The following is a 144179-nucleotide window of genomic DNA, read 5'->3' as shown; positions in this document are numbered from 1 at the left end:
TGCGTGTAATGGCTTGTTGCGAAACAATCAAATTGTTATTCCAGTATCAATATGTCAAGATATGTTTCATCGTATACATGAAGGGCATCTTGGTATTGAAAAATGCAAGCAACATTTTTTTTTTTAATTTGTGGATTAATGCTTATTGGAGATGCGAAACGTTTCAAACGATTCAGTTTGATTTGGTGAACTGGTTCAAGAAGATCAGGTTACATCGAATGATTCGTTCGCGAACCGGATATCACTAAACTGCAGTGAACGTACTCACAACAGACCCAGAAGAGAATGCTGAATAAAGTCGTAGTTTTGCTATTTTTGGACCAAAATGTATTTTCGATGCTTCAACAAATTCTAACTGACCCTCTAATGTCACATGGACTACTTTGATGATGTTTTTCTTACCTTTCTGGACATGGACAGTATACCGTACATACATTTTCAGTGGAGGGACAGAAAGCTCTCAGACTAAATCTAAAATATCTTAAACTGTGTTCCGAACATGAACGGAGGTCTTACGGGTTTGGATGACATGAGGGTGAGTCATTAATGACATAATTTTCATTTTTAGGTGAACTAACCCTTTAATGGAGAGAGGGAAGGGCTGATTTGAAGCAGAAGATACGCAGCACAGCATGTTTGAGAGTTTGAGAGTGTAAAATATAAATAAAAAACTAACAAAAACATGGTGAACAAAGGTTTTACAAGAGAGGAAGTGATTGATCTGATCTTTGATGACACCTGGGAAGAGGCTGAGCATGATTCTTCAGATCCGGAGTCTGTGTATTCAGACATTGAGGAGGCATATGCTGCTGGCATTGATCCAGACGTGGATTGGTAAGCAAAGCTTATAGGTTTCTTTCTGATGAACCGATGAGAAATTAGTAAAATAGACTCTGTGTTTCAGTTCGAAAAAAACACCATTTCACACCCTTATATGTGCATTTCACACGCATGTAAGTGCATATGTGCATTCTCCTTTCAGATACATATATTCTTGCTTTCACACACTTTCATTCTTCTTACACATGCATACATTTCTACTCTTACACACACATACATTCTCCTTTCATATGCATATATTTTGCTTTCACACACACATACATTCTCCTTACAAATACATATATTTTTGCTTTCACACTCATACATTCTCCTGACACATACATATATTTCTACTCTCACACACATACATTCCTCCTTTCACATACATATACACACATACATATATAGAATGTATGTATGTAAGAGAAGAATGTACTGTATGTAAGAGAGACAGAATGTATGTATGTGCGAGAGAGAGTATAGTGGAAACGAAAGGCATTTAGTTGAAATGGAAGGTGGGTTAGGCACCTATCCTTGAGGGGGAGAGTACTGATCACAAAGGCAGAGGGCATATCGAGACTTAAGCCGAGTTCAGACTGCACGATTTTAGCCAATTTTTTGGCTCGCCGACAGGTTTTGAGAAATCGCAGACAAATGCCCGAAATCACAGGCAAATCTGTGCTCGTTCACGCGAGTGACAATCACGCAGTGTGAATGAGCAAAGACGCGATCTGAGAGAATCGCCGACGAGTCGCCGATGCCTGCGAGATATTTTGCATGCTAAATATCTGGACCTGTCGGCAATTCAAAATCATGCTGTCTGAAAAGTGTTCTGACTGAAAACTACATCAGGGATGACCGACAGCCAATGAGAGAGCAAGATACAGATCAGCAGGAGTTCGGGGAGGAGTTATAGACGCACGTCCTGATTCTGCCGAGTTCGACGCGTTCCTGGGTCAACAAGGGAGGTGCTTAAGGTAAATTTGATCAACCAATCAGATTACTCACGTCATGTGACATGTGCCAGCCTCAGCTTGCGCGCCACTATTTGAATTGTGTGCTTTGACGTCGCCTTCATTTTACAAAGGTAAGTGCATATTATTTAAAATGTGCCATTTCAAATGTGTCCATCCCTGCTCAGCAAAATGTATTATTTTCAATTGCACAATGGATTGATAACTGACGCGAACATTCGCTGAACTGCGCATATAAGGTCCAAATCGCCAAACCCCGTCCTATCGGACAGGAAGGTGCCCATGATCGTTTCGCCCCGGCCCGGTGTGGCGTTTCCCCCGTGATCGCGTCGTCGGATCTTTTTGTACGATTATTTATATCACTTTTGTCATCTATTCGTTTAGCGGATGCTTATACTAAAAAGCTTTAGAAAAGCTAAACACTTTTGCGGATGGATTGGGGGTTTGCCGTCCATCAACAACAAGGAAATATATTGTGTTGACCCGGAGACATCATTAACCCATCCAATATACAGTATGACACACATTGATCAATCACTGTATTTAAATAATAATCATTATTATAATAATACAATATCCAATTTAAAACAATCATTAATCTATCACTATATTGTAGTAATAATAATACAAATAATAATATATTGTGTTGACCCAGGGACGTCATATTCTTGTGTTGACCCAGGGACGTCATTCTTTATAGCTCATCTTATGTAAGACAAACAGTAATTAATCACTTCATTTTAATAATAATAATAATAATAATAATACAATATCTAATATATGACCAAGAGTAATCTATCACTATACTGCAATAATAATAATAATGAAATATCTAGTGTTGACCCAGGGACTTCATTCTTTATAACTCATGTAATATAAGCCAAACAGTAATTAATCACTTCATTTTAATAATAAAATCTAATATAAGACCAAGAGTAATCTATCACTATACTGCAATAATAATAATTATAATTATAATGAAATATCTAGTGTTGACCCAGGGACTTCATTCTTTATAGCTAATCTAATATATGACAAACAGTAATTAATCACTTCATTTTAATAATAATAATAATAATAATAATAATACAATATCTAATATATGACCAAGAGTAATCTATCACTATACTGCAATAATAATAATAATAATAATAATAATAATAATAATAATGAAATATCTAGTGTTGACCCAGGGACTTCATTCTTTATAGCTCATCAAATATAAGACCAACAGTAATTAATCACTTCATTTCAATAATAATAATAATAATAATAATAATAATAATACAATATCTAATATATGACCAAGAGTACTCTATCACTATACTGCAATAATAATAATAATAATAATGAAATATCTAGTGTTGACCCAGGGACTTCATTCTTTATAGCTTATCAAATATAAGACAAACAGTAATTAATCACTTCATTTTAATAATAATAATAATAATAATAATACAATATCTAATATAAGACCAAGAGTAATCTATAATAATAATAATAATAAAATATCTTTTGTTGACCCAGGGACTTCATTATTTGTAGCTCTATCTATAGAATTTTTTTTTTTAAACTTGATTCTTGCTTACAAATCTGTCCATTTATGTTTGCAGGAATACACTCTGTACTCTCCAGTGCTTGCTGAAGGAAAAACTGGGAGAGGAATCACCTTTTAGTCTGCTGACCCATAGATTTGGACCACAAGTTGTAGATGTCATCTCATTTTTAATCAGTCAGTTTAAGTAGAGGTACACTGAGCCAGTGAACACAATAACAAATGAATTGTAATTGTTTCAAACATTGTCATCTCAATTTAGTAATGTTACAGTTCATTGATTTAAATATACAACATATCACTGTTGGAGAACACATTCAGACAGCAGAGTAATGTTAAATGTTCATGGTTTACTTATCTTAATTTACAATTAAAGATTACATAATTTTTCAGATTTGTTTTAAAACAATACATAGTAAAATAAACAAAACCAAAAAACAGCAGTGTCTTTCACTTCATTTCTCATATGCACACTTACATCTACCTCTTTTCTGTCAAAGCACAGAATGGAGTAAAGCTTATTTTGCTTAATTACACTAGCACGTGCGTTTATTTGATAATTCAAATCAGGAAACTTCTGAGAATCATGTTCACTCGATCAGTAAGTACAAGTACAAGGTGTTTACAGCAATGTCCTCTGACTCCTATTGGGCAGCTACAGAAACTGACTTCAAAGAATAATTTTTCATTCTTCCAACTGCCTGTAAATCATGAATGACCTGGAAGTATCCATCTGTCTTCTTGATGAGAATGCTGATAAGATCATCCAGTCTACGGGTCCTAATGCCACACAAAAACTGAAATTTTAGGCGATGGAAAAATCTGATTAGAGAAGCAAAGAAAAACAATACATGTTTTAATATGATTGTGTTTGATTTTTTATATAACTATATTCCAAATGCTTGTGATTCTATTACATTATTTGCATGAACTCATAATGAAGTTGCATACTGTAACACGGAGTCAGAGACATTCGAATCCATCCGCAAGGCTTTATTTAGAATCGTCAACAGGCAGGAATAATCACCAGAAAACAGGAACAACGTAGGTAATCCGGAACACAGTTCAATAGATAGGCAATGGTCGCAATGGCAGGCAGCAGTAATCGTCAACGGGGTACACAGTCCAGAGTCATACACAGAAAATCCAACACAGAGATAAACGCTCAGAATTACAACCATAGGGAACGATAAGACTTCGCAATGAACAAAGAAAGTCTGCGCCTATTAAAGGCAATAACTAATGAGATGATAAGCCACAGCTGAGACGGAAAAGTACTGGGTCCGTGTGAGAAAAGAGTCCGGGGCGGAACTAATATTCGGGTGATGGTTCCCGCTGTGTTCGGTCAGAAAGGGCCACAGAGGCGCTATTAGTGACAGAGCCCCTCCCCTGCGAACGGCTCCCGACGTGAGCTCCTCCTCGGCGCCGAGGTCTACCACGAGGACGAGGAGCGGGTTTCTCCGAGTGTTCCCGGTGGAATGTAGCAGTAAGTTGGGGGTCGAGCATGTTCTTAAAATTGACCCAAGACCGCTCCTCGGGGCCGTATCCCTCCCAGTCCACGAGATACTGGAGAACCCCAGCTCGGCGCTGAGAGTCCAAGATCTGGTTGATCTGATAAATGTTCTCCTCTGCATCCATTAGGGGAGGAGTCTCTGCCAGAGCGGCCTCGTCCTGGTCCCCCTCTCCTCTCGGTTCCACAGCGGGCTTGAGCAGGGAAACATGAAAAGTGGGTGAGATGCGGTAATGAGATGGAAGATCTAAACGGAAAGACACAGGAGTGATTTGTCTGAGGATTTTGAACGGACCCACGTACCTTGGGCTAGGCTTTCTGCAGGGGAGTCGGAGTCTCAGGTCCCGGGTGGAGAGCCAGACCCACTGTCCGACTAGGTATGGAGGAGCGGCTCTCCGGAGGCGATTGGCTTGGCGGGTAACTCGTTGGGTTGCCTGTCGTAGGTTGGTGTGTGCTATATCCCAGGTAGCTTCGCTCCTCCGTAGCCAGGTGTCCACTGCGGGGAGATTAGTAGGCTCCCCGGACCACGGGAATAGTGGAGGTTGGAAGCCTAACACACATTGGAATGGGGTAAGTTGGGTGCAGGGCTTCCTTAGGGAATTCTGGGCGTATTCGGCCCACATGAGGTATTCACTCCAGTCCTCCTGATGGAGGTGACAGTAAGCTCGTAGGAAGCGGGAGAGTTCCTGATTCAGCCTCTCCACTTGTCCATTGGATTGCGGGTGGTACCCTGACGTGAGGCTGACGTTGACATTTAACTGAGACCAGAGGGACCTCCACACACGGGACGTGAATTGGGGTCCCCGATCCGAGATTATGTCTTCGGGCAAACCATAAAATCTAAAGACCTGGATGAGCAAGGCTTGAGCCGTCTCCCATGCAGTGGGAAGTTTGGGAAGCGGAATGAGGCGGCATGACTTTGAGAACCAGTCAATGATGGTAAAGATCACGGTGATGTGGTGAGAAGGGGGCAAGTCGGTCATGAAGTCGACGGCCAGGTGGGACCATGGTCTTTCTGGGATAGGGAGAGGCTGGAGCAGACCGGCAGGGCGCTGGCGTAGGGATTTGGTTTGGTTGCATGTGGCACATTCCTTGACGAAGGTTAGAATCTGTTGAGTCATGGAAGGCCACCAGAACTTATTGAGAACGAGTTCCCTGGTCGCCTGGACGCCGGAGTGGCCGGCGCTGGGATTCTCGTGGATCAGTGTCAGTACGTGATGCCGTAGGGGAGCGGGGACGTAGGTCAGTCCAGGAGGGCATTCCGGAGGAGCAGGGTCTGTTTCTAGGGCCTCAGTGATCTCGGCCATGATGTCCCATTGCACGGGGGAGACGATCTGGGAGATGGGAATGATGGTAGCCGGAGAGGTGTCTGATTGGGACAAGTCGTATTGGCGGGAGAGTGCGTCCGCCTTACCGTTCTTGGACCCGGGCCAATAGGTTATAGTGAAGAGAAACCTGGAGAAGAATAACGACCATCTGGCCTGGCGGGCATTGAGACGTCTGGCGGTTCTCAAGTACTCCAAGTTTTTGTGGTCGGTTAGAATGAGAAAGGGCATGGTCGAGCCCTCCAACCAGTGTCTCCATTCCTCCAGGGCCGCTTTCATGGCCAACAGTTCTCTGTCCCCGACGTCATAATTACGTTCCGCGGGATTGAGTTTGCGAGAGTAGTAGGCACACGGGTACAATTTCTCTGGGGTTCCCTGGCGTTGTGACAGTATTGCTCCGATACCTGTGCTGGAGGCGTCCACCTCCACAGTGAACTGACGTCGGGGGTTTGGGTGTTTCAAGATGGGAGCCGAGGTGAAACGAGTCTTCAGATCTTGGAACGCTTTCTCGCAGAGCGTAGACCATGCCAGCTTATTGGATCCACCTCCACTGCGAGTGAGAGAAGTTAGAGGAGCTGCTACTTGACTGAAACCCCGGATTAATCTTTGATAGAAGTTGGCAAACCCCAGGAAACGTTGGAGGTCCTTGACGGTTTGGGGACGAGGCCAGTGTAGCACGGCGGAAACCTTGCTGTCATCCATCATGACTCCCTCAGCAGAGATGATGTATCCTAAGAAGGAGACGGTGGAGAGGTGGAAGGCACACTTAGAGAGTTTGGCGTACAGCTGATTCTGAATTAATCTTTGGAGCACAGCTCGTACGTGTTGAACGTGTTCAGACAGGGTGTCGGAGTAGATCAGTATGTCGTCAATGTAGACTATGACGCACTTGTTGAGCATATCTCGGAAAATATCGTTGATAAGGGCCTGAAAGACGGAGGGACTGTTGGACAGACCGAAGGGCATGACCAGATATTCATAGTGGCCAGTCGTCGTGGAGAAGGCCGTCTTCCACTCGTCACCTGCCCGGATGCGAATGAGATTGTAGGCGCATCTCAGGTCGAGCTTGGTAAAGATACGGGCAGTGCGGAGTTGTTCCAGGGCTGAGGTACCAAGGGTAGGGGATAACGGTACTTGGTGGTTACTTCGTTGAGGGCTCGGTAGTCGATGCAGGGACGCAAGGATCCGTCTTTTTTTTTTTACGAAGAAGAAGCCCGCCGAGGTAGGTGAGGTGGAGGGTTGGATGAACCCCTTGGCGAGTTCTTCGTCGATGTATTGCTGCATGCTCAGAGTCTCGGGTTGGGACAGGGGGTATACACGACCCTTGGGGAGCGTGGCTCCAGGTAAGAGCTCGATGGCACAATCCGTGTCCCGGTGAGGTGGAAGCTGGGTGGCCCGGGATTTGCTGAATGCCGAGTGGAAATCCCAGTAAACCTCGGGAAGGTCCTGCGGGGGTTGACCTTCAGGTTGGGGAACTGGGACCACGTGATGGTTCCTCTATGGGGATTTGAGACACCGCTGGAGACAAGATTGGGACCACTGGATGATGTCCTGATCCTTCCAGGAAATTTGTGGATTGTGGAGGGTGAGCCAGGGGTGGCCAAGAATAATGGCGTGGTGAGGTGATTGAGTGACATGGAGTTGGATGGTCTCGGTGTGCAGGGAGCTGGTGATCAGTGTGATGGCCTCAGTGATGTGGTAGATCTTTCCAGCACCTAGTGGTCTTCCATCCAGGGCTGCCACCGCCATAGGAGGGTCACATGGAACAAGAGATATGCGATGGCGATTAACAAAGTCTTGGTCAATAAAGTTAGCCCCTGAGTCAATAAAGGCTTTAGTCTTGATGTGGCGGCCGTGGATGATCAAGCACACATCCAACAAGAGAGAGGGTGACAAGGAATTGTGGCTTACCCGAGTGCTGGTGGTTCTAGGAGGACGAGCGGAACATTGAGCTCGGAAGTGACCAGACTGACCACAGTAGAGGCATAGACGATTTCTCATCCTTCTCTCACGCTCCTCATCAGAGAGGCGGGAAAATCCCACTTGCATGGGCTCCTCCAGGGCGTGAGCCGAAGACTGGGGTGAGGCGAGAGGTAATCGTGGTTGACGACTCCTGCGAGAGCGGAGCAGATGGTCCAGTTTGATCGCCATCTCCATATACTCCTCCAAAGTCTTGCTCTCATCCCGACAAGCGAGCTCAGCCTGCAGGTCCGTGCGAAGCCCTCGATGGAACATGGTCTTAAGGGGTTTTCCTTCCCAGCCCGCCTGGGCTACTAGCGTGCGAAACATGAGAGCGTAATCCGCAGCGGTGGATGATCCCTGGCGAAGGTTTAATAGTTCCTCCTCCGCCTCCTTGCCATCCTCAGCGTGGTCAAACACCTCCCGGAATTTGGTGAGAAAGTGCTGATACGACGGAAAACCATCTGCTGGCCCTCCCACAAAGCCGTTGCCCAGCTCAAGGCCTTACCGGTGAGAAGGGTGCAGACGAGGGAAACCTTGCCATCCTCTGTCACTGAGCCCGGCGGCAGCGAGTTCACATAGATGGCACACTGCATAAGAAAACCCCTGCACTTGCCTGGGGAGCCGTCATATTTCTCTGGAAGTGCCAAGCGGGGTGCGTGGATGCCCGTAGTGAAGACCGCGGAAGGCGGCGCGGTGGGGCCTGCAGTGAGATCTTGTGGCACAGCCTGTGGGAGCGACCGCATAGACCGCACCAATTCCTCGGTCATGGTGGTCAGCCGATCTAACTGTTGGTGATGCACAGTCAACAGGGAGGCTTGTCGTGTCAATTTAGTAACCACTCGATCTAAAGCCGCTGGATCCTGAGGTGGCGAAGTCTTCTGTAACACGGAGTCAGAGACATTCGAATCCATCCGCAAGGCTTTATTTAGAATCGTCAACAGACAGGAATAATCACCAGAAAACAGGAACAACGTAGGTAATCCGGAACACAGTTCAATAGATAGGCAATGGTCGCAATGGCAGGCAGCAGTAATCGTCAACGGGGTACACAGTCCAGAGTCATACACAGAAAATCCAACACAGAGATAAACGCTCAGAATTACGACCATAGGGAACGATAAGACTTCGCAATGAACAAAGAAAGTCTGCGCCTATTAAAGGCAATAACTAATGAGATGATAAGCCACAGCTGAGACGAAAAAGTACTGGGTCCGTGTGAGAAAAGAGTCTGGGCGGAACTAATATTCGGGTGATGGTTCCCGCTGTGTTCGGTCAGAAAGAGCCACAGAGGCGCTATTAGTGACACATACGTTTAATTTCAAATATTACCTTTCAACAAGATTGTTTGTATCGGAGTCGGCATGGTTGTAGCACTGTCCGACCATGCGTGTCATATTTCCAGCCAGTAATCCTTGAAGTATAAGCAAAGAACTGAGAAATCTTGAAACCTTTGATTTAAGATTTAAAATCTTAAAGCTATAATGAAAAAAAGAATAACCAATTTAATATTTACTTTAAAATAGTTATATAAATAGTAACAGTACAGGTAACACTTTAGTATAGGGAACACATATTCAATATTAATAATGAGTTTTTACTCAATAAACTTCCTAAGTAGTTTTCTGCTTATTAACAGTTAGTAAGTTCCTTGTTCAGTTTAGGTATTGGATAGGATTAGGAATGTAGAATAAGGTCAAGCAGAATAATGCATTAATATATGCTTTATTTCATTATTATAATTATTATCATTATTGTTATTATTATTAAAATAAAGTGATTAATTACTGTTTGTCTTATTTTAGATGAGCTATAAAGAATGAAGTCCCTGGGTCAACACTAGATATTTCATTATTATTTTTTATTATTATTATTATTATTATTGCAGTATAGTGATAGATTACTCTTGTTCATATATTAGATATTGTATTATTATTATTATTAATAAAATAAAGTGATTAATTACTGTTTGGCTTATATTAGATGAGCTATAAAGAATGAAGTCCCTGGGTCAACACTAGATATTTCATTATTATTTTTATTATTATTATTATTATTATTGCAGTATAGTGATAGATTACTCTTGTTCATATATTAGATATTGTATTATTATTATTATTAATAAAATAAAGTGATTAATTACTGTTTGGCTTATATTAGATGAGCTATAAAGAATGAAGTCCCTGGGTCAACACTAGATCTTTCATTATAATTATTTTTATTATTATTATTGCAGTACAGTGATAGATTACTCTTGGTCTTATATTAGATATTGTATTATTACTATTATTATTAATAAAATGAAGTGATTAATTACTGTTTGTCATATATTAGATTAGCTATAAAGAATGAAGTCCCTGGGTCAACACTAGATATTTCATTATAATTATAATTATTATTATTGCAGTATAGTGATAGATTACTCTTGGTCTTATATTAGATTTTATTATTAAAATGAAGTGATTAATTACTGTTTGGCTTATATTACATGAGTTATAAAGAATGAAGTCCCTGGGTCAACACTAGATATTTCATTATTATTATTATTGCAGTATAGTGATAGATTACTCTTGGTCATATATTAGATATTGTATTATTATTATTATTATTATTATTAAAATGAAGTGATTAATTACTGTTTGTCTTACATAAGATGAGCTATAAAGAATGACGTGCCTGGGTCAACACAAGAATATGACGTCCCTGGGTCAACACAATATATTATTATTTGTATTATTATTACTACAATATAGTGATAGATTAATGATTGTTTTAAATTGGATATTGTATTATTATAATAATGATTATTATTTAAATACAGTGATTGATCAATGTGTGTCATACTGTATATTGGATGGGTTAATGATGTCTCCGGGTCAACACAATATATTTCCTTGTTGTTGATGGACGGCAAACCCCCAATCCATCCGCAAAAGTGTTTAGCTTTTCTAAAGCTTTTTAGTATAAGCATCCGCTAAACGAATAGATGACAAAAGTGATATAAATAATCGTACAAAAAGATCCGACGACGCGATCACGGGGGAAACGCCACACCGGGCCGGGGCGAAACGATCATGGGCGCCTTCCTGTCCGATAGGACGGGGTTTGGCGATTTGGACCTTATATGCGCAGTTCAGTGAATGTTCGCGTCAGTTATGAATCCATTGTGCAATTGAAAATAATACATTTTGCAGACAGGGATGGACACATTTGAAATGGCACATTTTAAATAATATGCACTTACCTTTGTAAAAGTAAGGCGACGTCAAAGCACACAATTCAAATAGTGGCGCGCAAGCTGAGGCTGGCACATGTCACATGACGTGAGTAATCTGATTGGTTGATCAAATTTACCTTAAGCACCTCCCTTGTTGACCCAGGAACGCGTCGAACTCGGCAGAATCAGGACGTGCGTTATAGACCATGGCTTCATTTCAGAAAAAGGCTTTCTTCTCTGTCTATTTGGACCCATGAAATGGAAGATAAATTAGTATAAATTTAGCAGGAGCACCCATGTCTGTTTGACGTTTCATCTGAGCTATCGCAGTCTCATGTGAAAACTTGCATGTGTGATATCGTGTTGTTTCCTTGTCACATCTCGCGAGTGTTTGGTTGTGAAATGTAGTTTGCGTGCCAGACAGAGTTGTCGGCGATTCTTTCTATTGTAAAGTCATGCAGTGTGAAACATTCTGTCGCCGATCCATCGTGCAGTGTGAACACAGCAGTGACTGAATGCTGGCTAAGATAATCATGCAGTGTGAAAAGAACAGTGACCCAACTTCTTTGAAAATCGTGCAGTCTGAACTCGGCTTTATGTATGCAGCGCTATCCCTAGCAGTTAATGATAATACTTGTAAAATTATTGATAAAATGCTATTTAACTTCTTTTGGAAATAAGAAATTTCCTATATATATATATCTACTATATAAAGAAATCTGTGGTTATGAACTCAACTAAAAATGGAGGCCTGAACTTCTTAGATTTTACCACCATTAATCACACCTTCAAAGTTAACTGGATTAAGCAATTCCTTAAAAAACCAACATCTATCTGGAATATTATTCCTCAATTTATCTTTTCACAAGTTGGTGGTCTTCAATTCCTTTTACTTTGTGACTACAGTATTACCAAACTTCCTTTAAAACGATCTAATTTCCACAAACAGATTCTTCTTTCTTGGAATTTTATCTATAAACACAACTTCTATCCCAACAGGTGTTTTATCTGGAATAATAAGCACATTCTATATAAATCTAAATCTTTATTTCTTTTGAATTGGTTTTGTAATGATATAATTTTTTTTCAGGCAACTTTATAACCATGATGGTCTTATGTTGAACTACTCGGAATTTCTTTCTAAATATAATATTCCAGTTACTCCTAGGGATTTTGTTGTGGGTATGGATGCCATCCACTCTGGTCTAAAAATTATTCTTAAAAATACCTGTCCTCTGCTCTCCCCATACTCGTTAGATCCTGCTGATACTGAAATAAGACGGATCTGTTTCTCTATTCCCTGTATTAAAAATAATAACCATTGTATACGGGCTTTGTTCCAAAGGAATATTGTCTCCAGAACTGCTATTATATAATTCTGGAATGGATGTGCTGATAATTTTTTATGGTATAAAATCTGGAAACTCCCACATAAATACTTAATTACTAATAAAATCAAAGAAATCTCGCTTAAACTTATTTATAAATTTTACCCATGTAATTAGATTTAATTGTGAAATTGATACATTGTGTACATTTTGTAATGTACAGGATGAACAATTTTATCATTTATTTTGGAGTTGTCCTCATTCAGTTTGTTTTTGGTCAGATTTCTACTCCTTTATAAAGGCTCATATCATGTCCAGCTTTCAACTGTGCTTTAAAAATGTATTATTTGTTGTTTTCTCTTATGACAAATCTTACCATAAGGAATATTACTTAATTAATCTGCTTCTTTTGTTAGCTAAATTTAGTATTCATAAATGTAAATTTGGAGGAAATAAGCCTTTATTTTTAGCAGAAATTTTGCAATACCTAAATACAATATTGGGGCTGAAAAATAAGAAAGCTGCAAAATTCGTTTCAATCTGTAAACTTTTCACATCTTTGTTTAACTTTTAAATTGGTCTCTGATTTTGTATATGTATTTTATGTCTGTTTATTTGCTTTACATTTTGTACCCCCTGATTGCAGTTGTAATTTCTAAAAGTCCTTAAAAAAAAAAAAAGGCAGGTTAGGCGCGATTAGGCTCATCGGGACAGGTCATGATAAGGAAGCCGCAGAAGTATTTCAGCAAGCTAACTGGGTTTTAAAAAAGAAATAAATATTATCATCGTGAAAAGGTTACATGACCTCGTCCTTTGAGCGAATTGTGAATGAGGATGCGAGCTCAGCCTCAGTCATGTTGCCAGATAGACATATTATACGGTGCCCGTAAAGTGACTTGTTTTACTTAGTTTTGTCGTGTCCAAGACATAATAACTCGTGGGAACGTGATACTATGTCGTGGCCATGAGATATTAATTTGTGGGAACGTCATATTAACATATTAAGAGTGATGCCAGAAAGGTAAGAAAAACATCATCAAAGTAGTCCATGTGACATCAGAGGGTCAGTTGGAATATTTTGAAGCATCGAAAATACATTTTGGTCCAAAAATAGCAAAAACTTCGACTTTATTCATCATTGTCTTCTCTTTCAGGTCTGTTGTGAGTTCAAGAAGATCCGGTTACATCGAATGATTCGCTCATGAACCGGATATCACAAACTGCTTTGTTTTGAACTCTCTCTCACAACAGACACGGAAAAGAAGACAATGCTGAATAAAGTCGTAGTTTTTGCTATTTTTGGACCAAAATGTATTTTCGATGCTTCAAAATATTCTAAGTGACCCTCTGATGTCACATGGACTACTTTGAAGATGTTTTTCTTACCTTTCTGGACATGGACAGTAGACCGTACACACAGCTTCAATGGAGGGACTGAGAGCTCTCGGACTACATCTAAAATATCTTAAACTGTGTTCAGAAAATAAACGGAGGTCTTACGGGTTTGGAACGACATGAGGGTGAGTTATTAATGACAATTTTACTTTTTGTGTGAACCAACCCTTTAATGTGTTATTTAACGTGTTGAATTCTTATTCAGGGATCATCTGATTTTTTTGTATATAGTATACTCAGCGAAGACGTATCGGTATTGGATGAGAAACCGATCCATGTAATGGTCCAGTAACATTATGTAAACTGCAATTGCAAGAACTGCACCGATGCAGATGTCATACCATAGCAATCTGTCGATAAATGCACACACACACACACACACACACACACACACACACATACCTTGTACTCTCTGATGTTCGCTCTGCTCGGTGCCCCTGCAGATTGAAAAACATGCTGAATCCATGCAGACTCAGATCAGGGGAGGAGCCGAAACTTGACGCAGCTTGAGTTTATAAAAGGTGCTGAAGCCATCACAAATTAATTAATCAAATAATTTTTTAGGGAGGCTATGCAGAAGTTTAGGGGGGCTGAAGCCTGTTTCTACTGTTTCTACGGAAAAAAAGTGTTTATCACAAAAAAAATATATATATATATAAATTTTATATATATATATATATATATATATATATATATATATATATATTCCGTTATTTATTTTAATTATCTTTAAACCTGTATTTGTTTATTGCAATTTGAAAAACTCACAGTAAATGGGCTCGGTCCACAAATTTCACTGGTAGCTTCAGCGACACAAGTGTGTGCATACTTCCGGTCTTGGGACATTCTCATTCACGGTAAGAGGAAACTTACAAACAAAACTTGACTAGACATAAATGATTAATGTTTTTCATATTAAAAAGTGGATAGTGGTATATCACAGACAAGAGGAAACATCCTCATTACATTATTGCGTACATCTGTGTGGAAATTCATTAATATACCATGTGGATTCATTCTTTCTTCAGTTGATTATGAGGCTCAGCATCAGTGCTTAGTCAGTCAATGGGGATTTGTGGGACATTTTTGGAGAGTTGATTTTGTTCCGAATGCTATTTATAAGATTATGTTTTACAACTGTCAAACGATCGTTTCGAGATGCTCAGAGATTTCTGCATGTATGTTTTATTAACTTTATTTAATAACATAATTTATAACTAACTGTACAATTTAACAATGTAATTATGATAGGTTTGCATTAATTAAAGATAGGTGTTTGCATTATCTGTTTTGTGAAAGATCTGTTGCATAAATAATTGTCTTTAAGCAGCGCATGAATATTTTTTACAAATTATTTTGCATTAATTATCAGATAAAACAAATCTTTGAATTAGTCATTCTTTACAGCCTGTTTTTATTTATTTATTTCTTTATTTTTAATGCAAAGTTAACTGAGGAAGATGATAAAATATGTTGAGTATGTGCACAATTGAGAAATGGGTATTTATGAAGATCAATAGCAGCCCATGTCTCACAACACAAGGTAAATATTTCATTAAAAAATGTTTGATACAAACATTTTTGAAAAATAATAATTTGTACATTTGCATAATTGGTAAGGGAAAAATACATTGGGTAGCTGTTTGTACACACCATGTTCAACATTTTGTGAACGGTATGCATTTAATTTATTTAACGGACCCAAAAATGCATAAGTTTAAAATGCACGCAGTTAACATTTATAGTACAGTAATAATAGCGGTGTAACGCGGGAGCTGATGAGACGTGGGGATCCATATCCAAGCTTTTATTGTACAGAGACGTGGTCTTAACAGGCATGGGTCAGATACTGGCAAACAGGTATATAGAGGGCAAGACACAAGAATAATCCTAGGGCAAGATTGGGACTTCGATGAGCGAACAATATCCTGATGGCCAAGCAAAAGGGGTAATCCAGTATCCAGAGCAAAAGGGTCCAAACACGAGTAACAGGGCATGGAAAGAAGAAGACTAAATGATGAAAACTAGAAAATTAAACAAGACAATGAAAATTATAAATAGAGACAAGACTAAGAAAACAATTAACTGAAACAAGACTATGGACTAATGGATAAGTGCTGAACAATACTCATCCGTTTGAAAGTGATCTAAGTGAGTGTTATATGGTGAATGTGTGATGGGTTACAGCTGTGTGCAATCAGTGTCTTCAGCTGTCTGTGTGTAATTAGTGCAATGGATGATGGGAACTGTAGTCCAGGGTGACGTGCAACAGTTAATGTAGTGCTGGAGTCCATGTAGTGAGCGGGTGACCTCTGGTGGTGAGTGAATGGAAGTTCATAGACCATATCATGACAAGCTTTATATATATGTGTTATTTGCATTTTTATATTAATATATATATAATATATTTATATATTTAATCTTTGAATTTCTCCCATTCTCTACACTGGCATTTAAGCACAGCCAGAAGTATCTATGCGGGAAGTCGTGGCCTAATGGTTAGAGAGTCGGACTCGCAATCGAAAGGTTGTGAGTTCGAGTCTTGGGTCGGCAGGAATTGTGGGTGGGGGGAGTGCATGTACAGTTCTCTCTCCACGTTCAATACCACGACTTAGATGCCCTTGAGCAAGGCATCGAACCCCCAACTGCTCCCCGGGCGCCGCAGCATAAATGGCTGCCCACTGCTCCGGGTGTGTTTTCACTGTGTGTGTGTGTGTGTGTGTTCACTGCTGTGTGTGTGCACGTCGGATGGGTTAAATGCAGAGCACGAATTCTGAGTATGGGTCACCATACTTGGCTGAATGTCACTTCACTTCACTCGCTAGACCGGAAATCCAAGATGGCGGAGATATACAATTAGCTCATACAGTTCAGCTTTAATCAAAGTTATTAAAGAGTCTCACGCAGACGAAACATGTAGTTTCATTTGTGTGTAAAAATTACTTAAGGCAGACTGCTGAGGGAAATGAAATGAAAGAATATATGATTTCATTGTTTGTGTGAATGTATAATATGAAACCGAATGTCTTCAGAAAAGTTAAAGCTCCCCTCTCTGTAATGCATAATAAAGGCTTTGTTAATGGGAACTGCTCTGTTCTGTAGACTGTGGATTTACAAATTCATTCAGTCTGATTTATATCTGTGTTCAGACCAATGCAAAATCTTAACCAGATGATGGAAAATAGCCTACCTTGTTATCAGAAGTGTTAAGATTTTTAGAATGCACATAAGTTTATGTAGAACTGTTTATGGATCAGATACAATTGTATTTATCATTCTGAGTCATCCTTTTATTAAAAAAATAAATAAATAAACAAAAATTTTTTTTGAACATGTAATACATATCAGTAGATAACATGTTATGATTTTTTTATTTTTTTTTTATCTGGCCATGATTTTTAAAATGTTTTATTTCACTGTTTAGGCAAATAAAAATGCATAGTGCTGCTAATTTTATTTATTGGCTTTTGTCATAAAACTTGTGTATCTGTACTTTTTTTATATTTACAGCACATTTAAACAACGCGGTGTATAACAGTTTGGATTGAGATTGAAATACTGTAAAACATTGGTAGCTCTCAGACGCTTTCATTTTTAAAAAGTAGCTCCTGAATTAAATACAGTTGGAGAACTTTATTTAAATTGCTGATAAGTTGCTGTTATATAATATAAAAATTATTTCATGTTTCCTCTAAACCATATGTTTGTATTATAACAATACTTTTAATCAGTATAATAAGACACAATCAGGAAGCACAAGTTAACAATCAAATGAAATATATATATATATATATATATATATATATATATATATATATATATATATATATATATATATATATATATATATATATATATATACATGTACGTTTAATTTTAATTTTTAAAACAAGCCCTTCAGCAAGAGTGCCTAAAATGCATTAACATAAAATGCATATTTGATTTTTTTTATTACTTTATTTTCGTGAACATAGCTGCCATTTTTGTGCATTAAGAACATTCAAAACAATCCTATAAAAACAAATTGTCATTAAAATAAATACTTTTTAAAGATAAAATAGACCAAAAACACGGGGAAATGCAATTGATTAAAACATCTCTCAGTCTTTACAGCATTTTAGAATTTACTTTTAGAAACATTAGCTTGGACAAAGTCTCAGGCTTCAGGCTCATGCAGTGTGCACAGTACAGTAATCCAGCAGCGGAAAACACTCGCTCAGCTATTGCTTAGCCTATTTCAAAGATTCTCGAACTTGCAAATCATCATGGGGCACTCTGGGTTGAGCGAACGACACTGAACGTATTGAGCAACCGGAGTGGATATATATAATACAAACAATTAGAATATATTTATAATGCCTGAATGAGATTTTAGATGTTTTATAATGATGTTTTGTGCACTGTGACTTTCTCTGTAATAATGGATTCACAGCTAAACTGATCTGATCTGAGAGAGTGAAGAGTGTGTCATTGTTCTCTACAGGTTGAGTTATTGTGGCATCACAGATGAAGGTTGTGCTGCTCTGGCTTCAGCTCTGAGATCAAACCCCTCACACCTGAGACAGCTGGTTCTGACTGGGAATAAACTAGGAGATTCAGTAAATCTGCTGTCTGCTGTACTGGAAGGTCCTCACTGTAAACTGGAAAGACTGAGGTAAGATCATCTCTCTGGTTGCATGTCTTTGTCATCGGTAAGACGTGGATGTAAATTATAAGACTAAAATCAACTTTTAAAATAAATTTTCAATAAATACACTAAATCACAGCACAAATGACTCTGAGGACTGTACTGGTTCATTTAATTCATTTCCATCACATCACATGACCTGAAGCTCCAGTTGTTTTGCCCAACAAACATTTACTGGAGCTTCAGCTGCTTCTGCTTTTTTGTTTAGTACTGATCTTTCAGATGAACATTAATGTGAAACATAGTGAGTCAAAGCCTCTGTGGTTTACTGCAGAGTATAAAAATTGCTTTAGAGTTCAACAGACAAGAGTGTGAATACGTTTAGTTAACGCACTACTACAGTGATCAATGAATGAAGGTTACAATTACTTTAGCTTCAAACATTATCAGACCCTCACAATATTTAAAACAGATATGTTTAATAATGTACACTTCAATATAGTAAAATGAACTTGCTTAATGTATAATAACCAGGGCAAAGCTTTATTTAAAGGCTCAAAGTGGACTAAAAGCACCAAAGACCATAAAGCTGGAAGTAAATGAGTGATGATCCAGACAAAAAGAAGCTCATTATCATCTTGTGCATGTGTAGACAATTGTTCTTAAATTGTTCATTAATACTTTCTGTCACAGTAATGGATTTCTGTTCCTTTTGTGTTATCCCTATTTGGTCATGTTCCGTTCCTAGTCCCCCCCCCCCCCCCCCCCCCTCCTGTTCTTCATATTACTTTCCCTGTGTTTAAATACCCTGTCTGTTTAGTTCCAGTTTGTCCACTATTAGTGTTTGTAGATATGGAATTGAGTTTGGATGTGCCTCTGTTTCCCCCGTGATCATTAAAAGCCTTATTTGTTATCTCCTTCGTCCAACATTTTACTTAGCACACCTACACGTGTTAGAGAATAGTGGACCGAAAAAGTGAATACATTTTGCAGCGTTTTTCTTTCTTTTTTGTTTTGTTTTCCCCCTCTCCCGGAATGGCCTTACAGCTCCTATGCCTGGAGCAGTCGGACCGTTCGCTTGAGAACCACGCCAGAGACTTTCTCGATCTGGCGTGCCTTGCTGCTTGCTCTGTACTTATTATTACACCGACCTGAGCGAGCGGTGTAAGGCACACCTACCAGCGAATGGTCCCAGAGAGGATTTCACCGCTTTCGTGAAGTTAGTGCTGGAGATTAACAGATCCCTGTTCACTTTCTGCCCCACTGAGGAGGATATCTCCAGCCCCACTCCCGTCCAGCCCTGAATCTCCTGCGTCTCCACTGGTTCCATCCAGCCCTGAATCTTCTGCGTCTCTGCTGGCTCCGCCCAGCCCCGAATCTCTTGCGTCTCCACTGGTTCCGCCTAGCCCAAGTCTATGTGTGTTCCCTCCCAGCCTCCCTCTCCTGCTTCCTCTCAAACAAGCCAGTCCCTCAACCCCATCTCTGCTGGTACCGGTCAATCCCGCAGCTCACCCTCAGTCAGCGCCATCTGGGCACTATGATTCGCCACTGGACTTCCAGTCTCCAGCTCTGCCTTGGCTTGAGGATTCCCTGTCACCGCCTCCAGCCTCTGAGCCCAGGACTCCTCCTCGGTCCTTCGGCCCATCGGCTCCACCTTGGCACCTAGCTCCCTCGTTTCCACCATGGCCCATCATCCCACAAGCTCCACTGGGCTTCCTCATCCCTTCGGCTCTGCGTTGGTCAGTCGTCAACCGCCCACTCCTGTGGCTTCGCCTCATCACTCCATCCCTCCAGCTCTGTCAGGCTCTTCCTTCCCTTTGGCTCTACCTCCATCCTCAGTCGCTCTAACTGCGCAGTGGGCTTCCGGAGCCCACCATGGGCCGCTATCCTGGCTGGCCTCTGGATTACCATTTGGCTCCTCCTCCTCCGGGCTCCTCTCTGGCTCCACCCTACATCCACTCCACGGTGGTACTATGCTCCATGCTCCCTCTCTATTGCTTGCCCCTTGCCTGCCCCACGCCCACCTCCTGAACCCCCACCCTCCCTCCGCTGGACTATGTACAAGGACGCACCGTTCCGGGAGGGGGCGAACTGTCACAGTCATAGACTTCTGTTCCTTTTGTGTTATCCCTGTTTGGTCATGTTCCATTCCTAGTTTAGTTAATTGATTACTCCCCACCTGTTCCCATTCTTCTCATTACTTTCCTTGTGTTTAAATACCCTGTCTGTTTAGTTCCAGTTTGTCAGCTACTAATGTTTGTAGATTTGGAATTGTGTTTGGATGTGCCCCTGTTTCTCCAGTGATCATTAAAAGCCGTATTTGTTATCTCCTCCGTCAAACATTTTACTTAGCACACCTGCTCGTATTACACTTCAATATCTTTGATTTCACCACATTTCTGTTCAGTATATAAGCTGCCAGATGAGAACAAATATGATTGCAAGAGTTAATAAATTATCTGTAATGGGGAACACGTGGCTCCTGTGAAGTAAATGGCCTCCTATAGGTGTTTATTAGAGGAGCAAATGACTGTTTCTCCAGACACATCAGTCCTTATATCAATATGGAACAATATCTAACATTCCACTGTCTGTTCAATCATGAAGCACATGACAGTTTCAAACAGCACCACTGAGCATCAACATGCATAAATCTCCTTCTGTCAACAGGAGTTTGTGTCAATGCTTGTCATTATAACACCTCTCCTGCTCTGAAACTAGAGTCAATAACAAACTACAAAAATTTGAAATATGATTCAGATTGTGTCATTGTTCTCTACAGGTTGTTATATTGTGGCGTCACAGATGAAGGTTGTGCTGCTCTGGCTTCAGCTCTGAGATCAAACCCCTTACACCTGAGAGAACTGGATCTGTCTGAGAATAAACTAGGAAAATCAGGAGTGAAGTCACTCTCTGAACTGAAGGATGATCCACATTATAAACTGGAGACATTATACTATTGTGAGTTTATTCTAAATTGAGCTTCTAAATTGAACGAAGTTTAATAAAAGATCTCATGTGTGTAATTGGAGAATATAGAATAATAATTCAGCTCCACTAAAGTCACTGTACTTTAAACTGTTTAATTCTGTAATGTGATTGATCTATAAATATATGAATATTTTCATCTCTTCCAGTGTTTCTGTGTGTAAGTCATAAAGAGAGAATCATTGATCACTTACTGTTATTAATCTATGATCAGTTGTTCAGTCATATCTCTGGCTATAATATGAATATAATGTGTTTTTTCTTAGCTGGATGTGCTGATGTGATGTGACAGCAGTAATGTATCATACTCATATGTAACTGTCTGTGTGTTTTATTGTAGGACTCTCAGTATTCAGACGTCAGTACAGTTTCCTCAGGATCAGCTTCTGGTGAATAAACCGCTACAGAGAATTCACAGTCACACAATCACCAGAGACTGAAGACACAGAGACACACAGCATCACACTGTTATGTGTGCCATCTTTCACTTTCTTGTTTTATAGGTAATGGCTTATGAAACTGAGAGCAGAAAATGGGCAATTTGGAATCATGTTGGATTTATTAAATAATGACTATATTTTTAGATTCTGTAACACCCAATACACACTGCAAACAATGCTAATTCATTATGAAATATGGACAACTTTGATCAGGGGTGTCAACCCTAATTAAACACACTTGGACCAACTACGTTTACATTTACATTTAGTAAAAGGTTTTTTTTTTTTTTTTTTTTTTAAAGAAGATAAATAGGTAAAGTAGAATTAAAATAGAATAGAAAGTGCTAGAGTTAGAGGGTCAAACAAAGATGGAACAGATGTGTTGATAGTCATTTCTTGAAGATGGCTAAGGACTAAGCTGCTCGGATTAAGTTGGGCAGGTCATTCCACCAAGAAGGAACAGCTAATGAAAAAGTCAGTGAAAGTGATTTTGTGCTTTTTTTATTTCAATCAAGTTGGAGCTAAACTCTGCAGGACATCGGCCCTCTAGGACAGAGTTTGGGCACCCCAGCTTTGATTATATTGGGAGAATGAGATTAATTTATCATTATAATCTTTGTTTAACTTAAATATAAACTTTTAAAATGTTTTTACAAGATTTAGTTTTGAGAAAATCAAGAGTCTGATTACTGATGAGATTGATACTGTAAATGTATCTACCAGAAAATCACTGTAAAGATTTCACTGTATGTATATATATATTTTTATATGATGATCTAATAAAGTTTCCACCTAAATCTTTATATTCTTTTACATGTTTTTCCTTTCCCTCCTGCTTATGAACACAGTTATTTAGGGCTATGTTAACACAAGTTTATACAGTGGGTATGGAAAGTATTCAGACCCCCTTAAAATTTTCAGTCTTTGTTATATTGCAGCCATTTGCTAAAATCATTTAAGTTTTCCTCAATGTACACACAGCACCCCAATATTGACAGAAAAACACAAAATTGTTGACATTTTTGCAGCTTTATTAAAAAAGAAAAACTGAAATATCACATGGACCTAAGTATTCAGACCCTTCGCTGTGACACTCATTTATTTAACTCAGGTGCTGTCCATTTCTTCTGATCATCCTTGAGATGGTTCTACACCTTTATTTGAGTCCAGCTGTGTTTGATTATACTGATTGGACTTGATTAGGAAAGCCACACACCTGTCTATATAAGACCTTACAGCTCACAGTGCATGTCAGAGGAGACCTACGAGACCGGAAGTGGGTGCGGGAGATGCGTCCTCGGGAGCATTTTGAACACGAGCAGAGACATTGCTGAAGAGGAAAGTTTTTGTTTTGTTTTCTCTTAGTTGCTTCAAAGTTTATTTTGGTTGTTTGTTTGCGGGTTCATGGCATAATCTGATTTGTGACTGGATCAGAATGGCAAATTATAGTGGATTTTCAGAGGAAGAAGATATGCAGATGGGTTGGGAAAAGAGTACGAGTAGGAAATGAGGAGGGAAAAAAGAGTATAGAAATAGTCAGATGACAAATAAGAGAACATTAGAAGAGGATGAAGAAATTCAAGAAGTAAGGAAAAAGGTAATGATGGAAGAGTTTAAGATCATTATTAAATTTAAAGAGGGGAATGAAATTACATCAGTTGGCCTGATCACTCTTACAAATGGATTGAAGAAAGCGATTGGGGAAATAGAAATGGCGAAAGTGTTGCGTGATGGAAGTCTATTGGTGAAATGCAAAAATGCTGAGCAGAAAAATAAAACCATGAAACTGCAATCAGTATGTAAAAAAGAAATAGTGGAGAAAAAAATAATTGGTGAGAAGAGAGGAACTAAGGGAGTGATAACAGGAATTCCCATTGAAGAGAATCTGGAAGAACTAAGTAAAGTGATTAAAGGAGGAGTGATCACAGAAATCACTCGAATGCAGGCTTTCAGGAATGGAGGAAAAACTGATAGCGAGTCCGTACTGCTACAGTTTAAAGATGAGGTGCTTCCTATGAAAGTGATGGTAGGATACATGAGCTTTAACGTCAGAGAATATGTACCTCCTCCGTTAAGATGTTACAAATGTCAGCGGTATGGGCATACTGCAAATGTATGTAAAGGGAAACAGAGATGTGGTAGATGTGGAGGAGAACATGCATATGGAGAACGTGGGAGTAATGTTACAATAAAGTGTTGTAACTGTGGAGGGAACCACACAGCAGCATATGGGGGCTGTGAAGTCCGGAAAAAGGCAGTAGAGGTTCAAAAAGTGAAATCAAATCAGAAAGTAACATATGCAGAGGCTGTGAAAATATGTAATAATGGAAGAGGAAAAGAAGACAGTGGTACGAATAAGGAAGGAATGGGGTCAGAACAGGAAAATACAGGAATGTCAATGGATAGGATAGTGCTTTTTGTAGCATATGTCATAAATTGTTCAGAACAAGCAAAAACAAAAACAGAGAAGATTAAAATCATAGTTAAGGCAGCAGCTAAGTTCTTAAACATGAAAGATTTGTCATGGGAAAAGATACATGCTGACCTTAACCATGGAGAAGGGAATGCAGATACAGCTTCTCAAAACTTTACTTAATGTTGGTAATTCAATGGAATGCTAGAAGTTTGTTAGCAAATGGATATGAGTTTAAGGGATTTATTGATAAACTAGGAAAGAAACCAGATATCATTTGCATTCAGGAAACATGGCTCAAACCTAATCTGGATTTCATTATTAAAGGATATAATATCATACGTGAAGATAGAAGAAATGGAATTGGAGGGGGGTGTGCCATATTTATTAAAGAGGGTATAGTATATAGGAGGTTAAAAACAATACAAGAATTAGAGGTAATAGTTATTGAAATATGGAACAAGAAAGAAAAGATTAAAGTGATTAACTTCTATAACCCATGTAAAAAGCTAGAGAGAGTACAACTAGAGTCAATACTGGAGGAGTGGAGAGAGAAAATTATTTGGTGCGGGGATTTTAATGCACATAGTAAGGTGTGGGGTGAAAGAGAAGATTTAAATGGAGACATTTTAGAAGAAATAATGGATGAAAAGGAATTAGTATGTCTAAATGATGGGTCTGGTACAAGGATAAATTTAAGTAAGGGTACAGAAACCGCAATAGATCTTACGTTGGTGTCCCATTCTTTGGTAGGGATAAGTAGTTGGGAAGTAAATAAGGAAAGTACTATAGGGAGTGATCATTATCCTGTATATACAGAAATTGGAATAGAAAGGGATATGCAAAAGAAAGAGAGAGTAAGTAGGTGGAAATTTGAGGAAGCAGATTGGAACAAGTTTAGAATTTTGTCCAAAGGAAAATTAAAGGAGGTTTGTTTATATCAGGGAGTTGAAGATCTGAATGAGGAAATAAGTAGTATTATTTTAGATGCAGCAAAAGAGTCAATACCAAGAAGAGGAGGCAGTAGTAGAAAGAAAATAGTACCATGGTGGACGCAAGAGTGCACAAAGGTAATAAAAGAGAGAAATAAAGCATTTAAAGTTTTGAAAAGAACACATAACTTTCAGGATTTAATTGAATATAAAAGGAAGCAGGTTGTGGTAAGGAAGACAATAAAGAGAGTTAAGAAAAACTTTTGGGGGAAGTATTGTGAATCTCTAGGAAGAAGTACACCATTAGATAGAGTATGGGGTATGATAAAGAGAGTGTCAGGAAATAAGAGTATGGATATCCTATAATGAAATAAGGAGAGAAAGTAATAGTAGAGAACAAAGGTAAAGCAGAGTTGCTGGCAAGGACATTTGTTAAAGTACATAGTAATGGTAATTTGAGTAATGAGGAAAAGATACAGAGGGAGAAAACAGTGAGAGATAGTGTCGAAGTAATACAAGTTGATGGGGATAATGAAAGTACTATAAATGTGATGTTTACAATGGGTGAGTTGAATAATGTATTAAGAAAGTCAGGAAAAACAACGCCAGGGAATGATCAAATAAGTTATTGTATGTTAAAAAATTTAAATGATGAGAGTAAAGAAACGTTATTAAAGTTATATAATAAGGTATGGGAAGTGGGATGTTTGCCAAAACAGTGGAAAGAATCAATTATTGTCCCCATATGTAAGCCAGGTAAGGATCCGACTTTGGCAGAAAGTTATAGACCGATTGCTTTAACTTCACATGTAGGGAAAATTATGGAAAAAATGATAAATGAAAGATTAAAGTATTATTTGGAGACAAAGAAATTGATAAAGGATTACCAGAGCGGGTTTAGAAAGGGACGAAGCACAATAGATCCGGCTATATGTTTAGAGAATGAAATTAGGAAAGCTCAAATTAATAAAGAAAGTATAGTATCTGTATTTTTTGATGTTGAGAAGGCGTACGATATGTTGTGGAAACAAGGACTAATGATTAAGATTTATCAAATGGGAATAAGAGGGAGAATGTATAGTTGGATCAAGAACTTTTTAACTGATAGGTGGATCGCAGTAAGAGTAGGTAAAGAAGTAGGTACAAAGTATTTAGTGGAAAATGGAACTCCTCAAGGGAGTATAGTTAGTCCAGTTTTGTTTTCAATTATGATAAATGAAGTGTTTAGTAGAGTTGATAGATCTATAATTGTTGCTTTATTTGCAGATGACGGTGTTATGTGGAAAAAGGGAAGAAATATAGAATATTTAGTAAGGAAGATGCAAGAGGCAATTGGGGAAGTAGAGAGATGGGGAATGGAATGGGGTTTTAGGTTTTCAGTGGGAAAGACCAAAGTAGTCTGTTTTTCTCAAAGGAAAAATCAAGAACCGATTCAACTTAAACTTTATGACAAAAATCTAGAGAGAGTGGAATGTTTTAAATATCTCGGGATATGGTTTGACAAAAAACTTAACTGGAAAATACATATTGAGAGTGTTGTTGAAAAATGTAAAAGAATATTGAATGTGGTAAGGTGTCTGAGAGGTAGAGAGTGGGGAGCAAGTAGGACCTCGTTGAAAGCAGTATATATTGGCTTAATTAGGGCAGTTATTGATTATGGATGTGCAGTTTACCAGTCTGCTTCAAGAACATTATTAAAAAAGTTGGATGTTATTCAAAGTCAGGCGCTGAGACTATGTTGTGGTGCTTTTAAAACAACTCCAGTAGCAGCATTACAAGTAGAAATGAATGAAATGCCATTGGAGATTAGAAGAAATCAGATATCGTCAACGTATTGGGCAAATTTAAAAGGGCATAATGGAAGTCACCCGACTCAGAGGGTGTTACAACCTTGTCAAGAAAGGGAAAGACGACAGATTAAGAGCTTTGGTTGGATAATAAGCAATGCAGTCAATGGAATAGGGATAGGAGATATTACGGTAAGCCCAACTGTGCCATTATCTAATGTTCCACCTTGGTTATTAGGGGAGTTTGGGGTAGATTTGCATTTTTTAGAGTGGAAGAAAGAGAATAATATTGATAGGAGTCAGGTTAGTAGATACCTAGAGGAGAAGTATTCTATGTTTACTAAGATATATACAGATGCATCAAAAACAGAAGATGATAGAGTAGGAGCTGCGTTCATTATACCAGAAAAGAATGTTATGTTTAATAAGAGAGTAAATGATAAATTGTCAGTGTATACAGGAGAAATGCTGGCCATTCTCTTAGCCCTTGAGTGGGTTGAAAATAGTAGGTCAAGGGAAGTGTTAATAGGGTCAGATTCAAGCAGTGCGTTAACCAGTATTAAGAACATGCATTCAGAAGCAAGACAGGATATTTTGTTGGAAATAGCCCAAGCTGTTTATAGAATTAATAGAGTAGGAGTGGTAATAAAATTCATCTGGATTCCAGCCCATATAGGAGTAGAGGGAAATGAATTGGCTGATAAATATGCCAAAAATGCTACAAAAAAACAGAGATAGATATGGTAATAAGGTATAGTAAGGCGGAAGTTAAAAGCATAATTAAAGCAGAAATGAGAAAGAAGTGGCAAGAGGAGTGGAATATAGAAACAAAAGCGAGAATGTACTACAGTATCCAAAAGAGGGTAGGAGGTATTAGAGAAAATAATAGGAATAAAAAAGAAGAGGACATTATTTCGAGAATGAGATTTGGGCATACTGGATTAAATAGTACGCTTAAAATAATAGGGAAACATGAGACTGGGATGTGTGAGGTCTGTAATATTAACGAAACAGTAGAACATGTAATTATTAATTGTCATAGGTATAAGGAGGAAAGGATGAGGCTGAAAGACTGGTTTAGGAAAGAAAAAATTAGATTTGAAATGAAGGAAATATTACAAATGAATTCAGGGCATGTTGGGTATAGAGCGATATTTGTGTTTTTGAATAAAACAGGGCTGAGTAGAAGGATATGAGTTTAGTTGTCTTAGGAAGTTGTATTTAATAATAATAATAATAATAATGTATGAATATTAATAATGTTATTAGATATTTATGAAGTTATTTATTGGCTTATTTATGTATGTATTTATTTATTTATTTATTTATTTAAGGGTAGTAGTGACAGTGAGAAAAGGCTATTGTGATCCACACTCCATATCAGAAGGTGGCGGTAATGCACACTTAAAAGTTGTTTGCCAACCGCCATTAAAAGGAAGAAGAAGAAGAAGAAGAAGAAGTGCATGTCAGAGCAAATGAGAATCATGAGGTCAAAGGAACTGCCTGAAGAGCTCAGAGACAGAATTGTGGCAAGTAACAGATCTGGCCAAGGTTACAAAAAACATTTCTGCTGAACTTAAGGTTCCTAAGAGCACATTGGCCTCCATAATCCTTAAATGGAAGATGTTTGGGACGACCAGAACCCTTCCTAGAGCTGGCCATCCAGCCAAACTGAGGTATCGGGAGAGAAGAGCCTTGGACAATGACCCTAAGCACACAGCTAAAATAACTAAGGAGTGGTTTCACAACAACTCTGTGACTGTTCTTGAATGGCCCAGCCAGAGCCCTGACTTAAACCCAATTGAGCATCTCTGATGGCTTGATATGTTCATATTTAGGTTTAACCCAGCCGGCACATGACCGACCTTCATCGTTGAAATATGGTTGAAATAAGTTCAGTTGTGGTTTCAACGTTGAAACAACGTGAATCCCATGCATTAGGTGTGTTATGTTTTTATTACTATATTTTATTTAATAAAATGTATTTGCAATGGTAAAGTGGCTGACAACAATAAATATTCTTATTAAAATAAAACTGCCTAATTTTTTAACGGTAGAGCTGTAGCTTAATAGTTAGGACTACTACCCTGCTGAAATTTTATGTTGGTCATTATGGTGGAACTATTATTAAATAACTAATATTTAATAACAAATATTTTCTGAAGTGGTACTTGGTATAAATTTGTTTGAGAACCACTGGTTTAAAGAAATGGTAAAAAATGAAATCCTGCTTTTTAAGAACTTTTCAGTAAACCATTTCTTCTTTCCCCATATAGAATCATCAAGGATCCAGCTTATTCTTGAAACATTGGTAAGAAATTTCCATCTGCTACATTGCACTGTCACTTCTGGTAGAGATTCATTGACCTTTTGTTATAGGTTGTGGTTTTACTTAGTTTAATAAAAATGTACTGAATTAGATTTTACTAATTTTACTGCACTGTATTGGTAGTGTTCTGATTAAAACGGTTTAACTGGGGGCTCTGAAAACAGTGCTTGTGAATAATTTGTTAATATTGTAAACTTTCATCTGAATATATTGTGTTTAATGAATAGTGTTGTGCACTTTGTTTCCAACCCCACTGTTACTGAACTGTAAAGTGAAAATATTGTGTGATTTATTTTGTATTCAGTTTTCAGTTAAATATATTTCACAATATCAAAGTCGATACTTTATGAGGATTTATATTTGGTGTTTTTGTTTATACAGGACAGTACAGAAAGTGCACAAGTGGGAGAGAGTGGAGGGGACTGTGTCAGAAAGGACCTAGAGCTGGGACACTTTCAAGGATCACCCGAAGCACAACCACACTGCTCTGGAAGTAGGTTAAGACTTCCGTGTCACGGTTGTAACTGTAGCAACCAAAACAAACTCTAGTGGACTAGCACATGAATCGTTGTATTGCAAATACAGTTTAGCATGTTACATTAAATGTCGGCTCATTTCAACACTGATCAAATACATTAAAAAAAACATTATTCTCAAATGTTTAACCCAGCGAGTCGAATAGCATTTGATTCGGCAGTGGAACACGCACTGGCAATCAAACTATGAATAATGAAGCTTTGATAAATAGATTGAGGAACATGTTCAAAACTATTCTTTATTCGCCAACTTATTTCCCTTTGAATTACAGCAGTTTAGCTCCGTTCAGTGAACAGTGACTGAGGTAGTATAGCTTTTGAGAGGCACTGGAACACGCAGTGAAATCAATTCAGCTATAAACAAGGCATTTCAAAAATGAGAAACATGCTCAATTTCTACCTTATTGTACGATCTCAGATGTTAACTTTTAGTTCACTTACTGCCGTTTAACAATGAAGAGACGGACTTGAGTTACAGTCTCTGCGTTCTTTCATTTAAGCAGCTTACGTCACGGGTCACACACACACGTCTCGACTCAGCTTTTCATCTTTCATCTGCAGCAAAAGAAAAGATTAAATAACTTGGTTTATGCTCACAATTTAGATTAAACTGCCTGCATTATTCTCCACCAATAATATGTAAGGGAAACAGGTCAATTTAGTTTAAAGGGAATCATTTAATATTTTAAAGGGAATTTGAATGTCAATGTAAATGTCAATGTCACCTTTATTTATATAGCGCTTTAAACAAAATCCTTGCATCAAAGCAACTGAACAACATTCATTAGGAAAACAGTGTCAATAATGCAAAAATGATAGTTAAAGGCAGTTCATCATTGGATTCAGTTATGTCATCTCTGTTCAGTTAAATAGTGTCTGTGCATTTATTTGCAATCAAGTCAACGATATCGCTGTAGATGAAGTGTCCCCAACTAAGCAAGCAAGAGGTGACAGCGGCAAGGAACCGAAACTCCATCGGTGACAGAATGGAGAAAAAAACCTTGGGAGAAACCAGGCTCAGTTGGGGGGCCAGTTCTCCTCTGACCAGATGAAACCAGTAGTTCAATTCCAGGCTGCAGCAAAGTCAGATTGTGCAGAAGAATCATCTGTTTCCTGTGGTCTTGTCCTGGTGCTCCTCTGAGACAAGGTCTTTACAGGGGATCTGTATCTGGGGCTCTAGTTGTCCTGGTCTCCGCTGTCTTTCAGGGATGTAGAGGTCCTTTCTAGGTGCTGATCCAGCATCTGGTCTGGATACGTACTGGATCCGGGTGACTGCAGTGACCCTCTGATCTGGACACAGACTGGATCTGGTGGCCACGGTGACCTCGGAACAAGAGAGAAACAGACAAATATTAGCGTAGATGCCATTCTTCTAATGATGTAGCAAGTACATAGGTTGTTATGGGAAGTGTTTCCGGTTCCGGTTTACCTAATTAATGCAGCCTAAAAATCCTTTAACGGATTTGGATAATAAAAGCATATTAGTCTGTTATGTGTATGCCAGGTTAAAGAGATGGGTCTTTAATCTAGATTTAAACTGCAAGAGTGTGTCTGCCTCCCGAACAATGTTAGGTAGGTTATTCCAGAGTTTGGGCGCCAAATAGGAAAAGGATCTGCCGCCTGCAGTTGATTTTGATATTCTAGGTATTATCAAATTGCCTGAGTTTTGAGAACGTAGCGGACGTAGAGGATTATAATGTAAAAGGAGCTCATTCAAATACTGAGGTGCTAAACCATTCAGGGCTTTATAAGTAATAAGCAATATTTTAAAATCTATGCGATGCTTGATAGGGAGCCAGTGCAGTGTTGACAGGACCGGGCTAATATGGTCATACTTCCTGGTTCTAGTAAGAACTCTTGCTGCTGTAGTTTGTTTACTAAGCGTGCAGAACAACCACCCAATAAAGCATTACAATAATCTAACCTTGAGGTCATAAATGCATGGATTAACATTTCTGCATTTGACATTGAGAGCATAGGCCGTAATTTAGATATATTTTTGAGATGGAAAAATGCAGTTTTACAAATGCTAGAAACGTGGCTTTCTAAGGAAAGATTGTGATCAAGTAGCACACCTAGGTTCCTAACTGATGATGAAGAATTAACAGAGCAACCATCAAGTCTTAGACAGTGTTCTAGGTTATTACAAGCAGAGTTTTTAGGTCCTATAATTAACACCTCTGTTTTTTCAGAATTTAGCAGTAAGAAATTACTCGTCATCCAGTTTTTTATATCGACTATGCAATCCATTAGTTTTTCAAATTGGTGTGTTTCACCGGGCTGCGAAGAAATATAGAGCTGAGTATCATCAGCATAACAGTGAAAGCTAACACCATGTTTCCTGATGATATCTCCCAAGGGTAACATATAAAGCGTGAAGAGTAGCGGCCCTAGTACTGAGCCTTGAGGTACTCCATACTGCACTTGTGATTGATAGGATACATCTTCATTCACTGCTACGAACTGATGGCGGTCATATAAGTACGATTTAAACCATGCTAATGCACTTCCACTGATGCCAACAAAGTATTCAAGTCTATACAAAAGAATGTTGTGGTCAATTGTGTCAAACGCAGCACTAAGATCCAATAAAACTAATAGAGAGATACACCCACGATCAGATGATAAGAGCAGATCATTTGTAACTCTAAGAAGAGCAGTCTCAGTACTATGATACGGTCTAAATCCTGACTGGAAATCCTCACATATACCATTTTTCTCTAAGAAGGAACAGAATCACCATTAAACGGCTTGCTCAGTGAATCAAAGGGCATCTCAGTGGTCAGCCGTGAAACAGTGATTCTGTTCAAATTCCCTTTAAAATCTTAAATGATTCCCTTTGAGCTAAATTGACCTTTTTCCCTTACAACTTATAAGCCTACTGACTTTTGTGGTTGTTTTTGGTTATATTTTGTTGTAATAAACTTTTATCTTTTTAGTTATTCCCCCTTAGTTAGTCTCCCTTAATGTTACATCTTTGAGCCAGATGTGACACAATAGTTACGCTAACAACAATAAAAATAATTTATGACAGTAAAACAGGCACATCTTCTGATGGACACCATGCTGCGTTGTCACGGGAACATCCCAGCTGAAAATGAGGAGATTGTCACTACTTTGGCCAAGAGCATTCCTAACAGCTTCATAATAGCATGCAGGTGCCATGCTCACTCCAAAGACCCCACTCCAAGGGTATAGGGATAATCACTTCCATTTGGAATTTGCCCGTGAACCGTTCGGTAGCGATACTCAAACTGGCACACCCCTACTGAGGAACCCCATTGACAAGTTGATGTGCTTTGGATAACACCCCCCAGTCATAGCAGAACTATTTGGTGTTTTAAACCATGCAGGTGCGCGAGTGAGAGCCTATGGAATCAGCAATAATAAAAAACAATAATCTTTAAAACATACTGACTTATTTAACTAACGTTAAATATAAAAATATTTTATTTAAAACGGCTAAATCATATATAGTCGGATGCAACTGTCATGTTGCACGTCCAGTGCCAAATTTGCTGCATCTACGCACGGAAGTTATCAATCTAAATGTTCTGCAAAGTCAGTCAATGGTGAAAATCAATAGTAGATTTATTTTAAAGTCCAACAGTTTAACACTAATATTGGACATAATCGAACACATTAAATATAAAAGTATTCAAAACAGGTAAGTTGATATATTTGGAGTAAAGTTGAATTGAACTGATGCATCAGTCATATAGCACTCCGGACCACGCGCCTCATGATGAGACAGACGCACCGCCACAGAAACAAGAATGAGATGCATTCTAACATAACTGTGGCTTTAAACTCAGTTAGTGAGGGCTCTTTAAAATATTGCACATATATACAGTGGGGCATTCAGATTACTTGTTAAAGTGCAACGAAATACCTTATATCTGCAGATGATGTACGCATATCTGTGGATGGAGACTTTGTAACGGCCAAATCTATGTATTTTGCATGAATCAAATTATAGTGCAGTGTGTATGAAAATAATAACAAGGCAGCAGAGCGAACTTATCTAAAGTGGTTCTCACGTAGTCCTTATATGTCATCACCACATATTGAGTGGTATATGTTAATTGATCAGTCTTTAAAACAAGATGGAAATGAACCTGTCTGAAAGGAAATGTTGATAACGGAAAAAATATTTGGTGCTACTGCGACCAATACTTCCATTAGTATCGTAGTTGGTATAACACCAAGAGAGCAAGTGCGAGATAGGAAGTAAATACCAAAACTGCTGTAATGAGTTTGTAACTAATCTGAGATTTAATACAAGCAATTTTACTTATGAAGACGCTGCAAAACTTCTCACACAACTCTGGGCAATGACCAACACCAGTCCCAGAAGGAATTAATGCTAGAGAACAAAAGCTTTGGGAATTTGGACAAATCAGATTGGACAAATATTTAGACCTTTGCAAAGCAACTGCATCTTGAAATTTGACCAAATATTTTGCAATAACTGATAAGAAACTTGTAATTTGCCCTTTCTACATTTTCTTTCTGCCCTTCTACACTCCTTCCACAGAACACAAACTTCTCTATTAATCCAAGGCTGTTTTTTAGATTGTAGCTTCATGACTTTGAGGGAAACTCTAAACTCTCTGCTTGTCCAGTAACGGTCATGGAGGCTGTCTCTGAGCTCCCCTCCTGTCCTGTCACAGCCAAGGAGGCCATCTCTGAGCTCTTTGGCTGTGCTGAAATGGGGCTGATCGAATTTTTGAAAACAGTATACAGTCACTCAGCCTTTTTGAACTTCTTTTTGCCCCCAAATGAAGAACGAAAATAAATTAGTTTGAAGTATACCGGGGCCTTTGCAGTTTTTGTTCACAGTGGCAGCTCTATCATGTGCCAATAGATGCCACCAAAATCTTGCATTTACAGGCTGAGTTTGTAGGCCCCTTTTCATAAAACAATTTGTCTTACATTCAATAAGTCATACAATAAATTTGAACATTTTTGTAATATTTATTTAATTAGTTACAGTACTTGCAGCATTGTTTTATTACTTATGCAATTAAAAAAGGTTAGATTAGTATTTTTAAACCAAATCAGTGATTAATCAGATAGAAATTCAGATATGACAAATATTTCCCTAAGCTCTGCAAAGAATGTATAATCATACATTATGAAAGTCTGATAATAAATTTGTAAACATAATGATTAACAATAACATTTAATATCGATTGGTGTTAAATGAATATAGAAAATTTATAAACAATACACATAATTAATTAACAATTCACATTTAATGATCATATAGGAGGAAGCTGAAGATAGATGCAGTTCTTTGGCACTGAACTCATGTGTAGTCAGACATATGGTTAATAATAGTGATTCCTCATGATTAACTCATTAGCAAAAGAAAGGAAACCACCACGATGATCAGAGAGGAAGCCATGTTGCCAGCACATTCACTAAAGGAAAAGAAGCACACATGGTAAGATAAATAGTTCATGTAATATATATATATATATATATATATATAATAACTATGCATATATTTTGATAATGTGCATTTTGTAATATGCATGCAGTAAATGATTTTCACAAACAAATGACTTTCAAGAAACAGTTCTTTTAGTTAATCAAAAACATAGAGAGCAATCGGTGTAGTCTGATTCACAAACAAATGACTCTTTTAAAACAGACTCATGAAAAGTCTCATGAATAAATGTTTGAAAAACACAAAAGACAAAAATACTTCATAAATTCAACTTTCTGTATCTGTCAAGTCAGCTTTAATTGTATAGCACTTTATACAATACTGATTGTGTCAAAGCAGCTTTACAGACTCAGGGGAAATAGTTTGTCAGAGACACATTTGTAGTCATTTAGGGATGTACTCAGTTGTTGTAAAACCAATTCATAAGCCAAATAGGGATTGTACCTGAAATACATCCAAATAAATCATTAACAAATCAGACTTATGAATTTGAATGAAAATTAATTGGGAAATGTATAGATACCGAGCCTAATAATCACTTATATTTGGATGTATTTCAAATACAATCCCTATTTGATTCATTAATTGATTTAACAAACAACTGACTATATCATTACAAATGTGTCTCTGTCAAACTATTTTCCTATTCGATTATGTCAGGACTATGCGTTCCAGCAGAGGGATGCCACTTTATGAATTTGTAAAAAATTATGTATTAGTGAAATGTGTCCTTTATGTTTTAATATGAGATACCTATTCAAAAAGCAGTACGCTAACTAAAGTTGTAAGCTGTGTTGTGATCTAAATATAATCTAGTGTGTGTTGTGTCTAACAGCATACTTTACCTTTGACTATATTCACAGTATTGCACAGCATTTTATTTATGGTCACATATGTGACCCTGGACTACAGAACCTTAAAAAAAGAGTCTTAAATCGCTTTGGGATATTTTTAGCTGTAGCCAAAAAATAAATAAAAATAAACATTGTATGGGTCAAAATTATAGATTTTTTATGTATACCAAAAATCATTAGGATATTAAATAAATATCATGTTCCATGAAGATATGAAAAGGGCCCTTATGACTGATTTTGTGGTTTAGGGTCACATATAACAATGACACAATAAAGAAGTGGTTCTCAACCTTATGAAAAATTGTTACTATGAGACTATGTCTTACTCAGTGGGTCCTGGTGTAGCTGTAGGAAGAACTCTGGTAAACCAAAAAAAAAAAAAAGAAACTGTTAGGTTTTTATCATCACATGCTAAATTAATTTTGTAGTATAATTTAAAAATAAATTAGACATACAAATGGTAAAACATTGCCCTTTAGCTGTAAATATATACACACAACATACATTACACTCTCATACATTATTTCTTAAATACAATGGTGACTGTATTTTTATATTTTTTAATTAGGTATATTTTATTATAGTTGTGTGTGTTTTGAATGATGATACAACAGAGGTTCAAAGGACATTCACCTTGGAACACATGGTCCCTGCTGGGCAGTCGCATCCAGAGAAACGTTTAATTTCTCCACTCTTGCTTTAGGGCAGGGTAGAGAGTCCTTTTCAAGTAGCCCTGAGATATCTGAATTGGTGAACAACATTTATGTAAATTTGTTCTCAGAAAGTGAGACACAATGGAAACATATCAGCATCCAACTGGATATTTATTATCATTCTAATTGTGTCTAGTTTGTTCTTAAAATGATAGTTTACTGAAAAATGAAAATTTTGTAATTATTCACCCTTTCACTCATTTCATGAGCTTCGTTAATCTTCTGAAAACAAATTAAGATATTTTTCATGAAATTCAAGAGTGCGTGTACTACTCCAGCAGCATCACACACGTGTCATGGACTCGTGGTACTCTCCATAATGGCAGAGGATTTTGACTTGGAGAAGAAGAATTGAAGATTTAATAAAAAAATATCATAATATTTGCTCTGAAGATGAGCAAAGGTCTTACGGCTTTGGAACGACATGAGGGTGAGGAATACAGTACATGGCAGAATTTTCAATGACAGATAGTAAAAAAAAAATTGTGTGAACTATCCTTAAGAACTTTCAGTAAGTTGATCTTGTTTTCTGTGGCTACATAATAAAACCTACCTTGCATGCTGAATAGAAATATGATGTCATCACCCTTTATAAACTCTCTTCTAGTCAGATCATATTTGTTTATGGGATATGGATAAACAACCCAAGCACCCACAAATACAGACTCATTGCCGATTATGACTTGATTTCCACCATTTCGAGGATTGGCCCAATAATACCCTATTAGAAAAAAAAAAAAATCCTTTTTAAAAGACTTAAAGCTTTGTATAACAACTCTGATCTTCAACTAAGTAAAAATAATCAGATTTTTTTTTAATTGCATTAGAGCTCACTAGAAGAAGCCGAATCAGGTTCAGTCGTGAGGCTTTGCTCCAAGGACATTTGCTTCTGTATGTGTGGATTCTGGTCAAGCATCTGGAAGGTTATTTGTCTCCATGGACAAGGCCACTGTAACTGTTCGTCATATGTACCAGATACAGGACGAACAAATATATAAAAGTAATTTGGATACACCATTAAGTGAGCCTGAAAGCGATAACCATCACCGGAGTAATACAATGGACTGTACACTGAAGTGAATGGCTCAATATTGTCTCTTATCTGCCACACATGGGGACACTCAGTCTCTGAAATATTGATATCATCCAGTGAAAAACCTCCACTGGTGTTTCCAGCTCCTTTACGTGCTTCAAATACAACTTGGAAGGTATTATTAGCATTCAGTGGCACATGACGGAATTTCCAGTAATTACCAGGGGGTCCTGCGAGAAATTAAACTGTCAGTGATTTAGAAAATTTAAGGAACATGTTGATACACAGGCTTACATGTTTTGTAAATATAAAGAGGCAGACCTGTAATCTGATCCATTAGACTGAGAGTTCCTCTACTGTCTGTATCATTCTGGTACTCTCGGATCCAGATGTTGAGCTGGTCAGATTCATTGCCACTGTGATAGTAGTAGAACTGCAGGCACTGGACTTTGCAGTCTCTTGTAGGGGTCATTGTCTTGCTCTCTAGTCTGGCTGTGTCTGACTGGTTTTTGCCCTCAGTGCTGAAGTGCATGAAGAACGATGCACCTGCAGTAATGAGGGTAGATGAAAATGAAGCATTTGTTTTTTGGGCTAATTCTAATTCATCATTCATTCTATGCAAATGCACAGATCAGAAACTTTATCAAAACAGAAATGTCACATTCACTGATTGTAACACATCTCACCATTTTGTTCTTTGCCCAGGTAAGTGTGGTCAGTCACATTGATGCCACTCACTGAATTTAATCTTTGCCAGCCATAATCCCCAGTAGAACAGACACTCATCTGACACAGAGATTCATCATCAAAACTGCAGTGATCAAGGAAAGAGATTGATGAATCTGTAATGCACACAAACAATCAAAATCATTTTATGCTGTCTTTGTACACTACATTTATTATAACCTTTTCATATATGTGAGAGATTATGTCAGTGGTTTACTATTCCAAAATAAACTGACAGAGTGAAGGGCTCTGATATATGTAAATGTTTTTACATGGTAATTCATTACATTTGCCAGTCAGCATTCTTTCGTATACAGATTTAAAATTGCTTACACACTTTACATCCAGAATCTTTAGACCACATCTACTAAACTGCAAGCATATTATCTGCTTTAATTTCAGTTTGCAATTGTAAAACAAGCTTTTTTGCAAAATTCTTGTTTTACAAAATGCTTGAACTCTTCATTACACAAATCATTGAAAACGAACAGCTCGTGTTTGATTTTGGGGAACAGTGACATTTAAATGCCACACTTATTTAAAAACTTTAAAGTTTTAAAGAAGAAATAATTACTCCCTTGCCTTTCACGTTAGTGTAAATATACCCTTTTTTTGATTAATTAGAAATCAAAAACGTAATGTTTTAAGAAACAAATAAATCTTTACACTTTAATCTCTGTTTACAATACTTTGTACATATATAATGAAAATGCATACAATTCAAGTTATAATAATGTTTAATTTATATAACACTTTTCTCCGAGCTCAAGTACGTTGAACATGGTACACCAAAGCAACAAATATTGATAACAAGGAACAATTTCACAAAGATGTGACTGTTCTGAGTGCCAGGGGAAGTGAATTCCAAAGTTTGGGTGCAATAACGGAAAAGGACCTGCCGCCCATTGAAGATAGGCAGAACCTAGGTACAGAAAGAATTTCAGAATTCAAAGACCGGAATGTCTGAGAAGGTATATAAGAAGAGAGTAGGTCGGAAAGATAGGAGGGAGCAAGACCTTTAAGTGCCTTAAAGGTGAGCAGAAGAATTTTGTATTGCACACGAATAGATACAGGCAACCAGTGAAGGTTAAATAAAATAGGGTTGATGTAATCAGATTTTTTTGTGGAAGTTAATAATCTGTCAGCAGAAGTTTGAATGTACTGCAGACGAACGATGGACTGAGCTTGTAAGCCAGAGAAAAGAGCATTACAATAGTCTAGGCGAGTGGTAATAAATGCATGCACTAATGATTCTGCATCTTTTCTACTGAGAAAAGGACGATGTAGTTGAAAAAAAAAACAGCTTTGAAGAGTTTGCTAATGTGGTCATCCAAGGTTAGTGACGGGTCTAAAATGACACCTTAGTTTCTAACAGTAGACGATGGAAAAATAGAAATATTTCTATAAACCCATACAAAACAACAATATTCAAACACCAATTCTGCTGTAAAGCACCTCTAACAAGCCAATAGTGTCATTATAGATCTCAAGCCAGTTAAGTGTAGACTCAGTTGAGATCAAAAACTGTAAAGCTGATCAACTGTGCATACATACTGTATATGCAGTGTATTTTTGTACATATATGTGTGTGAGTGCTATGCCAAACTGTGATTGAAAGAAGTGATTGCTTTTGCAAGAGATGCATCATGCCTTGCATGCTGTGTGGATGTTTTGTGATTTTGTGTGATGAATTTATAGAAAAGGAGCCATAGTTTCAAAAATCGTGGCTGAGCAAAAAACAAAAAAAAACAACAACAAAAAAACACCTGTAATCCAAACAATGAGATATTTAACAACCACAATTCCACAGTGATGTTACAGAACACATTAAGACCGAAGAATATTGTGGAAATTACTCACTGCATTTATAGCGGGTGTTGAGCTCAATCACATCATATTCACTGAAGTCCAGGCGTTGACCAATCACATCTTGGAACTCAGGAAGCTTTGTAATGATTGTATTTCCATTACCGTTGCTGAAGGCATTTTTATCATAATGCATCACAGAGTAGTAATCATAGGGCGTGCCTTGGGTGGTGGTCTGGTTCTCACTGTATTTTTTGAAATTGCTCTCCTGCCCTGAAAATAAAGACTATTGCAGACATGAATGGCTTATTGACTGTAAATGCTGTTTATTTGAATGTCCATTTCGGCATCAGGATCAGTAAAGCAAATGGATCAAATTACTATTTTACAACATTTAAAATAATAACAAAGATAAAGCAACCTTTAATGATGTTTTCAAAGTTGATGGTCACATAATTATCTCTGTCATATCTTGAATGTTCATGCCAAAATCCCAGTGCATGGAGAAACTCATGTTCAACAACGGATTTTGTTCCACAACCATTTCCAATGGAAAGAGTCTGACCTCCTGGAGATATGCGACCGACATATGACCAACACCTGAAAAATAATATAACAGCTCATTTATATACAGGGTGGATCAACCAGGGTGGCTTTTGTTGGTAACTGCCACACTAAGTAAAAGCATGCCACCCAAGATCTATCCCAGCTTAAAAATAAATGTAAGCCTTGTTTTGTGTACTGAATTTTAGCAGCTGCGCTTTAAGTTAATGACATAAAGAGATTTTCGGTTTTATATCGACATGCGTTCCATACTGTCTGCTCCACTTTCATCATGGATATAACCATAATCTGACAGCAGAAAAAAAGGAAGATCAGGATCACAGAATCTATTAGCAGAGCTGGGTAAGAAATCTAAACTTAATTGGACATAAAAAAAAAAAACATGTTTGGCTTGAAAAGGTATTTTCTTAAAATTGCAAAGGAGTCATATGATGTCATTTCTATTTTTCTTTAGTGTGTTATGTGGCTATTTGTGAAAGTGACATTCAGCCAAGTATGGTGACCCATACTCCGAATTCGTGCTCTGCATTTAACGCATCCAAAGTGCACACACACAGCAGTGAACACACACACACCGTGAACACCATTTATGCTGCGGCGCCCGGGGAGCAGTTGGGGGTTCAGTGCCTTGCTCAAGGGCACCTCAGTCGTTGTATTGCCAGCCCGAGATTTGAACCCCCAACACTATGGTTAAGAGTCAAACTCTCTAACCACTAGGCCACTTTATTCTATCTAAAAGAAAAGGCTGATCCAGATCAAACACTCCCCACATCTCTACGTCATGATGTGGAAATACTTGCGTAATGCTGCCCAAATGTTCATGCAAAGAAATAAGGCGTGGTTTCTGGAACTGTAAGTAGTGTTGATGCAGCCATGTCAGGGAGACACCGTGTTTCTGTGTAAAAGCAAAAGCACTTTATTTAGCTTTACGAAAAGAGATGCATTGGCTAAGATTTATTTACAACCGAACAGCACAACCTAGATGTTCTAATTTGTGCAACACATTTTATGGACAACAGTTTTGTGAACCTAGGAGAGTAGCCTACAAGGCTGGCTGTGCAAAGGCTATTTCTAAATGGGTCAATTACAACTTTGCTATGGCAATCTGGCACTTATTCTGAAACAGCTACTGTAAGTATGGTTTCTTAATAGTTTAAGTATTTGTTATTGACTGTTCAAATGCAGAGTTTTGCGCTGTGTAGAGTATCACGTTGTGTGTGTGTGAGTGAGAGAGAGACATGGTCACATCACAGTGGAGTCAGCTTTCTTATTGACCGCTTGTGTTCTGCAAATACATACGAGCATCATCACTGTGTCTGTCCCATGATCTGTTCCCCTTTCTGGCTTGCACTAATGGTCAAACTAAGGACATTATTTACTGTCTTTACATTTATGTTCAAAGCTGAAGCTTGCGGTTTTGCAAATGGATGTTACATTTCCAATGCGTGCTTGTGGTGTTTGGCCAATCACAATGCACTTTCACAATGCACTTGGTCAGCTGGCTAATCAGAGCAAACTGTGCTTGTCAGAAGGAGGGACTTTGTACAAAAAGAGGCGTTTGAGAGAGGCGGGGCAAAGTGGAGCTACAATAATGAACAGTATCTGAAAAATTATCAGTTTTTTTAACATTAAAGCATGTCAACATATTCTGTTACACCAAATACACAAAATAAACATCTTTAAAAGAGCATCATATAACACTTTTAAATTATTTGCAGAATATGGATAACTGACAGTTGGGGGATCTGGGTTGTTGCTCAAATAGTGTTGCTTGGGTGCTTGCTATCTCTGTTAATAAGTCTCAAAAATATTAAATGTCTGTGCTTCAATACCTTGACCATTCTTTCAACGCAAATTCAAAAGCTTTTGATGCTTTTACACGTGATGCACAAAAAATTGTGATTTATATATTGTAGTGCTGAGGCTGTTAGGCCCCCGCTCTAAATTTGTTGACTATGTAAACAGCCAAGTCTATTACTTAAAGCGGCTGAGGGATGCTGTATGGTGCTTGTTAATAGATGCAAAGCCAGGGTTGTCATTAACGAAATGTCCACTCACGAGTTGATATACTCACAGTTGTAGATTTATTTTACTGTGACTGGTCCTCATTTCCAAGTAGGCAAGAATCCAAACAAACAAACAATACAAATTTATGCATGCATAGCGTGGCGTGACATAGCGACAGTAAGATCGCTCCATTTCATAAATGAAAAGGCAAGGCAAACCTGGGAAGTGCGCCGGTATGGGCGGGATAACAGTAATTTCAAGGGAGAGAGAGCACTAGAGGAGAAGTTTCTTTGATAAGCACACTATCGCCCACTAACCCTTTAATACTGCTTTTGTTGGATAAATCTGATAAAGAACATTCCCCTAAAACAAGACCACAGTCCGCAAACACTCCCATCAAGGAGGCTCGCGATCCTGAATGCAACCAGTGCATTGACCCAGAAACGGAAGTCGGTGGGAACCAAAACATCTGGTATGGTGAGTTAATGGCAGACATTGATAGAAACACTGTTAAACATAGCCGCTTTACAAGGAATAAAGTGGATAAAACTTGTTTATTCTGAAGATTCAAGCTGCCTTTATACTTGTCCCCAAACAGTTGAAATGTGCATTAAAGAGGGGTTTCTTACCGATCAGAAGAGCTCAGTTTGCAGACAAGCTACCCGGTGGGACTTACCAAGAAAAGCTAATAGTTCTTATTTAAACATCCCTACTTAGAATATTCAATTATCAAGCATGCTGCCCTCCAAACCTACCCACAAAGTGGCTGATTTTTACGTTACTGAATCTATTGATGGTGCTAAAAAGCACTCTGATCAGTCATTGTCTAAAAGTTTGGACCAGGCATCGGAAACTCAGCCCATGTTAAGCAGGTAGCCATCACTCCCTCTGACCCTCCCTGCTGGTTTCTAAAGACCCCAGTTAAACAAGCATTTTTTTCCAGCTTGCTGTACATTTCCTGGCCTTATAGCACCATCCAATCCCCTCCAGCATGAACAGGGGAGAAGTAAACCCATAGCTGTTTAAAACTAGGGCGCATTCTGGAAGAAGGTTTGGGGTGGTGGCTGAGGTTAAAGGTTGGGACAATGTTGAGAGAATGGGTCAGCTTTCAGCTAATTTAAATGGTGACACACAACAGGTATTTTTGCATGTTCAAGTCAGGTTAATAGTTACCAGACACCACACCCCCAATTTGTTGTGATAATAGTTACGTTTAAACATACATTCGGTATGTTCAATCCCAACAGAGATCGTACGCTCAGAGGTATGAATGAAGACAAACAGCAGACAGAGATGTGAGAGGAAGCAGTAGCGGGGTAAGAGAGCTGGGATCCAAGAGAAGATACGATTAGCTCCACACAAACCTGCTGTTCCTAGCATCTTCCTTGTTAACACACACTCCCTGGTTAATGAGAAGGATGATGTGAGATTAAAGATCACCAACAATTGCTTGGATAGGTGCATGATTGTGCTTACAGAGACCTGGTTGCATGAAAAATCCCTGATCTAGCCATTGAGCCATTGAGACCTCTCCCTATCCACCTTATTTTGCCATGCGGAAGGAAATACGATGACGTACTTCATTATGTGTCAAACTTCCGTTTCGCTAGCTGGTAGGTAAGGAGTGATGTGGCGGGAGCACATACAGAACACTATCAAATGCTGTGATGGTAAATAAATACCACACTCACGGTGTATAACACAGTGGGTGGTTAAAATGAAGAAGCGGCCTGCCATAATTTATAAGGACAATTTTAATTATTTAGTTTTGTCACTTGGAGTAGACGGGTCTTCGATGCAGAATTATACAATAACTGAGGCATATCAGTAACGTTACATGCACAGCGGAAAAGTCCATCGAGTGTTGGTACATGAAACAGAAAGCGAATTTTTGCTTTTGAAAGCAGAGGTGAATCCCAGAACTGTCATGTGATTGCATTGTGGATTTAGGTAAATGGTAAATGACTAATGTCTTCTATTTCTCTTTCATCTGTGAAAACATTTGTTGATGGTTTTAAAGTAGTAAAAGTAGTGGTTAAATTGTTTTGTCCTTATCCATAAACTGATTACTATACAGTAGTAGAGCTGTAATCGGGCCTTAAAAGTTAGGCCCGACAGGACCTGAGCCGGACAGGTTTCGGCCAGAGCCCGACAAGTACATATTAATTGACAGCTTTTTAAAAGCCCGAACCCATTTACAGCCTGACATTATTCAGATGTGCGCAAGCCAATTATAGTCATGTTCTGGAATGAGTCAATTATACATGTTTTAACATAATTTATTCATAACTAACGTAGACTAGGCCACTTGGAAGTTGGAACAAAGAAATAAAATAAGTCCTCTGTAACATCTTAACATCTCAGCACTCTAAATAGACATAGGCTCCTTTAGCCTATAAATAGGCCAACGCACCAACAAAAACGAGTCTTTTTTAACAAATTAATTAAGATAAATATTAAATTAAGATGGGTATTTGGAAATAACGAAATTAATCCCATCGGGTCCTGTCGGGTTCGGGCAAAGATCTTCAGCTCTATACAGTAGGGCTGTGTTCAAAATATCGATACGACAATGTATCATCACAGAGATTTGACAATAGGAATATTGATACAGCTTGCCCTTGTACTGTGGTACAGTTATGCAGGCCCTAAATATTGCAGCGGTCAACTGATTATAGTCAGGGCCAAATGCGTGCCCTAAGCAGGATTGTATTGTTATGCCCCCCTCCCTCAAATATGATGATGGAAATAAAACACCTACTACAGGGGTGAAAATAGAAGTTTAATAATCATTGAACCCTCTTGTAGCCATTGGCTTACCTCGACGATGTCATTATACACTCGGAGGGCTGGGTAACACACCTAGAGCATATACGGAGGGTGTTGACGGAGCTCCAGCTGGCTGGCCTGACTGTCAACCCCAAGAAGTGTTCTCGGCCTCACTGAAGCAAAGTACCTGGGTTACACAATTGGAAGAGGGCTCATCATGCCCCAGGAGAAGAAGGTTGAGGCAGTGAAGAAGTTCCCATGTCCCGCTAACAAGACACAGGTACGAGCATTCTTGGGGCTGATGGGCTACTATCGATGCTTTATTGCTAACTTCTCCTCTAATGCCTGCCCTGTCAGACCTGACCAGGTAAAGACAGGTGGAGAAGATCCGGCCCTGGCCATAAAGAGGGCAGTCCTGGAGTTAAAGTACTACCTCTGGGGCTGCCGGTTCACCCTCATTACAGACCACGCCCCACTCCAGTGGATGTCTAGGGTGAAGGACACGAACGCTAGGGTGAAGGACACGGGTGACTCTGTGGTTCCTTGCACTCCAGGACTTCTGCTTCCAGGTACAACATCGGGCCGGGGCCGACAATGGGAAAGTGGACAGACTCTCCCAGGGCTGGTCTGGCAGGTAACACCAAATTCTCCTGACATAAATAACCCACAACAAGTTGTGTGTTTCCCCACAGTTGGATAGGCGAGTATGCTGCTTCAGGCTCATCTATTGGGGATGCTTTCATTTAACTTAACCGACTATTTCCAACACACTGGGTTTAAATCAATGATCTTCTGTTGCTCAAGCTAGTGTATCGATAAAGTGCTTGATACTAAATGTACAGATTGTAAATTTTACTCGTATCAATGATAAACGTTATGTGGACAAGGGCTAATGCTGTTGCCTAAAATCAAGTACTGGCCATATGGCGTACTACTTTAAAAGTGCATGCTGATCTTTTTAGGTGTTTTAAAAGAGCACCCTTCCCTACTTATATTCTTCCATAAAGGAATCCTGCCCCACTCTATGCACTTAAGAAGGTCTTTGCGTAAAGATTTCAGGGTATTGGGACTGCTTGCTTGTTGAGGCTTATCTAGTGTCCAGTATCATGGCTAGTCCTGCCGTTGCATAAATGGGATTTATGCTTTCGCTGGCTCCACTTGCGAGCCTCCGCTGACTGCGCGTGCACCTGACCAAACGGTCAAGGATTTAAAAGTCGCGTTCGTCATCGTACAGGGTCATATGGGTACTTAAAATCCTTGAAAATGCTTGAAATTTATGCAGCGTTTCAAAGTTTAATTAAAAATTTTTGGATTTAGATAGATGCGCAATAATTAGCTTTCTTACTGAATGGTTAATCATGGTTTCATAAAATAAGCAGCTCTGCTCGAGTCTGCGCATGTATCTGTAGTGTGCTCTTTATTACGTGCACCCTCCGATAGAAAAATAACAAAAAACACCTTGCCGGAGGTTGCTGCTCAGTCAGCGATGGCTCGAAATGACAAATTATGGTAAATTGAGAACGAAATATGAGTAGACCTTTTAAGTCTGCTTGGTTTTGTTTTCCATGAGAGAGCGTGTGTTTTGAGTATATAAAGGTAAACAAAAATCTCCCTGCTCAGTTAAACTACATCTTAAAACGGTCGCGAGTAAAGAGAAAAATGAAAATGAAGGAAAGTGTTATTGTGGTATACATTTAAGATTGACTTGCAATGCATACAATCTTTATGCAGGGTTCCCCAGCATCAGGGTATGTAATTATAATTAATCCCACACGGCATTGAATGCTACAGTTGTGTTCAGGTCATGCTCTCACTGGACTGGACTCTCTCAAATATCATCATTATAAACAGCTGAAACGACGTAAACAAGTATAATTTGTGGCGTAGTCCGCAAGATGCAGTGGAATCATCCGTCATTAATTAAAGATGTTTGTTGCTCGGTTCTGTACGTTTAAATCCCGAATGGATTAACCATCTTCTATTATGCTACTGTGGCAGGATAAGTCTTTTATTGGCTGGTTGATGTACAGTTGGTGCACCAATCAAATGATAGTGACAGTACTAGCGATTTCCGTTTCCGTACTGATTCCTTCCTCGGGTATGTTTGGTTGTTTGTTGGCAGTGTAACGATGTGCATTTTGCGAGTCTAATATGCGCTATTTATAGTTTCATTTAGAGCGCATTTGGTGGCGTTGGCAGTGTGGCAACTCGTGGCGTATTTCGGCTGCAGGTATGTTTAGGTGCTCAGTTTGCTTACCGTCTCATCTGTAATATTTATTGTATGTTGCTCTCAGTAATCGCAGCGAGAGCAGTGAATGCTGGCTGGTAGACTGAGCTGTGACACCGGTCGTGAGTAACCATACAGCGTTGTATCTAATGTTTATTCAATAACAATCGTAAGTATGCCACTTATTTCTTCATATTGGTGGTTATCTTGTTTTAATCGTTATAATATATATATTTTTTTATTCTTTAGTTAAGGGGAAATTAAAACATTTTAATCCTCATCCTGGCCAATGATTTCAGGCAACGCAGCTGCTGTTTTGCTTAGGGACGCATTTTGGAGCCTGATCTGTACTTTACGGTCTTTTGTGCTTTAATACTTCGAGAGTTTACAGAGCTATAAAGACTGAGTATTTTCTCCGCATGGACTATCTACCAGTTGAGGTTCTGGATTGGTTTTTCTTCTAACTGTAATTGTCTTTTTTTGTTTGTTTGTTTATATTTGATTGTCTGTTTTCTATTATGTTTACCCTGCATTTTTCTTTGTAAGCATATCGCGTGCTGCAAGGGTTATTTCTTTTTGAGTATTTATTTATTGAATTCGATTTACGTTTGTTTTGTGCGTGGTGTTCTCTGGATGCTCGAGTGCCAGAGTCGCTACAAAGTGTTTATAAGTTTCTTTTTTTTTTGTATTTTTATTTGTTTTCATTTATATATATATTCTTGTTGAATTTCTTTTTTAATGTTATTTTCTCTGTTTCTCCAGGGCCAGCGAGGATCGGGTGGAACTGGGGAGGATAGCTGCTATCATTCTGCAGTGTGTCACAGTGTGCGGTGTGTGTGGATACAACTTCCCATTGGTGGGTGTGTGTGTGATGGTGGCTTTGGTGTGAATTTAGGTGGGTTTTTGGATAACCATTCTGAGTTGCAGCCGGCCTTCCTGGTTCCCACTAATCCTGGCCCTGGGAATTACCTTCCTTATTGTGGATGTGGTTTGTGTGAGAGAGTTTTAAATATATGCATGTGTTTTTTTTTATAATAAAATCCAATCTTTTGTATCATCACCCCCGTCTCCCCTACTTCTAGACTTCATTTGGTGGAACTTGTGTCCTTGGAACCTGTGTCCTTTATTGGGAATAAATTCTCTGGCTTCCCACCAGGGTGGTGTAGTCGTAAAAATTCACTGATTAACCTTTTCTTTCATGTGATATCGCCACACTACTTTAACTATTGAAGGATGTATGAATATGACTTGTCATTTCCCCACCAAAACTATAATCGACATTAATGGTCATTGTGACAAAAATCTAAGGACATTCAAATAAATGTAAGGCCAGGACAGAAAGATGGCACGCTCCTGTGTGCGACGTCGTGTTGCCCTTAGAATTAACTGGTTGTTGGTATTATTTTTGTTATTTTTACTGTTATTCACACATCACGTAAAGGCAACAGTAAGACCTAGTGTCTGGTACGATCGGGACACGTTGTTTTCTTTACAAGAGCAAAGCCATTGGGGAACACTCGATTTCACAGCGCTGGATTTACACCCAGAACTGTTACGCCAAAACAATGCACAGCAAATTTATCCAAGGAGACAGACTCAAGCGAGAGCCTATACTGGCTTAAACAGACTGAAGCGCAAGCGAGGGAGACGGGGGGAACCGGGCGAAAGCTCAAAGGGCTTGTTAGCAATGGGAGGCTAACACTCCCTGTAATTCTGTTTGCAAACGTGCAGTCATTGGAAAATATCAGCTGAGCGGTACCTGAGAAACTGTTCCCTATTATGTTTCTGTGAGACATAGCTGGGGGAGGAAATTCCTGATGAACCTCTAACACCGGAGGGTTATGCCATCTTCAGAGCGGACAGGCATGCTGCAGACTGCGGGAAGACCCACGGAGGAGGAACTGCTGTTCTAGTAAACCAGTCCTGGTGTACGGATAACAAGGTCATCTCTCAGCACTGTTCAGAAGACGTGGAATTTCTAACCTTGAAGTGTAGGCTGTTTTATCTACCCAGGGAATTACACTGAATCATTGTAAGTGTTGTGTACATCATCTGCTAAGGAGGAGATTGCACTAATAATTTTACACAACATGGTCAGTAAACATGAAAATGAGTATCCTGAAGCTGCTTTAATAATCGTAGGAGATTTTAATCACTGTAATCTTCATAAAGTCATTCCAAAACTGTATCAATATGTGACATTTCCTACTAGAGGTAATAAAACACTGGATCACTGCTACTGTAACTTAAAAAAGGCATACACAGCTGATCCTAAAAAAATTTGGGAAGTCTGTTCACATTGCTATTCTACTTAAGTCCATATACATAAACAGGTTAAAGGTAATCCCTGCCACCACTCGTACTGTTCACGCTTGGACTGACAGTGCTATGGCCAGCCTTCAGGGGTGTCTGGAGGCCACGGATATGAACATCTTCAAGGAGGCCACAGACAATATTCATGAGACTGTCAGTGACTATATTAGCTGGTGTACCTCCTTATGTGTTCCTGTACGTACCGTCCATATTTTTCCAAACAAAAAGTCTTGGTTTAATGCTGACGTACGGAAAAAGATCAAGGAATGATGGGTGGCTTTCAAGTGAGGTAACAAAGAGGACTAATAAAAGGGCCAAATACGAACTGTGAAAGTCCATCACAGCAGCAAAAAAGGGCATGCTCGCTAAAACTTGAAAGCCTCCATCTACAGAACAACCCACACATTATGTGGAAGGAAATCCAGTCTATTACAAACTACAATAGGAGCACTAACATCACCGAGGTTAGAGATGCCACCCTACCGGACTGCCTCAACAACTTTTACTGCAGATTCGACAGGATGAATTCAGACACACCCGCCAGATTTCCCCACAGTGCTGAGGACATCGCTCTACTGGTGACACACACACAGGTTCTGAAGGCTCTGAAGCAGGTTAACCCCCGCAAGGCTATGGGACCTGACGGAGTGTCGCCCAGAGTCCTGAAGCCCTGAAGATTGCCGGCCACTACCTGTTAATGGATTTTAGACTTTTTTCTGAACAGACCGCAGGTGCTAAAGATTGAAGGGATAATATGAGGAAATCTCACAGTCAGCACAGGCACTCCCCAAGGCTGTTGCCTTAGCCCTAAGCTCTTTACATTATACACAAATGACTGCGTCTCCACCCAGGACAGCTCACTTGTCATTAAATATGCAGTTGACATGACCATCTTGGGCTTTATTAAGGGGGAAGATGAGACAGGGTATAGGGAACTGGTCAATGACATCATGGTCTATGGAGAGGAAAATGACCCGTTCCTCAATGTAGACAAGACCAGAGAGCTTGTTATATACTTTAGGAAGAAAAGCCCTCTTCTGCAGCCCCTCACCATCAAGGGCATTGTGGTGGAGAGGGCCGACAGTATTTGACATTTAACTTAAACTGGACTACAAACACTGTCACCACAGTGAAGAAAAAAAAAAAAAAGGAAACCTGTATTTTATCAGGCTTTTGAAGAAGGCTGGGCTTGGGATGTGCCCTCTTACTCATGCCTACAGAGGACTTAAAGAGACCGTGTGGTTTGGAAATGCAACACGGGCAGAGAAGAAGTCTCTCCAGAGAGTTATAAAGACTGCAGGGAGAATCATTGGGACAAACCTCACACCCATGACCAAATTGTACACAGAGCGCTGTCAGAAGAAAGCTCAGTCCATACTTGGTGACATTCATCGCCCAGCTCACTCACTTTTGAAGCCCAGACACAAAATCTACAGCCTGGGACATATAAGAGCGGACAGAATCATCACACATAAAACACGCTTCTATAACAGCTTTTATCCAGCAATGGTGAGACTAATGGCTAATTCATAGAAATAGGGTATGTATGGTATATATGGCTAGCAAGCACTGGTGCACTGTGTTTATTTATTCATTAATTAATTTATTTATATATACATAGATTTGACTCTAAGCGTGATAAGGTACAATGCCTATTTATGTGTAAAATTATCTCTGCAAATGGCAAATAAAACTTTGACTTTGTTCATATAAACTGTTGTAACAGTCCAAATGCGCCGCCTGCTGGCAATTTGCTGATTTTTGTTTAGAACAATGCAAATTGCTAATGTGCCTTCAAAAATCCAAATTATTTACAAAGTAAGGTGTGTCTGTGTGGTATCTGTATGTGTGCTTTAACTAAGGTAAGAGTATGTATGTAAAAAGGCAACTTATGACAGTAGTAAAGTGTTGGAAAATTGAAATTTCCTTGGAAGTGCTTGGATTTTACTTTTGAAGGTGTAAGAACCCTGGTGTACTATTCTCTGAACAACAGGGGGCGACGAGGATTAATCATCCTCTGAAACCATCGGGAATCACTAGTAAGAAGTTAACTGGCTGCATCCTATACTTTAGGCAGCTGACTCGCTGAGACAGATAACATTGTCAAATAACATTGTCTTTTCTCTTTTGCAGGAATGGAACAATGTTGTTTTGGGGGGTTCTCCTTCAGGCAGTAATACCTCTCATTATGTTTGGGTTGGAGGGGGTGGGGGGGGTTAATGTTTAAGCTCTTGTATGTTCAATTAATTTGGGAGCAAGAACCCCCAACAGGAACCATACATCCAAAGATAAATTGTGTTCAATAAACTCAAGTAACTTGCCAAAGTGGTCCTGTCTGAAATCGAGTTCAGCTTTAGTTCAGTCAGGCCACGGAGGCATAGGCTCAACCAGCTGATGCAGTCAGCTGTCAAATGGCTCCAATCACTACCATTCTCCAATTAGACATGGGACATATATATGTGGCACTACTGCTTGGTAAGTATGCTCAAATGGCTCACAACCCTCCATCCCTCTCCATTATAAGCATGAGCATATTACCGTGCATCTTCTGGTTGTCGTCTCTTTGTTTCAGATTGGCATGGACCTCACTTTCTTAATAGACGATTGAGCCTCATTTATTAATATTTCTGTTTCAAAATTATATATAAATACACACTTTTTATACATAAATCATATGTATAAACATATCAACACCGTGCCACCAGCGGTAGTTGGTCCATTACCACTGCAGTGGTAAAAATCTGTCACCATCACAGCCCTAATTGCACACAGCTCTTGGACATTTGGAGAATCCTAACAGCTATGTTAGGATATTATTTGTGGATTATAGTTCTGCTTAATACTCTCAATCCAATGAAACTGGTCAAAATACAAATGAGAGTATTAAAAGCAGAACTATAATCCACAAATAATGTGAAAGAGAGTCCCTCTTTGCAGCTGGATTAAATTCTTTTTCTCACCAATAGACCTCAGCATGTCAGGTATGGCAACCACTGCTTTGTTAACAACTGGGTCCTCCAAAACTGTGTTCTTAGCCCAGCAATCTACTCTCTGTTTACATCTTTACCTCCCCCCAGAATTCCAATACTCTTATTAAATTTAATCATGACACATCTATAGTGGGAGTCATAAATGAAAATAATGCAACTGACTACAGAGAGGTCCTGATACTAACTAATTATGTAAGAACAATAACCTCATTCTCAATACAAAAAAAAAGACAAAATAAATCATAATAAACTTTAGAGACTGCTGATCAGCTTCTACCACTGCACATTAGAAAGTATTCTAACATACTGCTGTACAGTGTGGTATTCCAGCTGCACTGCTTCGGATAAAAAAGTTCTGCAGCGGGTTGTGAAGATGGCTGAAAGGACTGTCGGATCCCCCCTCTAAAAAATGTGGATGATATCTATTCAAACCACCTCCTTATATGGGCAACAAATATCCAGCAGGATCCCTCACAACCCTGAAACCCTATCAGGGGCGGACTGGGACCAAAAAGTGGCCCTGAACTTTCTGGCCCACAGCAGCCCACCACATCATAACGCATCCGCCCCTGTTTTGATGTCATTTATTAAGTTAATATTTAAGGATACAGTTTTTTTTAACCAGTAGGGCAACTGATCCTCCATTAAAACAAAAAAACCTGCGTGCAGCAGCTGTACATGCTCATCACGACACAATCATTCTCCTAGAACTCACACTTTGCATTCACTTAACAGATCCATACGAATCATGCATGAAGTAAAAGATTATAAAGTAAACGATAGCTTTATGTGCTTTACAGATGAACTTGAAGTCTTTATTAGTTAGAGATGTACAATAATAGATCATCTTTGGCTCGGTAGTAAAAGTTCATGATCTGATTTGTGAACAGATGATTCTTTTGAGTTAGTCTTTTATTTATTTATTTATATAATTATTTATATATTATTTATTTTGTTGAACGAAGGTGCTGAGGTGCAGGGCTCGTAAAATCGCTAGCCCGACGCCCTGTGGCTATATTGCGTTTTCCAGTCAGGCTCCAAAATATATCACCGCTCTGCCCGACCGGCTATCTTGAATAGTGATGTAAAATTCCTAACTTGATTCATGTTGTTCACTTGCTTGAAGGGGTGAAACGGATCCTAGTTGATCGTTTGCACTTGTTTCTAAATCTTGCCTATTCAAGCGTTTTAAACCATTAGCGCGAATTCGGAGCTTGCGCGCACTCGTTCAAAGCACGCGCTGAGAGCAGGTTTCAATGCGCGTACACATAATTAATTAATCTTTTGTAACTTCTGAACAGTGGCGCCCCCAGAAATTTTTAACGGGTGGACAGATGAGGCCACAGTAAATCTTGGGGTGGCACAATAAAATAAAGAAGAAAAATTAAGGGGATTGCAATATTGACAAAGTTTCTGTGATTTCTGGGATTTTATCGATAACGATAATTAGACTATTTTGCTGAGCATAATTGTGCTGATGTCTTTTTTCTAATTGTGCTGACAGCTGACTTTCCGATTTATTTATTTTTTTTACCTTTTTTCTAAAAGTGTGCACCATCTTTTAGGTCAAATACTTGCATTTTGGCTGTCACCAAGCAAATGCAATCAGTATCAACAAAATTGATCTTTGCAATGCAGAGAAAACTGAAGCTGCATCTGAAGTACCATTTAGATGCATTTACACACTGTTTAATGCAGCTCTGTGGAACATTGAATACTTTAACCTACAGTTACAAATGGATAAATAAATGTTTTGATATTTTAAAGATAAAACATTGAAAACTGATGTTTGAAATTATAAAAAAAAAATGAAAAGGTACCTTAAATGTGAAATTAAAACTGCCAATAGGTGGCAGTGAGTCATTGTTAATAAGAGAGTCATTGCGTTTGAACCAAATACTTTAAATGGTTAATTCATTCAATAACGAAACACTTTAATGTTGCTCAGAGAAGCAAAACAGTGGCTGCAGCGGGTGCTGCACATTTTTTTCACTTCTTAAACTATTGTGAATTTACATTCTGCATTTAAATTAATATTACCCACTGCAAATCATCCTAGGGGTGGCCACAGGGATGGCCACAGGGATGACCAGAGTTTATACAGTGGTGGCCGTGGCCACCCCTTGGGGGCGCCCCTGCTTCTGAATGAACACAAACAGACAAAATTATCTCAAAATAATTGTCTATGCAAGTATTCTCGTAAACACAGTCAGTTATGTTTTAAGTCAGCGGTAGGCAAGTTCGGTCCTACAGAGCCGCAGACCTGCAGAGTTCAGCTTCAACCTTAATCAAACACACCTGAACAAGTTTATCAATCCACTCAGGATTACTAAGGTACAGGCAGGTAAGGGTTTTTTTCAGGGTTGGAGCTAGACTGTGCAGGACTGCGGCTCTCTAGGACCGAACTTGCCTACCCCTGTTTTAAGTGAACGTATACAGTGGCCTGCTGCTCAGAGAAATTTTGCTGTAAATCTGTCTCTCTCTCTCTGTAAAGTAGATGACGTGAAAGGGGGCGTGTTTCAAGATACGCAATGGAGTAAACCAAACTAAACAGGGAGGGAGGACAAAACACTCACATGCAAACAAAACTCACTCATCCATTTGCGTAGAACAGAGATGTAATATTATGATTTCCGTCATTTAAAAAATCTATATATATTTGTGTACCGGGTGGGCCGGCACACATTGACCAGCGGTCCACCGGGAAAAGTCCCGGTGCTCCAGATGGCCAGTCCGCCCCTGAACCCTATCTTTGTTACTCTTCCTTCAGGCAGACTGCGAACACTAGGAACAACTAATAGTTTTTTTTCCCCCCAAAACTGTGAACAGGGTGCAGAATTCATTGTTACCTTTAATAACTTCCAAACTCTGTGCAATAACGACTCCTATGTGTGTGCATCAATTTTTATATCATTTCTTAGAATACTAGAGCATTTACTTATTTATTGGATAAATGTATTTTAATGTTAAATGTAAATATGATGTTTTTATTCTTAATTCTGTAAATGGGATTGCTCCAGCAGAATTTTAATGCATGGACGTGTAATGACAATTAAGGTATAACAAATGTAACATAGCATAAAACATAACATAAGGATATCCCTAGGGGATTAAGAAGCACATCCAGCAACTAAAGGAGCCTTTGGGTGTGTTTATGGCTTCCCTGTGACACCTAACTCAACACAGCTATACTATATTCAGCAATCACATGAGAGAAACATTGGTTCTGGGTGCCTATATCCAAGGATTGACTCCAGACCACCTATGACAGCAAGTAGGCTTTGCTGGACACTGGCTCTACAGTTAACATTATTCATTCTAGACTTTTGATGAGAAGAATTCTTCAGACCTCAAATTTCCCCTTGTGACAGTCATGGGAGAGCAGGCATCTATGATGGGCAGTTGTGAGGTGGAAATCAAGGTGGGTGGATACAGTACAGTTATGTGTGTCTGGTCTGACTAATATTGTTTATGTAATTTGGCCTATCTTGGCTTGAAAATATATCCTCTATTGTATTCCACAACAAAAACAATCAGAGCGCCTTATCACTTTTATTTACAGTCGTGGCCAAAAGTTTTGAGAATTACATAAATATTAGTTTTCAAAAAGTTTGCTGCTAAACTGCTTTTAGATCTTTGTTTCAGTTGTTTCTGTGATGTACTGAAATATAATTACAAGCACTTCATACGTTTCAAAGGCTTTTATCAACAATTACATGACATTTATGGAAAGCGTCAGTATTTGCAGTGTTGGCTCTTCTTTTTCAAGACCTCTGTAATTCGACTAGGCATGCTCTCAATCAACTTCTGGGCCAAATCCTGACTGATAGCAACCCATTCTTTCATAATCACTTCTTGGAGTTTGTCAGAATTAGTGGGTTTTTGTTTGTCCACCCGCCTCTTGAGGATTGACCACACGTTCTCAATGGGATTAAGATCTGGGGAGTTTCCAGGCCATGGACCCAAAATTTCAACATTCTGGTCTCCGAGCCAGTTAGTTATCACTTTTGCCTTATGGCACAGTGCTCCATCGTGCTGGAAAATGCATTGTTCTTTACCAAACTGTTGTTGGATTGTTGGAAGAAATTGCTGTTGGAGGGTGTTTTGGTACCATTCTTTATTCATGGCTGTGTTTTTGGGCAGAATTGTGAGTGAGCCCACTCCCTTGGATGAGAAGCAACCCCACACATGAATGGTGTCAGGATGCTTTACTGTTGGTATGACACAGGACTGATGGTAGCACTCACCTTTTCTTCTCCGGACAAGCCTTTTTCCAGATGCCCCAAACAATCGGAAAGGGGTTTCATCGGAGAATATGACTTTGCCCCAGTCCTCAGCAGTCCATTCACTATACTTTCTGCAGAAGATCAATCTGTACATGATGTTTTTTTGGAGTCTTCTTTGCTGCCCTTCTTGACACCAGGCCATCTTCCAAAAGTCTTCGCCTCACTGTGCGTGCAGATGCACTCACACCTGCCTGCTGCCATTCCTGAGCAAGCTCTGCACTGGTGGCACTCCGATCCCGCAGCTGAATCCTCTTTAGGAGACGATCCTGGCGCTTGCTGGACTTTCTTGGACGCCATGAAGCCTTTTTTACCAGAATTGAACCTCTTTCCTTGAAGTTCTTGATGATCCTATAAATTGTTGATTTAGGTGCATCCTTGCCTGTGAAGCCATTTTTATGCAACGCAATGATGGCTGCATGCGTTTCTTTGCAGGTCGCCATGGTTAACAATGGAAGAACAATGATTTCAAGCATCACCCTCCTTTTAACATGTCAAGTCTGCCATTCTAACCCAATCAGCCTGACATAATGATCTCCAGCCTTGTGCTCGTCAACATCTTCATTTGAGTTAACAAGACGATTACTGAAATGATCTCAGCAGGTCCTTTAATGACAGCAATGAAATGCAGTGGAAAGGTTTTTTTGGGATTAAGTTCATTTTCATGGCAAAGAAGGACTATGCAATGCATCTTATCACTCTTCATAACATTCTGTAGTATATGCAAATTGCTATTATAAAAACTTAAGCAGCAACTTTTCCAATTTCCAATATTTATGTAATTCTCAAAACTTTTGGCCACGACTGTAGATTTCCCTGGTCCGGGATTTAGCTTATAGCCCGTTAGCATGGCCAGCTTGACGCCCACAGCTATGATCATCTTGTCAGGACCACTCCTCACGTATCGACGAGGACACGAAAGATTCAGTAGACTTATTGCTTTAAAGGAATTGTTATTGTCATGGTATAAAGAACAGAAACTGCTATTTGTTAATAATTGGAATCTTTTCTGGGAGCGTTCTAGGTTTTCGCACTGATGGCCTGCACCCCAGCAGAGACGGAGCGGAACTTCTCTCGGACAACATCTCCAGGACACTTTGCTCCATATGACTAGTAAGCCAATTCTTAAATAACTATTATGATGACATTTGTTCCACATGCTTAAATGGTAGAGGTACTTGTGCTGTCCAATCTATTAAGACTTTGTCTGTTCCCCGAATAGTGGGGTCAAAATATAAATTTAATGTAGGATCTAGAAAAAATCTTACAGAAAACAGGATACAGGTTTAACTCATTCGAAATACTTCTGCTTAATGTTACACTGTCAGACATGCAAAAGAAATCTATTGTATCTCTTGCTCTGGCTACTGTGTATAGACCACCAGGGCCATATACAGAATTCCTAAAAGATTTTGCAGATTTCCTCTCAGACCTTCTGGTTACAGTTGATAAAGCGCTAATAGTATTAGCTAATAGTACTGAGCTAATAGTAGCGCTAATAGTACTGAGATTTTAATATTCACGTTCATAATACAAATGATGCATTAGGACTTACGTTTACAGACCTAATAAACTCTTTTGGAGTCAAGCAAAATGTCACCAGGCCCACTCATCATTTTAATCATACACTAGATTGAATTATATTGCATGGAATTGATCTTACTTATATAGATATTGTATCTCAAAGTGATGATGTTACAGACCATTTCCTTGTATCATGCATGCTGCGTATCACTGATATTAACTATATGACTCAGCGTTACCGTCTGGGCAAAACTATTGTTCCAGCCACCAAAGACAGATTCGAAAATAACCTGCCTAAGTTATCTACTGTTACTTTCTCCACAGTAAAAAATCTGGGTGTTATATTAGAGAGCAACTTGTCTTTTGAAAACCATATTTCCCATGTTACAAAAACAGTATTCTTCCATCTTAGAAACATTGCTATGAAATATGTTACCTGTTTCTGATGCAGAAAAGCTAGTTCATGCATTCATGACCTTTAGACTATTGTAATGCACTTCTAGGTGGTTGTCCTGCATCTTAAAAAAAGTAGTCCAAAATGCAGCAGCTAGAGTGCTTACAGGGCAAGAAATCATATTAACCAATTCTACAGTCTTTGCACTGGCTAACTATTGAGTACCATATCAGTTAAAATTTATTATTACTTGCCTATAAGGCTAGAGCTTTTTTTTTTTAGAGCTTTTTCACATTTGGCTCCCAAACTCTGGAATAGCCTTCCTGTTAATGTTTGGGGTTCAGACACACTGTCTGTCTTTAAATCTAGATTTGGGGGCAGCAGTGGCTCAGTGGTTCATGTAGGTTGTCTACAAACCGGAAGGTTGGTGGTTCAATCCCCAGCTCCACCTGACCAAGTGTCGAGGTGTCCTTGAGCAAGACACCACCCCAGCTGCTCCTGACGACCTGGATGGCGCCTTGAATGGCTGACACCACTGCAGTCGGTGTATGAATGAATGTGTAAAGTGCTTTGGATGCCAATGGGTCTGTTGAAAGCACTATATAAATGCAGTCCATTTACCATATATTAAAGACACATCTCTTTTGTGCATTATTATTCTTTAGCTTGGATTAAACTAATAAATTTTACTTTGTTAGAACAGTAGCTATGCCAAGCCCTCAGAAGACCTCAGAAGATGCTAACCCTGAAACAACATACCAAACTAACAAATATTTCTACTTACTATGCAGTCACATAATAATTGCTGTTAATAGTGGTCATCGTCAGGTTGACTACGTCTTGTATTAATTCTTCTGAAAATTCCTGTCATATGCACATAAACTGACAGTCACCACTTATAATGTACTACAAAATATTGTAGAAACTTAATTTTCTGTAAAGTTGCTTTGCAGTATCGTAAAAAGCGTTATACAAATAATCTTGAATTGAATTGGAAACTTGAATTGAATTGGCTCTACACAAAATTGTCCTATAATGGCTTTTCTCAGTACAAGAACTATACAGTCTTTCTGTGTTAAATTGCATAATGCAGCCTGTCTTAAAATGGCTAATACAGTTTAAACAAATACATTTATTATTTATGCCTTTTCATAAAATTGAATGCTATGTATAAGCAAATACTGTTGGTATTATCATACTTATTTATTATTTTAACTCTTTCACTGCCAATAGTGTCCTATCATAGCTTTTGTCTCTTCGGCCTATTATGGCTTTCTCTGTATGGCCTATCATGGTCTCTCTCCCTCTCTATATCTCTCTCTCTCTGGCCAATCATGCTTTTCTCTCTTCGGCTATAAAGACCTTTCTCTGTATGGCCTTTCGTGGTTTGTCTCTTTGGCCTATCGTGGCCTTTCTCTCTATGTCCTATTATGGTTTTCTCTCTCCTACCTGTCATGCTTTTCTCTATTGCTATAATGGCCTCTCTCTCTATGGCCTATCATGGCCTTTCTCTCTGCAGTCTATCATGGCCTCTCTCTCGCTACGGCTTATCTTGGACTTTCCCTCTACGGTCTATCATGGCCTTTCCCTCTACTGCCTATCATGGCTTCTCCCTCTACATCTCTCTTTCACTACTAAGCACTAAGGCTAGTGAAGCTTCATAATTGTCACAAATTTAATGCTTATGTAATAATCTTTATTATGACCGATTAAACATTTCTCTGTATGTTCTAGGATGTTCTAAGAAATACTCCGATTTGTGGGTATATCATTTCCTTCTTCAATTCTTTGGGGCAAGGCTCTCCCCATGTCTTTTTCTTCAGGAAGGAGTAGCTAGAATCTACAAACTTCCAGATTCGATCAATGGATGGCAAATGCTAAAGAATAGAGGTCTGCATTCCCGTGGCTGTCCCACATATTTTGCGCCGCGGATTTACATTTCTGACTAAAACACGGTAGCGGTCGGTAACTCTGGTGTAATTTGAACGGGAGCAGTCGGTCATTCAGTATCATGTTCCCGACGTCCTCTCAGAACAGCATATCTTCACTTTACTTAATCTTAATCTTATCAACCACCCGGTATAGGCTACAGCCTGCCCTGCACTCAGGACCAATATGCACATGCTGCACGCATGGACCAGTTTTTTCTGCGTCATGCATTGTATTTGAGGGGTCTGTGCACCCAGAATGTGCATAATGGTCCTCAGGGCAGACTGTACCGGTGGTGAATATACGGCCCTCAAAAAGGATGGCAGAGCAAAGTATGGATGCGCTGTCCTTTAAGGATGTTCAACTTGGACTGGAAAATGGTCAGTTTACTGCTAAGAAACCCACATCAGGCAAGAATGATGTATGGGATTCTTTTTCATGTATCATAGACGCAGATGGAAAAAAAATACCCTTTGCGCATTGTGACAAATGCCTAAAAGTGTTCCCGTTCAGCAGTCAAAAGACTGGAACCTCGGGATTAAGGCGGAACCCCTGCATTATCACAATGGGTCAAACTAAACTGGCATTTACAAAGTCTAGGCCGGTGCCAGAGCAGTTTAAAAAAAGAGACCACAGAAAAATGTATTGAATTTGTTTGCCAAGACATTCGACCGTATTATACTGTGTATGGAAAAGGTTTTAATCAGCTGGCCCAACATTTGGTCGACACAGCAGCAAAAATTGGAAAGTTTAATATCAGTTAGATACTTCCACATCCAACAACAGTATCAAGAAATATTGAAAAGAGGTCTGCGTAGACATGTTGTTGACAAAATCACTGCAATAATACACAAATTCGGATGTACAATTACAACAGACATATGGACAGAAACCGATCGCAAAACGTATTTTTTGTCGGCAACCATCCATTACGTTAATGAGCAATCTGAGCTACATTCAAGAGTGCTTTTTGCTGTCCTTTTTGACCCAAGCACCTCAAAGACGGGTGAAAATATTCGAATGCACCTGCTGCAGAATATCAGAATATTTGCCATTGATGCGACCGAAATGGGCAGAACATTGAATGTGGAGCCAACATGATCAGTGCCTTTAAGACTAAACTGCACAGCGTACATACTAAACGTGACTCTGTCCAGTGCGTTTGGTCCTGCCATTATGGAAATGTCTCCAGAGATCGCTGGGCTTCTAACTGATGTTAAAAAGTTGGTCACATATTTAAAACACTCAGGACAGGAGGCCAAGCTAAAAATTTCACTGAAACAATCCGTAGAGACACGGTGGAAGTCAAACATCGCATCTGTGCTGACTGAGAGCAAAAATCATGACAAGATCATGCGCATCAACACCAGCACGCTCAAGTTACTAGTATCATTCCTAAAACCCTTCAAAGAGGAAACGGATGACTTGGAAACCGACAACAGAACTCCAAGTGCCTCACTAGTTCTTCCGTGGTCTGTGCGATTAATTGAGCACTGTACATCAGCCACAAAAGACCATCTGCTCTCTGAAATCGCAACAGTCTGTGTGAAATGGCTGAAAGAACTACTGTCAACAGACAGTAATTTGCCAAATTCAGTTCACATGCTTTAAAGAATAGCAACCTTTCTTATGCCAAATCTGTGAAGTTTGAGGAAATGTTGGATGAAAGAGGGCATTAGGAGGTGATAAAGGGTGTCAAGGAGATAATAGAAGATTTAAAGTTTGATACCCATGGTGAGGATGTTGAGACAACACCTGCCAAAAGGCCTACTGTTCTCTCTAAATTTTCAGATTGGGAGGACAATGAAGAATCAGTTGGATCGAAATCACTAGATATTCAGATTCAGGAGTACATGACCATGAAACTTGAACTATCAAGTCAGCAAAAAGTTTTACAGTGGTGGAATTCACATCAGTCCCAGTTTCCTGCTCTGAACAACCTTGCAAGAACCTTCCACGAGTGCACCTTCCGAGAGAGCATTCAGCCTTTGCGGTCGGATTTTGGAGGAAAGACGTTCGTTATTGAAACCGTCATCAGTCAGTGACGTTCTTTTCTTGCATGGATATTTAAAATATTTTGGAAAAACCTGATTTTGCCAAGTAAGTAAACGGTTTTCGTTCATTTTATATATTGCCTACAATTTTGAGGTGTTTATTCATTATTATTTATTGTTGAATTTATATATTTTCTTTTGTAGGAGAGACGTTGAAATCGACGTCGGCACATTCTTCTCAGTGATGTTAAATTGTTCTGGTTAAAAAGTGATTTCATTATGGAAGGCCTACATATTTTGCTTGTAATGAATGACATGTCATTTTTTTTCTTTCTTTGACACTTTTCCTGTGTTAACAGCAAAATGTTACGAATTTTTATATTTTGACAATTCAAATAAAAATAACAAATAGGCTTCCATTTTTATTTATTTTTTCTCTGTGACATTTTTTGCCCTACTGTGGTGCCAGCAAAATGTCACTTGTATCTTGACAAGGTGAATACAATAAAAATTTTGTGCAGACTACATTTTTATTTTCTCCTTGGAAATGTAAAGGTGAAATTCTGGAAACGAGATCTAAATTTAGCGGGATGGTCGGGTCAGGAAGAAAAATTATTCTAAGCAAGATAGCGGGCGGGAGCTGGTGGGACGCAGACCTCTACCAAAGAACTCCAACATTACAGCTCTATTTGCTGTTTATCATTAACTAAATACTATTGGTCAATTTTAATCACCTCCCAAGTCTTTCTTGAAGAAGACTTAATGCTATGTCATACATTACATTTACCAGATTCATCGTAATAACGAGTCATAAACACATCCACAGCTGTAAATACCGGTTTAGTTAGAAAGGTAAGGGTCCACTGAACGACATCTCATGGAGCACGTTCAGTCCAACGAAGCAATAACGTTGTAATATGGATGATAATTCCTTTGTTTACGTTTCAGTTCTTCAGGGACAGAATTGTTTGTGTCCATTATGGAATAACTCACGCTCAGAAAACTGTGTATTGGTAATAAAAAAACAGTATGTTTTGTAGGGTACATTGTCACAAACAGAATGAGACGATCCACTAAAAAAAAGTGAAAGATAGGTGGAAGATTGTTTATTTGAATTCTGGCACTCTCTCGTGATGGCTCGTAACGCTTGTTGTGACACATCTGCCATCTAATGGAGGCGTAACTTAGCGATCTGCTTTTTCTTTATCTGTTTTATTTTTCAACATTTTGCATACATGTGTGTGTCTTATGTTGAATGTAGCTGTAACTACATGATTACCATCTGTTTGAGCGCAAATCAGCTCGCTATTACTCTGTAATCACAGCTATCAATGTGAACGCTGTCTTTATGAATAGAGTGATTATTGACTTTATAGCTCAATTCTATGATTACCATCTCTATAACTGGCCATCAGCATGTGATAATTGACTACCATAATTCATTGTAAATGCTGCATTTCTAGCAATCTCAGGATGTACTGTAACGGGCATTAATAGTTAAATATTTTTAATTTTAATTCTTTATTTTTATTACTCAAATTATTATTAGTATTATTATTATTCCTAGTACTCAAATAAATCACTTATATGATGTCTAAGATTCTGTCTATTGTTTTATATTTGAAAAACTATCCAGTGGTATGTTTAATGGCTAAAATAGTTTTTAGAACCCTTCAATACAGTTGATAAATATTTTGTATATTTGGGCGGGGGCTAGACATAGTCTCATAAAAATGGTTGCAGGAATCTAATTTTTCATCGTATCTTCTTCAGATTTGAAATAGAAACTCATGAGACATGTGACTTTCAACCCATTGCTAGATTTTCTAGATTGCTCCAGGATTGATTTCATGTATTTTTATATCAAATAAAAAAAAATCAGTGTGGTACAATTTTTTCAAGGCACTTCACGGTCTATAACTTTTCAAATTTTGAGCATTATCAACCCTAGTTGATGAAAAGTAAAGCCCAAAGGGTCTTCTTTCCAAAGACACCAAAATTATGTGTGTAACAAACATAAGTAAGGAACTGTTGCAATTTTAAATTAGGTAGGGCAGTAGTCCTATCATATCCTTAGTCTCAAATCAGCATGATTTATATCCCTGATTTATGGCCTGATTTATGTACGTACAGTCAGCATAGACTGACAGGTAGTCAGAAGTGTACATGGTCAGTTTGGATTGATTTATGACTATATGACCTGTCAGTCAAAGCGGTTGCCATGTCACTGGGTCCTGTCACCCTTGATTGACAAATGTTCAAACATGTCTCATATTTGACTTGTGTTGTGTTTATTACTGGATATATAATGGTTGTATCTGTAACCGGAGCTGTGGGGGTTTCTGTGAAGTTCCTTCCTGACCTGTTACCCACTTCCAGTCAGGGGGTGTTTGGGTTCTTCCTGGAAAAAAAATGGCTGAGTAAAAGTGATTGTATTGACGCCTTGACAGGATCAATGTTTGTTTGATCTATATAGTATATGTTGATACCTAGACACCTACAGGCCACATGCTCCCCGTCTACATCCACATTTGAAAAGGAGGAGGATGTCTGGAGTCTTTCCAGGTGAGAATTTTATTTTTATTTTAGGAAATGCAACAGGAAAAAAGGAAGTACCGATTTAACATCTTAGAAACATCAAAACCTAGGAACCTAGGTTTTATGACTTCTATGACAAGTCAAAGAGAGAGAGAGTGTGAGAGAGAGTGAGAGAGACAATTATTTAAATCAGCATCTAACCAAGCCAATGAAGAGATAAATAATTTAATGTTATCTGAAATTAATAAAATCAAACAGGCATTCATTAATGTTAAGAAAATACTATCCATAATATGTGATGTAAAAGGAGTTGAAATCTCACGTTAAATTTAAAACCAACTTTAAACACACACACACACACACATTGGGTTTCCATGTTCTATGGGACATCCCGTAGACCTAATGGTTTTTTATACTGTACAAATTGTATTTTGCATCACCGTACACCAACCTTACACTTAAACCTACCCCTTTACAGAAAATTTCATTCATTTTAAGATTTTCAAAAACACTTCATTCTGTATGATTTATAAACTTGTTTCCTCACGGGGACAAAAACAATCCCAAAGGATTTTGGATATTGCCATCATTGTTCCCCACACACAGTAAAACTGAGTAAACTAAATTTTAATTATGAGCAAAATCGTATTTGTTGTTTTTACTTTGTGTTATGTAAGAAATGTTTTCATTTAATAATCTAACCTGTAGTACGTGTACTGTAAATGAACAAATCTACATTTAGCTTAAACTCAGTAAAATAATTACACCTACCATTTTAAACATGTTTAAAAGATTACACATTGTGTGTCACTAAAGCAAGGCACACTGTCTATTGTCTTAATTATTTTTAAATAACCTGATGACCAGCATTGTTCTCTTACGAGAGTTCTCTCGTACTGCGTCTTAGCTAAGACGCTACGGGAAAAGTCTCTTTTCACGAAATACTGAAGCAAAAAATTATCCTTAATTTTGAATTTTTGTAAAGCGCATTTGCAGCAGCACACAGCCATAGGCGAGACGGCTCGCTCGCTCATTGGCTGCTCTGCGGCAACTGCACAGCCTATCGAGCGCAGGCTGATGCAACATCAGACCAATAACATTCGCGCCCTTCATGCCACTTCCCGCCGAAACGGGTGTGGCCCAACCCTATAAAAGGAGCTCGAAAAGGCTGACTCACCTGATTTTTCATCTCTTCAGCGAAGCTCATGCATCGTTGGATCACGAAGAAGCAAGCACCGTCAGATAGCATCTCAGCGGGACGAGCTATTCCTGAAGCCGCTGGCCAATGCCGCCTTCCACTGCCGTTCCTGCTGCGCGTTCCGGCGCCCATATCCTTTCAATTCTATTATATCCAACTCTTCTTTATGCGTGTGTGTGTGTTCGCCCTGCGACAAACACTCGTAAAAGAGCTTGCGTCTTTTTTAAGATGCCTTCCTGCGGCTCGTCAGAGCCCCACTCAGCGAGGGGGGCGGTTACGTCATCTGTGTCTCCTGCCTGGGTGAAGATCATGCAGTGCTCGCGCTCGCTGACGGCAGATGCCCTCACTGCGAACTGTTGCCAATGGTGACTCTGAGGACTCGCTTGGCCTTTTTCTCTGAGCCTGCATTCTCCGCTGCGCTGAGGCGCCGTAAAAAGCGCCGCAAAAAGCGCCGCTTCCAGCGGATTCCGGAACCGTCTTCAGCTCAACCGAGCTCGCCGGTTCGCCCTGCTTCACCGGCCTCCCCTGCATCGCTTCCCAATGGGCAGCGCCCGCTGTTTGCCGCCGCGTCGTCCGAGGAAGTCGATCTCAGGGCCGCGTCGGGGGAAGAGGGCTGAGCGAGCTCCGAGGATCTCGCGCCTTCTGCTCAGAAGCCCAGCAAACGAGCTGACATCGAGAAGGAGCCGAGGCGAGTGCTCACGCTGGCCGCGACGAGTCTCGGCCTCGAGTGGTCTGCACCAGCGCCCCCCCCCCCCCTCTCGTTCCCGGCTGGATGGTAGTTTCCTTTCGGATGAGCGTACTTCTCAAAGCCCGCCTCATTTCTTCCTGAGCTTCACGAAGAGGTGGCAAAGGCTTGGAACACTCCATATTCAGCGCGAACTCATTCGTCTGTCTCACTAGCATTCTCAACACTGGATGATGCTAAAAACAGGAACTACCAGTCACTTCTGCCGGTGGAACAGGCGATAGCGATGCACCTTTGTCCGCCCTCTGCTGGACGGCGGACGAAAGCGGTGTTGCCATCTAAAGCCTGCCGCATGACGTCCTCTCTGCTCGCGCGAATCTTTTCTGCTGCTGAGCAGGCTGCGTCTGCACTACACACGATGGCTGCAGATATTCCAGGGTGATCTCCTCTGTAAACTGGACGAGATGGGACCTGAGGCTATCTGTCTCGCGGATTTTAGGAATGCTTCGCTACTAAATCCGCTGCACAAGCCATGGGACGAGTTATGGCTTCCGCTACGGTGGCTGAGAGGCATCTAGGGCTGACACTCTCAGACATGGCAAGCGCTCCGTTTCTGCAGCGAGTCGTGCTAGACCGGCCTTGCAAAGCTCTCAGCCACACCCCCCGCCTCCTGCTGCTTCATCAGAGCGCCGGTGTACGAGTTCCGCTGTGGCCGAGCTCTCACCCAAGCGCACCGCTGTTTCAGTTCCAGGAATTGTGACTGTCTCAGCGTTTTCTGCAACCCGAAAAAGGTGTAATTTCTGGTGTCCCGGCCTCGGCCGATGGTGCTATAAATGTAGTGACGATGCCCACTGCTCAGTGCACATCTCCACATATAAGCACAGCCCTTCACACAGGGCTCGCGCCCATAAAAGCGACTCAAGTCGATCGTGCGCACTGCATAGTAAACGTGCCCACTCCTCAGTGCCCACAAACACTATGTCACACGTGTCATGTGGTTTCTGTAAAAACGAAACTCGTGCATGTTCGTTCTGCCCAGGCAGACAGTGAGTCTAAATCAGTAAATGTGCACGCTTACAGCCCACAATTACTCACAGACAGCACGAGTCCAAAATGCTTACAACCAGGAAACTCCTCGCGCATATTCGCAGAGGACACTGGTTCATGTCAATAGATCTGAAGGACGCGTATTTTCAAATACAGATAGCGCCACGTCACAGGCGATACTTGAGATTCGCCTTCGAGGGCCAGGCATACCAGTTTACAGTCCTGCCGTTCGGCTTGTCCGTGGCTCCTCGTACGTTTACGAGGTACGTGGACGCAGCGCTAGCTCCTCTCAGACTCAGAGGCATGCGAGTGCTGAACTATTTGGAACACGGGGCCATTTTACTCTATCACCTCGAGAAACTCGGTCTCAGTGTCAACTAGATGAAGAGTTCGCTGAACCCCAGTCAGACGAGACTGTTTTTGGGTATAGCTCTGGACTCACGTTCCATGACGGCGCGGCTGTCACCACAGCGCGCGTTGGGCATTCAGCGCGCAGCGAATTCTCTCGGCTGCGGCGCGACCATTTCGCTCAGAGAATTTCAGAAGATGCTGGGTCTCATGGCCTCAGCATCTCCTGCTCTGCATGCGCCCCCTGCAGTTCTGGCTGAGAGAGCGGGTACCACGCAGAGCGTGGGTATCTGGTCGGCTGCGTCTCAGGGTCAATCAGAGCTGCGTTACAGCCCTGAAACCCTGGACAGCGAACGACTGGTACCAATCAGTTGTAAGCCTGGGGACTTCCTTGAAAGTGAAGATGGTGTCGACGGACGCCTCCACTTCGGGATGGGGAGCGCTGCTGGAGGGCAGACCGTCCTTTGGCCTGTGGTCAGAACGGGAAAAGCTCCAACATATCAACTGTCTGGAAATGCTGGCAGTGGAGAACGCGCTGACGCGCTTTTGTCCCCGAATCAAGGGACCACGTCTTAGTCCGTTCAGACGACATGTCTGTGGTGTCCTACATAAATCGCCAGGCCGTGCTGCCCGCCTTATGCTTTTCCCCCCGTCTCCCTCCTTCCGCAGGTGATAGAACAGGTGAGAGAAACGGGATGTTCAATACTGCTTGTAGCACCATTTTGGAAGAACCAACCATGGTTCCCAGATTTGATGCAGTTAGCAGACACTGCCCCGTGGCAAGTGCCGTTGAGGAGGGATCTCCTCTCGCAGGCCGGGGGCTCGATTTGGCACCCTCAACCGGAGTTGTGGTCACTCCATGTGTGGGCGCTCAACGGTTACCCGCTGATCTCTCAGTGGGAGTGCTAAATACCATCACTCAGGCTAGAGCTGAGTCGACACGACGGCTGTATGCCTCGTAGTGGTTGGTGTTCTCCAGCTGGTGCACAGCTCGGGGATGTTCACCCCTTAGTTGTGAGGTGACGGAGGTTCTCTCCTTCCTACAGGAGCTGTTGGATAAGGGCAGAGCGACGGTTTTGGAGGCCATGAAGGGTTCCCCTTTCGAGCCTAGCCAAACGATTAGTCTCCAGCATCTGTCGTTCAAGACAGTGTTCTTGTTGGCTCTCGCTTCAGTGAAGCGTGTGGGTGACCTGCAGGCGCTCTCGGTGAGTCTGCCCTGTCGGTGTCGGGAGAGGATGGAGACTCGAGTCTTCTTTGCCCTGTTAGGGCTTTAAGAGCTTATGTGTCTCACTCTGCTGTCTTTAGACAGACTGAGCAGCTGTTTGTTTCATTCAGTGGACGTTCCAAGGGAATGGCTGTTTCGAGACAGACTCTATCCAGATGGATAGTTGACGCCATAGCGTTAGCTTACGCTTCCAGGGGCCTTCAGTGCCCACTGGGCGTCAGAGCACACTCCACATGGGGCGTCGCCTCATCATGGGCGTGGTCTACGGGGATCTTCCTTGAAGGATATATTTATGGCGGCAGGTTGGGCCTCGCCGTCTACATTTATCTGGTTCTATAACCTGGAGGTTTCCGCCTTGCAAGCAAGGCTGCTGTCGGTATAGTCGAATCAGGGCCCTGATTGGAACTCTGAGATCGCGAGCGTTATGCGCTGCCGACTGTTATATGGGCAGTATTGCGTAAGACCCGCATTGCCACATTGGTCAGGCCTTGCCTCGACTGTGTGATGTCATATTGCCGCATCTACGGGTGCTGCTAGATATGGGACGGAGGGTCCCCCCCCCCCCTCCTGTCCTGGACTCTCTGTGAGTCCCTCGGGTGACTGTGCACTGTAAATCCTGGGCGTTGCTTCCAGGTTTATTGGTGTGTGATCCCTGCGCGCACGGTGCTTTACATGGTGTTCCCGTAGCGTCTTAGCTAAGACGCAGTACGAGAGAACTCTCGTAAGAGAACGTCTCGGTTACGTCTGTAACCTCGGTTCCCCGAGAAGGGAACGAGACGATGCGTCGATAACGCTTTGGGAACGCATTCTGCGTGAGTGCGTCTGAAGCATCCATGTCAACTAGTCCAATGGCGAGAGTGAGCGTCAGGAGTGACGTCATGACCAGGAATTGATAAAAACCCCAACCGGAGCAACCGGTGTTAGCTTCGACAGTGCCGAAGCAAGTCGATCACAGGAACGAAGGAAGTATGGCAGGGAGACGCGTCGTCTCATTCCCTTCTCGGGGAACCAAGGTTACAGACATAACCGAGACGTTCCCCATCGAGGGAGAGACGATGCGTCGATAACGCTTTGGGAACGAGAATACCCAAACCACCATATTACATATTACATATAGGCCCCAGATAATAAGGCTCTAGAGGCCGCCATACTCCTAGTAGAATGAGCTCTGACCCCCAAAGGGCACGGTAGGTCAGAAGACTCATAGGCAAGAAGGATAGCCCCAACTATCCACTTACTAAGTGTCTGTTTAGTGGCAGGAAGACCTATCTTAGGTGACCCGAAACAAACAAACAGCTGATCGGATTTCCGAAAAGAAGAAGCTCGATGAACATAAGTGTCCAATGCTCGCACCGGGCACAAGAGGTTAGACTTTTCCTGGTCCGATGATGCAAACGGGGGAGGACAGAAAGCCTGCAGAACAATAGGTCTCGGAACAACGGTCGGTACCTTAGGGACGTATCCCTGCTTAGGGTAGAGAAATGCTTTGACCATCCCAGGTGCAAATTCAAGGCAGGTGGGAGAAACCGAGAGAGCCTGAAGGTCTCCGACTCTTTTTAGGGACGAAATACCAAGGAGAAAAGTAGTCTTAAACGAAAGAAACTTTTCAGAGACAGAATCTAGGGGTTCAAAAGGAGCAGAGATGCACCACAGGGCAGACCGTCCTTTGGCCTGTGGTCAGAACGGGAAAAGCTCCAACATATCAACTGTCTGGAAATGCTGGCAGTGGAGAACGCGCTGACGCGCTTTTGTCCCCGAATCAAGGGACCACGTCTTAGTCCGTTCAGACGACATGTCTGTGGTGTCCTACATAAATCGCCAGGGCGGTCTCGGGTCCCGAAACCTGTACAGGTTGGCGGAACGCCTCCTGGTTTGGGCTCAGCGCAACTTGCGCTCGCTGAGGGCAGTTCATGTGCCTGGGCTACAGAATCTGGGTCCAGACAGGCTGTCCAGAAACAACATTCCCACGGGCGAATGGTCTCTACACCCGCAAACAGTCCGGCTGTTGTGGGAGAGATTTGGCAGGGGCGTGGAAAGCCGAAATGGCCGCCACGTAAACTTTTAAGGTGGATGGACATAGACCAGAAGTGAAGCGGTCTTGTAAAAACTCAAGAACTGAGCCAACAGAGCAGTGGATGGGGTCGCACTGATGTTGGTAACACCAAGAAGAAAATACATTCCATTTGAGTCTACAAAGTTTCCTCGTAGCTGGAGCTCTGGAGCTAAGAATGGTCTCCACAACCTCAGTTGAGAGACCACTCTCTATGAGTTGCGCCCCCTCAGAGGCCACAACCAAAGCTTCCAAATCTCTGGCCGGGGGTGAAATATAGTGCCCCTGGCCTGAGATAGAAGGTCTTTCCTGATCGGGATCTCCAAGGGAGGACCGTCGAGGAGATGAATCAGGTCCGCAAACCAGATTCGACTCGACCAATGTGGAGCTACGAGAAGTAGACTTACTCCGCCCTGGCGGACTCTCTCCAGAACTCCTGGGAGCAGAGCAACAGGGGGAAAGGCGTACAGAAGTAGCCTCGGCCATGTCTGTACCATAGCGTCCAGACCCCCCTGACGGTTTATGTAAGAGACCACCGATGTATTGTCTGTGCGGACCAGCACATGATGGTCCCTCAGGTCTGGCAGGAAGTGCCTCAAAGCTTTGAAGACCGCCATCATCTCCAGGCAGTTGATGTGCCAAGAGTGATGATGGCTCTCCCACAGACCCTGAGCTGAGCGGCCTTCCATTACCGCTCCCCAGCCGGTAAGGGAAGCATCTGTCGAGATGGTAACCCGATGACAAAGAGCTCCCAATACCGGACCCTGGGACAGGAACCAGTGTTCTCTCCATATGACCAAGGCACGGAGACACCGCCGCGTGATCTTGATCGTACGAAGTGGGTTTCCCCTCGGGGAGAACCCTCTGGTCCTGAGCCACCACTGTAAAGGTCTCATGCCCAGCAGGCCAAAGGGGATCACATTGGACGCTGCTGCCATGAGACCCAACAATCTCTCGAACTGTTTTACAGTGCGTGACTGGCCTAGCTTTAGCTCTGATGTGGCTGTGAGGATGTTGGCTACACGAGCGGGCAAAAGAGCGGCTCGCATCGTGACCGAATCCCATACACCCCAAGAAAAGTGGTCCTCTGTAATGGAGATAGCACACTCTTCTTGGTATTGAGCCTCAAACCCAACTTCTGCATATGAGCGAGAACGACATCTCGATCACGAACCGCCAACTGTTCTGATTCCGCTAAAATCAACCAGTCGTCCAAGTAATTCAGAATACGTATGCCCTGCAGCCTGAGCGGGGCCAGAGCTGCATCTATACATTTCGTGAATGTGCGGGGTGAGAGAGCTAGACCGAAGGGAAGTACCCGATACTGGTATTCTTTGCCCCCGAAAGAAAACCTTAGGAACTTTCTGTGCTGAGGGAGGATGGAGATATGGAAGTACACATCTTTTAGGTCTATCGTGACGAACCAGTCCTCGGATCTGATTTGAGTCGCGATCTGTTTGAGTGTCAGCATCTTGAATTTTAATTTCTGAACTGTACAATTCAACAGACGAAGATCTAAAATGGGACGCAGCCCTCCATCCTTTTTTGGAACAATGAAATAACGGCTGTAAAAACCCGATGCCCTGTCGGGAGAATACACCTGCTCTATAGCATTTTTCGCTAAAGGAGATTTCACTTCTTGCTCCATGACCAGAGCCTGCTCGGGATGCACTACTGTGAGCAACACCCCGTTGTAGCGAGGGGGACGAGAACCGAACTGGATTCTGTAACCCTTCTCTACTATCTGCAGGACCCATTGAGATATATTCGGCAGACTTTTCCATTCTGTCAGACATTCTACTGAGGGAACCAGCCTCTCGAGGCTGGCCTCTGGTGTAATTTGAACAGCTAGTGCGGGGACCTGAAGCCGAAACACAGGAACCACCCGAGCTAACTGCTCTTGAACCCCCCTCAGAGGGAGCGAGCCCGACGCAGCGTCTGAGAGACACAGCGCCAGAGACCCACTGGAGACCGCTGCGCCCCGAGGCACCAAGGGTGGTGGGGTTGGCAGGACGGCCCCGTGAGAGCACCGAGACCGGACGGGCACCGTATACTGAGGTGTACACCGCACCATTTGGCGTCAGGACCTTTTCTTCTGAGCCGAAGCTTTCTTAGGGAGAAGAACGTTCCTCAGATCCGGCTTCTGCTTAGATTGCTTTGGCTGTGAGTGCTGGCTCGGTCCCCGTGATTTTTGAGGAGGAGCGCGAGACGCAACACTCTCTTTTTGAAAAACACGATATGAGGAGCAAGAAGGCTGGGGCTGCCTTGCACGCCCAGCAGCATCAGGATTAGATCGGCGAGGGAGAAAACTTTTAAAAGCTTCAGATTGCTTTTTTATTTTCTTGAAATCTCTCAACCACTTCATTCACAGCATCACCAAACAGACCTTCATGAGAAATGGGAGCGTCTAAAAGAAAAGATCTATCTTTATCTTTAATATCTGAAAGATTAAGCCAAAGGTGTCTTTCTGTAGAAACCAAAGCAGCCATAGATCTACCAATAGCACGTGCTGTTTCTTTAGTCGCCCTGAGAGATAAATCCGTAGCCCGACGAAGTTCGCAAATTTCGTCACGGCTGACTCCCTCACTATTATCTAACTCCCCCAGCAGCTCAGCCTGATAAGCCTGAAGCAAAGCCATCGAGTGAAGGCAAGCTCCAGCCTGACCTGCTGCGGTGTAAGCTTTACCCACTAAATTAGATGTGATCTTTAAAGGCTTCATGGGCAAGGTCGGGTTCTTAATAGATGACGCTGAACCAGGGGAAAGATAGCTCGCGAGCGTCTGTTCCGCCCGGGGTATCGCTTCATAACCATTTTCTTTCAGCCCTCTTATATCAGAATAAAAGCGCACTTGAGGGCTGAAAAGATGTGATGAATATGGCTTATTCCACGATCTAGACAGCTCACTGTGAAGATCAGGGAAAAAAGGGAGACACCGTGATGTAGGAGATGTTTTAGAAGACAGAAAACGCTCGTCTAATTTGCTTTTAGGATGAGCGCTCTGTTTAACAGATGGCCAAGATATATGTAACTTATCTACAGCTCGTGTTAATACATCAACCAACTCCTCATATGCTGGGGAAAGAGATGGCGAATCCTCTTCCCCCCTGATTGTGTCACCTTCACTGTCCGTTACATCTAACTCCTCGGAGCTAGAGCAACGAAGCAATGAGCTCTCCCCCCGGGCGGAAGAAGCCGCGGGGCGGGCTTCCGACACCGGAGTTTGAGCTATGGATCTCCCAGGTAAGGGAGGAGAAAGAGCCCTCGGACCCATCTCCAACCCCGCTGAGAGATCCATTTGCGAACCCCAGGAATGCATTCTCCGTTCTGCCTCGGCAGAAGCGGGTCCTGCACCCTGAGGAGCGCGAGGCTCACCGCTCTTCTCATCAAAGAGTGACAAGCGGGAGCGGAGCATGCAAAGCGAAAGCTTCTCACAATGCGGGCAATCAGTCTCCTCGAAGGCTGATAACGCATGCTCCACTCCCAAACAAACTACACAAAGCTCGTGTGTATCCCCACCCGTTAAATAACGCGGGCAGGGAGAAGCACACGGTTTGAATAGTTGCTTAGCCATGATATATAAACTTTGAACAAGACAACAGTAAATATGACAGACAGGTTTGACACAGATCGCTTGCTGAGGCACAGAAAGCTAACACCGGTTGCTCCGGTTGGGGTTTTTATCAATTCCTGGTCGTGACGTCACTCCTGACGCTCACTCTCGCCATTGGACTAGTTGACATGGATGCTTCAGACGCACTCACGCAGAATGCGTTCCCAAAGCGTTATCGATTCATCGTCTCTCCCTCGATGGGGAACGTACTCGGTTACTAACGTAACCTCGGTTCTCTCCAGAAGAGGGAACGGGTACTGCGTTCTGTGCCGTGCGTACGATTCACTCTGGTTCGCTTCGTCGATGAAATAAATCAGGTGAGTCAGCCTTTTCGAGCTCCTTTTATAGGGTTGGGCCACACCCGTTTCGGCGGGAAGTGGCATGAAGGGCGTGAAGCTGGTTGCATCAGCCTGCGCTCGATAGGCTGTGCAGTTGCCGCAGAGCAGCCAATGAGCAAGCGAGCCGTCTCGCCTATGGCTGTGTGCTGCTGCAAATGCGCTTTACAAAAATTCAAAATTAAGGATAATTTTTTGCTTCAGTATTTCGTGAAAAGAGACTTTTCCCGCAGCGTCTTAGCTAAGACGCGGTACTCGTTCCCTCTTCTAGAGAGAACCGAGGTTACGTTAGTAACCGAGTACGTTTCTTTAGATCATTTATGCACACAAGTGCTTTTTTCACACGACTAGAAAACTCTTTGGATGTGTTTGACAGAAACATAATTTCTACATCAGAAAACTTTTTTAAACGCATTACTGAACTTTTCTCATTCGACAGAAATACTATTTTCAAATTATTTACCCAGGCCTATAACACCTTGTGTAGATGATCTTACCTAGAACAGAAAACATATACTTTGACTATTTGACTATTTTGTAGGCATCATGTAATGTTAAATGGTTTACTAAAAAAATTTAAGCACCAGCAGCTGTGATTTTCAAAATGAAAGAAATGTACAAGCTAAGGACGTTTCAACTATCATAATTTCCTTTTGACCCTGATAAACCGGTAATGAATTTTCTATGCAAGTGACACGACAGTTCTCATACTATTTGTGTAAATAGCTGTGCTAAAACATTTATGACTATTTTTGCATGCCAATAGATTATGTCAAGGGTGTTTCACACCTAAGAATCACTATGTTTTGTGAAATTTAACCATATAAAGATTTTGGACGACCGTTCACAATTTGTTTGTTAGACTGTACGTTTTTAGGTGATCTTTGTGCGGTGTCATCATAATAGGAATAAATGAAAATTAAGAAATTAAGTTACAGTTTTTCTCTTTGAGGTATTTCTTTTAGTGCAACTTTGTGTCCGTCCAAAAAATTTGATCACATGAAGCATCAGCACAAAAATGAAGTCTAGCTGTTTTACACTTAAAACTATTACAAACTAAACAAATCAAACGGTTTCACTGAAAGCTGCACACTCGTTTATGTTTGGGCGTGTTAAAGTTTCCACACTCTTGTGTATATAAATTTTATCCATAACCTTTTGCGTATTCGAGCGACCAAATCACTAAGAAAGAGATTATAGCAGGAAAACAAATGTTTATAATGCATATAGAATTCATATTACAATTGTAAAAAAATTTAAATGTTGATTTGTAAATGATATTTTTGTTAATCCACTAGATTAAGTCATCTTGTTCAGATAGCAGATGACACAATTCACGTTTTGTTTGTTTGGCCGTTTTTGTTTTAAGACTCCTGTAAGTTCATGTTAATCCTTGCATGGGAAAGAGAGCAAGGTGAGCACATCCCATTCATTTAAGAAAAATTATTAAACATTTGACCGAACTTTTTTATTATTTTAACAAAACACAACACAACAACATTAAAGAATGTTATCAGTTCCTATCGCCATCTTCTTTGATTCAAATAAAGCAACATCTCTGGTGTACGTAAGCATCTACAATGTGTGTATGTGCTAAACATCTTTGTTTCTCCACTTCTGCCAGATTTGTTAGATGGGCTACTCTTGTAATACAAACACATTTGAGAACCACAATGTTCTCGCTTTTGTAATGGTTATAGAAAAATTCAAACATAACTTTTGCATATGGATTATCTGTGAGCAAAACTGACTAAAAAAAAAATCACTGAATTATGAAATGAAAAAGTGTGTACGGCATTTGGCAAAACAGGATTTTAGCTGTAATGAGCACATAAGACAAAAATTGTCAATGTGTGACTTGTAAATATATATAATTTTATTTTATTTATTTATTTATTTTTTCCAGAGATAGTTGACTGATCTGTTTACATGTTGTTTTGCAGTTTTCTGATGAAGAGTTTTCTCTGACTGCGGTGAAACATACAGTGCCTGTTCATAGGAATTTACGAACAACTACAGCATAAAAATATCGCCCCTACATCTAGAGCTCTTGTTCATAAAGCTGGTGACAATGTTCACGTTTTTATTTGTCGTACTCGTTTGTTTCGAAATTTCCGCTTGACATTAAAGAGTAGGCCTATGTGTACACGGTCAGAAGCATTAGCGTCTACCTTGTGCTGAGATTTTTCTGCTTTGTCCACTTTTGGTGGATTTGCTAGAGAGACTATGTCACCTTGTTGTAATGTGATTGTTTAAGATCCATAAGATTGCACTAAACGCCCTTGAATAGGTTATAGACATATTCTTTTATACAGGAAATATGTTTCCACAACAGAAATATGTATCAGAATAACAAATACCTAATAGTGAAATCCTCACTTCTAAACTATAGTGAAAACTTTTAATGTTGATCTGGCCCACCAGCCGTGTATCTTTTTCATTGTTTTTTAGATAAAGACTATTCTCAGAGTTTGGTCAAAAAGGCAAAAACATGAACAAAATGGAGTACAAGATGATTAAACGATTGTCAAGAGAGTGTTTAAACTGAGATTGTGATGCACTTTAGAGCTTTTTCAGGTCTGTGTCACAAAGACACAAAATAGCCACTACCTCTACTTGAAAATGAGTCCTGCCATTTTCTGTTCTGACAGTTAATACAAAACTTAAACTTAATACAAACCCATCTATTACACTTAAAGTTAGACATTAAAAGTAAAGGATGCTGCAGGAACTATTTCCTTTGTCTGTTTCTCTAAACATCACACTGGTAGATAAACCAGAGATGACATGTAGAAAGAATTCATTGAAAGGGGCATGTTTTAGTCCATTTTAGATGGTCTGCACCAACACATGTTTTAGATGTTTTAGGTATTCATCAGACCAAAAGGTTTGATTCGGGAAACACATACGACTGGAACTGCGTGTTGTCATGACTGTCTTTATTATTTGATCTACTTTTACTTTTAAAACAACACAGTGTGAAATTACGTTCTTCGACAGCATGGGCCCCTGAAATGTTGTAGTATATCTTTATCGTTTTCACAAAATATCTAAACATTTATCTATCTTAAAATATTAGTTATTACGTGTTTACAAAGTCGTCATGTCCGACGTTTACATTTTTAAAAACATCTGATGTAGTTTATAGTTTTTTAAATTTTATAACGTATATTTCACCAAACCTTGAGGCCTGAAAAGAGGGATTAGCATCAGTCTACATTTCAGCTGTTAGTCAGAAAATGCAAGTGAGCCGAGATTTCATTACTGAGATAATCTACATGATGTGAAACTAGCGCACAGTTACATTAGAGTTTTGGGTTCTAGTCATTGTTGAATAGTGTTTGTTACTGTTCCACATGTTTAACACCGCATTACTCCATTGTGAAGACATGTACTGTCTAAAGTGTTTTTCACTGTAGTAGTCCAACTCTGAAACCAGACCAAACAAAAATTAGCTTGAGCCTTAGTTGTAGCAGAATTAAAATGTTTTATTTTTATCTTTCCATGATTTGTGCGTATTGTTCTGAACCACGGTTTCATTTTTAACATCACAATTCATATTGTATTGTCCTGTATGATTGTAAAGAGTTTTGTGTGTGTGTGTGTGTGTGTGTGTGTGTCTGTTTGTTTTTTTTTTTTTGCAAACAGTACTGCTGTAAAGTTGGCGAGCTCTTTGTGTTCTCTGCTTTACTGTGTTTATATACGTCAGAATTCTTTAAATTTGCTCGATTAAATTAAGTATTTAACACAGTTCTCTTACGAGAGTTCTCTCGTACTGCGTCTTAGCTAAGACGCTACGGGAAAAGTCTCTTTTCACGAAATACTGAAGCAAAAATTATCCTTAATTTTGAATTATTGTAAAGCGCATTTGCAGCAGCACACAGCCATAGGCGAGACGGCTCGCTCGCTCATTGGCTGCTCCTATCGAGCGCAGGCTGATGCAACATCAGACCAGCGGGACGAGCTATTCCTGAAGCCGCTGGCCAACGCCGCCTTCCACTGCCGTTCCTGCTGCGCGTTCCGGCGCCCATATCCTTTCAATTCTGTTATATCCAACTGTTCTTTATGCGTGTGTGTGTGTTCGCCCTGCGACACACACTCGTAAAGAGCTTGCGTCTTTTTTCAGATGCCTTCCTGCGGCTCGTCAGAGCCCCACTCAGCGAGGGAGACCGGTAGGTCATCTGTGTCTCCTGCCTGGGTGAAGGTCATGCAGCGCTCGCGCTCGCTGACAGCGGATGCCCTCACTGCTAGCTGTTGCCAATGGTGACTCTGAGGACTCGCTTGGCCTTTTCTCTGAGCCTGCATTTTCCACTGCGCTGAGGCGCCGTAAAAAGCGCCGCTTCCAGCGGATTCCGGAACCGTCTTAAGCTCAACCGAGCTCGCCGGTTCGCCCTGCTTCACCGGCCTCCCCTGCATCGCTTCTCGGCCTCGAGTTGTCTGCACCAGCGCCCCCCCCCCTCTCGTTCCCGGCTGGATGGTAGTTTCCTTTCGGATGAGCGTACTTCTCAAAGCCCGCCTCATTTGGTCATCAGGTTATTTAAATCAGGTTATTTAAAAATAATTAAGACAATAGACAGTGTGCCTTGCTTTAGTGACACACAATGTGTAATCTTTTAAACATGTTTAAAATGGAAGGTGTAATTATTTTACTGAGTTTAAGCTAAATGTATATTTGTTCATTTACAGTACACTTACTACAGGTTAGATTATTAAATGAAAACATTTCTTACATAACACAAAGTAAAAACAACAAATACGATTTTGCTCATAATTAAAATTTAGTTTACTTAGTTTTACTGTGTGTGGGGAACAATGATGGCAATATCCAAAATCCTTTGGGATTGTTTTTGTCCCCGTGAGGAAACAAGTTTATAAATCATACGGAATGAAGTGTTTTTGAAAATCTTAAAATGAACGAAATTTTCTGTAAGGGGTAGGTTTAAGTGTAAGGTGGTGTATGGTGATGCAAAATACAATTTGTACAGTATAAAAAACCATTAGGTCTACGGGATGTCCCATAGAACATGGAAACCCAATGTGTGTGTGTGTGTGTGTTTAAAGTTGGTTTTAAATTTAACTTGAGATTTCAACTCCTTTTACATCACATATTATGGATAGTATTTTCTTAACATTAATGAATGCCTGTTTGATTTTATTAATTTCAGATAAAATTAAATTATTTATCTCTTCATTTGCTTGGTTAGATGCTGATTTAAATAATTGTCTCTCTCACTCTCTCCCACACTCTCTCTCTCTTTGACTTGTCATAGAAGTCATAAAACCTAGTTTCCTAGGTTTTGATGTTTCTAAGATGTTAAATCGGTACTTCCTTTTTTCCTGATGCATTTCCTAAAATAAAAATAAAATTCTCACCTGGAAAGACTCCAGACATCCTCCTCCTTTTCAAATGTGGATGTAGACGGGGAGCATGTGGCCTGTAGGTGTCTAGGTATCAACATATACTATGTAGATCAAACAAACATTGATCCTGTCAAGGCGTCAATACAATCACTTTTACTCAGCCATTTTTTTTCCAGGAAGAACCCAAACACCCCCTGACTGGAAGTGGGTAACAGGTCAGGAAGGAACTTCACTGAAACCCCCACAGCTCTGGTTACAGATACACAGTGTTGGGCAAGCTACTTGGAAAATGTAGTGATCTAAGCTACCAGCTACTCTACAGTAAATGAAGCTTCACTACACTGAAGCTACCCCCTGGGAAATGTAGCAAGCTTAGCTACATAAACAGTAGCTTGCTACATCTAAGCTACTTTTAAAATTAAATTTTTGTGTTGAACACATTTTATTACAAGTCAATGCTATCTCAGTGCTCAAAACTGTCAGTCAAACAGATAGGCAGGTGTAATTGTTTAGTTCAATTGTGTTCCTTATCAATTTGGAAATACAAAAACAATCAAAATACATGTAATTCACGTAATAATACACACAAGTATGTGTACGCACCTGTTTGCATCGGCATGCTTAATATAGGCCTTTGCAGAACAAAATGCAATGTGTATGTCTTTGGAAACCCAGCTAAATTGATTTATTTTCTGATTTACTGTTTTCTACATTAAATCATCCTAAAGAACATTATGTGAAAATATAATCTTGATTACATTTAAATTATAATTAAATAATATAATCATATCAGTGATTTAAATCAAACTTTAATGGGGGTTTTAAATTCACAAATTCTTAATTTAGCACGAGGGCATGTTCTATTTTCCCCTTTGTTTACAATATATCTGAAATGTGATTTTCTTAACAACGGAAAACGCTTTTTTTCTACCAACAGATAGAAAAAAAGATAGCTAGAAAGTGCTTAGTTTGTGATTGAAGACTGAATTGCGATGGTTGTATATTTGGGAATCAGTGTCATGTACTTATCGAGGTACGGCCACGGTCGACTCGCTCCTCGGGATCAACTGTTCTCCGACCTCACCCACTGCCATCATTTCACCAAGTCGGCCAAGGAGTGGTACCGTCCGGAGCAGAAGGTGGTGGTAATGCATCATAATTGGGGCCGTTCACATATCACGCCTTTTGCGCGCTCAAGTTCGTTATTTCCAATGTAGGCGTGCGGTATGCGCGCTCATAATGAAAGTGATGCGGTCGCGACGTGCACGCGGTGCGACGCGCCCTTTTTTTCCAGGCGCGTCCGCACCGCATCGAGTTAAAAACATCTCAACTTTTCAGAATGCCGCAAGCGCACCTAAAGCTGGTTGGTTGCTATCCACCGTAAACAAGAACAAGATGAAGTGGCGGCGTCGCGTCACTTACTGATCCAGGATCAGTGATCTTAGCAGTTGTATTTCCCGATTTGAACCTGAGCTTCTGAAATGCTTGCGAAAATGTAGCTTGTGTGGAAGCTACCGCGCTACTTGGTAAAAAAAAGAGCTTCGCTACAGAAAAGCTATTTGATTCAGAAAGCAGCGAAGCTACCAACACGCTACTGAGGAATGTAGTTAAACTAGTAGCTTCGCTGTTTGTAGCGACGCTACTGCCCAACACTGCAGATACAACCATTATATATCCAGTAATAAACACAACACAAGTCAAATCTGAGACATGTTTGAACTTTTGATTTACACACACCTCTGTCATGTCAATCAAGGGTGACAGGACCCAGTGACATGGCAACCGCTTTGACTGACAGGTCATATAGTCATAAATCAATCCAAACTGACCATGTACACTTCTGACTACCTGTCAGTCTACGCTGACTGTACGTACATAAATCAGGCCATAAATCAGGGTCATAAATCATCCAGATTTGAGACTAAGGATATGATAGGACTACTTAGGGCACTTTCAGCTGTGAGTCCCATAATGACGGGTCTAGTTAACAGGTTAATGGAGCAGTTGCCCCAGGGATTTCCAAGGGAGTCATGCCTGGTATATTTGAATGATATCTTAGTGTACGGAAAGGACTTTGAGTAAGCTTTGTGTGTCCTTTAACTTGCCATGACCATGATAGCCCAGGCTGGCCTGAAGCTACATCAAAAGAAGTGTCAGCAGATGCAGAAAGCAGTGTCCTTTCTGGGTCACAATGTGAGTGCAGTGGGAGTGGCCACTGATGATCAGACTGCAGCTTCTGTAAACTTAAATGGAGCCATGCACAACTGGCAAGTCCCATGAAGCCTTAGGCAGCTGAGGGCTTTCCTGGCACTAGTGTCATATTATCGGAAATTTGTCCCTGGGTCTGCCACTGTTGCTGCATCCTTGCATCAGCTAACAAAGAAATTGCAGCCATTTCAGTGTGGGCAAGAAAAGCAGCAGGCTTTTGATTGCCTTAAGGGAAGGCTTTGTGTCATGACTTAGTCTTGGCTAACAAAGAAATTGCAACACTTTCAGTGAGGGCAACAACAGCAGCAGGCTTTTAATCACCTGAAGGAGGTTTTGTGTCATGCTCCAGTCTTGGCTGTGCCAGACCCTAGATGACTGTTCATCCTGTACACAGACACCAGCAATGTAAGCCTGGGCACTGTTCTCTCCAAAGAGGGGTAAAAAAGGGGAGAGGGTCATAGCCTACTATTGTACTTTTGGGCCTTCAACCGGGCAGAGCATAATTGCTGTGTAACCTGACAAGAACTTTTAGCTGTGGTGGAGGCAGTCAGCCATTTCAGGTATCCCTTCTGTGGTCTCCCTTTTGTGATCCAAACAGATCGCACATTACTACGCTTGCTGTTGTCTTTCTGGGAGCCAAAGGAACAGGTGGCTCGGTGGATAGACACCTGCAGGAGTTTAATTTCACCATCCTGTATTGGAAGGGGAAAAGTCATCTGAATGCAGATGGGTTGTCAAGATGGATCTATAGGGCAACTTGCCCACAGTGTGAGCGACTAGCTAGATGTATGGGCCAGGAACCAGCTGACAAGAATCCGGAAAAGCAGACAGAGACATCTTGATAAGCAGCCTAATTCAAATGTAGCAAGAGCTGTTGAACAGCGTAAGGACTCTGAGCTTCTGGTAGTCATAATCTGGTTGGAAAGAAGGTGAAGGCCTGTGTGGAAAGAGTTTGTGACTTTCAAATCAGTGGTGAGGAGGCTGTGGTTCATGCAAAATGGCCTGGCATTGAATATGGGAGTGAATATTGGAGTGTTACAGAGGGGATTCGTGGAACGTGCAACTGGCATAACCAAATGGTAGATGGGTGTGCCCTAGCCCTGTCACCACTTGGCTTTGGAGGGAATACATGGACAGCCAGAAGCAGGTCATTTTGGGGTGAACAAAGCACTGAAAAAGGTGTGGCAAAAGTTCTACTGGAACACCTGTCGTAGGGATGCTGATCCCAATCAGGAGACAGGGACAGTGGCATAGGTCCTGTTGGAAGGCATGTTTGCTCACTTTGGGGTTTAACTACAAATTCTATACTATTAGCCATTCAAACATAAAGATGAATGCTCTGATATTAATGCAAATATATATATATATATTCTAAATGTGCCCCATAGACATAACACATATGTGCATGAAATAATGTTAATAACTAGTGTATGCTCTTCTCACAATTCGATACAAATCAAGATACTAAACTCACAATCGGATTTTTCACAATATTTTAAGCCAAAATAAAGAAGAGGGTTTATTATTAGTAGTAGTAGTAATAGTAGTAGTAGTAGTAGTAGTAGTAGTAGCAGTAGCAGTAGTAGTATTGTATCACTTATAAGAAATAATAAAAAGTTAACAAAATATACTGTTGATTAAAATGCTAAATTTGGTTTGGTTTTCAGGGTGGTGGACTCAAATAGATTTGAACTTCGTCCTGGTCACCAATTCATAGGTCAATGGTGACACCAGAATAAAAATATATATGATTTTGAAGCTGAAAATACAGAATCATATTAGACATATATGCTTGCACTCTGTCACAGACTGTGTATAAACATTGGGACTGTTAACGATATATCATTATTTTGTGAAATTGCAAAATAATAGTAGTATAATTATTTAAAATCAGGGTTCCTTAATAGGAATTCGGCCCATGAGATAAAAGTTTGAGTAACTGACTGAATGGTGCCTTGTTTCTTTATGGAATACATTTATTAGTTTACACTGAGTTCACAATTTTAACATGCTACAAGTTTGCTTTATTTATTTTGTTTCATTTTATAAAAAATCTGAGGTAAAATAACTATTGTTGCTTTCATTATGGCTTTAAAGGTCACTCAAAATAATATTTAAATCCAAATTAGACACGTAAAACATTGAATAAAGCACATAATCAGTACCCAAGATTATCACCGTCATTTTTCAATCCACAACATTGCAGAATAAAGAGTACTGTTTCGAAAAATAGAATTCCCTGTCACTTGTGGCGTATTGCTGTCATGAGTGATTAGGACAAAATCTCTAATTAACATGGAAAAGAAACGTTTTTTGACATAATTTCACATCATGACTTGTTAGCTCACAGTGTGATCCCCTCCCAAAACAAATATAAGTATAAAAATAGTAATGCTGACAGGTCTACTAATTTAATCTGCTATTAGAAAATGTGGAGAAAAGGAGATAAGCAGGAACACTTGACTTGCATGGCAGACATGAAGATCCAGATTTTTTTTGGGGGGGAGTTTGTTTTGTTTGGGGGCAATGGCTTGGTATTATTGGCAGAATTTGAAAGCTAATTGATGAACCCTGATTTAAAGTATTTTAGTTGATTTAGTCTTATCATCTAACTGTATTAATAGCTAGAGAGGCAGCACATGGCGAGCAAAGAGAGAGACTTTATGTGCACGTCCTCTCTATAAGAGCTCCAATGAATGGCTTCACTGAAAGCATGAGCGTACTGTGAGAAAAGATAACAAAAAGTTATTAAAGTTTTTTTTAAGAACACTACCAGTCAAATGTTATTGTGAACATGGTAGAAAAAAAAAGTAATAAAAGGTACATTTTCATATAAAATGTATATTATTGGCAATGATCCTGTACTTCTTGAAGCAGTACTGTTTATTTCTGTCGGATTATTTAATATAAAGGGGGATTGCCCTTTAATTGCGTCCCTTCCATATATAGGGGTGTCGCTATGGGTGTGCATTCTCTCTGCGTCATTTGAGTGAGACACCGTGTTTCCGGTGGGACGCGTGAATGTTTGCACGGTAAGAGCTGTTGGCAGTGACTGTAGCATGATTCGCTTGTTGGCTTGTCTCACTGGAATTACATGGGTTTTCTTGTTAAAGGTTGGACAGGGGAACTTTGTGGGATGCCATCGATTTGATACTTTTTTAGTACACCGCAGTTTTGGTGCCGTATGGATCACACTACAGGTATGTTTTAACCATTGACGAACATTTGATCGATAGTAGCCGGCCCGGCCAAATTCATATTTTGTTACATTTTTATTTAAGGTGTGGGCCAATTTGCAAAGGGAAGTTACAGTGGGCTCTGGGTTCATCTAAACCTCTGTGCGGATGTTCTTTTTGCTGTCTGCATTGTTTTTGCTGCCGATTTTGACATTGAATTTGTCACAGTGATTGAATCCTGTTTCAGGATTTAAAGTGAGATAGGACGGTACGAGTTTGTCTGCTCTATTGAACCGGCAGACGAGCATCATTTACTCTGTTTCAGTTTGCGTGTCGACGTGCTGTGCTTGATCCCTCGTCCATTGTTTATGTTCATGGTATTGAACGCGCTACATCAGCTGGACCGATGATTGTGGGCCGTTGCCGTTGTGCTCGTATCATCGATTATGTGCTGTGAGTAACCAATTTGAATCAAAAGCCTCCAGTGGCAGCCCAATATTAGACCAGCCACCTAACTGTCACCATTCCTTTCTGCCGTTTGCTTCCTTTAAACATTATTTGATTTTCCTGTGAGTTGATTGTTTTTTTCTTATTGGCTTGAGTTGTGCTGGGTATATTATCCATATATATTTTGTGTGATTTAAGTCTATTTTTTTTGTTTGCTTATTTCTTATGTGTGGGAAGCCTATAGAATGTGTTTCTTTTTGTAATATTGTTGGCTGTTTTTGCCCATTTCTGTCCACCCTAGCATTGTCGGGTGACAGGACGCGGCACCTCGACTCGATTCAAACTCGATGTGGTGAACTCTCTTAAAATTGTTTTAGATTGTCTGTGATTCTGTTTAATGTTTTTGATATAATTGGTTTACTGCGTGTGTGTTTTGTTATGTTTTTTTTCTTACTACTCTCTTCAGACTTGGGGCAGCTAGTTGCAGAAGATTAGTGTCTCTTCCTGATTGTGGTGGTGGGTTCTTTCGCCTGAGTGCTGTGTTCACAGTGAGGTGTGGCGTGAGTGTGCACGTATGATTGCTGTATCATTTCTGCCAAGGAGAGCCAGCGCCCCATTCTGAAGTGAGCGTTTGTGTCATTTTGTGTCTAGATTCTTTGGATTTATTGATGTTGTCGTGTTAAATAAAATTTGATATCTTTTTCTTTTAATGAGTGTTCTTATTTGTTTTACACAATGTTCTCAAATTTCACTCAGCATGTTGACTTCCCTACTCATAAATCCGGCCACACAGTGGATTTAGTTTGTACTACAGGATCTGACATTGATCAGCTTAGAATTGATGAACTATACAATAGGGTAGTACTCTTAAATTACTGACATGTGAATGTTCAATTTCTGCCTCTCTAATGTCTACTAAGGAGCATACTATAACTTTTAGGAATATTAAGAACATTGATTCCCAGTTGCTTTATAGCCTGTCTGCTGAGCTTCCCGTGACTGGTTCTGTGAACTGTTACAACTCTCTGCAACTCTTTGCTCATCTTCTATTCCTGGTATTGTGGCACCTTTTAAAGAACGAGTTGTTTCTTTTACTAGGTCATCCCCTTGGTACACTAAGGAATTGCGGGCTCTCAAAGTGGAGTGAAGGAAGACTAAGAGCTTATTCAAAAAATCTGGTCTTACTGTCCATAAGTTGATGTTTGATGAGCACCAGCTGAAGTATCATCATCTTGCCGTTGATTCAGCCTGAAAGGTGTACTACTCGCACATGATTAATGAAGGTGTTGATATCACCATGGGTGCTGCCCCTTCCAGTGCCCCATGAGGGCCGCCTGTGCCCCTATTTTGTGTAGGCCGGGGCTCGGAACAAGTAGCTCCACTCACTATTGTCAAAGCTCTACCACATTGAGTGAGATTGGACAACACTGGGAAAACATACCCGTTCCACTGGGAACAGGGACACTGCGGAAGCCCCATCCTTCCCGAACAAGTTTTTGGAGGAAAATACACATATAGCATCCATTTAGGTGTATATGGACAAATTCATAGATTTATCATGAAGGCCTGGTGCCAGACCTTCCGCCGCGTACAGCTGCAAAGGGTAATGGAGGATCTCAGCAGATTTTTTCAGCTCCACAAATATCTGTCAGTGAGGCGTCACAAGCCAACTCCCAGGAGGATGCAACTCCACCTTCTTGATGGAGGCCCGTGCAAGCAGGAGCAGAGTTTTCAACAAAAGAAACTTTAGTTCACAAATGCTTGAATGTGCCCTGTTGTAGTAATTTTAGCACTAGAGTCAGGTCCCAAGAGGGTGGCCGGGAAGGATTTAAGCTCCTGGCCCCTCTAAGGAACCTGATGACGAGGTCATGCTTACCTTCTCATTCACAGGGTCATGATATGCAGTAATAGCAGCAACCTGGACTTTGAGGGTGGAGGGAGACAGCCTACATTCCAGCCCTTGCTGCAGAAAGGAAAGCACAACCGCAATTTGGCATCTCCGGGTGTGAGCGTGTCTCATAAAAAGTGGTCTCACCGAATTGATGTGTCAAATACCTCTTGGGGTAGTTCACCTAGAACCTCTGTGTCCCATCCAGGGACCAAACATGGAGTTTCCAAAGGTTTGGACACAGGTGCCAAATGGTGTCCTGTGTCTGAGTCGGTAGATCCTTCCTCAGAGGAATCAGCCAAGGAGGGGCTGTCTCCAGGAGCACTAGTTCGGGGAAACAAGATCGAGTGGGCCAATATGACGCCACTAGCAAGATTTGCTCCTCATCCTCCCAGACTTTGCACAGTGTCTGTTTGAGAAGGCTCAGTGATTCTTGAGGTGCACAACCCACTCTACACAGGAATGACCAACCCTGAAGCACCGTATCGCAACACCAAAAGCTTGCAGCAGCTCATTGAACTCATAGCTCACTGAAGACACTTGGATGGAGCAAAGCGATGTTGTCGCTCGGCTCCGAAGCGAAAAGCTGGTATGCATTGCACCCGGTTCCTTATTATACTCACACTGTGATCAGTGGCAGCTGGGTGCAATAATTGCATGCCAATGTGAATTGGCTAGTTTAGTTAACACTCGAAGTAAATTGGTCTATCAAAGTGATATCCCAATTCGTCAGTCACTGACGTGACGTTTAGAGTGACCAATTGAAAGGGAACTATGGGTCGTAGAGCCTTCTCTGTCTCAGATCCATGATTGTGGAATGCTTTACCAGCCAGAATTAGAGATTTCTTTGAATTTTTTAAAGAAATCTTTAAAGATAATAATAATAATAATAATAATAATAATAATGTTTTATTTATATAGCGCCTTTCCAGAGCTCAAGGACACTTTACAATAAATAGCAGTGAATCAAACAATTGTGAGGATAACATAAAAACAAACAAATAATTAGGGGTGTCCCCGACTAAGGATTTTCATAGTCGAATCTTGCTGATATTCGACTGATAGTATGGGTGGGGCAAAATACATTGAGTCAAGTCAGACATCCGACAGCCATAATTACTGATGTTAACACACAGGAAAAAATGTGTAACAAATGCCTCGCAGATACAAACGGGTAAATAATGTTTTCATGTTTTGATTAAAAGATAGTTAAAACTAAACGTCAGCGAAAACCTAACAATTCACAATTTTTACAATAGTGCTCTCATTATAAAGTTAGCCTATATACACCGGCTGAAATGTTTTGAAATAACTTGTACCCTACCTGTTGGAATGAATCTAGTCTCTGCCTGTGTCAGTTTGAGTCTTGGTAAAGTTTTAAATCCCTGCCGCCAAGATGCTTCTCTGTCGGTCACGGATTATGGAAAGTGAAACATAAATCTATAGGGGTGGTTGGATTTATTCACACTCTTTAAAATATAAATTTGAAGCTTCTTATTTTCAGATTCTTATTCACGGCTTTATCATAACAGGCTGTATATTAACTTATTGGGATAAAATCAGTAGTTCTATGTGAAATCAGACATTTGAGCTCCACCATATAGTCAGAATGGCATAATAAATAACACCCACGAATATTCGACTGTGAGATTGGTAGTCGAATCAGGCTCCTCAAATCGAAGCATCGAATCATCGACTATTCGGGGTCACCACTACAAATAATAATACGTAAAGTAAAGAGAACATCAGACATCCAGAGAGTAATATATGGATAAGACAACATAAATCAGAATAAACAGAAGTCAACTTAAGAAAGGTAATATTGTGAAAACAAATATGTTTTGAGGAGAGATTTAAATTCAGACAGGTTATTGGCAATACAGAGCGATCTGGGAACAGAGTTTCATAATTTGGAGGCAATAATACTAAATGATCTGCCACCCATAGACGAGAGGTCGATACCGAGGGACGGCCAGAAGACGAGAATCAGAGGACCGCAATGAAAGAAGTAGAGAAGATATAGAGATGGAGATATCTTTTTAAAGTTGCTTACTGTAACTGAGTATGTTTGCTTGTATGTTTTTATTATGTGTTTACCGCTGCTATTTTATTATGCTTGTTCTTGCGCTATAGGTTAAGAAATCAATGCTTGTTGTTGTTACCCATGATTGCAGTTGTAGTGCTTTGGGTTAAGAAAAGCACATGATAAATAAAATAAATTATTATCAAATGTACCTTGAAAATTTACTTGGAAAAAGCCTTTACAGGGAGTAGTAAAGTGTGTCCAAACTTACAAATAACTGGGAGTGTATTATATAAAATAGTCTAAGATGCTGTATAATATTAATATTGTGGAACACTAACTAGAACCATACTGTACCCTGTATGACTCTCCACAGAGATGTAAAAGTCTTCTGCTGCTCTGGGCTTGAAGTCAATGCATGATTTCAGTCTGAACTGCTCAAAGGCTCTCAAAATAACTCCTTTATAGTCCAAACCTATAACCACAATCAGAAACACATGAAGGCTGGGAAATAATATAAAAGTTAAATTAAGTATTTAAAAGCTGATTGTATGTTTTCTCACTGAGATTTGCAGTCAGTTTATAGGGCACGGGAATATCCCACCGGTCGCCAAGAATGGCATTCCTTTCAGTGGGCTTTAAAGCAGAATAAGTTTATCTATAAAAAAACTGTAATATGCAGTATTGTATTTATACAGTACCTTGCACAACAAACAGAACTCACCATCATGATGTCTCCTTCTGTGAGATTTAAACCTATCCCACAAGAAATTAAGTTAACAGTAAACATGCTTGAATAAAACAAACATAAAGTTAAAAAGTAATAATATATCAATGCATGTGTGTGTGTGTGTGTGTGTGTATTTAAGGTCTTGAGATAATATACTGTAGTAGTTTTACCTTTGTTTATGTTTGGAATATCCTTCCATTCCTTTATAATATTAAATGACAAAAGAGTAATCAACTTATCAGGCAGTAATAAGCAGTTAAAACAGTGTACAAAACAGGATCTTTCATCAAACTGTAAACATTCCAATAACTATAGGGTCTATTTACATTAAGTGCATTTTTTTTCGTTAACAAAATCTATGATTATAAAAAAAATTTAATTGAAAAGCTTTTGTCCACTACTAAAATGAGATGATGATGAGACAACAAGGTCAATAAACAATAACTGTGGCTGGATCAACATGCAATATCCTTGACAATAAAAGACGAGACTTAATTTTATCTAAAAAATAAAAACTTTACCAGTTCTTTGTTTTATTATTTTAGTCAAAAAAAGTATTCCGAACTGCTGTACGTGCCTGTAAGAATTGACTTTGCATGTTTGTGGTTGCCAGATATCAACAGTTTTACTATTTACTATTAAAGGGGTCATATTATGCGATTTCAAGTTTTCCTTTATCTTTGGAGTGTTAGAAGCTGATTGTGCATAGAAAAAGATCCCTGAAGTTGCAAAGTCTCAAAACCAAAGATATATTCTTTATCAAAGTTAAGACTCTGCCACACTCCCCTAAAACGGCTTATTCAAACTTGCCCCTACATGTCTACGTCTTGATGTGGAAATATTTGCGTAATGCCACGCAGATGTTCATGCAAAGAAAGAAGTTAGGGAGATGCTGTGTGTTTCTAGGCGAAAGCAAAAGCACTTTATTTAACCTTCCGAAAGTAGATGCATTTAGTAATCTTTAAAGGGGGGGTACAATGGTTTTTCGTGTATTCAGAGTTGTTCACAGTATTAAAGAGATGGATTCTCATGCTAAACATGGCCCAAGTTGTAAAAATTAATTTAGAAGAATGACTGAGAATTTCTGTACTGAAAATCTTACTTCCGGGTTGGTACAAGTTTCAACTGTTTTTTTTTTCGATTGTGGATCTGATGACGTAGACAATAGCGGAACATAGAGCGGAACTCTTTATATGAGCATTTCTTTCGGAAAAGTGAGCCCGTGCACACGTTGGCCAGAGGAGAGCGAGACCGCGCACATCCACACGCTTCAAAATCGTCCGCAGCGCTGCGTAGGATTTGTTTGAGAATGGCTCCAAATAAGTGTGTTTTTGGATGTGAGTTTACCATGTTCATCTTTCCCAAGAACCCAGCGTTACATGAACAGTGGATGCAGTGGATGAACAAAATACATTGCGTCAAAGCAACTGAACAACATTCAATAGGAAAACAGTGTGTCAATAATGCAAAATGATATTAAAAGGCAGTTCATCATTGAAATCAGTGATGTCATCTCTGTTCAGTTTAAATAGTGTCTGTGCATTTATTTGCAATCAAGTCAACGATATTGCTGTAGATGAAGTGACACCAACTAAGCAAGCCAGAGGCGACGGCGGCGAGAAACCAAAACTCCATCGGTGACAGAATGGAGAAAAAAACCTTGGGAGAAACCAGGCTCAGTTGGGGGGGCCAGTTATCCTCTGACCAGAAAAACCTTGGTCTTGTCCTGGTGGTCATCTGAGACTAGGTCTTCACAGGCAATCTGTATCTGGGGCTCTAGTTGTCCTGCTTTCAGCGATGTAGAGGTCCTTTCTAGTTGCTGATCCACCATCTGGTCTGGATACGTACTGAATCCGGGTGACTGCAGTGACCCTCTGATCTGGATACAGACTGGATCTGGTGGCTACGGTAACCTCGGAATAAGAGAGAAACAGACTTATATTAGAGTAGATTCTTTTAATGATGTAGCAAGTACATCGGGTTTTATGGGAAGTGTTCCCGGTTCCGATTTACCTAATTAATGCAGCCTAAAAATCCTTTAACGGATTTGGATATTAAAAGCATATTAGTATGTTATGTGTAAGCCAGGTTAAAGAGATGGGATTTTAATCTAGATTTAAACTGCAAGAGTGTGTCTGCCTCCTGAACAATGTTAGGTAGGTTATTCCAGAGTTTAGGTGCCAAATAGGTAAAGGATCTGCCGCCCCCAGTTGATTTTGATATTCTAGGTATTATCAAATTGCCTGAGTTTTGAGAACGTAGCGGACATACAATAACAATAATCTAATAATAAATTACAATAATCTAACCTTGAGGCCATAAATGCATGGATTAACATTTCTGCATTTGACATTGAGAGCATAGGCCATAATTTAGATATATTTTTGATGGAAAAATGCAGTTTTACAAATGCTAGAAACGTGGCTTTCTAAGGAAAGATTGCGATCAAATAGCACACCTAGGTTCCTAACAGATGACGAAGAACTGACAGAGCAACCATCAAGTCTTAGACAGTGTTTGCAGTTTATAGGTCCTATAATTAATACCTCTGTTTTTTTCAAAATTTAGCAGTAAGACATTTTTCCAGTTTTTTATATCGACTATGCATTCCATTAGTTTTTTAAATTGGTGTGTTTCACTGGGCCGCGAAGAAATATAGAGCTGAGTATCATCAGCATAACAGTGAAAGCTAACACCATGTTTCCTGATGATATCTCCCAAAGGTAACATATAAAGCGTGAAGAATAGCGGCCCTATTACTGAGCCTTGAGGTATTCCATACTGCACTTGTGATCGATATGATACATCTTCATTCACTGCTACGAACTGATGGCGGTCATATAAGTACGATTTAAACCATGCTAATGCACTTCCATTAATGCCAACAAAGTGTTCAAGTCTATGCAAAAGAATGTTGTGGTCAACTGTGTCAAACGCAGCACTAAGATCCAACAAAACTAATAGAGAGATACAACCACGATCATATGATAAGAGCAGGTCATTTGTAACTCTAAGGAGAGCAGTCTACTATGATACGGTCTAAACCCTGACTGGAAATCCTCACAGATACCATTTTTCTCTAAGAAGGAATATAATTGTGAGGATACCACCTTTTCTAGTATCTTGGACAGAAAAGGGAGATTCGAGATTGGTCTATAATTAACTAGTTCTTTGGGGTCAAGTTGTGTTTTTTTGATGAGAGCCTTAATAACAGCCAGTTTGAAGGTTTTGGGGACATATCCTAATGACAATGAGGAATTAATAATAGTCAGAAGAGGATCTATGACTTTTGGAATCACCTCTTTTAGGGGCTTAGATGGTATAGGGTCTTACATACATGTTGTTGGTTTAGATGATTCAACAAGTTTATACTAATTCTTCCTCTCCTATAGTAGAGAATGAGTGGAACCGTTCCTGAGGGGGTCTATAGTGCACTGTCTGATGCGATACTGTAGCTGACGGCTGAATGGTTGCAATTTTATCTCTAATAGTATCGATTTTAGAAGTAAAGCAGTTACTTAAAGTCATTACTGCTGTGATGTCGGGAAATGTCAACACTTGTTGAGGCTTTATTTTTCGTTAATTTAGCAAATGTATTGAATAAATACCTGGGGTTATGTTTGTTTTCTTCTAAAACAGAAGAAAAGTAATCAGATCTAGCAGTTTTTAATGCTTTTCTGTAGGATAGGTTACATTCCCGCCAAGCAATACGAAATACCTCTAGTTTTGTATTCCTCCAGCTGCGCTCCATTTTTTCGGGCTGCTCTCTTTAGGGTGCGAGTATGCTCATTATACCATGGTGTCATACTGGTTTCCTTAACCTTCCTTAAGCGTAAAGGAGCAACTGTATTTAAAATGCTAGGAAAGAGAGAGTCCATAGTTTCTGTTACATCATCAAGTTGTTCTGAGGTTTTGGATATGCTAAGGAATTTGGATACATCAGAAAGATAACTTAAAAACCAGTCTTTTGTGGTAGAAGTGATGGTTCTTCCGTACTTGTAAGAAGAAGTAGAATTTACAATTTTGGCTATATGAAGTTTGCACAAAACTAAATAATGATCTGAGATATCATCACTTGGCTGCATAATTTCAACACTATCAACATCAATTCCATGTGACAGTATTAAATCTAGAGTATGATTTTGACAATGAGTAGGTCCTGAAACGTGTTGTCTAACCCCAATAGTTCAGAATGTCTATAAATGCCGATCCCAATGCATCTTTTTCATTATCAACATGGATATTAAAATCAACAACTATTAAAACTTTATCTGTATGGTGCCCTGGTGGCCTGTATACAGTAGCCAGTACAAACATAACAGGGGATTTATCATTAACATTTGTTTCTCTGGATAATGTTATATGAAGCACCATTACTTCAAACGAGTTATACTTGAAGCCTGCCCTCTGAGAAATCCTGAAAACATTGTTATAAATTGAAGCAACACCTCCCCCTTTGCCTTTTATATGCGGCTCATGTTTATAGCAGTAATCTTGGGGGGTGGACTCATTTAAAATAATGTAATCATCAGGTTTTAGCCAGGTTTCTGTCAAACAGAGCACATCTAGATTATGATCAGTGATCATATTATTTACAAAAAGTGTTTTCGTAGAAAGGGATCTGATATTCAATAAGCCAAGCTTTATCATTTGTTTATCCGTATTGCATCTGTTTTTTATTTGTTGAACCTCAATTAAATTGTTAATCTTAACTTGGTTTCTATAGTGTGATATCTAGGTGAAAGAGTCTCTATGTGCTGAGAATTAGCTGACCTCTGTGACGTGAGGCAGCTAATAGACGGTCGGTTTAGCCAGTCTGTCTGCTTCCTGACCTGGGCCCCAGTTAGTCAAGTATAAACACTAAGACAATTTGCAATATTTCTAGAGAGAAGAGTGGCACCACCCCAGGAGGGATGAAGACCATCTCTTTTCAACAGGTCAGGTCTGCCCCAAAAGCTTGTCCAATTGTCTATGAAACCTATGTTATTCTGTGGGCACCACTTAGACATCCAGCCATTGAGTGATGACAATCTGCTATGCATCTCGTCACCACGTCTGACATCGTACAGTGTCTGACATCATGCTTGCAAGTTCACACACCTCTTCAATATTATTTTTAGTGATATCCGACTGGCGAAGTCGAACATCATTAGCGCCGGCATGAATAACAATCTTACTGTATTTACGTTTAGCATTAGCCAGCACTTTTAAATATGCCAAGATGTCAGGCACTCTGGCTCCCGGTAAACATTTGACTATGGTGGCTGGTGTCTCTATATTCATGTTCCCTACAATAGAATCACCAATAACTAGAGCACTTTCATCAGGTTTCTCAGTGGGTGCATCACTGAGTGGGGAGAACCTGTTTAATGTTTTGATCGGAACAGAAGAGCGGTGTTTTGACCCACGACTATGCTGCCTCACTGTCATCCAGTTGCCCTGCTGCAGGGGCTCTGTTGCCAGAACCGAAAAATGTACAGGAATCCCTGAGCTAGACGCATCCAAAGCCATATCTAGAGCCCTTACATTCTTACTGTCCTCAATTAAAGTTTGGATGCGTGTCTCTAATTCTGAAATCTTCTCTGTCAGCCTAACTAACTCCAGACTTCTCTGTCAGCCTAACTAATTCCAGACCGGACTATTGTAATGCTCTCCTGGCGGGCCTTCCTGCATGTACTGTCAAGCCTCTGCAATTGATCCAGAATGCAGCAGCGAGGGTTGTCTTCAATGAGCCAAAAAAAGCTCACGTTACTCCTCTCCTCATCAGGTTACACTGGCTACCAGTAGCTGCTCGCATCAAATTCAAGGTACTGATGCTAGCCTACAAGACGACCACTGGCACGGCACCAACTTACCTAAACTCATTAGTTAAATCTTATGTGCCCTCCAGAAGTTTGCGCTCTGCAAGTGATCGACGCCTTGTGGTACCATCCCAAAGAAGTTCAAAATCACTCTCACGGACCTTTTCCTGGACTGTGCCCAGCTGGTGGAATGACCTCCCAATCTCAATTCGTACAGCTGAGTCTTTACTCATTTTCAAGAAACAGCTAAAGACTCATCTTTTTCGCCTGCACTTAACCAACTAACACTAGCACTTTTCCTTTTCTTGTCTTTTAATTTTATTAAGAAAAAAAAAAAAAAAAAAAAAACCTACCTATGCGTTCTAGACTAACTGAGACTTGTCATGGCACTTGTATACTGTTGTTGTTCTCTTGTTGACCTGACTGCTTCTATTGTTCTCATTTGTAAGTCGCTTTGGATAAAAGCGTCTGCTAAATGATTAAATGTAAAAATGTAAATGTAACTATTTCCCTGCATTTATCACATGTGAATCCCTCATCTGCAACAGAGATAGATAAACTGTACATGTGACAAGAGGTGCAAATAACAATAGCAGGAGAAGCCATTACTCACCATGCTTGATGAAATATTCTTACCACAGTTGTTTGATGAACTTGTGAAAAACTGGAGCGAGAGAGAGGAGAAGAGAAAAGTAGACAGCGATAGGTTCGAATGAAAACGCTAATGACAAGCTAACGAGTGCTAACGCTTTCATGTAAATACAATTGCATCAGATTTCTGTATTTTTTGGGGCGAAATCTGCACATAAGTGAATATATGTTAATGGAAACAACATGAAACATCAATATTATAGCTCCGCCTACGGCAAGCCTCCAGAAGCTCGGCTTTTTCCGGAAAGAATCGCAAAGCTGTATTTTTCTTTTACAAATATGATAAAACTAAATACTTTATGGATATATGAAGGATGCAGTACAACTCTATAGGTACTCAAGATTAACATGAGATTAGGTGAAACGCCTCAAGGTTACGTATGTAACCCTAGTTGCTTGAAGGAACGAGACGCTGCGTCTAGCGCTTTGGGGAACGTCCCTGACGAGACCGACTCTGAATATCGTGTGCAATCCATCCATCGAAAAGGCGTGACGTCACGGGCGGGGTGATGTAGTGACCAGGAAGCTATAAAAGCACATGCCATGCAGCTGGCTTCAGCTTCGAGTGGGGAAGCAAGCGCCGGCAGGGGTGCCGGGAGTATGGCTTTGCGACGCAGCGTCTCGTTCCTTCAAGGAACTAGGGTTACATACGTAACCTTGAGGCGTTCCTTTTCAGGAGCTCCAGCTGCGTCTAGCGCTTTGGGGAACGAAGTGCCCACGCTGCCAGACTTCCAAATCCCTGCCTAGTGTGTATCTGAAGAGCATAGCTAAGGCGAGAGAACAGAAGAGCCCGGAGTGGCTCGCATATCAAGATCGTGGAATCTGACAAATGTAGAGGGCGTGGACCACCCCGCAGCGTTGCAGATGTCCAAGAGGGACACACCTGCTGAGAAGGCCTTAGAGGCCGCCATACCCCGAGTAGAGTGAGCCTTGGCCCGCAAAGGAGGGGGAAGACCAGAGGACTCATAGGAGATGTTGATAGCCTCGACTATCCAACCACTAAGGGTCTGCTTGGTGGCAGGAGAACCCTTGTTAGAAGGACCGTAGCAAACAAGCAATTGGTCGGATTTTCTCCACAGGGCAGCTCTGTGGACGTATGCCTCCAGTGCTCGCACTGGACACAAACAGTTTAGCTTCTCTTGGTCTGGCTCCCGAAAGGGAGGAGGACAGAAGGCCTGCAGTACGATAGGTTGTGGTGTAACAGAGGTAACTTTAGGAACATAACCCGCTCGAGGGTATAAGAATGCTTTGGCCATACCAGGGGCAAAGTCTAGGTAGGTAGGGACCACCGAAAGGGCCTGGAGATCTCCAACTCTCTATTGAGAGATGTATTGCCTGTAACAGGGTGTAATGCATTAAAACTTCCTAATCACCGGGAAGGAGGCAGGAACCGGCGGACAATAAAAGTACATTTTAATAATACAAAATAAACACAAAACAACGTGTCAGCCCCTCACGGCGACTGACACGCACATAATAAAACCAAAACACAACTAAAAGCCCAGGCCTGGTCCTCTCTCGTCCTTCAGTGTCGTCGCTCCAGTTTTATATCCTTCCATCTCCTACGTGGGACTCGAGACCGGCGGTGGGTCGCAGGTGTCACTGATTTCCCAATCATTGCCAGCCTCACTACTTGTTCCCACGTCCCTCGGCCCCGCCCCACTCGCCACATACCCCCATCGCCCCTCCCAGGCCGGGGGGTACCCTTGAGACTGCGCTCTACCCCCCCTCCCTCCGGGGGGGTCCGCTCACTGGGACCTGCGGGAACCTGGGGGTAGGACAGACGAGGCGAGAGAAAAGGATATGGAAGGAGGAGCGACAGAGACGAGAGAGGGGAGAGAGAAAAAAAATAAAATAAATTCCGGTTCCCAGACGCACTGCTGCTCGGCCCTCCACCAGCTGGGCGATCTCCTCCGTGGTGCCTGGCGGTGGCACTGGACGGCCCTCGGCGGACAGCACGACACCCCTCCGCCGCCCGGTAGACGGCGACGGCTCCTCCGGTTTTGTGCAGCTGGCAGGAGTCCCCCGTTCCCTGCTCCTCTGGATACCTTCACGGAGGCAGCAGGCTCCGGCCCCCTGGCGAACGGCGCCGACTCCTCAACTCCCTCACGGACGGCAGCCGTCCCTCCACATCGCGGGCAGTCGGCAGCGAGCTCGCCCGTCCCCGGCAACTTGAGCCACCACTGTAGGGGTCTCATGTGCAGCAGGCCAAAAGGTATCACGTTGGACGCAGCTGCCATCAGCCCTAACAATCTCTGGAATTGTTTGACAGTGAGTGACTGGCCTTCTTTGACTCTCTCGACTGATGTGAGGATCGACTCCATCCGAGCAGGAGACAAACGTGCCTGCATCGTGGTCGAATCCCACACCACGCCTAGATAGGTGGTTCTCTGAACTGGAGAAAGTACACTCTTCTTGGCATTTAGTCTCAAACCCAGCTCCCCCATGTGTGCGAGAACGACATCTCGATGTCGAACCGCCATCTGCTCTGATTGAGCTAGGATCAACCAATAGTTGATATAATTTAGAATGTGGATGCCCTGCATACGGAGGGATACCAGAGCCGCATCTACACATTTCGTGAACGTGCGGGGTGAGAGTGCGAGGCCAAAGGGAAGTACTTGAAATTGATAAGCTTTGCCCCCGAAAGCGAACCTCAGAAACCTCCTGTGTTGTGGAAGGATGGATATGTGGAAGTATGTGTCTTTGAGATCTATTGTGACAAACCAGTCCTCGGATCTGATTTGAGCTACAACCTGCTTGACAGTGAGCATTTTGAACTTCAGTGGCATAACTGAGCGGTTCAGGTGACGTAAGTCTAAGATCGGACGCAACCCCCCATCCTTCTTTGGAACTATGAAATACCGGCTGTAAAACCCGGATTCCCTGTATAGAGAAGGGACCACCATGATGGCCTCCTTCCTTAATATGGTATTCAATTCTTGTTCCATAACCAGAGCCTGCTGGGGGCCGACCACAGTCGGTGTAACCCCGTTGAACTTCGGTGGTGGATGACCGAACTGAATGCAATAGCCTCTTTCTATTGTACGCAGGACCCACTGAGATACATTTGGCAGTAGCTTCCATGCTGCTAAATAATCTACTAAGGGAATCAGTCTCTCGAGACTGACCTCTGGTGTAAGAGGCCCCCGAAGGGGCGGCGAGCATCCCAGCTCCGCAGCGCTCACGGGCGGAAATAACTGGGAGTAGCGCTCGCTGGAGGCCGCTGCGCCCTGAAACTCTGGCAGGGCTGGCAGACCGACCTCCTGAGGGCACTGAGGTGAGGCGGGCACCACATAATGAGGTGGACCGCGCTCTACCCCAGTAGGGGCTACCCTCTGGATCCTGGCGTCAGGATCTTTTCATCGAGGACTTCCGGGCTTCGATGACAGATCTTAAATTGGACTTAGCCCTAGAAGCCCCCGACTCAGAGCGTCACTGAGGCCCTCATTCCCGTCGCGGGGGAGCACGAGCGGCGACACTCTGTTTCTGTGCTTCCCGGTATGAGGAGCCGGTATGTGGCGTGGTCATCTCCTGCCCAGATGCACCACGAGAGCGACGAGGGAGGAAACTCTGGAACGCCGCCGCCTGTTTGCATGCCTCCTGGAACCTGTAGACAACAGTGTTGACTGTGTCGCCCAACAGGCCCGAGGCTTGAAGCGGGGCGTCCAGGAGCGAGACCCTGTCTCTTTCTTTTATCTCTGACAGGGTCAGCCACAAATGCCTCTCCGCGGCCACTAAGGCTGCCATAAACCGCCCAATTGCGCGAGCGGTCTCTTTAGTGGCGCGGAGGGAGAGATCAGCATTCTTTCTAAGTTCTTCTTCATCTTCAGACTTAATCCCCTCTCCCTCATCGATATCTCTCAGCAGGTCAGCTTGATAAGCTTGAAGGACTGCCATAGTGTGAAGGCAAGCCCCAGCCTGACCTGCTGCTACATAACTTTTGACCACTAACGATGATGTAACTCGAAGAGGCTTAGTGGGCAATGTCGGAGCCTTTAGAGACGATGCTGAGCCGGGCGACAGATAGCCCGTGAGCATCTGTTCGACCCGTGGCATCGCTCTATAACCCCGCTCTCCCAGCCCCATGACGTTGCCATAATATAGTGAATCGGGGCCGAAGAGGCGGGTTGAATAAGGGTGGTTCCACGATCTCGATATTTCATCGTGGAGATCGGGAAAATATGGAAGGCTCCGACGTGGAGGTGGTTGCCTCGGAAGAAAGCATTCATCTAGTTTGCTTCTCTGCGGCTCAGTTTGTTTTTCGGCAGGCCATTCGATTTTTTATTTATCTACTGCTCGCGTAACCACCTCCAAAAGCTCCTCATACTGGGGCGACAGGGGTGGCGAATCCCCAGCAACAGTCTCCACATCGACCTCCTCGGAGGATGAGAGGTGAAGAGCTGATCCCTCACCCTGGGGTGAAGAAACCGACGAGTGTGCTTCTGAACCCAGGGTTTGGGCGGCGGATCTGGCAGATGAGGAAGGAGATAAGGACTGGCCCGTCTCCATTCCCTCTGACAGATCCACCTGCGAACCCCACGAGTGCAGCAGCCGCTCTGCCTCGGCAGAAGCGGGGCCAGCACCGCAAGGAACGCAGGTGAAGGCTCCCTCCTCGAAGAGAGCCCTCCGGGATCGAAGCATCCGCATTGGCAATCGCTCGCAATGCGGACAGTCGCCCCCCTCGAGAGCCGACTCAGCGTGCTTCGATCCCAGGCAAGCCATGCACAGACTGTGTGTATCCCAGCTCTTAATGTAGCGAGGGCAGGGAGGAACACACAATCTATAACGTGGCTTGGAATCGCCCTTTATATGTTTGGTCTTTTGCTTTACTTTAGGCATATTGAGCTGTTTTAGCGATCTTTAATGGCTAAGGGACGGACAACAATAAATAGGACCAACGGGACAGACTTTTGACATGCACACACAGAGCGCTTGCAGACAGACGCGAAGCTGAAGCCAGCTGCACGGCACGTGCTTTTATAGCTTCCTGGTCGCTACGTCACCCCGCCCATGACGTCACGCCTTTCTGATGGACGGATTGCACACGATATTCAGAGTCTGTCTCATCAGGGACGTTCCCCAAAGCGCTAGACGCAGCTTGAGTTCCTGAAAAGGAACTGTGTATGTTTTGTACCCTTTAAGATTACATACAGCAAAACAGCAACACATTTATGGACGAATCTGGCACTTCTGAATCAGCTACTCTAAATAAGTTTCATTATTAGTTTAAGTATGTGCTATTGACTGTTCAAATGCAGAGTTTTGCATGCGCGCCTGTGTGTGTGTGTGTGTGTGTGTGTGTGTGTGTGTGTGAGAGAGAGAGAGAGAGAGAGAGAGAGAGAGCACATCACAGTGGAGTCATCTGTCTTAACCGTCCGTGGCTTGTGTACTGCACACACATACAAGCTTCATCACTGTGTCTGTTACACCACTCTGTTCCTCTTTCAGGCTTGAACTGATGGTAAAACTAAGGTCATTATAAACTCTTTACATTTCTTCTGAAAGATGAAGATCGCGATTATGGAAAGGGGTGTTACATTTCCGACGTATGCTTGCAGTGTTCGGCCAATCAAAATGCATTGGGCCAGTTGGCCAATCAGAGCAGAGTGCGCTTGTTGGAAGGATGGACATTGTAGAAAACAAGGCTTTTGAGAGAGGCGGGGCATAGAGGACCTACAAAATGTACAGTATATGAAAAAAAAATTTTTTGAGCATTTAAACACCAAATACACAAAATAATGATCTTTAAAAAAGCATCATATGACCCCTTTAACTACTATTTACACTTCATTCATTAGTGTACACTCATTAAAATTATAAATTTTTTTTGCTGTTTTTGCATAGTGTAAATAGAATCTATCATCAAAAAAATATGCACAGTGCACTTACTGCAAACAAAATCGCTGGCATAACTTTACAACTGAATAATGTTAGTGACTGTGCAGTACTAAGAAAAAAAATATATCATCGGGATAAGAACATGAGATATGAAAATTATATTCAGAATCAACACTTGTAACACTTTAGAAATGCAGATTTGTTTTAACATAATATGTCAACTATCCAACTTACAATAGGTGATGCATGACAAAGGTCCAAAGCCAAACTTAGCAGAAGAAAACTGTATAAATGCATAGTCACTGGAAATCATAATGATCAAATTTGATAGTTAAATGAAGTTTACAAGTTTAACAAGACCATTAAAATATGTGATTAACTCTCAAAACTGAAATACAGATACATACCAGTTTCCAGTCAATAAGATAAGGCTAAAGGTTTTAAAATGTAAAATAACGTTTAAGTTAATGCCTAGTAAGAGTCCCTCAAGCTTTTATACTTTAACCCTACAGTGCAACACCAAACCCCGCCTTTAATCTAAGTAGAAAAACTGGTTAAACTCCAAGATCAACATTACAGACAACGTTGTCTGTTATGTAAATTTTACAGTCTAGCAAGTTTTTCTACTTGGCTTCAATGCTCTTTAATGTAGAGCTGCAGGGCTACAGTATAAAATACGATAGTAACAGGGCAACCGCAGCCAATCGCAATGCAAGACGAGGAATGAGACCCACGGAAATTCAGCTGTAATATGTTCGTGGGTGGAAAGGAAGAGAACAGGGTTAACTTGACTGCTGCAATCTTTTATTAACACAATTCACTCTTTCACTAAATGCGGTGTAAAGGACACCAACTATATACACAATTATCTAAATAACTTTCACAGTCTTGAGGCTTCTTCAGGAATGGGTTCTCGTCAGCAGTCCTTCTCTCTTTCTCATGCTCCTGTTTCTCCTGCCGTTATATACTCTCTCAGTGCCGCTGCTAGCCATTTTGGTGCCCTAGGCATAATTCCTTTATGATGCCCCCCAACCCCGACCCCGAGAAAAAAAAAACGTTCTCCCGCGTGAACAACTGGAACGGACCATGCGGCACCGGGGTGGACGGGACTAGACTAGAGCAATTATTAAATATCTTTCTTGTTCCCCCTTTTTTGTTACATAAACATGGCTAAAATGTGGCTAATATTTCTATAGGCTAATGAAATAATACTGCCATTTAAAAAAAAAAATCATTAGGCTATTTTTGGTGCCCCCTCAGCACTTGGTGCCCTACGCACAGTGCGTGATGCGCGTGGTGGGAGCGGCGGCGCTGTACTCTCTCCACGCCAATAACTGAAACGAGACACAGGTGTTGGTGACTCACCGTCCGTCTCCCTACTCTCTCTCCTGCTGTAGACTTCGCTAAACCACGCATACCCAACATGGCCAAAATCTTGGGTAGGTCTATACTTTATAATTTTTTATTCATTTGCAACCATGGTAATAGCCCATCATAAACAGGAAAATCTCTGTTTTGACCTGATCAGAAGGATAAACTAAAATCTAAAATCTCCTCTGGTTTCACAGCTGCACTGGCAGATTTATGAAATATTTAGAAATATTTCGTCTTTCTGCCATTCCAGGAAATGTCGTTTTATGTCTTTCATTTTTTTCCAACCTCGATTATTTTATATTTTTTGACTTTTTACATGTATAAGGGATTAATTTGCAATTGCAACCTGTACAAATGTTTAAGACAGTGTCTTAAACAAAAAAAATCTAAACACATTAAAAAAGTTTTTTTTTGGGCGGAGCTAAAACGGTGGCTCGATGACGCACTGGAGCCACTGAGCTCCTGGCCCCTCCCCAAACAACATAACTAGCTCATCAGGGGGTTGTTTCATAAAAGAAGCTTAGAAAAGCGGGGATTAAGCTCCAAAACCCGACTTGAATTAACCTAACAAATCAGTTGGGGCTTAAGGCGGTTTCATAAAAGGTAATTCAAGTTCACGCAATCTCACTAATTTGAGCCAGGTTTATCTAGTCTAGATAATTGCGCGTGCATGCTATTCTTAAAAAGCCCTGATGGTGGAGCATAGATTCATTAATTTAACATGGCAACTAAAGGGAAAGAGAGAGCAGCGATGTTCACGGCAACTGAGCAGCAATTACTTCTCGAATCTTACGAAGAATTTAAACACATGATTACAAAAAAAGGAAATACGGCAGCAATTAATAAAACGAGAGAAAAAGGCTGGCAGGAAATTGCTGATCGTCTCAATGCGTAAGTAGCAATTAATGTAGGCCTACATTACTATATTTTATTTTACTTTTATTATTATTTTACTATATTTTTATATATTTTATTAAAGTTAAATTAAATGTTTGTCACAGTGTGTGTGTGTGTGTGTGTGTGTGTGTGTGTTTGTGTAACTTTTACAGCAGCAAATTAAGTGAAGAAAAAAGAACATGGCAGCAGGTGAAAATAAAATATAAAAATATTGTTCAGAATGGTAAGTATTAATTATAAAGTATAAATCTATGTAAGTACTTAAGCATAGCCAGCTTGATGTACAACTGTCCAGTCTCATGATGTTTAATAATTGCAGCTGCCAAAAAGAAGAGTGAGGTTGCTGGCACTGGGGGAGGGCCACCGACAGCCAACTTTACTCCTGCAGAGGAGCTGGCATTAGACCTGAATAAAGGGAGGCCTGTCATTGAGGGAATAGATGGGGGAACAGCATCTGGATCCATTCCATCTAGTATAAGAGATCACTACTTAAAAGGTATTTTGTTTATTTTATTTATTTTTATTCTTCCATTCCTAACTAAATATTTTTGTTTTATAGTGATGCCAAATTCTGTGTGCTTTCTGGATCCACCAGACATCATGCTGAACCCTGTGAGTATGACAGTATGAGTTTAAAGCACTGATTTGTCAAGTGGTTATTTATTAAACCAAGTTTAATTAATGGTTTTAGGTTGAAGGCCCATCTACAGTTGAGGAGGATGAGGAAACTGTGTCAGTATGTTCAAGGAGGCCTGAGGTAGGCACAAATTTGCAAATTATATTTTTAATAGCCTACCTGTGAGGTGCTAAATTGTGTGTATTTCCATTATTGGCAACAGGATGCTGACACCCTTCTAGAGCCCTCTCAGTCTGGGACGACATGTGACCAAGTGAGTATTAAGAAATTACAAAAAAGTGCCAAGAGCACTAGATCAAATTGAAAAAAATAAAATGCATTTCTGTTTCTACAAGACCCAGAACATAAAGGGAGTCTACAAAAGGTATCTCCTGAAACAAATGGAGGCCATAGATACTGACATCCAATATAAAAAACTCAAGATGAGAAAGTTGGAGCTGGAAATCCAACAGCTTGAGAAAAATGCAAGTAGAACTGCCATATTTAAAACAATGACACATGACCTTTTTGTTTTTTGACCACATTTAATTGTATGTTTTCACCCCCAACAGGCAGCTTCAACCTAAATTAAAAAAAAATTAAAAAAAAATATGACTTGTGTGTCTGGTAAATTAAGGGGAAAGTGAAAACCTTTAACATGGTTTGGACAGTATTAACTAAAATAATTATTGGCATAACTGTCTCTTATAACCCTGCCTATTTCATTGTCATCAAAAATGCCTTCAATGTCCCAGTCTTGCTCTACAACCATCCTTGGTTGCCTCTCTCTCCTCAGGCAGGCAATGTTATGTAGCACAACACATGCAACTACAATGTCGCATGCCCTTTGTGGAATCACTCTGAGGTAATTCAGGCACTGGAACCTTGACTTGATGAGCCCAAATGCCATTTTGCATTGGCCATTTTGCCTCTACATTTGTGATGATGCAGTCTGCATCACAAATCATCTAAATAATTAAAAATGTAGGTCACTACACTGGACTTACACACACACACACACACACACACATATATATATATATAGAATTGTAAATGCATTTGCAATGAATAGAACACAGGTGCCCAGCTTATTGTAAAGAACAATCGCTTCTAGCCCCATCTCAGTGGGACTGTACCTGTACATTGATGCTGTGTAATGATTTCCTATTAACGAAGTCTGCTTCATGTGGACCAGACGGGCGCTTTATGCGCACGTGGGTGCAGTCCAGAGCTCCGATAACATTTGGGAAAGCTACAAAAGTTAAGTGTTTGTCTGTCAATTGCCATGTCTTACATTAACAGACAATAAATATTTCCATTTTCTATATAGTTCTTATTTTAACTTACCAGCGATTCCATAAAAGGCTTGTTTAATACTGTGAATCGCTCTGTGGCCAGGGAAGGTGATGAACACATTGAGTAATTTTTTTAAAGACAGGAACACAATTCGTACAGAGCGGCAAACGATGCTTTGCTGATGTTCTCTGCATCTCCAACTGTGTACAAAAATGTTCCGCTGGCAAAAAAGTGAAGTGCAATGACACAGTCTGCGGGACTGTGAGCGCTTTATTGCGCCGTGTGCTATTTGCGATGTGTGGGCTCAGTAATCTGCAAATATATGCTATCCCTTCCCTCGAGAATCTATACAGCTCATGCAGGTAGTAGTCAGAAAAAGCCAACGGGTCTGCCCTGTCCCTGAAAGTACGCTCTCTTTGAAATGCCCTGCGTATGATTATCGCACCCTCATCCACCACCTCATCAATGAAAGGACACGCCATGACTATGCGTCCTCCTACACGGGTGGAGCTCCCTGTTTATAGACATTTAGGCTAATTGATTCATTACAAAAACCACACCAACTAAACAAATAGGCCTACAATTACTTCTTTACATTTGTTTCACTTTTTGTATGTTCGAATTACATTTATTTTTAAAGTGCATTTGTTTTCATTGTTGGACTGATAGTGGTGAGGCCTACATGAAATAAAATGGCAGCATGCCAGAGAGTCCGATGTAATATCACATTCCTAGTGGGTCAGTGTTAAAACGGTATTCTGGTTAAGCATCAACTCAGGCTTAGCCTGACAGTTAGCCTGCCCTGGACCAGGCTAGTTTCCCAGCATAAGTTTCCAGGGTAACTGAGTTTGAACTATTTTAAGTTTGCTTTATGAAACAGAATTCACAGACAATAAGTCTGACTAACCAAAATAAGCCTGGCTTATTTTCTAATCTTGTTTTATGGAACAACCCTCAGTTCGCTGCTCAATCGCGAGTTTCTGTGGACTACCATCGTTTAAGTACATGTTTCCTTAACGCAATGTTATGTTTACATTGTTTTTAGTTTATCTTTGTAAAATCTGTAGTCACCTTTGTTCTTGCCTTACTAGTCAAGCTAAAGTAAGGCTAAAAAAAAGTTAGCCTTGTTTACAAAGTTGCCGCCATGTTACAATTAACTTTCTGTAATAGCTACTTTGTTTCTTCCAGGCGTTGAGTTTTTCTTTTCGTATGTTTATACGAGTGTGAGTACGTATGTGTTTTAAGTTAGTTTTGGTCAGTCTAATTAACTACGTAAACAGTTACTTGTATGGGCAATTATGCCGCCGCCCATGTGGTTATGTGGTTCCAGCAGTAAGTTAGGTAGCAAAATCTACGACAAGACTGATCAGTATAACTTGTGTTGTTTTCTAACTAAACAGAATGATGATACCAGTAACGTTAGGTTGTTTTCATTTGTTTGTTCCGACACGCACGCTGCTAGTCTAGTTCAGAGTGTTAGCTAACACATGCTGTTTCGCCTTTTTTACACTGTTCAAGCATGTTGAAATGTGTCTAGCTTCAGTACGTAGCCAAAGCTTTACATCTAGTGTTTTCTTACAAAACTAACGTTGTATATAGGTTGTTTAAATGATTTTGTTTGTCTGAACAAGTAGCTGCTAGTCCAGTAGCTAGAGTGGCTAGCAATTGTTAGCTAACACATGCTGTTTTGCCTTTGTTACAGTAACTTACACACTGAGGTTAAGCAATGTTGCTAGTTACGTTGCATGTAGAAATGTAACTAGCTACAGTAGGTATCCAAAGCTTTACATCTAGAAAGACTTAAGTATAACTTAAATTATTTGGTGTTTTCTAACAAAGCAGAATGATATAGGTTGTTTAAATTATTTTGTTTGTCAGATCAAAGTATGCTGCTAGTTCAGTTCACAATGTAGCTACAGTGACTAGCAAGTGTTAGCTAGCACGTGCTGTGTTGCTACTGTACTTCTAGGATTTAAGGGGATTATGATGAGTTATATTTATCTGAAGTGCTGTACTTTTTATGTTTGAGGACAGTGCTGTTCACTTGAATCACTACACTGAATGAGTACATTTTATTTTTTAACAATTTCACTGTTCCACGTTTGGCTGATCATTTTTTTTATTTTTTTACAGCATAGCTACTGTATATTCCTAACGTTAACAATGTGGTTCACATTTTCTTGCAGATACCTTGACCGGAGCATAACTGGTTAACTTCACACAAGAGACCTACTGTTGGACAATCGTTTTGGCTTTAAAGGTAAATGCATTGTTAGTTAGGGTTAGGCTAACCTTTACACCTCATGTTCTGTGCGAGTTCAACAGGAAGCAACGATCCATGGAAGATGTTGAGCGTTGGAAAGCTACAGAATTCAGGCAGTTCCTCTTGTACACTGGACCAGTCAGCTTAAAAGGCCTTGTACCAACTCAAGTGTACAACAACTTCATGCTGCTTTCAGTTGGCATCACCATCCTACTGAATGTGTCCCTGTGTGCTGACCTTGCAGACTATGCACACAGAATATTGGTTCTCTTTGTTGATCACTGCAGCAAGCTTTATGGAAAAGAACATGTGACATACAACATGTGTGTTGTACTTTACATTAGCATTGCACAGTTCAATTATAGTTTCATTACTGAATATGCAATACTCTGCACTGAAGTTAAAGCTGTTATGTTTGCTCTTCCAGCTCATCAAGTACTAAGCTTTACACCCCCAGCAGCAAATTTACCCTGGCAGCATATTGGTGAAAATGCTGGAGGTATGTAATATGTTGCGCTAAACTAAGTGTTCCATTTTAAGTCCAATTCATTAAATGTATGCAATAACTTCAAACATATTTTTACGTCAATGATTATCAATAGGAGAAAGTCATCGCTCTGTAATTGGCCCTTGGACTCCCCTGGCATCTCGTGTACAGCATGAAGTTTTCAGCAATGAAGGTATATTTTAGGCCTATGTCTTAGTGTCCAGTGTTTTAAAAGTATTGAAAATAGTGCCTTTAGGTGTGTTTTTTTTTGTTGTTTTGTTTTTTTAATGTAGATTTCCAGAGACTCCAGAATGAAAAACAAGCCGTGATGGATGAGAACCAAGCCCTTAGGGAGGAGAACCAAGCTCTGAGGGAAAGCACTGCACGAGCAGGTAAGAACATGCACAAAAAAGTCAAACTTAGGAAAGAGTATGTGATGTATGTACAAAATTACCATATGCCTTTCATTTTGTAGCTTCGGATGACAGCGGCTCACTTCAAGAGCAGGTGAAGCAAGTTGGGACAATGTTGAAGACGTTTGCTTGCACTGGGCAATCAGGTACAACTTGCAAACAACACCTGTGGTTGTTGGTTTAATTCCCACTGGGGCCATCTATACATGTAGTAGACCTAGATATAAATGTCATAGTTTAGTAGTTGAGGGACCAGGACTGACTATTATTTTATTTAACCCCTGTAGGTGCAGATCAGACCTTAATGCTGCAACGTCTTGGAGAGTTTGGCGATGTTGTGCGTAGCATGGACAACAAAATGGACACTATGCTGCAACATTTCAGTGCCAATGTGCCTGTGCCTGCCAGGGGATCTGTTACTCCCCCTAGACACCCAGGAAGATTTGGCGTTGCTTGACAACAGTTTGAGGCAGGATAAAGAGCTCCAGGAACGATTTGTAAGTGTGCTGATTTCGTTTATAACTCCATAGGGTAATCTAAAAAGTAGAATTAAGATTGTACACTGCATATTCTACAGTCTGAATCCACACCCTGTCACATTTTATATGTATGTATGATAAGCTTCAGAGAAATGTAATTTGTAACACTTTTTTTGGATTTTCAGCTTCGGTTTTTGGCAATCAAATGTGGGAGGGACCTAAAGACAACTGTCTGGCGGATGCTTCAAAGTATCTTCTCTAAACACCTTTCCATCAATACAACCTGGACTGGAGTTGGGGATAAAGCATGTTTTAGAGACATGTTCCTGAAGACCATTGTTCAAAGTAAGTTGGATGTAAAAAAAAAAATGTTTAGTAGATGTGTATGGCATTATGCCATTCAAATGGAATCACAGATCTGTATTTTCTACAGGAGCCATCCGGAAGAACCCGGCAACCCAGGATGCCACTGATGAAGCCGTCCAGGTTAACGTTACGCGTTACCTGAAAGGAGCATCTGACCGTGAAGGCGAAAAAAGGCGCCGCACAGCTGAGAGGGACCCACAGCCGACCCCTTAAAACTAGGCTGACTACTGACACCCCAGCATCACTGACAACTGGAACCCTTTCTTTATCCTGCAGTCAGTAACATCAAGACCCCTAAAGAAGCCAGAAGTGTCAGACTGCACTCACCCAATCCACAGTGTTCACTGTATATATTATCATAGTGCTTAACTCTTATTATATTGTTAAATATAGCTTGTAAATCCTTGTGCCACAGGTCAGCATTGCAGTTATATCTGTTCTACTACAGTTTTTACCTCAGTATTTGTTATTTATATATATATATATATATATATATATATATATATATATATGTGTGACAGACATGGGGACTTGTGACTTGGTGACTTGGACTCGAGTCGCTATTTTTAGGACTTGTGACTTGACTTGACAAAAAATAAAATACTTGAGACTTGACTCGGACTTGGAAGTTAAAGACTCGGGACTTGACTTGACTTGAGACAGGATGACTTGAATGACTTGAGTGTTAATCACATCATGTTTTCAGTTTGAATATAAAATATATAAATTATTTTTAAAAATAAAATTGATTACTCAGCTGGAGCGCAGGCTGAGAATCGCGTTGTCATGTCATGACATCATCAGTCATGCCCTCTCTTCCTTAAGCAGACCACGCCCACTTAGATCAGATATCACATCACATCAACATCTCAGCTTGAGGGGTACCGAGGGTCATCGCTTTTGTCGTCAATAATTCGCGCCTAAAAACGCGTGGAAATCGCTAGGCGCGCCGCTTTCTCCTTGTTTCCAAAGCGCTCGGCAGTTGCGCCCCTGAGGCGTCTGCCGTTGCTAAGCAACCATGACGCGCTCTCTCCATGACGAGCAAAGGATAAATGGATTTGCAGCACTAAAAATCGCTTGCAGTAGCTCTGCTACTAAATTTATTTAAAAATGGCAATCCATATACAGCTATGATCAACTGTTCCTTCATCTTGGCTGAGCTTTCAACGTTGTTACGGGAAAGGATGAAGCTGCTTGATTGGTTCTTGTCACATGACCAGCGGTGCCCTTGCGGCTCTCTGAAAAATTGAGATGTTTTTAACTCGATGCGATGCGGACGCGATTGGAAAAAACGAGCGTGTCGCACCGCGTGTGCATCGCGACCGCGTTGCTTCCATTATGAGCGCGCATACCGGTGGCGCATAAATGGTGGGATAGGCCACATCGTGCTCGGCTTGCACACAAGACTCTCTCGTATCTTATATTTTGCAAGTGCAATACCTTGTAATAGAGGTAATGACTTACGGATATACTCTGAGAGAGAGATTGTGTGTGTGTGTGTGTGTGTGTGTGAGAGAGAGAGAGAGAGAGAGAGAAAGAAACACACTCGTGCTTTACCTGATGAAGGAAACCCAAACTGAGTCTTGACTCCAATCACAACCCCAACATTCAGAAACTAATTGACAAAAATCTGAAGTATAATTAAGATGAAAAATGAAAAAATGAATTTGAGCTTCAAACCAAACTCCAGTGTTATTCGGCCCTAAACAGAACCACAAAACTGGCAAATTACTTATCACTAAAACCATTAAAAGAAAGACAAATCCTTTCAAAATATCGACTCAGTGATCATGATTTGGAAATAGATATTGGTAGACATAAAAGATCCTGGCTACCGAGAGAAGCGAGACTGTGCAAACACTGTGAGCTGAATCAAACAGAGGATGAGAAACACTTCATTCTTGTCTGTCCCAAATACAGCACTACAAGAGAAACATTCTTCCCACAGTTTGAAGCTTTGAATCGTTCATTCTTGTCTCTAAATGACTCGGAGAAACTACTCTATATACTCGGAGAGAATGAGACGGCAGTCACAATAGCTGCTAAATATTTATACACCATACACACCATACGAAAGGGATAATTTATTGTATTCAATTGTTTTATTTTATATTCTTAATTGTATATAATTACTATTATTAATATTAGAAATATTATCTGCTGCTGCTATTTTGATTGTATTGTATTTTATTGTAATCATATTTTATATTTTATTCTGTATCTAAATGCTTTGGCAATACTGTAACTCAAATATCATGCCAATAAAGCAACTTGAACTTGAACTTGAGAGAGAGAGAGAGAGAGAGAGAGAGAGAGAGAGAGAGAGGAGAAATGTAAGAAAGTTTAATGTTGTATGTAAACTGTGTTTGAGGGGAAGTTGTGGCCTAATGGTTAGAGAGTCAGACTTGCAATCGAAAGGTTGTGAGTTCGAGTCTCGGGCCGGCAGGAATTGTGGGTGGGGGGAGTGCATGTACAGTGCTCTCTCCCTCAATACCACGACTTAGGTGCCCTTGAGCAAGGCATCGAACCCCCAACTGCTCCCCGGGCGCCGCAGCATAAATGATGAACACTGCTCCGGGTGTGTGCTCACAGTGTGTGTGTGTGTGTTCACTGCTCTGTGTGTGTGCACTTCGGATGGGTTAAATGCAGAGCACAAATTCTGAGTATGGGTCACCATACTTGGCTGAATGTCATGTCAGTCGTGTTACAGAGAGAGAGAGAAAGAGAGAGAGGTGTTCAGAGAGGAGTCTGTTGGATGTTTAGCTGTTATTTGTTTTATGGACTCAATGTTGAAAATGTAAAACATTTCAAACACTGTTGGCAGAAGTGAAAAATAAATAATTTTATGAAGTTACAATTTTGTTTGATTCCATGTTTACTGAACATGAGTATTTACTATCCAAATCCAAATTATTTTAATTTACTGACAGTTACTTATATCTTGTCTTTTAACTTTATTAAGATCAGATTCTGCAGGTAAAATTACAATAATAAGGTGACTTGACTTGGACTTGACTTGACTTACTACAGGACTTGACTTGACATAACTTGTGACTTGACTTGACTTGACTTGCCCAAGAAAAAAATACTTGGGACTTACTTGAGACTTGAAGGTTAAGACTTGAGACTTACTTGAGACTTGCACATGTGTGACTTGGTCCCATCTCTGATGTGTGAAGATGTTTATCACAGGTGCAAGAGACATCTTGTACCCCAGGTCAGCAATGCCATTATAATGGTCTATTCTACTCCAGAGCTTTATTCTATATTATTACCACTTATCTTATTGTTAGAAATGGCTTGTAAATGTGATGTTATACCTGAATTTTTTTTTTGTTTTTTTGTGTCCTGCACATTCTTTGGTACCAGATATACTCATTACTTATGTTTACTGGTAATTCTTTTAATCCCAGTGCTGACCTCTTTATATTATTAACAATTATTGTAAGTGTTATAATTTGCTTGTAAGCTAAGGCTGTTTTTTTTAACAATTTAATTGGAAACCTGTATGTTCTTTTGTGTGTGTGTGTATATATATATTTTTTTTCTTTTTTTCTGTTATTTATATTTCAGTGATCTGACATCATATTTCAATGACAGTTACTGTACTTTGAAATGTGGAAATAAAACTTTAAATGGAAATTTTTCTGGTTTGATCAATCATTATTCTTGATAAACTGCATGATATATATATATAAGCGGCGACCGATCGCTCGAAAATAGCGTTTGCCTCCGATGGACCGCGGAAGGGTCGCCTTTGATATAACGGCGGCGGGACGGCGGTTGGCCCTCGGGCCGGCCGCGGAACGAAGGCGGTAGGAAGGCGGCTGCCGCTTCTAAAAAGCGGCTGCCGCCGGCGGTGCACCGTCAAACGCGTTTGCGATTACGCCATTCTGACGCTTCTACTGCCGCCGGAGTGCCGCCGACTCATTGCTATCTGGGACCCTCTGCTACTGTTACACTTTTCAAAGATGATGCGGTTCTCTTCCTTTGTGCAACACATTTATTTTCTGTATGAAAGTATGAAAAAGACAGTTTAGATCGGGAACACTCTCTGTAGCGTGTGCACTCAAACTCACTCGTTACATACTGATCGCTCTTTCACAAAAATAATAATAATAAAAGATATTAGAATTTTCATATTTTTAACAGATGTCAAGCTCCTAATTGTTACATGCTTCCTTAGTCTAGGGTCAGGTGGTGTTAACAAGGGAATTTACAAATGGAAGGCAAAAAAACAACCTCTACCTCCAGCAGCCATTTAGAGCAAGTAGCACACAACACTGCTAAAATAGGGGAAAAAAAGACATGGTCTCGTGACATATTTTCTACTTGAACTTTAACTTGAATTCCAAGTTTTTAAAAACACTATGCTATTGACTAACTTCAGTAGAATGCAAAAATCAGTAGAATGGAAAAGAAAAGAAATCAGTATGAATGGCCCTTTAGGCTGTTTGACGAAAATATGTACAGCTGTTTTACTAAAACTTCCTTCTGTACATAAATGTGCTTTCTTGCTGCTTGTAACAAGTGGAACAAGTCACTCAACTGAAAGTATATCTACACTGTCAAAAAACTGTTAAATGCATAGCAGCTCAGGGTGCTAAACATTTAACATTAATGGTTAAAGACTGTTAAAAAATAAAAATACAGATAGGTCAGTGAATGGCAAAAGTGGCTGTCAAACAAAAACTATAGAATTAAGCTAAAATATCCAAACTTTTCTTATGCCCTGTTCACACAGCATTAGTATTACCTGGTGACCTCCAGTCATTTTTAATAATTGCGGAGGTTGTCTGTGATCTTAAAGGGTTAGTTCACCCAAAAATGAAAATTATGTCATTAATGACTCACCCTCATGTCGTTCCAGAACTGTAAGACCTCCGTTCATCTTCGGAACACAGTTTAAAATATTTTAGATTTAGTCAGAGAGCTTTCTGTCCCTCCATTGAAAATGTTTGTACGGTATACTGTCCATGTCCAGAAAGGTAATAAAAACATCATCAAAGTAGTCCATGTGACATCAGAGGGTCAGTTAGAATTTGTTGAAGCATCGAAAATACATTTAGTTCCAAAAATAACAAAACTACGACTTTATTCAGCAACACTGTAGTGTAGTGATGTCCGGATCGCGAACGAATCATTCGCTTTAACCGGTTCTTCTTGAACCAGTTCACCAAATCGAACTGAATAATTTAAAATGGTTCTGGTCTCCAATAAGCATTAATCCACAAATGACTTAAGCTGTTAACTTTTTTAACGTGGCTGACACACCCTCTGAGTTAAAATAAAACAATATCCCAGAGTAATTCATTTACTCAAACAGTACACTGACTGAACTGCTGTGAAGAGAGAACTGAAGATGAACACCCAGCCGACCCAGTTAATGAACGAAAGAGTGTTTGTGACATCTTAATTTCTGCTGATAGTAATTCTGTGGTTTTTGTGAATTCTGGATGACAGTCTAACATTTGATCGGCATGTCTTTTCCAGCTTTGTGGAGTGGGCATCCACAACTACTAGAAACATTCGTCCCTCAAATGGTCCCACAAAAATCGATGTGAATCCGCTGCCAAGAAGCTTCTGGCCATGTCCAGCGGTGTAAAGGTTGAGAGACATTGAGTTTTTTGATTCTGTTGACAAGAGGTGCAGGTCTTTGATTTTTCTTCAATTTGTGAGTCGATATTTGCCACCAAATATAGCTACATGCCAGAGCCTTCATTTTTACTACACCTGGAGGTCCTGTGTGTAAATCCTTCAAAACTTGTCTCAGATTTGGTGGAACAATGACCCATTGCCCCCACATCAGACATTCCTGCATTAGTGAGAGTTCCTCCTTCCTCGTGAGATATGGTTTAAGTGCATTTTCGGAGTCTTTGATAGGTGGGAGTAATCCTGTGGATACCATCTCTTTTACATGACAGAGAATCGGATCTACTCGGGTTTCCTTCCTGATGTCACTGCTGCACACTGGAAGTGAGTCCATTTTTTTAATGAGGTAAGACTCCACTGCATCTTTCCTGTCACTATGCTGTGCAGGCAGTGGCAATCGAGATAACCCATCAGCATTTCCATGGTCGTTAGCACTTCTATAATGAATTGTGTAATCGTGTGCCGCCAGCAGAAAGGCCCACCTCTGAAGTCTTGCCGCAGCCATGGATGGAGTTGCTTTATTAGGATTGAGTATGGTGGTAAGTGGATGATGACCTGTTAGTAATGTAAAGTGACGTCCATATAGATAAGTGTGAAACTTCCTTACTCCGAAAATTATTCCTAGTGCTACTCACTCTAGTTGTGCGGAATTTTGTTCTGATTCACTCAGAGTTTGGGATGCAAAGGCTATGGGTCTTTCTTGCCCATCCGGCATAATGTGTGAAAGTACAGCTCCCACCCTGTAGGGCTAAGCATCACAAGCCAAACGAAGTGGAAGTCTTGGGTTATAGTGTGTGAGTACGTTGGATGTTAATAGCTGCGTTTTAACATCCTGAAACGCCTTCTCACACTCAGAAGACCAATTCCATTTTGCCTCTTTGTGTAGCATTGCATTCAGGGGGTGAATCAATGTGGACAAGTTTGGCACAAATCTGGCGTAATAATTAACCAGTCTCAGAAATGATCGGAGTTGGTTAATGTTTATGGGAGCTGGTGCTTCTGCGATAGCACGCAGTTTGTCTGTGGACTTGTGAAGCCCTGATGCATCGATCATATATCCCAGATACTCCAGTGAACTTTTGAAAAACTCACTCTTCTCTCTTTTAACACAAAGACTATATTTCTCCAGTCTACTCAACACAGCCTCCAGGTTAGACAGATGATAAGCATCATCCTTTCCTGTGATTAGGATGTCATAAAAAAACAATGGACAAACGGTAGCCCTTGTAGCACTTGTTCCATAACTCCCTGGAATATTGACGGGGCTGACATGATGCCAAAGGGCAAACTGTTATATACAAACATCCCTTTGTGTGTCGTGATCATAAGGTATTTTCGTGAATCTTCATGCACAGGAATCTGCAAGTAGGCATGTGAAAGATCTAATTTGCTAAATCTTTGTCCCCCAGTCAGTAAAGAAAATAAATCTTCTATTCAGGGTAAAGGGTAGTTTTCTTCAACACAGAGCTGGGTTCACTGTTATTTTAAAGTCACAGCAGATCCTGACATTTCCACCCTTTTTCATTACAGGCATAATCGGGGTTGCCCATTCACTGAATCGCACAGGTGTGATGATACTGCACCAGACAATCAATTTCTTCCTCCACCTTGGATCTAATGGCATGTGGTAACACACATGCTTGGAAAAATGTTTGAGGTCCTGGTTTCAGATTTAAAGTGGCTGTATACCCATTGAAAGTCCCTAGATCTTCTCTGAATACTTTGTAATACCTTTTTAGGAGACTGTTCAATGTCCATTCATTAGTATGGTGTACTGTTCTTACAGTTTTGATCTCCCTCCAGTCTTGACGAATTCTACAAAGCCATTCCCATCCCAACAGAGGAGCTGCCTTTCTTGTGACAACATACAAGGGTAAACGTACACTTTGTCTGTTTAACTTGACACGCACCTTGATGACACCTTCTGGCAGGATTGCCTCGCCTTTATAAGTCTTGAGAACAACGTTTGAATGGCGTAGACGAACATGACTCAGTTTATCTCTGTACAGTTCTCTTGAGATGATAGAAACTGCCGCGCCTTTATCGACTTCCATCTCAATTGGTAATCCCTAAAAACAGTCGTTTTGGATATGGTTGGTCTTTCCACATCTGAAACCTTTCTCTTTGGCCAATTCCGACGACACTGACATAGCATTTACTTTCAGTGAATTGGTCAGATGCTGTGATTCTCTAGATACAGCCTCCATTGACATTGCTATATCCACAGCTTTTTGATATGTGAGCGTCGATTCAGTCAATAGCTTTCTCTGCATTGACTCGCTACTCAGGCCACACACTAATCTGTCTCTTAATGCATAATTTAAATTGTCGCCAAATTCACAGTGCTCCGCCAATCTCTTTAACACTTCAACATATTTTGCAACACTCTCCCCCTCTGCTTGAAATTTGAATCTCTCAGCAATCACAATGGGCCTGAGGGTAAAATGTGCTTGCAGTGTGTTCACGATATCATCATATTCCATAGGTCCGGGCTTATCTGTTGCAATGAGGCTAAGTAAGAGTACATAAGTGGATGCCCCCATTACGCTGAGAAACACTGACACTTTTTTTTCTTTGTCATTGGCATCAACAAAGTGTTAAAGACATTCTACATACGTAGTCCATTGCTTTCTTGCCTCGTCGAACGCCTCAATGTGGCCAATGATCGTTGCCATCGTTTTTTCTCGACCTAGAGCTCGAAAGTGGCAATGGGACTTTATTCTCGTCGCTAATTTGTGTTATGTATGCATCAATACGCTATAATATTACACGTTATTTCTGTTTCGTTGCAGAGTAAACACCAGGAAGAACCGGAGACGTGACTGCACGGTTTTCACGGTTTGGGTCGCAAGTGATACAACATATTTTGCAAGTAACTTTGTTGCCCTTTCTGTCGAAATAAATGTGCCTACTTTTGGCTCACTTCATTTGGCTTGCTCAGCTAAATATGTCTGTAGGCGTGTGGAGTTCACACACACACACACACACACACGCGCGCATCATTTTCTCCTCCTTTCCAAAGAGCTCGGGGCAGTTGCGCTCCTGAGGCGTCTGTCATTGCTAAGCATCCATCAGCTGCGATATACGTTACAACAAGGACATTTCAGTAATGGATTTCCACCACTGAAAAACCCTTGCTGTAACTCTGCTACAAGATTTATTTACGAAGAAAAGTAAAAACTCTGCAGTGTTTGGGTGCACACCATTTTTCAAAAACAACGGAGAATTTCACCCCAAAGGAAGCTGATTGAGTTGGTTCTTTTCACATGACCTGGTGCGCTTGCGTCATTCTGAAAAGCTGAGATGTTTTTAACTAGATGTGGTGCAGACGCGCCAGGAAAAAACGAGCGCGTCACTTCCATTATGAGCGTGCATACCGCATTTGAAATAAACTTGAGCACAAAAAAAAGACATGATATGTGAACGGTCCCTTCATCGAGCTCCTTCATTGGTCAAAATGTTTACTGTCGGTTAACGGTTAATCGGTCAATATGAACATCCCTAACTGGCATATAAACATAATATAACATACAAAAAAATTTATTCATTTTAAGCCACACAAAGTCAACATGTTGGTATTTCTTGCTCTGAAACTGCCATAAAATAAAATAAAAGTTTATTGATCTTTGAAAAGGTGTACCTGCGTTATTATGCTATTCATCATTATATTAGTTGAAACTGGTCATAGAACGACAATATTATCGTTTATCGTCATAATTTCTTGGACAATTATCGTTCAGCAAAATTTGTTATAATGACAGGCCTACTCAAATACATTACAGTTTTACTGTTAAATCCATTGTGAATGGTGGAAATTGTGTGTTTATTGAACAATGTTTTTCCTGGTTTCCACATCAGTGGCGTTTGTTCTGATATCTGTAGCTGTACAAAAGGCTAAGATTCAATGACGCTGATGCCCTCTGCTGGACATTTAATTTGTTGCACTTTAGTATATACATATTATTTATGAATCACCTGACTATCATTCCTGTAATTGTATTGGTTTAGATCGAGAGAACTGAATGCCAGTCAAAATGTGTTTATGCCAGACATGTAACTATGTTGCTAAATCTCACGGCAGTTTTGTAATGATCTACATGCTGATCTGGTCCAATTTCTAGCGGATTTTTGTTCATACTGTGTGCGTACATCTTAAAAGTAAGTAGTTATATACTCTTTCATGTATATATTGGTAGATTTAGTTGCTGCAATGTTATATTGCAATTCTAAAAGTTTGTTTATTCCCTTGAGGTAGTCAATGCACACATAAGCTCGATCGCACATTCATTTCAGCATAAAACATGCTGAATTAGACTTTGAATGTTACTTTTTGAATATTATGTAATGTAATATTATGTGCAGGGCTTGAAAACAAAAAAAAAAATCAATCACTCCGAGCATAATCAATATTTTAACGTTTCTGTTCCTGTGTTCCTCTGATATTATTACCGTTCCGAAACCGGTTCGGGTGGAAGAAATACCAGTAAATAACATTATTTAAAAATATATATATTATTTGCCTATAATTTGCCTAATAATAATAAAGTACAGCATTTTCTTTACTCAAAAAGAAAATGAAAAAAGAGACATCTGGTAACGTTAGCCAATAACCTACTGAGTTAAGTCACAGCCAACTTCTTTTCTAGATTTTGGCCAAATGTATACAGGCTACTAAAGAAAGAAACAAACAAAAATTAAAGCTGAAAGCAGCGATGAAAGGGCCCTCGCACCCGGGCTCACCCCTACCCGGTGCCCATAGGAGTAACAGTGAACGTTGGGCCATATGCTTATAAAATAGTAAATATTTGTGCCACATTTCCTGCTGCCAACAGGCGGCACTATACTTATAATTGAATATTGGCCTTTAGTTGTATTCAGGCCAGTACTCTTATAAAACATGTGAAGTTTGGGTCAGATTAGGAATTTTATGCATGAGTTACAACTACTTCTTGTTTCATAGTATTAATAGCATCATTTAGCACATAGTAAGTGTTTGAAAATAATTCTAGCATGATTAGCACACAATGGAATATTTTACTGTGTTGCAAATAGTGCATAAAAGTGTTAAACATGACACTTCCTCCATAAAGTCCATTTTTTTTGGAGCGTCCATTCGGGTATAAGTTTGAGGGCTCGTGTACGTGGGTTAGGGGGACCTGTGCACTGACCCCAAAAAAATTTTGCCGGACGCGGCGTCGGCATCTGCCGGACCGCGCCGGTCCACGGGAGACCCCTGACCGGCGCAGGAGGATCTGGACCCCCGAGGGTTCCTGCGGAAGCCCACCCAAATTTGAGGCCCCTAAATGCCATTCAGCACTTTTCCACAGGGTGGCACATGGAGCAATACACCTCAGGTTTAAAACAGTGGCATTTACCCGAATGGGGGGTGGACGATTTTTTTGCCCACGAAACCAATATTTGTCCATTTGACCTTTAAAGTTACAGAATGACCACGGAACTGGTGCGGACACCCCGTCGGACCCCCAACCCGGGTCCTACAAACCCACTATTTGTCCATTTAACCATTATATTCACAGAATGACTGCGGATCATCTGCGGACCCCTTGCGAACCCCCACCCCAGGTCCCATGAACCCACTATTTGTCCATTTGACCATTATATGCACACAATGACTGCGGATCATCTGCAGACCCCTTGCGGACCCCCACCCTGGGTCCCACGAACCCACTATTTGTCCATTTAACCATTATATTCACACAATGACTGCGGAACCTCTGCGGACCCCTTGCGGACCCACACCCCGGGTACCACGAACCTACTATTTGTCCATTTGACCATTATATATTCACGGAATGACCACAGATCACATGATGAAAATTTGGGGACCCCACACCCGGGTCCCACGGACCCAATATTTGTCCATTTTACCATTAGTGTTATAAAAGTGCCTCGGTTGGACATTTTTTTCTGAGACATCCCTGGGGCCCAAAACTTAGAACGGTGGCTCCTGGGGCCTCCCCCAGTGAGCTTATGAAGGCCCGGGGCCCAAGAGCCCTTGCAATCAGTGTCCACGAATCCGCTATGCTGAACACATTCAAATAAATTGCAGGTGGGATTTTTTTGGAAAAGTCCCAGGGGCCCGAAATTCGGCTCTTTGGGGCCCCTGGATCGTGCAGTCAAAAGCGCGGAGCCCTAGTGCTATGCACTTTTTTTCCTCTTGTCCTACGACTACGTGCTTTGGGGCCCTGGGTGAGGGGCCGCTGAGATGCTAGAATCTCAAATCTGGGGGCCCTACGACCTATCGTCTCCGAACTGTGGACGTCCCACCTCCCATCAAAACGCATACCGCTTTTGTGGACGTGGGGTCCCTTCTGTGACCGTTTGACCCCTAAAGAAGGTCGTAGGGCCACCAGACTTCTGTGCCCGGTCGAGGGGATCCCCTTGAGACACATATCCAAAATTCGGCCTGATCGGACCCTTGGGAGTCGTGTCCACGAATCAGCTAGGCCGAATGCATGGGAATAAATGGCAGGTGGGATTTTTTTAGAAACGTCCCAGGGGCCCTAGAGCGTGCTGTCAAAAGGGCCAAGACCTAGCGCGATGCACTTTTTTTCCTTGGTTCCTAGGGCTACGTACTTTGGGGCCCTGGGTGAGGGGTCCCTGAGATGCCAGAATCTCAAGTCTGGGGGCCCTACGACATACCGCATCCGAACAGTGGACATCCCACCTTCAATCAAAATGCGAACCTGTTTGGTGGATGTGGGCTCCCTTCTATGACCCTCTGACCCCTTAAGGAGATCGTAGGGCCACCAGATTTCTATCCCAGTTCGAGGGGATCCCCCCGAGACACATATCCAAATTTCGGCCCGATCAGACCCTTGCGAACAGTGTCCGCGAGTAAATGGCAGGTGGGACTTTTTTAGAAAAGTCCAAAGAACCCAAAATTCAGTTTGGTGGGTCAAAGGGCCACCTCGAGTGAGCTGCCAATGGCACGCGGCCCTAGGGCCCTTGCAAGTCATGTCCACAAAACCACTATTCTAATAATGTAGAATATGTATAGAAAACAAGTTCAATTTTGGTTAATTTCCCCACATGTGGTGCATGTCCACCAGCAATTTATTTGAAGGGATATGTGTCCACTTGCAGTTTATTAAATAGCATTCCCATATGAATATATGGAGAGTGGGATGTGTGTCCACTTGCTGTTTATTAAATAGCAATTCTCTTATTGTTAACGAAAACACCTCTACTGTACACAGCACGCTCAGCCGAGTCCATTCATGTAAGTTTTATTACATAATACTGTAAAATATGCATTAAAAATAATGTCCATGGGAGCACTATGGAGGTCCCGCTGAATAAATTGTAAAAGGACATTTTTTTTTAAAAAAACCTCCCAGTTGCCATTTATTCATTGCGCCCTTCCTAGTGGTTCCGTGGACAGATACATTTTAGCGATATTGTGGATAAAGTCTCATCAGCTGTTAATTTCACCACATGTGGTGCATGTTAATCAAAATGTCACAATCTTTGCCAAGCTGTAACTCCCCCAAAACAGGGCCAAACCTCACCAAATTCGGGTCAGAGTAAGATCTCCAGAAGGCCTACCGAACACCGCTGGCCACCCATCCATAACACCCCGGGGGGCGGAGTTATGGCCCCCGACATTTTTGATTGTAAAATGGAAGGAAGAGACCTAGTGACTTGAAACTCGGTGACGTGATAGCCTTCGAAGTGCCCTCTCTGAAGCCACCTCCCCCAAGTCAATAGACCCCCGGGGGCAAGAGATACAGGCCCCCAAATGCAAAAAGTCCCAAAATTTGACTGGCCATAACTCACTGAAAAAGAAGAGAAAAAACACCAAACTCTGACCTTGGGGTCCTCTATCCAACGACACCTGCCCCATGTCCCTACGACCCCGGGACTCATAGTTACGGCCCCCAAAATGTGGAATTTGATCCGTTATAACTCAGGAACCGGACCACCCAGGAACTCGAGGGTGGTCGCATACGGTAGGCCCCTCGACCTTCTAGAGATAGAGAATTTTAGCCTTGGGGTCTACCGCATCGCGGAGATATTAGCAAAAAAATAGTACCATCCACCCCCCTTGCACCTACTTAACCATGCTGGCCAGGTTGCACCCTCCCCGGCTAGAGAAGGCAGCTCGAGGGGGTTGGAAGTCGGGAGAACATTTTTAGGATGAGACCTAGACCTAGAGGTGCATGTTCACCAGCTGTAACTCCGCCAAAACGGGGCCAAACTGCACCAAAATCGGGTCAAAGTCAGACCAGGGGGCCCTCTATCCGACGACACCAGCCCTATGTCCTTTTGACCCCGGGGGTCCAAGTTACGGCCCCTCAAAATTTGGATCTTGAACCGTTATAACTCAGGAACCGGACCACCCAGGAACTCGTGGGTGATCGCGTATGGTAGGCCCCTCGACCCTCTAGAGATCCCCTGAATTTCAGGGGATATTCAGCAGAGATATTAGAAAAAAAATTGTACCATCCACCCCCTCGCACCTACTCATCCATGCCGGCCAGGGTGCACCCTCCCTGGCTAGAGAAGGCAGCTCGAAGGGGGTGGAAGTCGGAAGAAAATTTTTAGAATGAGGCCTAGAGAAAACACTTGTACAGCTGATGAGACTTTAACCACGAAATCGCTAAAATTTATCTGTCCACGGAACCATTAGGAAGGGCGTGCTGAATAAATGGCAAATGGGAGGTTTTTAAAAAAAAAAAATGTGCATTTACAATTTTATTCAGCGGGACCTCCACAGTGGTCCGGTGGACATAAATTTTTATGCATATTTTACATTATTATTGGAGTGTCCTGAATTCAGGTGTTTTCATTAACAATATTGCCTATTTGTCCTCCTGACCACCATGAAAACAGATCCCGATGCAGTGTTATTTTCTGATAAAAGGTTGCAAGCCATAGCAGTTTTTCTTGAACAGTGAGACACGCACCACATGTGGTGCACGTGTGCTAAAATTCAACGTTCTTTTTATGCAAATTCTACAGTATTATGGGATAAAACTTACATGAATGGATTCCTATGAGTGTGCTGAGTACAGTACAGGTGTTTTCTCTAGGCCTCATCCTAAGATTCTTCTTCCGACTTCCACCCCCCTTCGAGCTGCCTTCTGTAGCCGGGGAGAGTGCACCCTGGCCGGCTTGGATGAGTAAGTGCGAGGGGGGTGAATGGTACAATTTTTTGCTAATATCTTCGCGAAGCGGTGGACCTCGGGACTGAAATTCGGGGGATCCTTAGAGGGTCGAGGGGCCTACCGTATGCGACCACCCACGCGTTCCTGGGTGGTCCGGTTCCTAAGTTATAATTGGTTCAAATTCCACAATTTGGGGGCCGTAACATGGACCCCCGGGGTCATAGGGACAGGGGGCTGGTGTCGTCGGATAGAGGTCCTTGCGGCCTGACTTTGATCCGATTTTGGTGCAGTTTTGCCCTGTTTTGGCAGAGTTACAGCTTGGCAAAATTTGTGAAATTTGTTGAACATTCACCAAAATCCAACATTTTTCTATGCATATTTCTACAGTATTATGTGACTAAACTTACAAAAATGGATTCCTCGGAGCTTGCAGAGTACAGCTGATGAGACTTCAACCAAGAAATCGGTAAAAAATATCTGTCCACGGAAACATTAGGAAGGGCGTGCTGAGTAAATGGCAAATGGGAGGTTAAAAAAAAAAATGTCCATTTACAATTTATTCAGCGGGACCTCCGTAGAGCTCTCGTGGACATACATTTTATGCATATTTTACATTATTATTGGATAAAACTTACATGAATGGATTCCTCTGAGTGTCCTGAGTACAGTACAGGTTTTTTCATTAACAATATTGCCTATTTGTCCTCCTGACCACCATGAAAACAGATCCCGATGAAGTATTATTTTCTGATAAAAGGTTGCAAGCCATAGCAGTTTCTAACACATGGCCAGTCTTCACTATTACGTGATAAAACTTACATGAATGGGTTCCCCTGGGTGTCCTGAGTACAGTACAGGTCTTTTCATTAACAATAACACACATTTGAAATAAATAAAGTTAAATACAGTTGCTATTTCATGAACAGTGAGATACGTGCCAAAATTCAACGCTCATTTTTATGCAAATTCTACAGTATTATTGGATAAAACTTACATGAATGGATTCCTATGAGTGTGCTGAGTACAGTGGGGGGAGTCCTGTCCACTAACCCGCTAGGCCGAAAACATTCAAGTATATGGCAGGAGGGACTTTTTTAGAAAAGACCCAGCTTTGTGCTTCGGCGACATGGGAGAGGGGCCCCTGAGATACAAGAATCTTGAATCTCGGGGCCCTACGACCCAACGTCTCTGAAGGGCGGATGTCCAACCTCCAATCAAAACACGTACTGGTTTGGTGGACAAGCGCTCCCTTTTTTGACCGTTTGACCCCTAAAGAAGGTCGTAGGGTCACCAGACTTCTTTGCCCGGTCGAGGGGGTCCCCATGAGACACATATCCAAAATTTGGTCCGATCGGATCCCTGCAAATCCTGTCCACGAACCTGCTAGGCCAAAAACATTCTAGTATATGACAGGTGGGACTTTTTTAGGAAAGACCAGGGGGCCCGAAATTCGGATCGGTGGGTCCAGGGGCCGCCCCGAGTGAGCTGCCGAAAGAGCGGGGCCCTAAGGCGAGGGAAAAATTCGGAGCCTCCTGCACAAAATCTCTCCCTCAGCCCTCTCTGACTCTTACATGATCAGAGCCTTTTGAGAGATTTCAAGGTGCCGGATGGGTATTTTTTTTCAAGGTCCTACAGCTTCTTGCGTCGGTGACATGGGAGAGGGGCCCCTGAGATACAAGAATCTCGAATCTCGGGGCCCTACAACCCATCGTCTCCGAAGGGCGGATGTCCAACCTCCAATGTAAATGTGTACCTGTTTGGTGGACAAGCGCTCCCTTTTTTGACACTTTGACCCCTAAATAAGGTCGTAGGGTCACCAGACTTCTATGCCCAGTCGAGGGGGCCCCCATGAGACACATATCCAAAATTCGGCCCGATCGGACCCCGGCGAGCCGTGTCCACGAAATCGCTAGGCCGAACAATTTCAATTAAATGGCAGGTGGGATTTTTTTAGAAACTTCCTAGGGGCCTGAAATTTGGAACGGTGGCTCCTGAGGGCCCCTAAAACGTGCTGTTAAAAGCGTGAGGACCTAGCGCGATGCCCTTTTTTCCCTTGGGTCCTACGACTACGTGTTTCGGGGCCCTGGTCGAGGGGCCCCTGAGATGCCAGAATCTCAAATCTGGGGGCCCTATGACCTATCGTCTCTGAACTGTGGACGTCCCACCACCAATCAAATCGAGTACCGATTTGGTGGACGTGGGGTCCCTTCTGTGACCGTTTGACCCCTAGAGAAGGTCGTAGGGCCACCAGACTTCTATGCCCGGTCGAGGGGGTCCCCATGAGACACATATCCAAAATTCGGCCCGATCGGACCACGGCGAGCCGTGTCCACGAAACTGCTAGGCCGAACACATTCAAGTAAATGGCAGGTGGGATTTTTTTTAAAACTTCCTAGGGGCCCGAAACGGTGGCTCCTGAGGGCCCCTAGAACATGCTGTCAAAAGCGCGATGATCTAGCGTGATGCACTTTTTTTCCTTGGGTCGTACGACTACGTCTTTCCGAGCCCTGGTTGAGGTAGAACAGTGGTAGAAATAGTTAGTAGAAAAGTGGACAAATAGCGGTTCTGTGGGACCAGAGGTCCTGGTCGGGGGTCCTCGGGGCTCGAGCGTACGTTCCGCGATGATAATGGTTAAATGGACAAATAATGGGTTTGTGGTCACGGGGGTCCCCACAGCGGACCCATATGGAGGGTGGACAAAACGCGGCTCGCTGGGATGCGAAGCCCACCCTAGAACAGCCCCGGCCATTCGTTTAATGGGAGAAAGGCCAAATAATAGGGTTCTGGGAGCGAATAACCCCAATGGCCAGCAGAACGATGGCAAAAGGACCTTTATAGGGTTCGTGGGCAGTGGGGGTGGGGGTGGGGGGGCTCTCCCGGTGGTTAACATCACCCCCTAGAGGTGTCCGAACTTGGTTTACTGCGGATACCCTACGGAAAGGGGGGGTAAGCAGACTCGTCCTGTTGGCCAGTTTTCTAAAAGAGAAAGTGGATCCAAATTGACAGTACAATCCCTTCGTACCATTATGCAGTATATGGCAATTTAAATGAATGGGTTTTTTTCCACGAACCCATTATGTGTACTACCTGTTGCCAGCAGGTGGCGCTATGACTATAACCGAATAGGGGCATGTTGATTTATTTAGGACAGGACCCTTGTCAAACGTGTTAAGTTTGGGGCAGATCGGACATTGCTTGCCTGATTTACAGCAACTTCCTTTTTATCTGCATTAGTAACATGCTTTGGCAATTAGCTAAGTGTTGCTAGCATGTTTTAGAATGCTTCTAGAATGTTGCCAGCCTATTTAACACTTGTTAAATAGTTGCCAGCCTATTTAACACTTTAACACTTGTTTGACTATAATCGAATACAGGCATGTTGATGTGTACAGGACAGGACTCTTATCAAACTTGTTCAATTTGGGGCAGACTCGACACTGTATGCCTGAATTACAGTAACTTCCGGATTCACTGCAGTAATATGATGCGTTAGCATTAAGCTAAGTGCTGCTATCATGTTTTAGTATGTTTCTAGCATGTTGCCAGTATATTTAGCACTTGTTGATGCTTTTTAATATGTTGCTAGGAGTCCATAACAGTGTTACACATGACACTTCCTGTTGCCAGTAGCTGGCGCTATGGCTATAACCGAATACGGGCATGTTGATGTGTCTAGGACAGGACAGGACTCTTGTCAAATGTGTGAAGATTGGGGCAAATCGGACATTGCTTGCCTTTTTTACAGCAACTTCCTTTTTCACTGCCTTAGTAGCATGTTTTAGCCCTTAGCTAAGTGTTGCTAGCATGTTTTATTATTCTTCTAGAATTTTGCCAGCCTATTTATCACTTTTTTACACTTTTTTATTTGTTCCTAGGACTCCATAACAGTGTTAACCTTGTCACTTCCTGTTACCAGCAGGTGGCGCTATGACTATAACCAGAGGTGGGTAGAGTACCCAAAAACTGTACTCAAGTAAAAGTAGAAGTACTTCTAGAAATATTTACTCAAGTAAAAGTAAAAGTACTAGTCTTGAATAGTTACTTGAGTAAGAGTAAAAGAGTATCGGATAAAAAATCTACTCAAGTAGTTAGTTACTAGTTACTTTGGGTCATATATACTGAGCCTATTTTTATTTAGATATATAGATAAAATGTATGTAATGTATGTGTGCGTGTATAAATGTATATATTTCATCAGCCTTTACTCCAATTTATGTAATTTATTATGAAACCCTGTCTGTTTACTTAAGTAACAGATATAGGTGTCATGCCATAACATATTTTTAATACGACTGACTTTATATTAAATGTGAATTTAACATTGAAAGTTAATGTGATATAAATATTGCTACTAATCTTTCATTGTTCAGAAAGAGAGCAAATAACATTTACATTATTAAAGATAATTTTCACTGACAGTCTAGATTTCAATCACTCTCAGAAACTCCCATTAAAATCACTGAAACTGTTAACACTGTGAAATCAATAGCTTAATTAAAGATTCGTACACACATCTGCACTTTGTTGTTCCTGCGAGAGAATTCGCCAGAAAGAGGTCTCCAGTCAGTGAGCGAGTGAAGGAAGCACCGGCATTTTAGCGATGACTCATCGGAACACCTCTGATTGGCCAATGCTTTAATAAGCTCAAAAGAATCATGTGTGATTGGTTATAATGCGCAGCGCTGTATAAACGCATCTATCTCTGGCTAAGCGCCAGCAAGCAATCACAGATCTGAATTTAGCAGCTGATAATATGACTCGCTGAACGTACTTGCACAGGTGTGATTGTATTAAAATTAATAAAATCTTAATCGGCTATTTTTTGTCTTTTGGAAGCTGCATTCAACTTGACTCCCCTCTGTTATAAGCCACACACGTACAACAAACTAATGTCACAGTGGTATCGTGTACTGTAATCGAATGTAGCCCAAGTTATTACCTGTTAAACAGTAGACAGCACACGCGGTGTTCATCTAATAAGGATCTCCATCGCTAGCAAATAATAGCCTTTGCAGATTTCAATTCAGTGCAGTTCCAGCCACGTTTTCAACGCTCTTTCTAATCTTAAACGTTACAACTCCGAGTGAACCACTTCAGATGCTCAGCGCGTGGGGCAGGGAACTGAACGACTCATTCAAACTGATTCATGAACCAATTCACTCGTTTGCCAATTGCTTTGATCAAGCCTTTGAACAGAATTGACTCAAAAGAATGAATCATTCGCGAATGGGCATCGCTCATTGCTCAGAGAAAAGTAGACGGCGCGTTTGGAATAAACTGAAGCATTATAACATTTATTGCATTAAGATAAAGTAACGAGAGGAGCGTAACACACAGTAACGAAGTAAAAGTACAGATTTTCCCCAAAAAATTTACTCAAGTAAGAGTATAAAGTACCCATCTTTAAATATACTCCGAAAAGTATTCGTTACCCCAAAAAATTACTCAAGTAAATGTAACGAAGTAAATGTAACTCGTTACTACCCACCTCTGACTATAACTGAAATTGGTCATGGGTGTTTGTTTGGAACAAAACACCTATCACACGTGTTAAGTTTGGGGAAGATCGGACATTGCTTGCCTGAGTTAAAGCATTTTCCTTTTTCACTGCATTAGTACCATGCTTTAGCACTTAGCAAAGTGTTGCTATCATGTTTTATTATGCTTCTAGAATTTTGCCAGCCTATTAACACTTTTTGACACTTTTAAATTTGTTTCTAGAACTCCGTGACAGTGTTAACCATATCACTTCCTGTTGCCAGTAGGTGGCGCTATGACTATAACCAAATACGGGCATGTTGATGTGTTCAGGACAGCTTTATGGTCAAACATTTGAAGTTTGGGGCAGATAGGACATTGCTTGCCTGAGTTACAGCAACTTCTTTTTTCACTGCATTAGTAGCATGCTTTAGCACTTAGCTAAGTATTGCTAGCATGTATTAGTATGTATCTAGCATGATGCCAGCTTATTTAACAATTGTTGACACTATTTTATATGTTGCTAGGAGTCCATAAGAGTGTTAACCATGTCATTTCCTGTTACCAGCAGGTGGCGCCATGACTATAACTGAATTTGGTCATTAGTGTTTGTTCAGGACAGAACACCTATCCCAAGTGTGAAGTTTGGGGAAGATCGGACATTGCTTGCCTGAGTTACATCAACTTCCTGTTTCATGGCGAAACATCAAACTTTGTCAGGCCGCCAGGGACACACCCCTTGACAAAAACTCAAAACCTTCGCAATTTAACATCACAAATGTCTTATGATGACCCTCACTAAATTTGAAGGCAATCTGAACAAAACTGTAGGAGGAGTTTGTCAAAGTACGAGGCATGGAAATGGCAAAAACTGCACAAAAATCATACAGGAAATTCCAAATAACTTACTTCCTGTTGGGTTTTGGATTTTGTACCAAGATACTTTTTTGTAGATAATGGTGTGCTACATGTGTGTACCAATTTGCATGCATGTACGTGAAACGTAGCTCGAGGCGCATTCCGTTGAAATATAACAGGTGGCGCTATAAAGCCATTTTGCCACACCCACTTCTGAAACCTATATCAGATGTAAATTTTCACCAGTCTTGATGCGTGTGCAAAGTTTTGTGAGTTTTGGAGCATGTTTAGGCCCTCAAAAATGCGATTCATTTCGGAGAAGAAGAAGAAGAAGCTGATGAAAAAATATGTACTTGTATAAGATTGCGTTTTGAGAGAAAACATGAAAAAAACATGAGTCGCGCCTTACATCGCATTTTATTATCCCTATTACTTTCCGAAATAAGGAAGGCTAAAATGCCTGTAGGCTAAAGTAAAATGTTAACAAACATTATAAAAACAGTTATTAGTTTCTCTCCAAAACAAATCATCTAAAGTTTAGGCTATAAAAACGTCAATCCAAAATTATTTAAGGTGAAGCTGATGCCTACCTTTCTTATCCGACGTATTTGGATGCTAAAATATTATTTATTATGTAGTGTTTGTATTTTCATTGACATAAAGCATCATCCTTCACATCGGCTTTATCAGCACAGTGAGGCGCGGTCACACTTGAACGCAACAAATTTTGTACAATGGAGCAGTGTAACTTTTTATTTGTTTCTCTAACTCTATTTTATTTTGATAATGAACAGGCTTCAATATACCAAAATGATGTTGTTTTAGCGCGATGGTCATACCAAAGCTGGTTGGTTATACAGAAACAAGACATTATTCAGAGCTGTCAAGCTTTTACAAAATAATAAAAGTTTAAAGCTTTTGTAAAATAAAGAAAACTAGGAGTCTACTCTCTGCTGTTTCATTTTCCTTTCTGAAAACTTTGGAATGCGTCACAATGAACCGTAATTTAGCAAATTTTTTCTTTCATTTTGTTAATCTGTCAATATGATTTAGTTGAAATATATTTAGTGAATATGCCTATATTCCTTTTTATGTAAGCCTATAGTTTTTCAGTTTTCTCCATTCACAGTAGCACTGCAGGTGCGTGTGATCTGTTGAATTCATCTCACACTATCCTCAGATAAACCGTTAAGCCTATGTTATACTTTCTGCTTGTATAATCCGGACACAGACTTCTTCCATTTATACTTCCAAAAGCGTATGCTGATGGTCCGCTCTGAAAAAAATTGAGAACAAAGAATTGCCCAATTGAAATATTGCAGATATGGCTGTCTTTATATCCTTTTATTGATGGATTGCACCGGTTCGAGTAACAATGGGCTTCTCCACACTGCCTACAGATGTGCAATTGTGCTTTTGAAGCCTATCTACACGGTCATAAAAAATGTGAGGCATACGGTCCTCCACTAAAAGCCTCCGCACACTCTCTTGATGACGATTTTTACTTCACTCCTACCTAGCAGTCCATAGCGGACTCACGCACACGGAAAGTATAAACAGAGGCTTCCCACCCAGCACCAGACGTCATTTGGCGTCGGTGTCTGGGCTAAATCAAGTCGGCACGTCATGGCTTTCTTTTAGACCAAAAATCGATGTTAAAAAATGGTCTTTGCTTGGTCCGTCGGATTTTGTCCAAATTAAGCCCAAAAAGTGATGTTTAATGTCTTTTTTTTATCCAAATTTACCAAAAATAGATGTGGATGTGGGCTTTGGTACAAATTTTGCAGAAGAAAAAAAGTTTATTTTGGACCACATAGTCATTAACATAAAGATAGCCAGTGAAGAAATAGATTAGAAATCATATCTGAATCACTATTAAATATATTGAAATATATTTTGAAAACACTTGATGGGCACGCATGCTGAAGTGGAGCGGAGTAAGTCACCATGGAAACGGGGCTGCAGCTTAACTGTCAAGCAGCTGAACGCTATCTCCCATGGTTGTTTTCATTCATTTGTAAGTTTCATCCCTAAAATTACACACAATAGTGTTCCTGAAACTTTCTTTCATGTAAATGACACTCTTCCGTTGAAAATGTATTTTATAGAAATGGTTTAGTGTCTTCAGAAAAAGTCTGTTAGCATGCATTTTTCACAATATATTTAGCCTATATCAGCATGAATCTGTAATGTGTGTGTGTTTATATAATATTTTCATAATGTGTGTTTGTTTGCTTGTTAGTTATTTTGATGTCCACACTGTAAGATCATTACTAAGTTAGTAAACCTAAAACTTTAAATTCTGTTGTTATTATTATTCTATTTTTTGTATAATCTAAATGATTTTTTCTTTTCTGCATTTCACCTCTGTCGCTGTTGGACAGTGTTTTCTCTACTTCCTGTTGGCCTTCTGTAGCTAATTGTAGCTCCGTGTAGCTGTTTTCTATTTATTTATTTCTCTAGAATCTTTATCTTACTATAATTCTGTTTTTTAAAGTGATAAAATATAACTTAATTCACACCATATTTCTGATATTATCGATCAATCTTATCAGATTAATTTTGATCGTTCACTTTTATTTTATATCCTGGAGTGCAGTACACTTGCAAAGCGTTAGCACTCTTTAGCTTGTCATTAGTGTTTTCATTCGAACCTATCGCTGTCTTCTTTTCTCCTCTCCTCTCTCTCGCTCCAGTTTTTCACAAGTTTTTCACAAGTTCATCAAACAACCGCAGTAAGAATATTTCATCAAGCACAGTGAGTAAGGTCTTCTCCTGCTATTGTTATTTGCACCTCTTGCCACATGTACAGTTTATCTATCTCTGTCGCAGATGAGGGATTCACACAGTGTTGCCAACTTCTTTCAATGGAAAGTAGCTAAACCCTGCCTGAAAAGTCGCTAAATTCCGCTAGATGACATAATCCGCTTATTAGCATATACATGCCGTAAGTGCGTCATATTATCTTGCCCTTTCTGTGCTCATGTACTGCATTTTAATGCAGCCAAAATTCGCAATAAAACGTTTTTATTTTTATATTTTAATGTTTCTGTTGTCCGACGATGGAATTAATATTATAATGACTGAAGCGCGGTCCATTAAGACTACATAACCAGCTCTCAGAGATGTTAATCTCTGCACTAAAATCCTATTCACAACATTGTCTAATGAAATCACATACAAGACAATGGTTGTACTGTGATTTTGGCTATACTTGTATGTAAAATAGAGTTAGAAGCAACAGACTCTCTTTTTTTAAATCTGAAAGTGCTGCTCCTCTCTGCTTGCTGAATAGAGCAGATTCAGAGAGAGAGAGGTGTGTGCACGCGCTGGGAGAGAGAGCTCGTGCTCGTGCGGCAGTACCGGAGAGTCTCAGAGACTAAATAAGGTCGGTCAAAAAAAGTCGCTAGATTTGTCGCTAGTCGCTTTTTTGGAAAAAAGTCACTAAAAGGGTCTGAAAAGCCGCTAAATCTAGCGACGAAGTCACTAAGTTGGCAACACTGGATTCACATGTAATAAATGCAGGGAAATAGTTAGGCTGACAAAGAAGATTTCAGAATTAGAGACACACATCCAAACTTTAATTGAGGACAGTAAGAATGTTAGGGCTCTAGATACGGCTTTGGATGCGTCTAGCTCAGGGATTCCTGTACATTGTTCGGTTCCGGCAACAGAGCCCCTGCAGCAGGGCAACTGGGTGACGGTGAGGCAGCGTAGTCATGGGTCAAAACATCGCTCTCCTGTTCCGATCAAAACATTAAACAGGTCCTCCCCACTCAGTGATTTCCACCAAGTATATTTATGACAATTATAATTGCATACAGTTAGTGTTGGCGGTATGGTTATGTTCTGGGCAACACTCCATAATTAAGGGAGTTAATTGCAAGCAGCAATGCGATGGAAGAGACACTGAAGAATGGGAATTTAAATGTTAAATGTTGCTTGATACTATATTTATGGGGGAAGTGTCACCCAAACTCGGAAAGAAGCATACAACAAGCATGTTGCTTTAGCTGCTTATGCAAAATATCTGAATGAACTGTATGGGGGAAGCATACACCCCTAACAGCAGCAGCCTAATACGATGACAGTTTGTATATCATTCAATTTAAGTGAATAACATGCTGAAAAATTACATTAAGGTGGGGTGTGGGTGCGTCACCCAAGTTAAGCAATAGAGGATGTGCAACAAGCATGTTCTTAAAAGCAACTGTGATTGTAAAGGGGGAAGCATACACCCCTGGCAGCAGCAGTCTGATATGATGGCAGTTGTATATTATCCAATTTTATGAAGACAGAAATCTGATGCAGTTGTACTTACCTGAATGGGGTCTTTACCATGTTTTAATAGCAAACGATGTGCAAGTCCAGCATCAACCTTGTCTTGTTTATAAAACATTCATCACTGAAATGACGAGAACACAAACACACTTGCTGCACTCCATTGCTGCCCCGGAAAGGCAAACTGCATCCACGGTTCATGTAATGCTAGGTTCTTTGAGAAGCTGGACATGGTAACTTTCCCTTACATCTAAAACACACTTATTTGGAGATATTCTCGAACAAATCCTATGCAGCGCTGCCAATGAATGCCAACTTTATAGCGAGGTCTCGCACTCCTCTGGTCGACAGGCGTGCATTCCCGAGAGAAATGCTCATAAGGAGTTCCACCATCATCTACGTCATTAGATCCATGATCGAAAAACTACTGAAATTTGTACAACCCATAAGTACGATTTTCGGCACAGAAAACTCCATTAATCCAAATTGCCCATGTTTAGCACGAAAATCCATCTCTTTAACACTGAACAGCTCTGAATCCATGAAACACAATTGTAGCCCCCCTTTAAGCAAATGTGATACATACGACGCCTTGCTGCAGCAAGAGGAACATGTAATATGCATTAATGCTGTAAGTTGCATAATGGAGGGTGGTAGTCCATCAGGGGAAGCATACACCCTTCGGAAACTTTGGATGACATCCAGTCTGAATGAAAGTGCTCCATATAAACACCTCAGTCAGAATAAAATTGCCCAACCGAAATGGTAATCTGCTGAAAGTGGTGGGAGAACCTTCTATAACCGAACTAAATAAAAATTCTGCCATGTAAACGTTTTAAACCGATTAGGCCTACTTTTATCTATGTAACCTCATGTAAGCTCTTCAATTCTTTTCCCCCTCTCTCTCTCTGGTAATTTGCATATCATTGTAGGCCACTTAGTATGTCCCAAATAGAAAGCACGACCACATGAAAACAGAACACCATATCGGATTAGATACCGTCTCATGTAAACAGTTCACCGAATCTTTAAATCTGAATGAAAAAATATAATACATGTAAACGTGGCTATTGAGATCACGTTCTTATAAGCCCATGTATAGAAGCGATAGAGTGATAAATGCATGCTTTTGAAGCTGCGTGCATCTGAAACACTCACACAGCTAATGTGACATCAACCTTAGAAATAAACACCAGTGACATTGAGATTTCGCCGCTATACAGCGAACCCCCGTTGAAACGCTTACACGAGAATGCTGGTCTCATTTTACCCTGTTCTCATTGCCTTATCGGCGTGTCCTTAGAGCGATTGCATTCTCTAGCTGCGTATTGCTCCAGGTGTATGAACACAGATGTATAAATGCTGCTGCAAATATGCTTAATATTCGTTCCTGCAACCGATGCAAAACGATGTTAACCACCAGGCAACATACACAGCGATATGGATTAAAAGAGCATTCACTTATCTTAGACGCGGATTTCAGATGTTCTGAAACAAACTGCAACAGTTTGATTTGCAAGCAGCGATGCGATCAGTTAATTGCAAGCAGCGATGCGATGGAAGAGACACTGAAGAATTGGAATTTAAATAGACCGCAGGTGATAGGTGTCAAGACTGGATTGGTACACGTCAGGAACAGCTGACTGTCAGCTGATGCAAGCGTGACTAACGTGGCCTGACTGAACTAACACGATTCTCGATAATCATTAACAAACAGAGATCAGGGCAGGCAGCAGAGACTCCGTTTAAACAATCCAAGATCATACACGGGAAGAACAAACACTAGGAAAAATGCTTGGAAATGTCAGACAGGCTAAACAAGACTTCACAATGTTGTGGAATGAGTGTGCTGCTTATATAGATGTGTGTATATTAGCTATAGGTGTGTAATCAGATGCAGGTGTGAAATCAGATGCAGGTGTGTGCGTGAAATCAGTACCAGGAATGAGGCAGGATGGGAAATGGAGTTCAGAATGAGTCCTGAGTCCTGAGTGGAGTGCCTTCGAATGACGCTCATGGGCACTCCAGATAATGATCGTGACAGTGCTCTAGATGTGCTTGGAGCGTATCTCCTGTTGAAGAACATTTTTAGACATTATGAAATAAAATGACTAGTAAGAAATACCTCAAACATTACATTTACATTTATTCATTTATCAGACACTTTTATCCAAAGCGACTTACAGATGAGGACAGTGGAAGCAATCAAAAACAACAAAAAGAACAATGATATATAATAATGATATATGTGGTTTGTTATCTGTTTAATCCTGCTATCTGACCCTGTCTTGACTAGGTCTCACTTGTAAAAGAGGTTTTAACCTCAATGTGACTTTCATAGTTAAATAAAGGTTAATAATAATAATAATAATATAATAACATAAGTGCTATAACAAGTCTCAGTTAGGTTAACACAGTACACCTAGCATGGGATTTTAAGTAATATAATATAAAGAAAACAGATAGAATAAAAAAAGAATAGAGCAAGCTAGTGTTAGAGGTCTTTACACATACACACACACACACACATACAATTGCATAATTAATGAAAAGAAAATAGAATATTAAAAATTAGAAAGGTAGTTCGATTTTTTTAAAGAATAGAATTAGAATAGTGAGTGTTAAAGTTAGAGGGTCAAATAAAGATGGAAGAGATGTGTTTTAAGCCGATTCTTGAAGATGGCTAAGGACTGGCTGTCCGGATAGAGTTGGGCAGGTCATTCCACCAGGAGGGAACATTTAATTTAAAAGTCCATAAAAGTGACTTTGTGCTTCTTTGGGATGGCACAATCAAGCGACGTTCACTTGCAAAACGCAAGCTTCTAGAGGGCACATAAGTCTGAAGTAACAACTTTAGGTAAATGGGTGCAGAGCCAGTGACAGTTTTGTAGGCAAATATCAATGCCTTGAATTTTATACAAGCAGCTATTGGAAGCCAGTGTAAATTGATAAACAGAGGTGTGACATGTATTCGTTTTGGCTCATTAAAAATTAATATTGCTGCCGCGTTCTGAATTAATTGTAAAGGTTTGATAGAATTGGCTGGAAGACCTGCCAAGAGGGCATTGCAATAGTCCAGCCTGGACAGAACAAGAGCTTGAACAAGGAGTTGTGCAGCATGTTCCGAAAGAAAGGGCTTGATCTTCTTGATGTTGAATAAAGCAAATCTGCAGGATCGGACAGTTTTAGCAATGTGGTCTGAGAAAGTCAGCTGGTCATCAATCATAACTCCAAGGCTTCTAGCTGTTTTTGAAGGAGTTATGGTTGATGTCCCTAACTTGATGGTGAAATTGTGATGAAACGATGGGTTTGCTGGAATCACAAGCAGTTCTGTCTTGGCAAGGTTGAGTTGAAGGTGATGGTCCATCATCCAGGAAGAAATGTCTGTTAGACAAGCTGAGATGTGAATAGCTACCGTCGGATCATCAGGATGGAACGAGAGGTAGATTTGAGTGTCATCAGCATAGCAGTGGTATGAAAAGCCATGTTTCTGAATGATGGAACCTAATGATGCCATGTAGACAGAGAAGAGAAGTGGTCCTAGAACTGAGCCCTCAGGCACCCCAGTAGTTAGATGTTGTGACTTGGACACCTCACCTCTCCAAGATACTTTGAAGGACCTATCTGATAGGTAAGACTCAAACCATTGAAGTGTGGTTCCTGAGATGCCTTTTGCCAGTAGGGTTGATAGGAGGATCTGGTGGTTAACTGTGTCAAAAGCACCGGACAGATCAAGCAGGGTAAGTACTGAAGATTTGGATTTCGCTCTTGCCAGTCTTAGAGCTTCAACAACTGAGAGCAAGACAGTCTCAGTTGAATGTCCACTTCTGAAGCAAGATTGGTTGCTGTCAGTGAGGTTGTTGTGTGTGAGAAATGTAGAGATGTGGTTGAACACAGCTCGTTCAAGTGTTTTTGCAATGAAAGGAAGAAGGGAAACTGGTCTGTAGTTCTCTAAAAGAGATGGATTGAGGTTGGGTTTTTTAAGTAGTGGAGTTATACGTGCTTGTCTAAATGATGAGGGAAAAACACCAGTGTGGAGGGATGTGTTGATGATGTGATTGAGTGCAGGTACAACTGCAGGAGAAACGGCTTGAAGGAGATGATATGGAATAGGATCAAGCAGTCAAGTTGTAGGGTGATTAGAAAGGATGAGTTTTGAGACTTCTGCCTGAGAGTGAAAAGAAGGATGTAAATGAGAGTAAGTTTGTTGGTGATATGAGCTTGACTGATTGTGGTGTGGAAAATTGTGCACTAATGTGTTTAATTTTACTAATGAAAAACTTTGCAAAGTCGTCAGCTATTAGAGATGAAGCAGGAGGTGGAGGAGGAGGACAAAGAAGTGAGGAAAATGTTTTAAAAAGCATGCAAGAGTTATACGAATTGTTAATTTTGCTATGGTAGTATGTCATTTTAGCAGTGGAGACATTAGCAGAGAAAGAAGATAGGAGTGACTGATACATATTAAGGTCAGTAGTATTTCTGGATTTGCGCCACACCCTTTCAGCAGCTCTAAGCTTAGAACGGTGTTCGCGTAGAACATCAGATAACCAAGGGGCAGAAGGGGTGTTATGGGCTGGCCTGGAAGAAAGGGGGCAAACAGTGTCTAAACAAGATGTAAGAGTAGAGCAGAAAGTATCAGTAGCACTGTTAGCATCCAAAGATGCAAACAGTTTATTGGAAGGAAGTGAAGGTGAAACCATTGCAGAAAGCCAGGAGGGTGAAAGTGTGTGTAGGTAGTGATAGTAGGGATCTGGAAACACATAGTAAGATTTGGTTATGAACAAAAAAACAACTGAAACAGAAATGAAACAAGAAGGAAAAAGATTAATCGAAACAATACTTGTATTCCCTGCCGGTGTCCCTGCCCGGTGGAGTCGCACGGTAGAGTCGATGTTCTTTACACTCTTCGGTCTTCACACGAGGAGGGCTTAACTGTAGGGCTGCTGCGACCGCTGCCGCGGTATACTAATCTTTTTTAAACCCGACGAAACGGAAATTGAATTCAGCTGAACACACTTTACTGTTTATCACAACAAAGGTCTAAGCAAGCGCACAACACTGACAACGTATGCAATAGAGTACGAGACCAAAGGCAGCACGTCTCAAACATACTCTACCATTCAAACGTTTAAGGGTCAGATTGATCATGTATTTAAAATAATTTTTTTACGCTCACCACTGCTGCATTTATTTGATTAAAATACAGTAAAATAATAACATTGTGATTACTAGGAGTGTCCCCAACTGAGGCTTTTTATAGTCGAATCTGAATTTTCTAATCTTGCCGATATTCAACTGATAGTCGAATCATATGTTTGGGGACAGGGTAAAATACATTGAGTCAAGTCAGACATTCAACAGTCATAATTATGGATCTTAACACACAGGGAAAATGTGTAATGAACGCCTCGCAGATAAAAACGGGGTACATAATAGTTCATCACTGATAGATCGTCTCTATTTCAGAGACTGAAAATCATTGATAAATCACAAGGTAATTGTAACTTATTGCAAGAAGAATAATAAGAATAAAAGAAAATTCATCTTTGTGTAATATTGCGCTTATTTTTCAGTGTGTTGAAAACTCTCATTAAACACATAGCTTTCTTCTCATCTTTGTGCATTTTCAGATGTTGTGCATATTTATGAATCAAATTTAACATCATGAAATTGGTTGTCTTCTCTTTTTTTCAGAGTTTAGCTCCAAGCC

General features: G+C 40.8%; 1 protein-coding gene and 3 long non-coding RNA genes across 7 annotated transcripts; 2 read left to right on the top strand and 2 right to left on the bottom strand.

Annotated features, from left to right (window-relative positions):
• Positions 1–3505: 3505 nt before the first annotated feature.
• LOC132114365 (uncharacterized) lies at positions 3506–11549 on the bottom strand. Its single transcript, XR_009425300.1, has 3 exons — positions 11387–11549; positions 9475–9593; positions 3506–4128 (listed from the first exon to the last, which is right to left on the bottom strand). It is a non-coding gene; the product is annotated as an uncharacterized LOC132114365 (long non-coding RNA).
• Positions 11550–18521: 6972 nt separating this feature from the next.
• LOC132114364 (uncharacterized) lies at positions 18522–22358 on the top strand. The gene is made up of 3 exons (XR_009425299.1): positions 18522–18736; positions 21492–21670; positions 22038–22358. It is a non-coding gene; the product is annotated as an uncharacterized LOC132114364 (long non-coding RNA).
• A 12918-nt stretch (positions 22359–35276) lies between these two features.
• On the bottom strand, positions 35277–105403 carry LOC132114072 (meprin A subunit beta-like). Of its 2 annotated transcripts, XM_059522209.1 has the most exons (15): positions 105286–105403; positions 105113–105180; positions 92756–92786; positions 92580–92611; positions 92419–92491; positions 92213–92330; positions 41143–41321; positions 40776–40994; positions 38876–39031; positions 38511–38735; positions 37991–38419; positions 37710–37877; positions 37077–37185; positions 36770–36802; positions 35277–35560 (listed from the first exon to the last, which is right to left on the bottom strand). In XM_059522209.1, exons 2-15 carry the CDS (start codon positions 105173–105175, stop codon positions 35491–35493), a joined length of 1905 nt encoding a protein of 634 aa, XP_059378192.1. In that variant the 5' UTR covers positions 105176–105180; positions 105286–105403; the 3' UTR covers positions 35277–35490. The 2 variants fall into 2 exon arrangements, with proteins under 2 accessions (XP_059378192.1, XP_059378193.1); XM_059522210.1 differs by having other exon boundaries at positions 105113–105363.
• Positions 105404–110012: 4609 nt separating this feature from the next.
• LOC132114070 (uncharacterized) lies at positions 110013–113535 on the top strand. Of its 3 annotated transcripts, XR_009425248.1 has the most exons (7): positions 110013–110062; positions 111248–111321; positions 111927–112004; positions 112105–112203; positions 112287–112370; positions 112889–113048; positions 113137–113535. It is a non-coding gene; the product is annotated as an uncharacterized LOC132114070 (long non-coding RNA). The 3 variants fall into 3 exon arrangements; XR_009425249.1 differs by lacking the exons at positions 110013–110062; positions 111248–111321 and adding an exon at positions 111766–111823 and having other exon boundaries at positions 113137–113533; XR_009425250.1 differs by lacking the exons at positions 110013–110062; positions 111248–111321; positions 111927–112004; positions 112105–112203; positions 112287–112370 and adding an exon at positions 112613–112721 and having other exon boundaries at positions 113137–113525.
• Positions 113536–144179: the final 30644 nt, after the last annotated feature.

The sequence above is a fragment of the Carassius carassius genome, chromosome 33 (genome assembly GCF_963082965.1).
Source record: "Carassius carassius chromosome 33, fCarCar2.1, whole genome shotgun sequence".
NCBI lineage: Eukaryota > Metazoa > Chordata > Actinopteri > Cypriniformes > Cyprinidae > Carassius > Carassius carassius.
The sequence above is the reverse complement of the archived record's forward strand: the minus strand, read 5'-3'. Positions and strand labels throughout refer to the sequence as shown.

Bases quoted from the DNA above. Each gene is read 5' to 3' on its own strand.
- LOC132114072 (XM_059522209.1), bottom strand. From the start codon at position 105,175: ATGCATTTATACAGTTTTCTTCTGCTAAGTTTGGCTTTGGACCTTTGT. The intron at 92,492-92,579 runs GTGAGTTCTGTT...TCTGCTTTAAAG, and splicing joins CAGAAGGAGACATCATGATG to CCCACTGAAAGGAATGCCAT. The intron at 37,186-37,709 runs GTAGGTTTTATT...TCACCAATTCAG, and splicing joins ATTTCTATTCAGCATGCAAG to ATATCTCAGGGCTACTTGAA.